Genomic DNA, 144,179 nt, shown 5'->3' with positions numbered 1-144,179 from the left:
AACATTACATACATTTGTATATTGGCAGTTGTTAGAAATGGGATTTCTGGTTGGCTAAGGCTTGCGCCAAAGCCAGGCAGAAACCACCACTCTAGTCAGGGTAAGGAAGTTACATGCCAAAGATAACCCCTGCTCACCCCCTTGGTAGCTTGGCACAAGCAGTCAGGCTTATCCCAGAGGCAATGTGTAAAGCGTTTGCGCACGCACACAGCAGCAACACCCCAGGCCCACCACAAAAGGAACTCCACACAAGGTTATATATAAAAATAGCCTTTGTATTATAATAGGCACATTAGATAATAATCACACAATGTACACTGTGCCAACTGGCACTAGGCAGAATTTACAGGGGACTATTTACACAAGACAGGGCCAATGGACCACCGTCAGAATCATCACAAATCACCAATTGTAAATGTAGAACATATAGTAAGTGTAGCGCACAACCAGTAACTACTGGTAACGTTAGGAACTTAGCAAGAGATCCTGCAATGCGAAACCGTGGATGCACAAATCACTTTGCGCATTAACCCCCTTAGGCATAAAACTACATTAGGCCCAAATCTCACTCACTAGCATCACATATTACGCAATAGGCATTACAGTAGGCATCACAAGTGTAAAATCCTTGGGAAATAAATTGACATAAAAAACAGTGTGCCCCAATCGGGGGCACCACAAACTGAATCTGGCCCCAGGCCACCTGGCCTCTCACAGGGGGCTGAAATGCCCAATGTCCAGAATGTCTGGGCTGGCTGCGCATGCAGCAAAGCAAGGGGGCGCACTGAACTTCCTAAACATAGCAGCTGCCCACTAATTGCTGGGCAGCTGTAGAAATGAGAAGGAAGGGCACTGTGAACATAGGAGTCCCGCTCGGGGACTCTGAGAACCGACTATGCCCAAAAGTGTCGCAGCGGGCCGCAACTGCAGCGCCGCTGTGAAAATCAGTAACTCCTGGCACTGGTACTCACTGTGCCGGTAAAGCCCCACTCCGGGACTTTAAACAGAATGGTCCCCACTGTTGCAGCTGCCCACTGTCAGGCGGGGCAGCTGTGACCATCAGCACCGACACTGTGCCTTGATCGGCACCAACACTGTGTGCGTGACGTTGGAATCCCGCTCTGGGGACTCGGAAAACAAATGCCCCCGATGTCGCAGCTGCCCTCTGACAAGCGGGGCAGCTGTGAGCACTGACAACGTGCCCGAGGCGGGCACCGACCCGGTGCATGTGAGTCTCACTCGGGGGACTCTTAAAAAAAAGAAGAAATGTCTCCCAATGTTGGAGCGGCCCGCTCTCCTGTGGGGCCGCTCGGTAACTGGGCAGTCTCTCTCTGCCACCCGGGGCTCTCCTCAGGTCACGGGAACCCTGGACACGTTGCTACTGCAGGGGGGGAGGCACTGGCAAGGCGCCTTCACACCCCCCCTCCTCCGGACTCCCAACGAGGCCCTTCTCACCGGGGTCGTCTGCAGGACTCCACCGTGCCACACTCGGCACCATGGGGCTCTCCCTCTCTCTCGGGGGCCCCGGGTGCAAACGCCATCTTTGTCCCTGCAGTCTTCTTTCCTCTTCAGAAGTGCGGGGTAGGCTCCCGTCTGCTTCCTCGCGGCGATGATCACAGAAGCGCAGGGTAGGCTCCCTTCTGCTTCCTGGTTAAGCCCCGCCCACGTCCTCACTCAGGTTGCCTGGCTTCCTGTCCAGGCCGGGCGGCGGCGGTGATTTTTTTCTTCTTCCTTCACCGAAGCGCGGGGTGGGCTCCCGCCTTTGTTTAAATTAAATATAATGAAATAAGCAGGGTAGGCACCCGCAAGAGGTCAAAATGCGGGGGAATCCCTACGCCAGGGATTTCCTCTTGATGAACGCCGAGCCCACACGCTCCTTAGAACAAATAAAGCGCTTCTTGAGTAACGCACAAAAACGCTCCTCTGGACAATAGAGCGCTTCTTTAGAAAGGGCAAAACGAAGCGCTCTGCAGGAAAATAAAGTTATAGCGCTTCCCCGGCGCTTGGGTGCAAGTTTAAAAGAAAGTCTTGTGGTGAAGGGGTGGGGGGCAAAGGCTGGGCCCAGGCAGGCCAGCTCACAGTGCCCTCCAGCAGGGAGGCAGTCCCTAGTGGCGGTTCCTCCTGGTGCCCAGCAGCAGCAGCAGGCTCCCCTCAAGTCAGGAACACAGAGAACATTTTTCATGGGGTCACAGCCCCTTTTTATACACAGATTTCTTTTGTCACCAAGGTGCAGGGCAAGGGGAAAACCAGATGCAACTGGTTCTGGAGCACTTTGTTTTGCTCAGCCCCTCTCCCTATTCACAGGACAGGCTAGGGACATCAGACGCATCACAGGGGCCGGAGCCAGCATTGTGGAGGTAAGGCACAGTCCTATTCAGGTCCCAGGGGCAACTCCACCCTCCCATCTGCATGCAGATCTCTCTATTCACCACTGGGCTGACTCACCCTGGCTCCTGGAATTCCCCACACCATCCAGCACCTGTCAATCACAAGCCAGACATGCACTCCACATCAGGCAGGCAGACACACAGCACACAGAAATGCCAACTTCTAGAAGTGGCACTTCTCCTATAGTTATAATAAATCTGTGCACATCATTGCGCAGCATTTATCCTTACGAGTTCGCACATACTAAACTTGACACTGCACTCCTCTCACATCAGGAATTACCATGGACACACATATCCCCCATGCATTCCTATGGGAGGGCAGGCCAGCCTCACTAAATGTAACACAGAGCACACGCACTTTACACTGGGACACAGTGCTAAAGTGCCTAGAGGCCTAAAACCACTCACACTACATAGGGAAAAAGGCTAGGATAATTGCAAAAAGTTTAGGGGTGAACCTGCCAAAAGGGCCAAGTCCAACAGCAGTGCATATTGCAACATACGATTTGGGGAATTATTTAGAAATGTGTGTTTAATAGTATTGCTATATATACCTAATGCACATTACAAATATATTCTCAATGAATTTTAGAGTTATATGCAATGATGTGTATGATAGTGTGGGGGTGGTGTTTGGTTCAAACATCCTGCCTCAGAGTAAAACTAATAATAGTTGGGCTTTGCTATCAGACATCACTTTGCCTTTTGAAGAAAGTCTAGCACAGCATTGCAAGGACAGTACTCATCTGAAAAAAATACATTGGAATGTGTGACATCCTTCAACAGATACAAAGCTCACTAGATGTCAAAGGACAGAGCTTGCTATGATAAAATTTAAATCATGTGAAAGACAATCAATTCTTAGTTCTATTCTGTGAACATTGTTCCATTTATATAGATGTTTAGAAAAAATTTGAATGATTAACAAAAACGTACCGTGCTATAAGAAAAGCATGATTGCAGAGACTTGCGGCAACGGCATGTGGAATCCATAAAATGTGATGCATTTATGAAGCAGCTAAGGATTAGCAAAATATGGGTACACTCCATCACCAAACACCAGTAACTACATCACCAGCAACAGCAGCACCAGCAACAGCAGTTTCAGCAACAGCAGTCTAAAGTAAAACTAAAATAGGGCAACACAGGGCCGAAAGGTCACAGATCCTGGCTTTATTAACAATAGCGCAAACAAATTCCAGGAGACTAAAATACGTTGACAGGTACTCCTAAGGTATGAATCGCCAATTGAGGAAAATTAGTATTTACAATTTTACCCAGCAAATATGAAGCAAACACATTTTTATAACTTTGTTGTATTTGTTTTTTGAGTAGGATAAGGGTGAGGGTTTTAGTTACAGATGAATTTGTGAGTCATATTCAATTACAATTATTTAAAGTTTAGGTATACATAGTGTGAATAGTTTTGTAGATTTTTTAAGTTCAAAGATAGTAGTTGTGAGAATTAGCGGGACTAATGTTTTACTTAATGTTTGTATATATATATATATATATATATATATGTCTTTATAGTTTTAAATGTTTAGAGTATTACATTAGTGTAGTTATTAGGACGGAGTAGCCTTTTGTGATATAGATGTGTTAGATTTTAGAGTTAGTTATTTAGATTTGCATAAAAATAGGCTTTAAGATTATTATTATCATATAATTAGATTATGTCGTTTTAAAATGTTTTATATATTTGTCATTTAAAATCCAATAATGTGTTGTTCTTTCTATTTAGCAAATGAATTATTGGCATCAGATGAGTTTACGTATTTAAGAAGCCAGAAATATTTCTGTTTGAAGACTATACAGATATATCTTTTAAAGCAAGATTATTATCTGATGTATGGAAAGCATTCTCAGATACTATTGTGTTAAGAATACTTCAGAAATTAAATACAAAAACAACAGTTGATGGACAGAATGCAGAACAATGTCATACATTCACCCCAGTACAGAGATCTGGGCCTAAATCCATCGTTTTTTTGCTCACCATGCCATTCCAGTTGGAACCCAGCCATATGCAAATCAGTCTTGACCATGTGCCTCATGGGAACAGTCCAGCCCAAACGTCCAATCCAGGTCCTCCCAGGACTGGAAACAAGCATCCTAGGACCGGTTTTGGGGTTTCACCCCTCTTCAGCCAGTATAGCTTGATTCCAGTGGCATGGAGAGCACGGGACCAACATCGGGGCATACCCGTCCCACTCGGGGTGACAAATACAAAAACAACAGGTGATGGACAGAATACAGAACAATGTCATACATTCACCTCAGTACAGAGATCTGGGCCCAAATCCATTGTTTTTTTGCTCACCATGCCAGTCCAGTTTGAACCCTGCCATATGCAAATCAGTCTTGACCCTGTACCTCATGGGAACAGTCCAGCCTGAACTGCCAAGCCAGGTCCTCCCTGGACTGGAAATTAGCATCTTAGGACGGGTTTCGGGGTTTCACCCCTCTTCAGCCAGGATAGCTTGATTCCAGTGGCATGAAGAGCACGAGACCCACGTCTGGGCATACCCGTCCCACTCGGCGTGACAAAAGCAAAAACAACAGTTGATGGACAGAATGCAGAACAATGTCATACATTCACTCCAGTACAGAGATCTGGGCCTGAATCCATCTTTTATTTGCTCACCATGTGTAGAGAAGGGTGTATGAATCAGGAATCAGACGAAGTAGTAGGTTTAGAAGTTTATTCCAAGTATATGCCAAGGTAAGCCCCACCAGGAGCAGCCTCTTTCTTGCTCAGCCCAATCCTAACTGACTCCAAGAGTCCAGCATACCAGCATTCCATTACATCACATGAATGTCAACATTCAATATGATAACTAGACTGGCTAAGCAGAAAGGCAAGACACTACACATCTTCCCCTTTATAATGGCATCAAAAAGCACAAGGTATAAACAATGCAATAACACAATAACATAATGTGAACAATGAGCAACACTTATAGGAAGAGCAACAAACGAGAACAGCAAGAATAAGAAAAGAAGAGAACAATAATTACATAAGGTGAGGAATACAAAATGTGAAAAAGATATGAAGCACAATACGAAAAACTTAGAAAGAGTAGGAGAAGTAAAGCAAGAATGAAGGAAAAAAGTAGGAGAAGTAAAGCAAGGATAAAGGAAGGAAGACATCTTCTCTTTCAGGGACAAAAGAGAATTACACAACACATTCAAGGTTACAGCAAAACACACCAATTAGCCAGACTGGTTTGAAGGCGTGAACCAACAAACGGTAGGCAAAGAAGAGAAGCACAAAAATACCTAGAAAAATACTCCTAACAGGAGAAAATAGCAAGAATCTCCAAGAAAGAAAGCAAGAAGAAGAGTGAGGAGCAACACCCAACAGGAGTACCAACAGATGTGGAAGAGAGGGAAAACCTCAAAGTACTCCTAACAGGAGAAAACAGCAAGAATCTCCAAGAAAGAAATAATAAGAAGAGCGAGGAACAACACCCAACAGGAGTACGAACAAATGTGAATCAGAGAGAAAACTTCAATTGCCAGGAACAAACATAGATGAAACCTTTGTGCAAAGTGAAACAGTAACTGGCAGAACTTTTGAAGAAGAATAATACAGAACTTTTGAAGTGAATCAATGGAAGAGGTTCCGTGCACAGAACCAAGAAAACTCATGAGTGTAAAATAAATAAAGAAGAATGAAAATGCAGGTGACAAACATCAAGAAGAAATTACGAAAAAATTCTAAAATAGTTTGAAAGGTCTAACCTGCGAAGAAAATGACGAGCATCATCAACATTAATCAGAAGAATATGAAAAATCACTTTGAAATATTTTAGAAAGTAATGGCAGAACTACACATTAAGCATTTGAAATTAAAAGCATTATAAAGCAAAACATAAACAGCACATTCAGGATCTATTCACCACATCAGATGACTAAAGTGTTCCGAAGAAGACTCTAGTGAGCGAACTCTCACCCGATGAGTGGGACTGTGGAAGGAAATCATACAGGAACATAAAAAAACATAAAAAAACAAATAAGGTGCAGTGGTAACGTGAGTAGAAATTACATTAAACAAGTATCACAAAGCAAATGTGCCAAAAGCAATAAAATAAAATAAATAAGGTAGTCACCGTGGTCAAGAATGGGCAGGGTACTTGAAGAGGACTCAGCAACGTAAGCATCCAAAGCGACTCTTGTCATGATGTTTAAAAATGAGCAGGTATGAAGCGTTAAAAATGAGCTGCCACGAAATGTTGAAACCGTTATGAACACCAAAGCTTGGACTGAAGAAAGATGACAACGGTGATGATGATACATTGCTTCTGCCAAATAAGCACTTCAGGAGCCAGGAGAAACTCACGGGTCGCGCTTCATTGCAAACAGATAAAGTTCCCATAATGTTAGAAGAATTTGACAACAACGTTACAATGATGAGGAAGAAGAAAAGAAACGTGGTTGGCAGAATGGTTGGCAAAAGCACAGTGAAATGCATTGCAGATTAGAAAAAACAGTGCGTCAAAAGTAAGATGGTGGCACGTTTTAGAGCTGGTGCAGGGTGGTTCACGTAGTGTATGTGCACCAAAACGTCAGAAGCAGAAACAGGCGTCATAAAGAGGATCGTGTAAAGCTGGAAATGGAGGCATCACAGAAGATCCAATGGAGATGCACACGACACTGTGCTGGTAAGTGCGTACTGGTAGTGACACGTGCTATTGTTTATTTTTAAATAAGTAAGGAGCGGTTCAACTGCCATGGTGCAGAGTTGAGTTTAGGCAAATAAAACAGCAAAATAAAGTATGCCAACTCACCAGACATCACTCAGTCTCTGCCCCCTCAATGTGCTCCTAAATCGCTCGACAAGTTCCTCTGGGAAAGCCCCAAATCGACGGACTCAGAATAAAACATGCAGCAGACATGAAAGTTTATTGCGTAGTACACAACGTGCTTAAGGATGGTTTAAGATTGGAAAAAAAATTCACAGTTGGTACCGCAAAATCTCAGAACACAGTGGTGAAAGTTTTCAGGCATCAAATCCAAAAATAAACATGACAGGCTGCAGAGCGACACAGTAAAAGTGTGTAGAGACATGAAGAAGGGCACTGCAGTTTAAGTAGGCAGGTACAGTAACGACTTTTAGCACAATTGGGTTAGGTCGGGGAAGGGCAGTAAACTATCCTCCAAGGTAGTAGAGTAGGGAGGTAACAGAACAGACAGAAAGGCAGGGGAATCCTCCACGGATATTAGGAGAAGCAGGCCGGAAAATTACAACAGGGACTGGCACTTAAGGGATGTGGGCGACCGGTGGAGTGGTCACTGGTGAGGCTCGCAGGGTGCCAGTATGCTTCTGAATCAGTAGTTAGAAGAAAAGGAAGTTGATTACCTTGAAGTTACTTAAATCTTGAAAGTCCATTGAAGTAGCAAGCGGAAGTTCACCAAGATCGTCGCCAAAATTGTAGTGAAAGGTGTATGAATCAGGAATCAGATGAAGTAGTAGGTTTAGAAGTTTATTCCAAGTATATGCCAAGATAAACCCCACCAGGAGCAGCCTCTTTCTTGCTCAGCCCAATCCCAACTGACTCCAAGAGTCCAGTATACCAACATTCCATTACATCACATGAATGTCAACATTCTACATGATAACTAGACTGGCTAAGCAGAAAGGCAAGACACTACACCATGCCATTCCAGTTTGAACCCAGCCATATGCAAATCACTCTTGACCCTGTGCCTCATGGGAACAGTCCAGCCTGAACTACCAAGCCAGGTCCTCCCTGGACTGGAAACAAGCATCCTAGGACCAGTTTCGGGTTTCGCCCCTCTTCAGCTAGGATAGCTTGATTCCAGTGGCATGGAGAGCACGGGACCGACGTCTGGGCATACCCGTCTCACTTGGGGTGACAAATGCAAAAACAACAGTTGATGGACAGAATGCAGAACAATGTCATACATTCACCCCAGTACAGAGATCTGGGCCTAAATCCATAGTTTTTTTGTTCATCATGCCATTCCAGTTTGAACCCAGCCATGTGCAAATCAGTCTTGACCTTGTGCCACATGGGAACAGTCCAGCCTGAACTGCCAAGCCTTGTGTTTGCTTTGTTCATCCTACGTTGGCAGGGTATGCCCAGACGTGGGTCCCTTGCTCAGTTTGCCACTGGATTCAAGCTGGCCTGGCTGATGAGGGCTGTTAGCCCAAAACCGGTCTTAGGATGTTTGTTTCTGGTCCAGGAAAGACATGGATTGGCAGTTTGGGCTGGACTGTTCCAATTAGGCACAGGGTCAAGACTGATTTGCATATAGCTGTGTCTGAACTGGGGTGGCAAAGTGAGCTAAAGAATGATGATGGATTCAACCCAGATCTGTGACTGGGGGTGAGTGTTTGAAAAGTTTCAGCACTCCGTCTTATATAACTTGACACACGTGCTTAGGTCAAAGATATTTATTTCACAATTCCTTTGTTTAAAAAACTGTACGCAGTAAGTAGAGATAGAAATAAAACCACATTATTTTCAATGTTTTGATTCGCAGCATAAAAATTCAGAACCCAGGACGAGATGCACTAATAACTGGTTGCACAATACTGGTTGTAATTTGTGACCAGTATTTTTGTAATCAGTGTGGTCATTTGAAAAACAACTTATGTACTAATAGGTCGGTTCGCAAATTACCGATTTATGGTGGGTCGCAATTTGACCTACCTCATGAACATTAATGAGATAGGCCGCCAATTATGACCCACTATGAATCACAGCTATCACAGGGATGGTGGCCTGCAGTAGTTAGCAGACAACATGCATGTGATTGCTTTTTAATAAAGCAATGTTTTTCAATTCAGTCATTTTCCCTTAAAGGAAACAGGATGGTGTTAAAAAATAAAAGTTTCTCTTTTTATTTTGTTAATTTTAACAGACACAATGGCCCTTGCACCACTGCCTTCTCTTAAACAAACTCTTTTTTCCGAATGGGTTACCTCTATGTTCGTAGTCGGCGAAGTGTTAATGTTTTGCAACTGGAATTTGGTTGCAAATCATTAATGGTTGGCATTCTGACTCACCATTTGGAAGGGATGGCTCAAACACATCCCTTGCTAATACTGAATCAATATTTTTGCACAAATCCAAATTGCGATTTGGTAACGCATTACCAAATTTAAGTATAGTTTTCATACATACATACATACATTTCAAACACAGCTGCAAACAGGCGATTCTGTGTATCGTGCTGTTTGCAAATGCAAAAGAACTTAGTACATCTGGTCCTAGGCACACGTCCCTTCTAAGAATCCATTTGAATTTGTGGTACTGGAATATCCCATCTCAGTATCCACAGACAAATGTTCTTCCAAATCATTTGAAGCTCTGACAATAATATTATAAAGAGTGGCACATATTTCTATCATTTTTCGCACAGTCTTTAGAGTGCATAGTCCTCTACCTCCTAATTGGTTTGAACAGAAAAATTTAGATTTCAAAATGCCAAATGAGTATTCTGTTACATTCTTTGATTTTTTTAATGCAAAATGGTTTTTTAGCTTCATTTTGTGAATTGGTGTTATTTACCAGGGCTTGTTGTAAAGTTCAACAGGCCTGTGCACAAGTCACTGTTTTAGATACACATTTTAACTTTTTTAATGGTGACATTTTACATGCCTTGCACTTACACAATAATATACTTAGAAATTATTCTGCATGTAGCACGTTTCTTAGTAAGTATTTTATCATGTTGTTCATACACTATGTTCAAGGCTAGGAACAATGAACACGATGTCCATGCTTTCCAGTTGTCCAGTTGGAGACAGCTCTGAGTCACAAGACAATCACATCAACACTGCACCTTTGACACTATGCCATTGGAACAGAGTTTTAATTATATAAACCGCCTTTTAGTCAAATGCTGCAGAGGAGAATTTCTGTGAATTATCTGGGAACGCTGTACAATGTAACAGAGATGGAGCTTTGCTGACTCTAGCCATCATTCTGCAAAGGAAAGTAGCCTGCTCTACACCAGCTCAGCTTTCTGATACCTCATACACATATATAGTTGGCAGAAGGTACTCCCACTATGATCTTGCTAGTTTAGGTAGTATTATATGGAGGTATATGTATGAATATAATTATATAATCACTCAACAATGTTATAATGGAAAAGGGTAACAGTGGTACACACTCCAGAAGGAACGAAATTCGATTACCAATTCAGTCACATGACACTCGAATTCATCTATAGGAGTAAAGATACCTCAGTATTATATATATATATATATATATATATATATATATATATATATATATATATAGTGATAAAAAGAAGAAGGCAGGGGAATGTAATAAATCATGGCCAAACAAAAAGAAAACTCGAGAGAACCAGCTACAACTGCAGGAACAGTGTACGTAGCCAAAAAGGTATGTAAAACTGCAGGGAGAAAAAAGGAACAGTCTTTCGGTTCCTGGTGTCGGCAGCAGAAAGGAGCAGCAGCTGCCGGACAGACAGTGACAGAGCCAAAAATCAGTCAATGAAGGTTGATCCAGAAGAAGCCTAGTCCACACAGAAGACAAGAGGACATGTCTGCTCTGATCAAGAGGAGTGTTCAATGAAAGTGCTGGGGGTAAGCAGCAAAGAGGAAACCAGCAAGGCAGCTGTTGGCAGGAAAATTCTTCATGGTAGGGAACCAGAAAAGAAACAAAGCAAGGGGCTCTGGAAATACTCCCCCATATAATTCCTTCCCCGTAACCAATAGAGTAAAAAAAACTACGAGACAACCGCTCCACTAATCACTGCGGCTGCGTAACTCTAGTCAAACAACCAGTGAGCCCATGATGTTTCCAACATGGCCGCTTGCATCAGAACTTGGAAGGTTTAAAAATTAACCCCCGAAATAATTAGTCAAGGAGGTGACTTCACGCACACAATCACACCAAACGACTTTTCCTAGGCTGTGAGGTGCAACTTTCCTCGGACCCCCGGGTATGTCTCAGGTGGGACATAACAGTACCCCTCCCCAAATGCCCCCCCCTCAGGATGTGGTTTGGATGGATTGTGGGTATCGAACAAATTCACCAGATGGTGCGAACTCTCATGAAGGGATTGTTTCCAGGTACGTTCTTCAGGGGGATAACCTTTCCAATCCACTAGATAAAACAGCCTACCTGGTGTCTCCTAGAATCCAAGATGCGGTTGACCTCATATTCCTCTTGACCATCAACCACTAGTGGAGGTGGTGGGGGCAAATCTTTAGTTTTAGAGGAATAAGGTTTAAGTAAAGATGTATGAAAAACAGGATGGATTAGAAAATTGATAGGCAATTCCAATTTGATGGCTACTGGGTTTACCACTTGTTTTATCTTAAAGGGACCCACAAACCCAGGCTGTAATTTCTTGCAACCTCCCCAAATGGAAGTTTTTTATGCTAACCAGGTTGTCTAGTACATAACACAGCGCAGGGTGTCGATGTTTGTCTGCCTGCTCCTTCGTGTTCTCTCTTGTTGCCTGCAAATGTTCTTGAACAATTTTCCAGATCTCTATTATGGTCGGACATAATGTGTCAACTGTAGGTACTTTCTCATTGGTCTGTATGGGTATAGTTTTTGGATAGAAGCCCATTGAGTAAAAGAATGGTGACATCCCCAAAGCAGAGTGTTGGCTGTAGCTGTAAACAAATTCCGCTTCAGGTAGGGCTTTCATCCAACTTCTCAACAGAGAGGTATTGCTCCATGGAATGTTTAGTTCTTTCAGTTTGTCCATTATGATTGGGGGTGGTAACCTGAGGGTAAACGCAATTCCATTTGGACTATGGTGCACAATTCTTTCAAAAAACGAGTCATGAACTGTACCCCCATCAGATATTATGGCTAAATTTTGTAATTGTATTATACGTTGACTAAATGTGTGAGTGAACTCTTTTGCTGTGGGAATCTTAGACAACGGGTCAAAACGAGCCATTTTAGTAAAGTAATCCACCACAAAAAGGATCGTAGTGTAACCCATAACTTTTGGTGGATCTGTCACATAATCCATGGTAATAGTGAGCCATGGTGAAGCGGTATAGCAAGTGGTTGTAAGAATGATGCTGGAGGTGCATGTAAGGCTTTGTTGGTGGTGCAAATGAGATAGGAGGACACAAAGAACATATTAAATCATGCCCAATATTTGCCCACAAGAACCATCGAAGGCATATTTCTTGAGACTGTAATGCCAGGATGCCCAGTCAAAGGCGAGGAATGACACCACTTGATGGTATCCCAGAGTTCAGGCAGAAAAAAGAGGTGTGTGTTGTGATACAAACCCCCTCCTGTTGTTTACACCATGAGTTGGACAACCACGAAGTCCATTCCACCTTTTCCAAGCTTTTCTTGACTTCAACTTTGAGCTCATCAGAGGAAGAACAACCAATTATACAGTCTTTGGACATCATGGGTACAGTGTTGTGTGTAGAGGGGGAGTGTAGATGGGAAGCATGCATACAAGACATGACAACGGATTTCACTTGCTGAGCAGCAGGCCTGTAAGTGATAATGGAATCAAATGCATTAAAAAACAACACCCAACTCATTTGTTGTGGGGTCAAAGCATGTGCTGAGCGAAAGAATTCAAGGTTCTTGTGGTTAGAGTATTTAGTGATGGGATGTCGAGCCCCCACATAAATAATGCCTCGATTACTGGAATGCAAGATTAGTAGCCAGAAGCTCCCTTTTGGCTTTTGTATAATTCTGTTCTGTGGGCAAACGATTTTTGCAGAAGAAGGCAATTGGATGCATGAGACCATGAGACCAGAATCTGTTTCATGTTGTAACAAAACACCTCCTACAGCATTTCGGGAGTCATCCACCTCCCTGAAGAATGGTTTCACAGGATCGGGATGTAGTAGAACAGGAGCTGTCATGAATTAAGTACCCAATAAGTTCAGAACCTCCTGGGTTTCCATTGACCATTAAAGGCTATGCCCTTTTTCAGGAGTCTAGTGATGGGAGTGATGATATCCGAAAAGTGGGTGATAAAACCCTGATAAAAGTTGGCGAATCCCAACAGGGCCTGAACTTCCTTCACACATGTAGGAGTAGGCCAGGTGGTTATGGCTTCTGTTTTCTTAGTATCCATCTGGATGCCAATGGACGAAATGACAAATCCCCAAAATTCCACCCTAGGAAGGAACCATACATTTATCTAGTTTCACACACAGGTGGTTTTCTCTTGCAATATGTGTAACACCTGCCTGACATGGTGCTTGTGTTCTTGTTGTGTCCTGATATTGTCAATGTAGATGATAACACTGATGTCAAGAAACTCCCATTCATTAATAAAAAACTGAAAGGCTGCAGAAGCATTACAAAGCCCAAATGGCATTACACAGTAGTCATACAATCCGAATTTTATGCAGAATGCTGTTTTCCATTCATCCCCTACAAAAACTCGGATGAGACAATAGGCACCGCGACGATTCAACTTATTGAATACACTGGCATGTCATAACTAATCCAGGACAGGTATCAAAGACAATGGGTAATAAAACATACAAGACAAACACTCTGCAGCGCTCTAGTCAAACAACCAGTGAGTTCATGACATTTCCGACATGGCCATCCGCATTGGAACCTGGAAGAACTAAAAATAAACCCCCAAAGTAATGAGTCAAGGAGGTGAGTTCATGCACACAATCACACCAGAACACCCCCCATAGGCTGAGTAGTGCACAATCCTGGGACCCCACAGTTGTATCTGAAATGGGATTTAACAAGGGGTTCAGATGGGGCACTGTGAGCTAGCTAGGAATTGGGTCAACATACTTCAATGAAATGTGTAGACTCAGTCTTCATATTCTAATGGTTATATTATCCGTATATAGAGGCCTACTTAATTCATAGGAACATTATGACATGGCGCCACCAATGTTCTAGGTTAGGTACTTATTTAATTGGTCTCCTGAGAAGTTATTGCATGTGCCCAAGTCCCCTATTCACCTTATACTGAGACGTATGTGGTGGTAGGGATTAATTGTCTTCAGCTAAATAGAACACCCCTATTTCTGTGTTAAGTTTTTGTGAAGTGGTGTTATTTACCAGGGCGTGTTGTAAAGTTCAACAGGCCTGTGCACAAGTCACTGTTTTAGATACACATTTTAACTTTTTTAATGGTGACATTTTACATGCCTTGCACTTACACAATAATATACTTAGAAATTATTCTGCATGTAGCACGTTTCTTAGTAAGTATTTTATCATGTTGTTCATACACTATGTTCAAGGCTAGGAACAATGAACACGATGTCCATGCTTTCCAGTTGTCCAGTTGGAGACAGCTCTGAGTCACAAGACAATCACATCAACACTGCACCTTTGACACTATGCCATTGGAACAGAGTTTTAATTATATAAACCGCCTCTTAGTCAAATGCTGCAGAGGAGAATTTCTGTGAATTATCTGGGAACGCTGTACAATGTAACAGAGATGGAGCTTTGCTGACTCTAGCCATCATTCTGCAAAGGAAAGTAGCCTGCTCTACACCAGCTCAGCTTTCTGATACCTCATACACATATATAGTTGGCAGAAGGTACTCCCACTATGATCTTGCTAGTTTAGGTAGTATTATATGGAGGTATATGTATGAATATAATTATATAATCACTCAACAATGTTATAATGGAAAAGGGTAACAGTGGTACACACTCCAGAAGGAACGAAATTCGATTACCAATTCAGTCACATGACACTCGAATTCATCTATATACCTCAGTATTATATATATATATATATATATATATATATATATATATATATATATATATATATATAGTGATAAAAAGAAGAAGGCAGGGGAATGTAATAAATCATGGCCAAACAAAAAAAAAACTCGAGAGAACCAGCTACAACTGCAGGAACAGTGTACGTAGCCAAAAAGGTATGTAAAACTGCAGGGAGAAAAAAGGAACAGTCTTTCGGTTCCTGGTGTCGGCAGCAGAAAGGAGAAGCAGCTGCCGGACAGACAGTGACAGAGCCAAAAATCAGTCAATGAAGGTTGATCCAGAAGAAGCCTAGTCCACACAGAAGACAAGAGGACATGTCTGCTCTGATCAAGAGGAGTGTTCAATGAAAGTGCTGGGGGTAAGCAGCAACGAGGAAACCAGCAAGGCAGCTGTTGGTGGGAAAATTCTTCATGGTAGGGAACCAGAAAAGAAACAAAGCAAGGGGCTCTGGAAATACTCCCCCATATAATTCCTTCCCCGTAACCAATAGAGTAAAAAAAACTACGAGACAACCGCTCCACTAATCACTGCGGCTGCGTAACTCTAGTCAAACAACCAGTGAGCCCATGATGTTTCCAACATGGCCGCTTGCATCAGAACTTGGAAGGTTTAAAAATTAACCCCCGAAATAATTAGTCAAGGAGGTGACTTCACGCACACAATCACACCAAACGACTTTTCCTAGGCTGTGAGGTGCAACTTTCCTCGGACCCCCGGGTGTGTCTCAGGTGGGACATAACAGTACCCCTCCCCAAATGCCCCCCCCTCAGGATGTGGTTTGGATGTATTGTGGGTATCGAACAAATTCACCAGATGGTGCGAACTCTCATGAAGGGATTGTTTCCAGGTACGTTCTTCAGGGGGATAACCTTTCCAATCCACTAGATAAAACAGCCTACCTGGTGTCTCCTAGAATCCAAGATGCGGTTGACCTCATATTCCTCTTGACCATCAACCACTAGTGGAGGTGGTGGGGGCATATCTTGAGTTTTAGAGGAATAAGGTTTAAGTATAGATGTATGAAAAACAGGATGGATTAGAAAATTGATAGGCAATTCTAATTTGATGGCTACTGGGTTTACCACTTGTTTTATCTTAAAGGGACCCACAAACCCAGGCTGTAATTTCTTGCAACCTCCCCAAATGGAAGTTTTTTTATGCTAACCAGGTTGTCTAGTACATAACACAGCGCAGGGTGTCGATGTTTGTCTGCCTGCTCCTTCGTGTTCTCTCTTGTTGCCTGCAAATGTTCTTGAACAATTTTCCAGATCTCTATTATGGTCGGACATAATGTGTCAACTGTAGGTACTTTCTTATTGGTCTGTATGGGTATAGTTTTTGGATAGAAGCCCATTGAGTAAAAGAATGGCAACATCCCCAAAGCAGAGTGTTGGCTGTAGCTGTAAACAAATTCCGCTTCAGGTAGGGCTTTCATCCAACTTCTCAACAGAGAGGTATTGCTCCATGGAATGTTTAGTTCTTTCAGTTTGTCCATTATGATTGGGGGTGGTAACCTGAGGGTAAACGCAATTCCATTTGGACTATGGTGCACAATTCTTTCAAAAAACGAGTCATGAACTGTACCCCCATCAGATATTATGGCTAAATTTTGTAATTGTATTATACGTTGACTAAATGTGTGAGTGAACTCTTTTGCTGTGGGAATCTTAGACAACGGGTCAAAACGAGCCATTTTAGTAAAGTAATCCACCACAAAAAGGATCGTAGTGTAACCCATAACTTTTGGTGGATCTGTCACATAATCCATGGTAATAGTGAGCCATGGTGAAGCGGTATAGCAAGTGGTTGTAAGAAGGATGCTGGAGGTGCATGTAAGGCTTTGTTGGTGGTGCAAATGAGATAGGAGGACACAAAGAACATATTAAATCATGCCCAATATTTGCCCACGAGAACCATCGAAGGCATATTTCTTGAGACTGTAATGCCAGGATGCCCAGTCAAAGGCGAGGAATGACACCACTTGATGGTATCCCAGAGTTCAGGCAGAAAAAAGAGGTGTGTGTTGTGATACAAACCCCCTCCTGTTGTTTACACCATGAGTTGGACAACCACGAAGTCCATTCCACCTTTTCCAAGCTTTTCTTGACTTCAACTTTGAGCTCATCAGAGGAAGAACAACCAATTATACAGTCTTTGGACATCATGGGTACAGTGTTGTGTGTAGAGGGGGAGTGTAGATGGGAAGCATGCATACAAGACATGACAACGGATTTCACTTGCTGAGCAGCAGGCCTGTAAGTGATAATGGAATCAAATGCATTAAAAAACAACACCCAACTCATTTGTTGTGGGGTCAAAGCATGTGCTGAGCGAAAGAATTCAAGGTTCTTGTGGTTAGAGTATTTAGTGATGGGATGTCGAGCCCCCACATAAATAATGCCTCGATTACTGGAATGCAAGATTAGTAGCCAGAAGCTCCCTTTTGGCTTTTGTATAATTCTGTTCTGTGGGCAAACGATTTTTGCAGAAGAAGGCAATTGGATGCATGAGACCAGAATCTGTTTCATGTTGTAACAAAACACCTCCTACAGCATTTCGGGAGTCATCCACCTCCCTGAAGAATGGTTTCACAGGATCGGGATGTAGTAGAACAGGAGCTGTCATGAATTAAGTACCCAATAAGTTCAGAACCTCCTGGGTTTCCATTGACCATTAAAGGCTATGCCCTTTTTCAGGAGTCTAGTGATGGGAGTGATGATATCCGAAAAGTGGGTGATAAAACCCTGATAAAAGTTGGCGAATCCCAACAGGGCCTGAACTTCCTTCACACATGTAGGAGTAGGCCAGGTGGTTATGGCTTCTGTTTTCTTAGTATCCATCTGGATGCCAATGGACGAAATGACAAATCCCCAAAATTCCACCCTAGGAAGGAACCATACATTTATCTAGTTTCACACACAGGTGGTTTTCTCTTGCAATATGTGTAACACCTGCCTGACATGGTGCTTGTGTTCTTGTTGTGTCCTGATATTGTCAATGTAGATGATAACACTGATGTCAAGAAACTCCCATTCATTAATAAAAAACTGAAAGGCTGCAGAAGCATTACAAAGCCCAAATGGCATTACACAGTAGTCATACAATCCGAATTTTATGCAGAATGCTGTTTTCCATTCATCCCCTACAAAAACTCGGATGAGACAATAGGCACCGCGACGATTCAACTTATTGAATACACTGGCATGTCATAACTAATCCAGGACAGGTATCAAAGACAATGGGTAATAAAACATACAAGACAACCACTCTGCAGCGCTCTAGTCAAACAACCAGTGAGTTCATGACATTTCCGACATGGCCATCCGCATTGGAACCTGGAAGAACTAAAAATAAACCCCCAAAGTAATGAGTCAAGGAGGTGAGTTCATGCACACAATCACACCAGAACACCCCCCATAGGCTGAGTAGTGCACAATCCTGGGACCCCACAGTTGTATCTGAAATGGGATTTAACAAGGGGTTCAGATGGGGCACTGTGAGCTAGCTAGGAATTGGGTCAACATACTTCAATGAAATGTGTAGACTCAGTCTTCATATTCTAATGGTTATATTATCCGTATATAGAGGCCTACTTAATTCATAGGAACATTATGACATGGCGCCACCAATGTTCTAGGTTAGGTACTTATTTAATTGGTCTCCTGAGAAGTTATTGCATGTGCCCAAGTCCCCTATTCACCTTATACTGAGACGTATGTGGTGGTAGGGATTAATTGTCTTCAGCTAAATAGAACACCCCTATTTCTGTGTTAAGTTTTTGTGAAGTGGTGTTATTTACCAGGGCTTGTTGTAAAGTTCAACAGGCCTGTGCACAAGTCACTGTTTTAGATACACATTTTAACTTTTTTAATGGTGACATTTTACATGCCTTGCACTTACACAATAATATACTTAGAAATTATTCTGCATGTAGCACGTTTCTTAGTAAGTATTTTATCATGTTGTTCATACACTATGTTCAAGGCTAGGAACAATGAACACGATGTCCATGCTTTCCAGTTGTCCAGTTGGAGACAGCTCTGAGTCACAAGACAATCACATCAACACTGCACCTTTGACACTATGCCATTGGAACAGAGTTTTAATTATATAAACCGCCTCTTAGTCAAATGCTGCAGAGGAGAATTTCTGTGAATTATCTGGGAACGCTGTACAATGTAACAGAGATGGAGCTTTGCTGACTCTAGCCATCATTCTGCAAAGGAAAGTAGCCTGCTCTACACCAGCTCAGCTTTCTGATACCTCATACACATATATAGTTGGCAGAAGGTACTCCCACTATGATCTTGCTAGTTTAGGTAGTATTATATGGAGGTATATGTATGAATATAATTATATAATCACTCAACAATGTTATAATGGAAAAGGGTAACAGTGGTACACACTCCAGAAGGAACGAAATTCGATTACCAATTCAGTCACATGACACTCGAATTCATCTATAGGAGTAAAGATACCTCAGTATTATGTATATATATATATATATATATTATCTACTGGCGGTCGCCAGTAGATAGTTATAGTTAGGACCCTGTTTCCATAGGAAATCCGCAACATTCTATTTGGAATAACTTTGGCGCCGGTCGATGAATCCTCGCGAAATTTTCAAAATAGGTGGGGCGCTACGCTCCGCTCCTACCCTGAAAGTCTCGGGGGGATTCGTCAAGCGGGGGCTGAGAAAAAAGGGGGGTCCCAAAACGCGTTTTTCCCATGCATTTTTCCATAGGACCTTTAGACACAGCTACAGCCCGAACGGCTGAACAGAGTTACTTGAAATTTGGCAGAGAGGTAGTCCTCAGGTCAAGGAAGTGCCTTTTGTAGGTCTGGTGTAAATCTGTTCAGTAGTTCCTGAGAAAATAGCATTTAAATCAATATATATATGTGGGCGGAGCCTAACCACACATCTCATCCTGAGATCTGATTGGCTGTCAGCACTTCATCCAAGAAGTGTTGGCAGCCATCTTGGGACCAATATACATGATAGCACCTCATTAAAAAGCATTGCAGTTAATAGAAGATTTTAAGACTTTAGTTACATTATAAATCATTTGTTGATGGTACCATACTCATTTTAGGAATTGTGGTATGTTCTAAGGTGATTTCACCATGTGAAAAAGCCTTCTGCTGGGATATCATGATTGAGAGAAAAATATTTTCTCATGCTTTTACCACAGAGGTTTGGAAGGTGATCTATAAGCTAAACTGAGAGCTTATTTTCTGTAAATTCACATTATCTTTCTCAGTCATGTGAGAATGAAGTCTGACATTCTCAGTAAAACATGTACATCCAACAAGGGCAGAGACTGTCAGTTGATTCCTTTGTGTTCTACTGCAGCTTTCCAGAGTGTTCCAAAGAACTACTAGAGCGCTAACCGTCCTACTTATGATAAATGTATGGCACACCTGAAGCCATCTTGCTTGGATTAAAGTGGTAACTCTTAAAACATTTAATTTAAAAAGGAACAAAATGAGGTGGTTCATTTTTCCATAAAAAGTATGATTAGTGCTGCATAAAGAAAAATTAGGGCACATTTTGAGTGACTTCTCAAATCCTGGCATGCAGACTGAAACATGCACTTTCAATACCAGCAGCAGTTTTCCCTGGTGAGCAGTAGCTTTACTACAGTGATCTAATGAGCAAAAAGAGTGCTAACATTCTGATTTTATGGCAAATGTGTGACACATTTGAATGCCTTCTTGATGGAATCAAAGTAAAAAACTGAAAGTATTTCCTACTGAGGAGACTGCAGTAAATGAGGAAATTAGGAAACTTCATAACAAATAAGTCTCCCAAGATGGCCACCAGAGACAAAAGAGCCCAAATGTAGCCCAAATATCACCCAGATGTAGCCCAAGTATAGCCCAATGACAGAATGTCCAAGAATGTTCTTAAAAACAACTAGAGCACTTACTGTCTTCATTATGACAAAAGTATGGCACACCTGAAGCCATCTTGATTGGAATAAACTGGTAACACTTAAAACATTTAATTTAAAAAGGAACACAATGAGGGGGGTCATTTTGCCATAGAAATTATGATTAATGCTGAAGAAAGAAAATGAGGGCACATTTTGAGTGACTTCTCAAATCCTCTTCTATTTCATTAAAAAATTCTGACATGCAGACTGAAACATGCACTTTTAATACCAGGAGCAGACTTCCATGGTGAGCAGTAGTTTTACTACAGTGATCTAATGAGCAACTAGAGTGCTAACATTCAGAATTCATGGCAAATGTGTGACATATCTGAATACCTTCATGATGAAATCAAAGTAAAAAACTGAAAGCATTTCCGACTGAGGAGACTGCAGTACATGAGGAAATTAGGAAACTTCATAACAAATAAATCTCCCAAGATGGCCACCGGAGACAAAAGAGCCCAAATGTAGCCCAAAATCACCCAGATATAGCCCAAATATAGCCCAATGACAGAAGTGTGCAAAACACTTATTATTTTGTGTTTTTGCAGTGTTATATAGTGCAGACTTGTCAGGTATTGGAGTGCTTTACATGAGCATTGGTTACATCACACAAGAACAAATTCATTTTGGTTGTAGACATGGGGAGACTAAGTGATTTGACCAGAATCACAGAATGTCGAGCTGAAGCAGAAACTTCAACCTGGTTCCCCAGTTGCAAAGTCTGCAGTTCTGGAAGTAACACCACATCCTCTCCCCTAAGTGCAACATTTAATCAAGTTGTCAACTAGATAAAAAAACATAAAGATAACAAATAATTTAAAAGTGCTTTGTCGCTATTTTAAAACTCCGAAAATATGTCCTTATTTTAGTCTTTTAGAGCACTAACCATAATTTTGATGCCAATAAGACCCTCTCATATATGTAATTTCTAAAGGAATGCTCTAGGTATTACAGTTTTGATTACATCAAGATGATGTCAGGCGCTCCACAATTTTGTAATAAATATAGAATGTTAGCAATCTAGTTGTTCATTAGGATACTGTTGAGAGGCAGAGGCCAGGGGCACGGACTCTGAAAATTGAAGGCAGGTAGGAGGGTGCAAAGGCAACAATTTAACCACACTGAGCAGGCAGGAAGGGCCGTGGAAGCACAACAGACTATGGAGGGCAGTGGAAAGGGGGGCAGGGGCAACAAACCAACAATACAGGACTTGCAAGAGAGGCTGTTGGAGGGAAGATCTATTACGGGTCAAGGAAGCTAGGGGCGGTCCCCAGAGCCCCGGGAGCCACCACAGAACTGAGCAGGAGAGTGAGTCAGGGACAAAAGGGGCACCTTAATTTGAGCCGGGGTGCCTAGGAACGCTTGCTCCAAAAATGAAGAAAACAGACATATGAGACATGGAATTGGAGGCAGAATACAATGGCAGTTTAATGAGAAGATGCAACTTCAAAGAAACCGCAGAATAGAGACCTAAAGTACAAAATACAGAATCCAGATAATCATACAGCTGTCATGATATTCTCTGTATCTCAATTAATGGACTGACAGAGAGAGAGAGAAAACACATCTATAAATGCATCATGAGAAACAAGTTACACCAAGGAAAATGTTACCTAGGGACACTCACATTTACTCTTAGAGCAAGCATTCCTGCAATTACAATACAACATCTTTTAAATGCAAAAGTAAAGAGAACAATGGTTAAACATAACATGACATTTCATATAGGTAAAATAAAATAAGATACTTCAAGCAAAGCCGAGCAAGACATTTTAAGCAAAGGAAGACAAGAGCTCCCAGTTCTTGGGGAAAACCTGCACAGCCTGTTAACCTACATACAGACGGCGAGGTTGTCCGTCGATATCTGTGGGTGCTCCCTTTTTATATCATTTTGTGGGCTCCTTTGCACGCTACATCTACCTACGTATGCTACCCAAAAGCTTCGTCTGCAGATTTTACCAGACATTTCGTCATTTACCCACTTAATGCTGACAATGGACTGGGTGAAAAGGTCAGTCTCTCAGGCCAATCGCTTATCGTAAGTTCCATAGAGCAAGCAGAAAATAATGGGTATTGTACAGGAATTCAATATATTCATGTATAAAATCTCCTCAGTTCTCCTAACTTGACGCTCTGCGGTTGCCACTTCCTTAAAAGCGGGAAACCTGCCCAGGAAGCAAGTACCAGTCCAGGATGCAGCCTACTGTATGTCGACAGCTTCAGGGGGATGTTGAACTTTGATACCGAGCACGGAGCACTCGGGTAGGGTGGGGGCTACTAGTTTGGAGCAGAAGGCCTCGCAGACCTGCCTTCAGACTGCTATACACTAAAATTGCAGAGCTATGGTCAATTTAACAAAGAGGCCTACATATTGAACAGAAGGGCCTACACAGGGGTTTTATGCTGGCTGAGTGGTAAGGATGTCTCAGGATAATTATATAGCAACACAGGACCCGCTGGTCAATTTAATACGGCCTACAAATGCGGCTGGCAGGGCAAGGACAAGGGTCTCATACTTCAGGTGTGGACAGAACGGGCCAGGGGCCCCCTGTGATACAAAATCTACCCTCCTTCAAGGCGGTGGCAATGTAATAGACCATTGTGGGCAGAAGGAAGAGGCAATGGTAGTACAACCATACATGCCAACAGACCCGATTCAGCCAGGAAACGTCCAATGTTTTTAAGCTCAAATGGGCTTTATTTGATCTGTCTCCTGTCTACAATATCCTCTTTTTCAATGTAACTCAAAGGGGAAAATCAATACCCCAGTTTTTTTTCAAAATCTCCCTCTTACCAAGTTCAAAATGTTCGCAAGTATGGTACATTGGATCATGGAAGGAAATGGGATAGGGACATGGACTTGGATAACAGAGGACAGGAGAGACATGGAGAGGTGCACCAAACTGACCCTGCAGGGCAGGCATCAGGGTTTGCAGCAGCACAATACACCACACAGGGCATGCAGGACGGGAGTGCAGCACAACAATCCATAGAAAGCAAGAGGGAGGGGACAGGACCATGCACATGGACAACAGAGAACAGAGGGGCAAGAGGCAATGGTAGCTAGCTGACCATAATGGACAGACAGGAGAGAAGGCTGCAGCATAACAGACCATAAAGGGCAGGAGGGACGGATCAGGGGCATTACAATGGAACAGACAAGCCAGGAGGGAGTAGGGGTCTGCACATGTAAACAGAGGGCTGGGGGCAAGGGGGCAGGGCAGGAGCAGCAAGATGGCCATGGAGGTCAGGCAGGATGGGCACTAGAAGCAAGACACAACATGAAGAGCAACAGTGAGACTGTGATGGCATACACACAGACCATGGAGGGAAGGTGGGAGGGGGTCAGGGGCAGCTAACTGACCACACAGGGAAGGTGGGAGGGGCCATGGCAGCACAGAAGACCATGCATGGCAAGTGGGAGGGTTAGTGGCAGCACAATGGCTATGATGGGCAAGAAGGAGGGTGCAGGGGCATGCACAAAGGACGATGGAGGATAGAAGGGAGGGTCAGGACCTGTGCACAGACAAGAAAGTTCAGGGGAAGGGGCCTCACAACAGACCACACGGGGCAGGCAGGAGGAGCAGTTGCAGCACAACAGACCAGGGAGGGCAGAAGGGTGTGGCAGTACAATGGACCATGTAGGACAGGAGGAAGAGGATAGAGGCATGGCATGTGGACAGGCAGGGTGGAGGTGGCAGGGACAGGTTACAGTCATCTGACAATGCTAGGCAGGTGGGAGGGGAGTGGCAGCTCAACAGAACACTCAGAGTAGATAGGAGTGGCAGGTCCATGGGACATGGTGGGCAAAAAGGATGGAGCAGGGGCATGCACAAAGACATCGGAGGGCAGGGGGAAGGAGAATAGGGGCAGCAAGCTAAGCACAGAGTTTAAGCAGGAGGTCAATGATGGGGCATAGAATTGGGCAATGGAGGGCAGGAGGAGTGGACTGGTACATCATACTAAATTGAGGGCAGTGGCAGCACATCAGACCATGCATGGCAAGAGGGAGGAGGCTAGTCCATGGATTTACACAACAGAGGATAGGGAGGAGGGGGATGGGGCAGCAAGCTAACTGTTCAGAGAAGGCGGGTATTAGAAACTTTATTGTTTTTAAAACATTTTGTCTGTGCAAACTACTTAAAATATGAACAAGTATGCAGCATAATCTCACTTTTATTCAGGAAGAAGAAGACGTTAGTGACTGTGACTCCGGGCTCACTTGGCAAAAACACCCCCTGACCCTCCACCCCCTATCGCAAAATGTAATGCCCGTGAAAAGGGTAGGTGAACACAGTGTTATATAGAACATAGTCCTGAGAGCACGATTGAAAATGAAAACTAGATATAGTGTATGGTATAAACTATGCACCAAAAAGTGTGATATAAGATGAACCAGGCGTGAAATATAATATGCAATACATTGTGCGCAATGACAGATTCATTGGAGAGCGCGAGATAGCACAGGCACTAGCGTGTGCTATGCGATATGCGCCTTGGAGTGTAATATGCACAGGGCAGTGTGGTGTAACCTAACTAGTCTCTAAAGTTGTAATATAAAATATGTGCTGGGGAGTGTAACGTTGCATATGCACTGTGACAAAGATATGGATCCCAAATTGTAATATGTATGGCATAGCACTGTGCGTTATAATATAGGCATCGAGGAAGGCACATTAGATGGGGCAATATAACCCGTGAGAAGACAAGTGTGGCATGACATTTTCACGGGGTGGTGTTACAGTGCACATGGGCTAGAGAGTGTCATAGCATATGCACTAGCTAGTGGAATACAATACAGAGGTGTGTGGCACTCGGCAGGCAATGGTGGGTGTAACACAGCATTGGGCTCTGTCAGGAGCGCGCTGTGACTCGCAAGTGATGTTCGTCCCCTTTCCAGAGAGTAAAATAAAAAGTATTACACATCCGGCAGTGGATGTGTGTTTTATTAACTGTGAGGGGGGTTTCTTGCATAGTTTTGGTCGAATTTTTGTCGAATCCCCTTTGAATGGCTTGGTGTGCATGTGTATTAAATGTGCCCGTCAATAGCTACCCATGTTTGTATAAATAAACGACAAGGGTGTCTACCGGGATTAGGCACGGTAGAGCATCAGACATGTCAGAGCTTCACTAGTGGTGTAAATACATTCCACATGGATTAATTGCATGCATAGTCGCCTTTTAATGAATATCACGCAAATCGTCATGGTGATAGGTACGTACGGTTTGTCCAGCATGTCCTAGGTGTGTCTATAAATATATATTTTTAAAAAATAATAAAAAACAGTGGCCGGCCCTGGGGATTGGGGTCAAAAAAATATAATTAGGAGACAGGCCCTGGGGGATGGGGTCATCAGGGCCAATACATTAGAATAAGAAGGGGAACCACACAGCCCCCCTTCTTAAAAAAATAAAATAAATAAAAGACTGGCATCGTGCCGGAGGCCATGCCCCCTCCATGCAGCACTCTGCAAACGCGCCCCCAACAGGCATCTCCAGTATGCGCCAGGGAGCTGCGCTGCAGACAGGTGTTCTGAGGCCAAGCCCCTTTTTACACCTCTCTGCAACGCAGCTCTGTGGCGCTTACTGGAGGTACCTAGTGGTCTAGTGTGACCCTAGGGACCCTTAGGATTCAAGGGGACTTAATCTCTCAACTTAGAACAGCCACAGGGCGCGTTTACACAGTGGTGAAGGGAGGGGACGGGGCCTGAGGTGACGTGTGCAAACACGCACCATGGCACGTTTTAAATTGGGGATATTATTTCCCTTCAATACTGAGGGCCCCTGGGGGCTAACTAGCCCACCAAGTGCTTCCAGTAAGCGCCACTGAGCTGCATTGCAGAGAGGTGGTCCAGGCCGTGCCACTTTTTACACCTCTCTGCAACGCAGCTCTGTGGCACTTACTGGAGGTACCTAGTGGGCTAGTTGGACCCTAGGGACCCTCAGGACTCAAATGAACTTAATCTCCCAACTAAAAACGGACACAGGGCGTGTTTACACAATGGTGAAAGGAGGGGACGGGGCCTGAGTTAACGTGTGCAAAAACGCCCTGTGGCCTGTTTTAAGAGGTAGTTTTAATCCCTATGCCCTATTATATACTAGGGGCTTATAGAGGAGGTAAGGCTAATCACAGGGGGACCCCAACGCATAATGTTCCCTAGTGTATGTAGGTGTTTTCACTGTATTCTAAGTGTCTTTTAACATAGCACTGGCTCTAGGACTGGTTAGTCAGACTCAGTTACCACCAGTATCCGTCTGAAAAAGTTGAGGGTACAGGATGATTTTGCAACAAGGCTTCTTTCTGCTCTTCTTTTTGTTCTTTCTGCACGTTATCCTTCTTCCTGCACTTATCTTCGTATTTGAGGACTTCTGTTGCTTCTTTCTGAACTTCTTTTGTTTCTTTCTGTGCATTTTTTCTTCTTTCTTCACATGTCCTATCTCTGTAGGCATAGTTAGAAATTAGCATTTAAAAAACCTTTGAAATTAACAGAAAAAGCATAGGTTTCAGGCACGTTATAGTTAGGAATTAGCATTTAAAAAACCTCAGAAATTCACTGAAAAAACCATAGGTTTCAGGGGTGTTATAGTTAGCTGGACTTTTCACTTGTACAAAACCATTGAAATTCTCCCGTTATAGTTAGTTCAGCTAACTATAACTCGCGCGCCCGCAATGCACTGCTGATGACGTCACATATTACATCACTCATGACATGGTCAGTGACATCACTCATGACATCACTGATGACATCTCAAATGACATCACTGATGACATCACTGATGACATCATCCTTGTGATAGAGTGGCAGACCTCCTCTCACCCTAATATAACCTTTGATACACACATTCAAAAATAGAGACTAAAATTTTCAAAACAATGGACATACCAATACCAGTTACAACAACCTCTTCAGTAATTCTAAGATCCACATACACATCCACTCATTCACCAACAGTCCAATACAGTCACTCATACATGTACTCACTCATCATATGTACTCATACACCTATACATCCTGTTACACAATGCCACTCATCCATAGTTACTCACACACATAGTCACTCATGCTAATAAAGAATCAAACATACATTTACTTGCATATACAGTTATACACACACCACCACACTTACTTCTACGGAAACTTACACATACTTAGTCTTTTAAACAATCACTTATAGAAACACATACTTATTCATACAGGAACTCTTTCAATCTCTCACTCTCACATATACTCACATATATACACCAATAGTCACATATACTAGTTTAAAACATATGTAGTTACTCATAAAGACACTATTGAGACAGTCATTCACTCACTTACACACCCATACACACACTCATCCACCCATACAGTCCTGCACACATACTGTGTTCAACACATACAAACAGTGAGTCACTCATTCATGCACCTATGCACTACGTAATACCCCCACCGAACCATGCAGACACTCAGACTGATACTCAAAAAACCAACTAATAACCTATATAGACACCCATGTAGCTACTCACCAACCCATGCAGCCACTTATACACAAAGTGAGAGACTGATACAGATATTTACATATTTAAACATTACTCACTAAGCCATGTATTCACTATGATACACTTAATCAGTCAGTTACACAATCAATTTTTCAAAAACAAATCATCCATTTAGACACTTATATACCCATTTATTCTTCCATCGACCTTGAGATATACATATATAAAACATATTTAATTTTCAGAATAACACACATTCACTGGATGATGTCATCAGTGATGTCATCAGTGATGTCATTTGAGATGTCATCAGTGATGTCATGAGTGATGTCACTGACCATGTCATGAGTGATGTAATATGTGACGTCATCAGCAGTGCATTGCGGGCGCGCGAGTTATAGTTAGCTGAACTAACTATAACGGGGGAATTTCAATGGTTTTGTACAAGTGAAAAGTCCAGCTAACTATAACACCCCTGAAACCTATGGTTTTTTCAGTGAATATATATATATATATATATATATATATATATATATAGTGATAAAAAGAAGAAGGCAGGGGAATGTAATAAATCATGGCCAAACAAAAATAAAACTCGAGAGAACCAGCTACAACTGCAGGAACAGTGTACGTAGCCAAAAAGGTATGTAAAACTGCAGGGAGAAAAAAGGAACAGTCTTTCAGTTCCTGGTGTCGGCAGCAGAAAGGAGCAGCAGCTGCCGGACAGACAGTGACAGAGCCAAAAATCAGTCAATGAAGGTTGATCCAGAAGAAGCCTAGTCCACACAGAAGACAAGAGGACATGTCTGCTCTGATCAAGAGGAGTGTTCAATGAAAGTGCTGGGGGTAAGCAGCAACGAGGAAACCAGCAAGGCAGCTGTTGGCGGGAAAATTCTTCATGGTAGGGAACCAGAAAAGAAACAAAGCAAGGGGCTCTGGAAATACTCCCCCATATAATTCCTTCCCCGTAACCAATAGAGTAAAAAAAACTACGAGACAACCGCTCCACTAATCACTGCGGCTGCGTAACTCTAGTCAAACAACCAGTGAGCCCATGATGTTTCCAACATGGCCGCTTGCATCAGAACTTGGAAGGTTTAAAAATTAACCCCCGAAATAATTAGTCAAGGAGGTGACTTCACGCACACAATCACACCAAACGACTTTTCCTAGGCTGTGCGGTGCAACTTTCCTCGGACCCCCGGGTGTGTCTCAGGTGGGACATAACAGTACCCCTCCCCAAATGCCCCCCCCTCAGGATGTGGTTTGGATGGATTGTGGGTATCGAACAAATTCACCAGATGGTGCGAACTCTCATGAAGGGATTGTTTCCAGGTACGTTCTTCAGGGGGATAACCTTTCCAATCCACTAGATAAAACAGCCTACCTGGTGTCTCCTAGAATCCAAGATGCGGTTGACCTCATATTCCTCTTGACCATCAACCACTAGTGGAGGTGGTGGGGGCATATCTTGAGTTTTAGAGGAATAAGGTTTAAGTAAAGATGTATGAAAAACAGGATGGATTAGAAAATTGATAGGCAATTCTAATTTGATGGCTACTGGGTTTACCACTTGTTTTATCTTAAAGGGACCCACAAACCCAGGCTGTAATTTCTTGCAACCTCCCCAAATGGAAGTTTTTTTATGCTAACCAGGTTGTCTAGTACATAACACAGCGCAGGGTGTCGATGTTTGTCTGCCTGCTCCTTCGTGTTCTCTCTTGTTGCCTGCAAATGTTCTTGAACAATTTTCCAGATCTCTATTATGGTCGGACATAATGTGTCAACTGTAGGTACTTTCTCATTGGTCTGTATGGGTATAGTTTTTGGATAGAAGCCCATTGAGTAAAAGAATGGCGACATCCCCAAAGCAGAGTGTTGGCTGTAGCTGTAAACAAATTCCGCTTCAGGTAGGGCTTTCATCCAACTTCTCAACAGAGAGGTATTGCTCCATGGAATGTTTAGTTCTTTCAGTTTGTCCATTATGATTGGGGGTGGTAACCTGAGGGTAAACGCAATTCCATTTGGACTATGGTGCACAATTCTTTCAAAAAACGAGTCATGAACTGTACCCCCATCAGATATTATGGCTAAATTTTGTAATTGTATTATACGTTGACTAAATGTGTGAGTGAACTCTTTTGCTGTGGGAATCTTAGACAACGGGTCAAAGCGAGCCATTTTAGTAAATTAATCCACCACAAAAAGGATCGTAGTGTAACCCATAACTTTTGGTGGATCTGTCACATAATCCATGGTAATAGTGAGCCATGGTGAAGCGGTATAGCAAGTGGTTGTAAGAAGGATGCTGGAGGTGCATGTAAGGCTTTGTTGGTGGTGCAAATGAGATAGGAGGACACAAAGAACATATTAAATCATGCCCAATATTTGCCCACGAGAACCATCGAAGGCATATTTCTTGAGACTGTAATGCCAGGATGCCCAGTCAAAGGCGAGGAATGACACCACTTGATGGTATCCCAGAGTTCAGGCAGAAAAAAGAGGTGTGTGTTGTGATACAAACCCCCTCCTGTTGTTTACACCATGAGTTGGACAACCACGAAGTCCATTCCACCTTTTCCAAGCTTTTCTTGACTTCAACTTTGAGCTCATCAGAGGAAGAACAACCAATTATACAGTCTTTGGACATCATGGGTACAGTGTTGTGTGTAGAGGGGGAGTGTAGATGGGAAGCATGCATACAAGACATGACAACGGATTTCACTTGCTGAGCAGCAGGCCTGTAAGTGATAATGGAATCAAATGCATTAAAAAACAACACCCAACTCATTTGTTGTGGGGTCAAAGCATGTGCTGAGCGAAAGAATTCAAGGTTCTTGTGGTTAGAGTATTTAGTGATGGGATGTTGAGCCCCCACATAAATAATGCCTAGATTACTGGAATGCAAGATTAGTAGCCAGAAGCTCCCTTTTGGCTTTTGTATAATTCTGTTCTGTGGGCAAACGATTTTTGCAGAAGAAGGCAATTGGATGCATGAGACCAGAATCTGTTTCATGTTGTAAAAAAACACCTCCTACAGCATTTCGGGAGTCATCCACCTCCCTGAAGAATGGTTTCACAGGATCGGGATGTAGTAGAACAGGAGCTGTCATGAATTAAGTACCCAATAAGTTCAGAACCTCCTGGGTTTCCATTGACCATTAAAGGCTATGCCCTTTTTCAGGAGTCTAGTGATGGGAGTGATGATATCCGAAAAGTGGGTGATAAAACCCTGATAAAAGTTGGCGAATCCCAACAGGGCCTGAACTTCCTTCACACATGTAGGAGTAGGCCAGGTGGTTATGGCTTCAGTTTTCTTAGTATCCATCTGGATGCCAATGGACGAAATGACAAATCCCCAAAATTCCACCCTAGGAAGGAACCATACATTTATCTAGTTTCACACACAGGTGGTTTTCTCTTGCAATATGTGTAACACCTGCCTGACATGGTGCTTGTGTTCTTGTTGTGTCCTGATATTGTCAATGTAGATGATAACACTGATGTCAAGAAACTCCCATTCATTAATAAAAAACTGAAAGGCTGCAGAAGCATTACAAAGCCCAAATGGCATTACACAGTAGTCATACAATCTGAATTTTATGCAGAATGCTGTTTTCCATTCATCCCCTACAAAAACTCGGATGAGACAATAGGCACCGCGACGATTCAACTTATTGAATACACTGGCATGTCATAACTAATCCAGGACAGGTATCAAAGACAATGGGTAATAAAACATACAAGACAACCACTCTGCAGCGCTCTAGTCAAACAACCAGTGAGTTCATGACATTTCCGACATGGCCATCCGCATTGGAACCTGGAAGAACTAAAAATAAACCCCCAAAGTAATGAGTCAAGGAGGTGAGTTCATGCACACAATCACACCAGAACACCCCCCATAGGCTGAGTAGTGCACAATCCTGGGACCCCACAGTTGTATCTGAAATGGGATTTAACAAGGGGTTCAGATGGGGCACTGTGAGCTAGCTAGGAATTGGGTCAACATACTTCAATGAAATGTGTAGACTCAGTCTTCATATTCTAATGGTTATATTATCCGTATATAGAGGCCTACTTAATTCATAGGAACATTATGACATGGCGCCACCAATGTTCTAGGTTAGGTACTTATTTAATTGGTCTCCTGAGAAGTTATTGCATGTGCCCAAGTCCCCTATTCACCTTATACTGAGACGTATGTGGTGGTAGGGATTAATTGTCTTCAGCTAAATAGAACACCCCTATTTCTGTGTTAAGTTTTTTCAAGCTTGCACCCTTTAAAAGGATAACACCACTATAGTTCTTTGCTTCTTTAAATTCCATTAATTAAATATGGTACAAAGAGTGATGATTTCGGTTCACAGTTAAGAAAAATCAAAGTGCATAAAACATCACTGTACAGTTGTAAAAACAAGATATAAATTACAATAAGTATAAATATGCACACAAATTTGAAAGTATAGCAAATGTCTTTGCAATCATCATGGATTTGTTCTACAATACTACATATAAGAGATCTAGAGTCTTAAAAATGAGCTCAGATTGTTGTATACTTAAAGAATCCTTGCAGCACACGGTAGGACATATTTTTCCTCCTGATCATCCACACAGTCAGCAAGAATTGAGATATCACAAATACACTACACACTGACTTGTATTGGTTTTTAAGATGAGCAAACGTGGGTTTTCCCTAGTTCGAAGTAGTTGTGTATCACAATGGTCCTCAATGGTAACCAGGTCATTAAGAAACAGCCTAAATAAGTTGGGTGCAATAACACAACACTGCCTGACCCCTCTGTTAACTGGGATTGGATCTGTCATTTTCCTTGCTGGCCCACATCTTGCTTGTGCAAAGTTATTGCAAAGTTATTGCCCTGGACTCACTCAATCATATCCAATAGGTGACCTGGGACCCAATGTCAGCCAAAATCTGCAAGAGGGTGGATCGAGAAATTAGGTCAAATGTAGACCTTAGGTCTACAAAAGACCACATAGAGGCGCTGCACTCTAATGGAGCAATCTTCCAGCACATCAACTGAAGTCGAAACACCTGGTCAACTGTACTGGTGTGTTCTCCAAAGTCAGCTTGTGATCGGATCAGTATCGCTTTGGCAGTCATCCAGTCTTGCATTATTCCCATAACTACCCTGGCAAAGAGCTTTTGGGAAGAATTAATAAGATGTATAGGTCTATAGTCTGAGGGAAGGTCCCAAAAGCTCTTTTTAAAGATGGGAACAATCTCTGCCACGACCCAGGTTGGAGGAATGGGTGCCCCCTTCATTATGACACTAAATATTAAGGACAAAAAGGGGCACCAAACATCAATCCTGTCCAAAAATAGATCCCCCGGTACCTTGTCAAGCCCTGGTGATTTATGCAGAACCATTTTACATATAGCTTGGCTAATTCCCTCATGACTAAACCCCACTTCAGTGAGCGGTCACTCAACAATGTCCTGTTGGATCACGTTGTTACTGTTCGTGCATGAGGTATTTAGTACCTGTCCTGAGGCTTCACTCTGTTCAGCAGTACAGTAAAATTTTGAAAAGTGAGCAACCCATTAAGACATCAAAATGTAATTTTCAAAGAGACAAAAATATTCAACACTGCCTGTAAAGACAATGTTCCAAAAAGAACGATGGTTACCACTTCTTGTTGGGGTCAACATGATTCCGCCCCATTTCCTGAGCTCCCAGTCTCTTTGCTTGCTGGATTGTGTCTTTGTATGCCCTTGCTGTTACTTGTATCACTGGCCTATCCTGCTATTTGAAAGCATCAGTAAGGGTCACTCTAGCTCTGCTGCACTAACTGTTGTACCAGGTGGTAGGCACATATTTCTTAACTGGCTGTGTAATTTCCACATCAAAAAAATCTTTAATTCTCACAAACATCTGATTGTGGCAGGTACTAATGACATTCAGGCCTTCCCCTCCTCAAATGGTAGCGACATCAAACCCTCATGCCATTAGTAACTAATATATATAGTTCTTCAACTGATTCCTTAGATTGGGACAAAGTGCTCCATTTGAACCTGCACCAATTAGTGGTCATGGTTAATATTCTATCAAAGGGCTCATCATGATTAACTGGGGCAACAGGGGCCAATGATCTCATATCAATGGCTAGATCATTGTGGTCGCTGTCTTGCCTGTAATGACCATATCAATTAATTTCGGCCAAAGCCTAACATCAACCAAAAAATAATAAAAAGCCTACCATCAACCAAAAAATAATATTTATTCATTCAATCTCGGCTCTAGAAAATCATTCTCTCTTCCATAAAGCCTGGAAGACCTGGCTTATCACTCTTTCAACTCTGTAAGCCTTGTACATATGTGCACCTCTGTCTTCTGGCCTCTCTCTGCAGTGCCTTGATGCCCCTGGGCTAAGTTCCCACTTTACAGAGCTTATATTCATTCATAGGTGTCAATAAAAGCGGACTACTCTGGGCAGTCCAACTTTGGGTGTAGGCAGGCCAGATTCCAGGAAATCAACTTTTAAGATGTGACTGAACTTTCACTAACTAGACACCCTGAGCAAAGTCACAGAAATAACCAGACCCTATGGCCTGATAAAGTGAATCTCTTTCTGCCAGGGCTTCTAAGGAGTTAGATGTTAGGATCCCTGGGGAACCAACAGTGCCTGTATTGATGTCAAGTGCTGATGGCTTGGTAAGCCCTAGCTGCACCCAATTACCATCTTGCCAGACGCATGGGCCCTGCTTGTAAAAGTAACTTAAAGGTAACAGTGTAATATTACTCTTGCCTTTTTTGTGACTCAAATGCCCGGAAAGTAAACTCTGTGTTATTAGGCGCAATCTGAAATTCACAATTATACAATCCTCTTGCCGATCTGCTGGCCCTGTACCAATCCCACCCATCCTTCTTGTCAACAAAATATTATTAGCCATGGAAAATAGGAAGTCTTTATGCTGTCCCAGCGCATTCAAGGTTGTGTTGGATAGTTCTTTGTGGGTTTCCTTTTGGTCCAGTCGCAGGGCTGGTACTCCAGATAAAACAACCACGTACGGGCATGCTGCAGATTTATCACTAGCTGGAGGGCAGTTTGTGCACAATTTTTTTCACCCATTTTCCTTGGTTCCTGAGCAGTATGGCGAGTATGGAGAGAATGAGATTCTGACTGAATTGGGCTGAGAAGAAGGATGACAACTCTTTTGTACAGGATTTGTAATATATTGAATCCTAGTCGGGGGCCCAAAGCAAGACTCTGTCTTAGGATATCCTTGGGGGGGATTGCTTTGTAGCTGGCTCTGGCCAATCCTCTGGCATGGGTCTGAGACAAAGCTTGTTCTGCTTCAAAGCTCTTGTGTTTGTGTGTTTTTTAGAAAGAGGGGTATCTCTCATTGTGAGACCCCTCAACACTGCTTTCCTGGCACGCCAAAGTGTATGCACGTTAGTGATTGAATGCTCATTATCCTTTAAACAATGTTCCACATATAAACAAAGTATTTGTATTTGTACAGAGGATTATGCAAAAAATTAATTGATTCTAGTATTTATGGAGTTAGGACAGGCGGTGAAGGTTAGGGGTGGGCGGAATTTGCGTAATCGCGTTACGCAAATCTCCGCGAAACGGTAAAAAATCTCCGCGAACACGTAGAAATTCCGCGAACACGCGGAATTGCTTGTTCGCGATACTTTTTTCCTGTTCGCGATCGCTGTTTGCGTGCTCGGGGTGAAATATCTCGCGAACACGCGTATTGAGAACGCGAACAAGCAAAAAATGTCGCGAAGTCGCGGAACACAGTTTTTGGGCAATTTCGCGTTCTCCGCAGAACGCGAAATTACCCAAATTCCGCGAACGGAACGGAATTTACTGCCCAGGCCTAGTGAAGGTGTATTCTCTCACAATAGGGTGTAACAGTCAGCAGGGTTCCTGCAATGGAAAGTCATCTTTAAACATATACCTATCTTTAGTACGATAAATGTCAGGCTTGCCAGATCTATCTATAAATGGGTCAATAGTGATGTTCCAATCTCCCCCAATTAACACACGTGTGGGTCAAAATGCTGTTAATAATCTACTGAGGTGGGATATAAAACTGAGTTTGGAGTCTGTGGGGACATACGCTGATCCCACTATAAAATGTATTGTGAATTTAAAGTTTGCCAAAAGTTATTCAGACACATGCATCAAGGTAGGATTTTGCGAGTCCCTAATTGCTATAATTAAGGAATCGCAATTAAGGACTCGCAAAAGACTATGCATATAAGAATTGCTGTAAAAATAGCGATTCCTGCACAGTCCTTATTTGCGACTCTCAAATTGCGCGTCACAAATAAGGAATGGCTTCCCATTCATTCCTATGGGCTGTAAATTGCATGTGCAATTTGTGAGTACCAAAACGACACCCTGTTGCACCCATGAAATTGATCTGTGTACATATGTTGCTGTTAGACCTGGCACCATTGGCGTGGGTCACCCTTCCATTTTTGTCTGTGCCTCAATGTGTTTTTGTGTTGGTGTTAGCTGCTCAGGGCACTGTGCCACTGCCATCCAGTGCCACAGTGCAAGTGCTCCCTATGGTAAAGTGTATTATGTGAATTGACTTCCACGTTTGGTTTATTTGGTTTACTATCAGTCCCTAGTAGAGTGCACCAGGGGTGCCAAGGGCTCGTATATCCAAATGCTGCTAGTGGGCTTGCAGCACTGGTTGTGCCACCCACCGAAGCAGCGGGGTAAAATGTGTCTAGGGTCTGCCACTGCAGAACCTGCGCGCGGTCTGGTACCGTCGCGCTGACTGAGCAAGTGTCCCCACTTACCAGTCCCTAAACCTTCCCTTAACTACATGTTAGTCACCCCTCTGGTAGGCCTAAGCGCAGGGTGCATTGTAGGTATAAGGTAGGACATGCCCTGATGTGTGTGGCATGTCTTAGTAGTGAATTACAGCCATTTTCGTTTTTCACTATTGAAGGCTACCTGCTCTCCATAGGCCAGAATGGGCTGCTGGGATCGCTACACGCTGTGACCCCAGTGGACTCAGAGAGCATGGTAGAACGTCATGTTTAGTATGCCTGAACTCGGGATAATAAAACACATCTTTTAGTAAAGGTTATTTTAATATCCTGGGTTTGCAAATGCTACTTTTAGAAAGTTAGCCTTTGCGTGCCTGACCATCTCAGTCCGCCTCTGCTGTGTGTGTGTGTTCTGCCTAGCAACAGTACAGGAGCAGGGCTGGGGGATTCCAGGAGACAGGTTGGCTGCCAGGTGGTGGGTAGAGAGATTACACCAGGATGGGTGGGAGGAGTGCACCCTGACTCTTGAATAGACCGGTGCTCTGCCACCACAAAGCCGGCGCCGCCCCCTGTGGAGCGGCTGATGTCTCTGCCCTGCTGCTGAAAGGAACAAGCCGAGTCACCACAACAGAGTGCTCCAAAACTGGACTGAGCCAGGCCCAGGCCCCCTGGCGCTAAGGAACAAAAGAATCACTGTATAAAAGTAGGAGCCTGGCTCCTAAGAAATCAGATCCAGATTGAACCACAAAGGAACTCTGCCCGACTAGAAGGACCTGGAAGAAGCTGAAGGAGGAGTAACTTTCCCTGACCTAAGGGACTGGCCTGCAGTAGGTGCCTTGCTGAGGAAGGAGAGGAAAAGACTGAAAGAGACTTTGCACTTTGTTTTCAACTATCTCCAAGGGCTTGGAAGAAGAGCTTGCCCCCTGAACTGAACCCCAGGACCAGTGGGTTCACCGTGTCTCCGCTCGTCTGAGAATTCGAGCCGTGTGCTTTCTCCCGCCGGAGTGCCCTGCGCACCTTCGCATCCCTCCTAGGGCCGTGACACCCAGAAGCCTGGCCGCCTCCACTCGCCGAGAGCCCCGCTCTACCTGAGTCGCTCTGTACCCATCGAGTCTGGCCGTCCCGCTTCCCTGCCACCTGCCTGCTACTGGAGCGCGCTTGGTGCCCTCTCGCCCTCCCGCCGGATTTCTAGTGGGGAAGTGAAATCCAGCCTCGGACGGCCGCCCGTACGTCGTAACGTATCCGGCCGCCCCGCTTCACCTCCCAGCCTGAGCCTGACCGTGCCGCCATCCGCAGTGACCTCCCGCACAGTCCGTGTCGGAGGCCCTGGGCCGCACCTGTCTACCGAGAGCCGCCCGCTGAATTCTTGATCCGGAAGACCCACGAGGTGCAGAACCTGCATCTCCCCCGAAGACTCGTCCAAGCACATCGCACGTTCCCAGGTACAGTGAACTATCTATCGGACTCGGGGTCCGCAACGTTCTGATTTCCCCGTATCACTGTATCCCGGGTGCACTGCGCATCATCGTGACTGGACCGACTCAACCGAGCCCTGTGAAGCGCTCGTGATCGAATAAGTTACAAAAGACAAGAACCGTGCCTAATTATCATCTTGTGGCTTCCATTTCGCAACCGTTATTGATGGTCTTGTACATGCCTGCGTAACAAAGAATCTTTTATATAAAGCATCCGTATTTTTGATACAACTTACGCCTGGTGTCCATTTGTGGGGGGATCATTGTGGTTTACTGTGTGTGATCATAAATGCTTAACTGACTAGCGCCCTGAAGTTTAGCCCTGACTGCTCGCGCCACACTACCTATAGGGTGAGCAGGGGTTGTTCTGAAGGGGTAATCCTCTCGCCCTGAATAGAAGAAGGGACCACTGTTTGTCACAGGTACCTACCTGTGCCAACCCGAGGTTCCCCATTCTAACATTGGTGGCAGCGGTGGGATTTCGAATTTGCATTTATGATTTACATACAGTGAATTATTGATCACCACGTAGAGCAGACCTATCACGCAGCCACAGATTGATTGACAGTTGTTGCTAAAGAAGAATCTCCACCTTAAGAAACCATGCCTAGCTCAGTCAGTGGAGGCGGAGAGTCCTCTATATTCTCTGGAGTTGATGACATCGATTGGGAGCAAGAGGCACTGAGGAAGTGCACCAATGATGTCCTGAAAGGATATCTCTCCAAGTACAGAATTAAGCAAAGTGGACTAACGACCAAGGATCAGTACGTGAAGGCGCTGAGAGCCTGGCACGAATCAAAGTTTCCAGAGAATGCACGAGAGGTGATACCCCCAGAAGGTGTTTTTGAGCCTAGCAGAGGCATGTCGCCCGAGGAGATGGCCGACAGGAGTGCTGCACGAGCACATGAGGTGGAGATGGCAAAACTGCAAATGGAGATGGAAAGGCAGAAACTGGCCATGGAGCATGAGGTAAAAATGAGGGAGTTGGATCTCAAGGCCAGGAGTTTAGACAACTCACCCTCTGGTGGCAGCAATTCAACAGAGTCAAGGGTGCACATTCCTAAAGATGTAGTCAGAGAATATTATAAACAGGATGATATTGGGCAGTGGTTCAGGGCCTATGAAGTAGCCATGTCCTCCCACCGGGTCCCTGAGAAGGATTGGGGAGCGGGGTTGTGGGGAAGGTTCCTGAGTGAGGGGCGGGACACACTGCTAGACCTCCCCTCTGATGTCCACACATCCTATCCACACATGAAGGAGGCTCTTATGACAAGGTATGGGTTGACTCCTGAATTGTACAGACAGAGATTTAGGGATTGCACCAAGAAACCTGGTACCACTTATGTAGAATATGTGACCTTTTTTTGCAGAGCGCTGGATGGTTGGGTGAAGGGTAGCAAAGTGAATGATTACCAAGGGCTGTTTGATTTGATTGCATGGGAGCACTTGTCGGATAATTGTTTTCCTGAGCTACGCCAACACCTGATCGATAGCAAGCTGTCCAACCCGAGGAAGCTTGCTGAGGAGGCGGACCGCTGGATCAGCACCAGGGTCCACAAGGGTCCCGTGGGAGGCCCCGCCAAAGGTGTTCAGGGTCCCCAGCAGAAGAGTGGGGGGGACAAGGGTAAACAGAGGGAGTTCTACAGAGGGCCCCAAAGTAATTCCCAAGGGAACCAAGGGAAAGGTTCTCAGCCACCCCCACCCCCGAAGCAGACCGGGGCCCCGACAGGTAACCCTGTTCAAAGAGGGCCCCTCAGATGTTACAAGTGTAACAACCTGGGGCACATTTCCGTGGATCCCAAGTGCCCCCTGTATGGTAAACCAGCACCCTCTGGTGCTCCACCCCCCAAGCAGGTGAATAGTGTAGCCTTGGGGAGGGAGATAGATGTCCAAGGGGCGGGGGATCCCGTACAGATGACCCTAGTCTCATTAGGAGACAGTGAGATGGTCGCTGAGGCCCAGCTGCCCCCCAATACTCAAAAGTATGGGCAGTGGGTGACCATAAATGGCAAGAGGGTGGGGGCTCTTAGAGATACAGGAGCCAGTGTGACTGCTGTCAAGCAACACCTGGTGTCTCAAGAGCAGGTTGTCCCGCACGCATTCTGCCGTGTTGTCAACGCCGACAACACAGAGAGTCAGTGTCCAATGGCTCAGGTTCCCTTTGAGTGGGGGGGGGTCTCTGGTACTCTGCAAGTGGCTGTGAGAGAGGCCATGCCTGTAGATTGTCTCCTAGGTAACGATTTGGAGAGCTCCCCTTGGGAAAAGGTGGAGAAGACAACTCACCTGCGGATGGTGGGCTTGCCTGATTGGGCGTGCGTGACCACCCGGTCGATGGCAGCCGGTAGGGGTGTTGAAGGAACCCTGGAGCCTGAGGGAGAGGCCCAGGAACCGGCCTTAGAGAGAGGGCAAGGGAGGCACGGGAATCCGGCTCCTGAAGTTCCCACGGCCCAGGAGGAAGCAGACCTTGAGGGGGATGCCCTGGAGCCTACCGGGGAACAGATAGCCGAACTGGGGGACCTGCCTGAGCTGACCCATTGGCAGCAAGAAGGAGGCCCCACCAGGGAGGAATTCTGCAGGGAGCAGAAAGAGTGCCCCTCTCTAGAGGGTATGCGGCAGCAGGCTGCAGCCCAGGCCAATGGTGATCAGTCCGGAACTCACTTGATCTACTGGGAGAACGACCTCCTATACTCAGAGCCTAAGGTTGCTGAACCTGGGTCAGCCCGTGCGCTGGTGGTACCCCAGAAGTTCAGAGCCTTTCTACTGGGGCTGGCTCACGACGTACCGTTAGCAGGACATTTGGGGCAGGACAAGACCTTTGAAAGGCTTGTCACCCACTTTTATTGGCCCCAAATGTGCAGGAGTTCTGACACTCACTGCAGGACATGCCAGACTTGCCAGGCAAGTGGCAAGAGTGGAAGGAAGCTGAGAGCTCCACTCCAACCTTTCCCTGTGGTCAGTACCCCATTCCAGCGGGTGGGGATTGACATTGTGGGGCCACTGGACCCCAAGACAGCCATGGGCAACAGGTTTATCCTGGTCTTGGTGGACCATGCCACCCGGTACCCTGAAGCCATCCCTCTGAGGACAGTGACGGCCCCCGTGGTGGGACGGGCACTGATGGGAATTTTCTCACGAGTAGGATTCCCTCTAGAGGTGGTGTCTGACAGGGGGACCAACTTCATATCGAAATATATGAAGTCCCTTTGGCAAGAGTGTGGTGTAACCTACAAGTTCACCACACCTTACCATCCCCAAGGAAACGGGTTGGTTGAGCGCTTCAACCGAACCCTGAAGGGCATGATTATGGGTCTCGAGGAACCCATGAGGCGTAAGTGGGACGTCCTCTTACCATGCCTTCTCTTTGCGTACCGCGAGGTGCCACAAAAGTCTCTAGGGTTCAGTCCCTTTGAGCTTTTGTATGGTCACCCAGTACGAGGACCTCTTAGTCTGGTCAAGGAAGGCTGGGAGCAATCTCCCAGGAAACCTCCCCAGAATGTATACAGTTACATGCTGGCTTTCCGGAACCAGACTAGGCGTTTCAGGCAACTTGCTGAGGCAAACCTGGAAGCCAGCCAGGAGGAAATGAAGCGGTGGTACGACCAGAACGCCACTCTGGTTGAGCTTCAACCTGGCCAAAAAGTGTGGGTCCTGGCCCCTGTGGAGCCTTGTGCAGTCCAGGACAAGTGGACCGGACCCTTTGAGATTGTAGAGCGCAAGAGTTCTGTCACCTACTTGGTGAACTTGCGGTCTCCTAGGAACCCCTTAAGGGTCCTACATGTCAATCGACTGAAGCCCCACTTGGAGAGGTCCGAAGTGGGCATGCTCTTGGCCACCGATGATGGGACGGAAGAGGAGTTCGAGCCTCTTCCTGACCTCTTGGTAGCCTCAGAGCGAGACGGGTCAGTGGATGGAGTTAACCTCTCACCCACCCTGACCCCTGAGCAACAGGGTGACTGTCGCCAGCTGCTGGGGCAGTTCCCTGACCTGTTCTCCCTGGTTCCTGGTATCACAAATTGGTGCATCCATGATGTAGATACAGGAGACAGCTTACCTGTGAAGCACAAGACCTACCGGGTAAATGACAGGGTCAGAGCCTGCATCAAAGAGGAGGTCTCGAAGATGCTTGCCCTAGGGGTGGTTGAGTCCTCCAGCAGTCCTTGGGCCAGCCCAGTGGTCTTGGTCCCAAAGGCTGCAGCGCCGGGTGCCATGCCCGAACTCCGGTTCTGTGTGGACTACCGAGGACTCAACTCAGTCACGAAGACTGACGCGGACCCCATCCCCAGAGCTGATGAGCTCATCGATCGGTTAGGGGCTGCACGGTACCTCAGCACGTTTGATTTAACGTCTGGGTACTGGCAGATCGCCTTAACTGATGGGGCCAAAGAGAGGTCCGCATTCTCTACACCAGATGGGCATTACCAGTTCCGGGTGATGCCCTTTGGGATGAAGAATGCCCCTGCCACATTCCAGAGGTTGGTCAACCAGGTGTTGGCTGGGATGACCGAGTTCAGCGCCGCCTACCTGGATGACATCGCAGTGTTCAGCGGCACATGGGAAGAACACCTGCAACATCTCTGGGAAGTGTTGATGGCGCTGCGCAAGGCAGGCCTCACGATCAAGGCAAGCAAGTGTCAGATCGGGCAGGGTTCAGTGGTGTACTTGGGACACCAAGTGGGGAGCGGCCAGGTGGCGCCCCTCCAGCCCAAAGTTGAAACCATCCTGGCTTGGGAGCCCCCAAAGACCCAGACGGAGGTGAGGGCCTTCTTAGGACTCACCGGGTACTACAGGAGGTTTGTCAAGGGGTATGGCAGCATCGTTGCCCCCTTGACAGAGCTGACTTCGAAGAAGCAGCCCAGAAAAGTGATATGGACTGACACCTGTCAGAAAGCCTTCGACACCCTGAAAACTGCCATGTGCACGGCGCCCGTGCTCTTGGCTCCTGACTTCTCCAAAGAGTTCCTGGTGCAGACGGATGCATCAGAGCATGGTGTAGGGGCTGTTCTCTCACAGATCACTGAGGAGGGCTTTGACCAACCCGTAGCCTTTATTAGCAGGAGGCTACTTCCCCGGGAACAAAGGTGGAGTGCGATAGAACGAGAAGCATTTGCTGTGGTCTGGGCGCTGAAGAAGCTAAGACCCTACTTGTTTGGGTCTCACTTCCGGGTTCAGACCGACCACAGGCCCCTCAGATGGTTGATGCAAATGAGGGGTGAGAACCCAAAACTGTTGAGGTGGTCCATCTCCCTACAGGGTATGGACTTTACGGTGGAGCATCGCCCTGGCACAGATCACGCCAATGCTGACGGTCTGTCCAGGTTTTTCCGCCTTAGTGATGAAGAACTCCCTGGGGTAGGGTAGTTCTCCCCACTTTTCAGCTGGAGGGGACACGTGTTAGACCTGGCACCATTGGCGTGGGTCACCCTTCCATTTTTGTCTGTGCCTCAATGTGTTTTTGTGTTGGTGTTAGCTGCTCAGGGCACTGTGCCACTGCCATCCAGTGCCACAGTGCAAGTGCTCCCTATGGTAAAGTGTATTATGTGAATTGACTTCCACGTTTGGTTTATTTGGTTTACTATCAGTCCCTAGTAGAGTGCACCAGGGGTGCCAAGGGCTCGTATATCCAAATGCTGCTAGTGGGCTTGCAGCACTGGTTGTGCCACCCACCGAAGCAGCGGGGTAAAATGTGTCTAGGGTCTGCCACTGCAGAACCTGCGCGCGGTCTGGTACCGTCGCGCTGACTGAGCAAGTGTCCCCACTTACCAGTCCCTAAACCTTCCCTTAACTACATGTTAGTCACCCCTCTGGTAGGCCTAAGCGCAGGGTGCATTGTAGGTATAAGGTAGGACATGCCCTGATGTGTGTGGCATGTCTTAGTAGTGAATTACAGCCATTTTCGTTTTTCACTATTGAAGGCTACCTGCTCTCCATAGGCCAGAATGGGCTGCTGGGATCGCTACACGCTGTGACCCCAGTGGACTCAGAGAGCATGGTAGAACGTCATGTTTAGTATGCCTGAACTCGGGATAATAAAACACATCTTTTAGTAAAGGTTATTTTAATATCCTGGGTTTGCAAATGCTACTTTTAGAAAGTTAGCCTTTGCGTGCCTGACCATCTCAGTCCGCCTCTGCTGTGTGTGTGTGTTCTGCCTAGCAACAGTACAGGAGCAGGGCTGGGGGATTCCAGGAGACAGGTTGGCTGCCAGGTGGTGGGTAGAGAGATTACACCAGGATGGGTGGGAGGAGTGCACCCTGACTCTTGAATAGACCGGTGCTCTGCCACCACAAAGCCGGCGCCGCCCCCTGTGGAGCGGCTGATGTCTCTGCCCTGCTGCTGAAAGGAACAAGCCGAGTCACCACAACAGAGTGCTCCAAAACTGGACTGAGCCAGGCCCAGGCCCCCTGGCGCTAAGGAACAAAAGAATCACTGTATAAAAGTAGGAGCCTGGCTCCTAAGAAATCAGATCCAGATTGAACCACAAAGGAACTCTGCCCGACTAGAAGGACCTGGAAGAAGCTGAAGGAGGAGTAACTTTCCCTGACCTAAGGGACTGGCCTGCAGTAGGTGCCTTGCTGAGGAAGGAGAGGAAAAGACTGAAAGAGACTTTGCACTTTGTTTTCAACTATCTCCAAGGGCTTGGAAGAAGAGCTTGCCCCCTGAACTGAACCCCAGGACCAGTGGGTTCACCGTGCCTCCGCTCGTCTGAGAATTCGAGCCGTGTGCTTTCTCCCGCCGGAGTGCCCTGCGCACCTTCGCATCCCTACTAGGGCCGTGACACCCAGAAGCCTGGCCGCCTCCACTCGCCGAGAGCCCCGCTCTACCTGAGTCGCTCTGGACCCATCGAGTCTGGCCGTCCCGCTTCCCTGCCACCTGCCTGCTACTGGAGCGCGCTTGGTGCCCTCTCGCCCTCCCGCCGGATTTCTAGTGGGGGAGTGAAATCCAGCCTCGGACGGCCGCCCGTACGTCGTAACGTATCCGGCCGCCCCGCTTCACCTCCCAGCCTGAGTCTGACCGTGCCGCCCTCCGCAGTGACCTCCTGCACAGTCCGTGTCGGAGGCCCTGGGCCGCACCTGTCTACCGAGAGCCGCCCGCTGAATTCTTGATCCGGAAGACCCACGAGGTGCAGAACCTGCATCTCCCCCGAAGACTCGTCCAAGCACATCGCACGTTCCCAGGTACAGTGAACTATCTATCGGACTCGGGGTCCGCAACGTTCTGATTTCCCCGTATCACTGTATCCCGGGTGCACTGCGCATCATCGTGACTGGACCGACTCAACCGAGCCCTGTGAAGCGCTCGTGATCGAATAAGTTACCAAAGACAAGAACCGTGCCTAATTATCATCTTGTGGCTTCCATTTCGCAACCGTTATTGATGGTCTTGTACATGCCTGCGTAACAAAGAATCTTTTATATAAAGCATCCGTATTTTTGATACAACTTACGCCTGGTGTCCATTTGTGGGGGGATCATTGTGGTTTACTGTGTGTGATCATAAATGCTTAACTGACTAGCGCCCTGAAGTTTAGCCCTGACTGCTCGCGCCACACTACCTATAGGGTGAGCAGGGGTTGTTCTGAAGGGGTAATCCTCTCGCCCTGAATAGAAGAAGGGACCACTGTTTGTCACAGGTACCTACCTGTGCCAACCTGAGGTTCCCCATTCTAACAGTTGCACACACACATGCCCTAAGGGCATGTGTGTACGCAAAATGAAACTTTTGTCAAAGGTTTTGCAAATTACCATGAAGTTCAACTTCATGGTAATTTGCGCCCCCTATTAGCGAAATCGCGAATTTATTTACTTTAATGTATTGCACTTAAGGAATCTCAATTTGCAATTCCTTAAATGCAATCGCAATTTAAGTAATCACAATTTAGAGATTACTTAAATTGGGATTTTTGCATTTGGGATGAGGCATCCCAAATGCAAAAATGCCGGTCGCAAAGGCGTTTGTAACCGGTTTTTCTTTTGATGCATGTGCCTGATTGTCCCTCATCGTCTTCCCATGTTTGCAGTTGTTTATAGGGAAAGTCTTTATTGAAGAAAATGGTGACACTACACTTCCTGATGGTGCTGAGGCAGCATCCAGAGTGTATGATTTGGCCTACCCCTTGTTTTTATTTATCACTTTATTGCGGCGTAAGGTGAGTTTCTTGTAATAATGCAGTATATGGCTTAGTATGGCCGATATCGGTGAGTATCTTTTTCTGTTTGATAAAGTGTGTCAAACCATGAATATTCAAAGAGATAATTTTCAATGGTTTCGAATCAGTGGACTGCATGGGTAAACTTGATATTGTAAACTAAGATTAAGGAAGTTAGGTTACAAAAGTAAATACACTGAATATGACTGTAATACAAAATATGATATTGAGGTGAAAGAACAGAATCAAAAGTCAAGATAATACCCTTAAAGGTACCTCTAAATTATATATTATGAAGCAAACAAAATATGTAAATAACGATCAAAGAGTATGTCCAACAGTAAACATTCAGTCAACTTTTAACTGAGGAGGCGCATAAGGAACGGAATGGAATGGAGTGTTTGAAGCCAACAGCCTTGTGAAGGTCAAATGCCAATACTCAGTATATGAACAGTTGCATCCATCAGGTAAGGCGAAGGAGAATGTGTGGCAAGTATATTGCACTATAACCATGTCATGATATCAAAAAATTATATGGATAAGAAGAGGAGAGAAAAATCAGAAGAGGGGAATACATAAAATAAAGCAGTTGTTACAAAGAACATCATCATAATGTTTAAAGATAGGAAAGTGGGAAACGAGGAGAAGAGAACAAAGTGAAAAGAAGAAGAGAGTCACCAAATCATTGCAAATATCTGACTGGATCGTTATAATTTTTTCAGTGCAGATCTTGGTTTGCCCTTTGGTTTTGAGTTCTTCCAAGATTTAAATCTACCACCATGGGACCATTTCCAATTTGCGAGCAACCAATTGCCACAATAGTGTGGGTCTAAAGAAGTATGACTGGTCAGGTCCTGTGTAGCTGAAGAATAGGCAGACTTGTGTTTGATCTCTGAGTCATTTTCTTGCAGTTCATTTAAAAAGATTCCCAGTCGTGAGAGTCAAAATACTGCTGTGTCCTTGATACATGACAATTATGGTTGCTGGTTCCAAAAGACCATAGGACGAAGAGCCAAGAATCGCTTCCTTTGAAGGTTAGTAGGAGCGAAGAAGTGGACGCTAATGATAATTTGGTGGGTTTAGTAGATGTATGGATATTGTTTCCTTGCTTCTGTTATAATTTGTCAAGCTTGTTGCTGACAAAGGCAGCAAGTCAAAATGTATTGAGGTTGGCAGGTACAAGTAGAGGGCCCAATTCTCAGAGCTAACTTAAGACAAAATCCAAAACTTACTACCATTTTAGTATTCACAGAAGGTACTTACTCATTTTGGTATTCACAGAAGGCACTTACTCATTTTGGTATTCACAGAAGGCACTTACTCATCAATGAGTAAGTGCCTTCGGTGAATACCAAAATGAGTTAGTGCCTTCTGTGAATACCAAAATGAGTAAATGGTAGTAAGTTTAGGATTTTGTCCTAAGTTAGTTCTGTGAATCGGGCCCAGAGTTTTTAGAACATACACAATGGGTACGTTAGAATTCAAGCTGAGGATAGATGGTGAGCTTCATCAGATCGGGGATCAGAGTAGTGAGAAATTATAAGATATCATCCTTTTCCAATTTTTCAGGGAGACCAAGGATTCTAATATTGTCCCTTCTGCTGCAGTCTTCCATGTCAAGTTTCTTCAGTTGGAGGTACCAAATATCATGGCCATATTCAGGAAGTTTATTATGCCTTGATTCAACCTCAGAAAGTTGACCATCTACTAATTGCATACGTGAATAAAACTGGGCTACCTCTCCCCTTAGAGACTGGACTCCTTGAGTATTTGCAGTTGCCGCATTAGAGACGATTGAGGTTTTAATATCCGAAAGTTTTTTAAGAAAGGTATCCATTGTTGGAGCTGGGATGTCTCGTGAAGCTTTCACATTGGAAGTAAGGGCACTGGTTGGTGGAACATTTAATAAAGTCTCACTCTATGACAGATGTTTAGTATGCTTAAATTTCGCCATAGGAATGCAAGTGGTAATAGATGAAAAAGAAAAGAACGTACTCTCTTATTTGAAATCCCTTTCAATAGAGAATAGTTTCATGGAAAATAAAGCAGAAATTGTACAATAAAAGGACCTGGTGAGGCAGCACCATCGCTGCATGGGCCTTCTAATTATAATCCTTTTTCTCCATATAATTATTAGCATGGACAACAGTCCTTGTGAGTGGTGTGTAAGGTTAAATGAATATAGAACAGAATTGATTCTATATATTGACTATCCAGCTGGATAGTGGGATTTAATCCAGTTTATTCTTAGCTATCAAAGCACAAGAAAATACACAGTGGGATACAGTCCTGTATCCAGAGACATAAAGGTGAGGTCGTTTGTGAAGTATTGGTGACATTTGAACAAAAGAACAAAACATTCAGGCAAAACAAAACAAAAATCTTTTTGCAAAATGTAAAGGATGTATCAAGCGTAATAATTAGCACAGCCTCTCTTATGGGTTAAATCTATCCGGATTATTTACATTATGACATTGTTGTTGCAGATTTGTTAATGGAGCGGCGTTCCCTTGTGCATGCCCCATTGGTCCCATGTATCCCGCTTTTCACCACCTATTGTAATTAATGCTTGTGCTGCATGTTCGTGTAATAGCTTGACAATTACATCCCTGCCAAGGCATCCCGACCTAGCTTAATGCATTTGAATGCATTTCCAAGCAGCACCGCATTAAAAATAAGTATCACGCATATATAGTGCCTCTTCATGTGTCAAGGTGCTTTGTTGACAGAGTGACAAATACCCAGCTAGCACTTGTCTGTTGATCTGTTTTATGTGCCCCAGGCAGTGTGAGACGTGTCCAAAGATGAGGTTACTGTGGTTTCTATAGGAACAACTTCTGGGCCGGCTAGTTACAATTTATGTCAGGTTTGCCTCTTTGTTACGTTTGCACGGATGCTGGACCCCCTGAGCTGCTGTGTTTTAGTCTCACTTTCTTTCTTTGCAGGATGTAATTAAAGGGTGATATCATTAACGGGTGATATCATATGACGCAAGCAACATAAGCAACATAACAGAAGGGTAATTTCCTCACCTGGGCAACCATTTGTATTTGATGGGCAGCAGTCCCTCTCGACAGCATGATGCACTTAGCTAGGTTTTAAACATGAGGGTAAGTGCTGCACCCAAAACTGGTGTCCAGAGCTCTGTTGTACCCATTCTCCAAGGTCAGGTGAACTGTCAGAGGATGTATGACGTAATAACGCGAGTCATTACAACGCGTGCAGTTACATCGCATTCGTTACAACGACTGCAATGTTACTACGCTATGCCATTACAACGCAAGTCTTTACATCGACTTGCGCTAGATGGCGTGCTAACATTAGAAAAGCGTAATTTACTATTCCAACTCCAGTCCACTTAACAGTAGGGAAGGTGTTGGGATAGTAAACTACACTATTTGTAATGTTAGCACGCCATCTAGCGCAAGTCGATGTAAAGACTTGCGTTGTAATGGTATCGTGTGGTGACATCGCGTTCGTTGTAACGACCGCGATGTAACAGCATCGCGTTGTACTGAATGCGATGTAAACGATATTTCCCACTGTCAGAGCAGGGCCACGTAGACTACAGCAGGAATTTGCCAATTCAGCCCCACCCCTCAAAGAGAATTTACTCACCGGGTCCTGTTGAAATTCGGTGGCAGAATGGACAGTGGCATTTCATGTACATGAGTAAAAAATGGCCTAAGCAAAGTTGTTCTGAGAGCAGGCAGAGTGGATGCTTCAGAGCCAAAGATACAACTGTTGTTTTTGCTGAATGTTTGCTTTTATTTGAGTGAGGCACGAACAAAGGAAAGAAAAAGGATCAGGCATAGACCTCAATCAAAGGGTATGACCTGAAGAAGCCCATGGAATGTTTCTGCTTTGTTTCTCTAGCCTTGACTCTGGCTCCCAAAACTTTGTAGCGGCAAGAGGCCACAGTTTAGTTACTTTGTTCATGCAACAAAATCATGGGCTACCACACCAAAGTACTGGTGCTGAATTTTAGGTGCTATAGTAACAAGAATTTAGACATAGTAAGAAGGAAGAGGATGGAGGGGACTGGAAGCCAGGATGAGATTGGGTGAAGGAGTTTCAGTGTGTGGTGTGGAAAAGGAGCCAGAACGTGGAAAGGCAGTTATACAGCTGCGCTTAAATATCTGACTACAATGCCTCAAATATCTCTTCATTATTAATACAACCCATTTGTAAATGAGAGACAAACTTTGAGAACTTCTGCTTGTAAATGGCTCACTCTCAGAGAGAGTCACTATTTTTATGATCCTTGGAAAATGCGCTGGTATAGAGATTCAGTCTTGAACTCTACAATAAAGGGATGACTGATCCCTTCATACTTTATCAGCCAATTACATTGGCCAGTCAAGTGCAACTTTACAGTTGGGAATTGGTAGCCCTCCCATGTTAATTCACCCTGTCTGATACCTGACCATGCCAATTGCTGATTTTTACATTACACTCCACATAAATTTAGAACTGTGCCATCTCATACTCTTGGACCTTTTCCTGCAAGTGTTTAAGATCCACCCTAGTTCTGAAACATATTCCCCATCCGGATGATGACCAACAATTCCCTTAAGGGTCGAAGCATTATTGACAATAGTGGGTGTAAAGACATTTTAGCAAGAAATTGGTTAATTAGAAGCCACTGGGAATAATGATGAACTAATTCCCTATTATATGTGGTCATTGCTTGTATTAACCCTCTACCTGTCCAACTTATTGTCTATTGCATTTTTATGATCACTTGACTATTGTTGAGGTTAGCCGCACCCACTTGCACTGCGTGATCACGTTCACAGAGCACTGTTAATATTTGTTGTAGATCCGTATGAATTTGAATTTCTCAATGCTTTTGTTGTACATAAAGTACTAGTACAGGTCTCCTAACATTTATTTTTATATTCATTTGTTCGAATTTGGTGTAAGCAGCAATCATCCAATATTCTTGATTTCTTCTGAAATTAGGAAGATCTTTGTTGCTTTTGTTGGCATTGTTAGTGGATATAAGGTATTTCTCCTCATTGTGCCTGCCTCGAGGCGGCGTATGATTTTGGTGCAAATCCATGTCCACATTTCTACAAGACCCATTGGTGGTTGCATGCACCACCCATTGAAAGCCCCCTCCACACAAATACTGCAAGGCAGCACATTGCTCAACCTTTTGTTACTTTGGGTTACTATCAAATGCAAATCACGATTTGTGGTGGATAGTAAATCCCACCTGAACACTTGCCCCCATCATAATTTGAATTTCATGACCTTCGAGTGCTCAGGTCCATCTAGCACTGGCACCTCTAGTGGGCAAGTAGGGCCTTCTTCTCTTCTAAGGCTAACTTTTCCTCCTGTGCACGGGTTGCAGCTGCCTTCTTCTCCTCAGCAGGCATGGTCAACTTTTTCTTCTCAGCAACCAAGACAGCAGCTGTATTCTTCTCCATAGCAGCCAAGGTCAATTTTTCTCTTCAGTAGCCAAGAAAAATAGTATCAAGCAGATGGTTTGATGCAGGGGTGGTTGTCTGATTAATCAAAGCAAATCGTATGTCGGCAAATTTCTAATAAATCCATCACAATGTCTTAGAGTTACTCCAGCCAAAGGTTAACATTTCCTAATACCACCATATGCTGATTGTTAACATTAAAATTGCATATATATACTTAAACAGGAGTTATGAGCTTTCAGTAGAGGTTTGAGGAGGGCGATACATTGAAAAGTTTTTTTTTTATGAGCCATTTTTTTGTTGCACTTGTTGGTATTATGGGTGGGAAGGCTGTTATTTTAGAGCTGTCTTTCATTGAAAGGAGTTGGCCTTGGCTGAGCACAACAGATGCATTTGTAATGCAACATATTTTCATTCTAACTGTGTTAGACAGACATTATGTAACATAACCAGGTTTGAATTTATTAACTGTGTCCATTCTCCTGATATCTCACAATTATTCGTACCAGCATTTACTGTTCACTGAACCAATGTGCCTTTATTTGAAGGTCACAGTTAGATTTCCAGGTAGTTTTATTTATTGACTTCAGCCTTGAGCATGTGAGAGCACTGTGCAACACATATTGGCAGAGAACATTTTCTGATTTATCAAATGCTTAAAAAGTCTCTTTGAAAAGAAAATGAAGAAACAAAAACAATTGGATAAATGAATTTCATGCCACTTTTATGTTTTTTACTTCAAAAGAAAGGGGCAACCCCCCCCCCCCCTTTTTTCTTTTACATAGTTTGTATTTTGGTCATACTTTGCAATCAGTTGTAAGTGTTTCTGGGTTTTGAATAATGTAACCCCTGCCTGCTGTTCTTGGATAATAGTAACAGCAAGAAGGGCCCCTTTCTTGAGTACTGGAAGGATCCCTCCCCTTGATACCGTCACATGGCCCCCAGTGCATAATAACTTCCTCTCCTGGAACATCCGGGGTCTTAATAATATGGCTAAGAGATACAAAGTTTACTATTACCTTAAGAGGCGAAGAGCACATATATTGGCTCCCCAGAAAACATGCAGAGTCTGGTGTGTGCTACGTCTTGCTCAGCCTTTGCCAGAGGAGTTTCGTTATGGATAAGACCTGGGGTCCCCTTACAGAAAACATCTGAGATTATAGACCAGGAAGGTAGATATGTGATTCTTACAGAGATGCTAGTGGGTCATGATGTATTCATTTTTGGAATCTATGCTCCCCATATTGACAAGGGGCTTGTGGGGTTTGTGGAGCTTTCTAGGGTTTTGCCTCCATACCAGACTTAGACCATATTATTGGGTGGTGAATTTAATTGTATTGCTGACCCTGCCTTTGATTGTTCCCATCCACATTTTGGGGATTCCTCAGTTGCTCGGTCTGCGCATATCTTCTCTGACTGGCAACATCAGTGGGGATTGGTAGATTCTTGGAGACGGCTTCACTCTGTGGCCCTCAAACTACTTGTTCTATTCTGGTATGCTTGAGCTTCATGTTCAACTTGATACCTTTTTGTGCACTAAGCCTGTGCATGGAACAGTACATGGTGTAGAATATGTGTGCCGTTCAATTTCAGATCATAACCAAGTGTTACTCTCTCTGAATTGGGAACGTGAGCATGCTTGCTTCTCTGATTGGAAATTATGGGTAGATGCATTGGATGATCCAGTCTTCTAAAAAAACATTGGTGAGGCCAGTGGGGACTATTTTGCAGATAATGACGGGTCTGTTTCTTCTCCTTTGATTGGAATGCATTTAAAACTGTGATCTGGGCATCACTGTATTCTGGAAGTGGTGTGGGTGTGATGTACACTAGTAGGTGAGGTTGAATCCCAGGAAAGGGCATTGTGGGACCTGGAGCAGCTTTGCTTGGGGCAAAGAAATGACTGGCAGCCCAAGTTGAGAGGCTCCACTGTTTTGATTACAAGGAGTATCTGTATCTGTTTCAGGCACATGCGGAGCGTGACAAAGCAGGCCCCTTATTAGCATGGTTTATCAACTTGAAAAATAGGGGCTCCATGAATTTAGAGCTCAAATCAGACTCAGGTACACCTTTTTATAGCCAATCTACCATTAATATTAGATTGTGGGACTATTATGCATCCCTCTATGCTCCACCACAAAAGATACCTCCTCAGGCCATAGAAGACTTCCTGTCACTGGGTCATCATCAGGCACTTCCACAGTGAGATGCAGATGAGTTAGGAGGAGATATTACACTTTAGAAAATAGGAGCTGCCATCAAAAATATGGCACGCGGTATGGTTCCTAGAGCTGTGGAGTTCTTTGACACTTATGGGAATACTTTTTCTATGAGATGTGTAGAACTCTTCTCTACAGCTCAAACATGAGCTGTCTTCTTGTATCCACATGTGAAGCTTTGGTTATCCCATTATGGAAGCTAGATCATCCTCCCATGGATGGTAGAGCTTATTGGCTTTTGTCAAAGCTTGATGTGGATTACAAACTACTTCGTAGAATTCTGGTGTCTGGTGTCTTGCCCCACTTGCCTACTTTAATTCACGGGGATCAAACTGGATTTGATCCTGGGTACAATGCAGTCATTAATATCCTTTTACTTAGGAATGAATATGTTGCAGACAATGGGGCAGCAGCTGTTATGGCAATGGATTTAGAAAAAGCCTTTGACAGTCTGAGTTGGGACTTCCTATATTGAGTAATGGCTTGTAGGGGATTGGGACCTGAGTTCATATGCTGGGTCAGACTCCTTTATATTGGTCAAACAGTGTGGGTTTACCTATGGCAGAACAATCTCTGCTTCATATGAAGTGGGACAAGGTACTAGGCAGTGGTGTCCGCTCTTCCCTCCATTGTTTGGAATACCAATGAAGCAATTGACCACGTAGTGCTTGTGCAGGGGGATTTTACGGTGGACTAGAAGTTTGTGGGCAAACTTATTATGCTGCATTATATACTGGTGATGTGCTATTGTTTTTCAGAGTTGCTGAAATTGACCTGCCTGGTGAAATAGATTTGCTGGAGTGCTTTGGCGCAGTTTTGGCCTACATATTAATTGGCAGAAATCCTATCTGTTTCCGCTTTGTGAAGACACTGGCCCTCCTCAGAACCAACTCAGTCTCACCTGGAAGCCTACATGTCTGAAATATTTAGAGGTATATATATATATATATATATATATATATATATATATATATATATATATATATATATCACAACCAAACCCGACTTCCATAAAATCGGACACCGACACAGGAGATGCTTTTAGCCATCCGGCTAGGGTTTTATTCGTCTTCTTGCTACGCGTTTCGGCACAACTGCCTTGCTCACACATTTTAACATCACGAAACAGTTTCATTTAAATACAAGTCACAGAATCACATGACCACTTCATGAGTAACCACGGAAAACAGACTAACGTTTGTTTTCTGTAATGCTGATACATTTAACACAGTATTTTTGTTTATAGCATAGTGCCAAGCTCCCTCCTCTCTTAATACATTAGAATCCTAAAATTTCTTTTTCATTCAAGGATTTTAAAACCCATAATTCATTAAGTATTTACAATTATATCAAAAAACAGTTATTCTCAGAGGGGAGACATGGAGCGAGGTTATCTCAAACATAAGTGCTTAAAAATGTTTATACAGCAATACAAAGTAATATAATTCATGCTTATATTTTACAGAAGAGAAGTGTTTTTTTTCAAAAATGATAAGAAATTCCTGGGCAAGTGCCCCATCATTATCATCAAATACTCATCAGTCATTGTTTCAATCAGGTACATCGTAGTGGCTATTTCCTGTCAATCCACTGTTCAGACCTTATTATGAACAAAAAGCCGGAAACAAAGAAAAATATAAAAATGAGATGACTTTTTTATGGTACACACCCTTTGTATTAAACTGTCTTCTTCACAATACATATCATAAAGTGCTAGTGCTTTATTCAGTGCAGTCCTCGTGCAAAATAATGCTCAATAAAGTGCCAGTGCCTACTGTGTGCAGAATCGCAACTATAGTAAGGTGCAAGTGCATTACAGTACTTAGCCCTAAAACAGTCTATAGTTCAATTATTTGGTGTGTCCTCTCTTCTCATTATTAATATCACAAAATGATACAAATCTCTTTATCCCAGCAGCTAATTAAAGTGATGTGTACAAGGAATTTTATCTATTCGTCTGTGACTCAATAACAGTTTAAAATTTATAAAATTAAAGCTAAAACAAGCTAAGATCACTCTTAATGGATACTTCTATGTCAGATGCACATGGAGATCTTCCTCAACATTCATGCCATGTGGGCTTTTTGTATTAAACATCAATATGTATTTAGACTCCAATTTCCGTAATTTTCTTTCTCTGTCTCCTCCTCTTTGGTCTATAGGGATCTGATCAATAGCAAAGTACACTAGTTCACTAGTATTACCTTTATGGAATTCATTCATATGACGTGCTACTACATAGTTTTTGTCATTATTCCCGATTGCCCTAAGATGTTGCAGGATACGTACATGAACCATGTGAATGGTACTTCCCACATACATCTTAGGGCAAGAGCATTTTAAAATGTAGACAACAAAATCACTTTTACAATTTAGAGGTTTTCTCAATTTCCAGGGGCTGTTGAGGAGAGGGGAGGCTACCTGTTGTGTATTTTTACCATATTTACAGGCCTTACATTTAAAGCATTTATGAAAGCCCGGACTCACTTTCAGCCAACCACCTCCTTTCTTAATCTCCAGATTAGTTTTAAACAAATCATCTCTCATAGACCTGGCCCGGTTAAATGTCATTAATGGCCTTCTAGATATAGTCCCCTGTAGAATCGGATCCTGTTTGACAAGGTACCAGTGTCTACTCAGACTGTCTCTCACCCTAGTCTGGTATGCACTGAAACCTGTTATCATACGGATTTCACTCTGGGTGTGCTTCTTTTTTTCCTCGACTTTCTTTTTATCAGGTTTCAATAACGCACTTCTTTCCAAACCGTCTACTTTTTCTTTTGCTTGATTTAATGTTTCCAGTTTGTATCCCCTTTGCAGAAACCTGTGTGTGAGAGCTCCCTGAGCTCTATTCAGAGCATCCACTTCACTACAATTCCGCTTCATTCTTAGATTCTCCGCATAAGGGATACTCATCTTTAGTTTAGTAGGGTGGAAACTAGCCGCGTGCAGAATTGAATTGCCAGCGGTTGTTTTTCTGTATGTACATGTTTGGATGGATTTTTGTGCGATATATACTTCTACATCGAGGTAAGTCACACTTTCTGTACTTATTTGTTCAGTGAATTTCAAATTTAAGTTGTTTACATTAATACTGTCAATGAATTTTTGGGCTGATTCTCTAGATCCGTTCCATATGATGAATAAGTCATCAATGAATCGGATCCATTTGATGACATGATCACTCCATTCACTAATGTACTCAACTCTGAGCACCTGTTCCTCCCACCAGCCCATATGCAAATTAGCAAATAATATGATCTAAACTATTACTAACTGCAACTTTGAATCCTGCACTTTGCCAGCTGGTATAGTGTGCAGAGAAATAACCTTTCAGCTGTGAGGTTATCTGACTTTCAACTGTGGCATATGGTGCTGCAGATCAGATTTGACCAGGTCTAACTGAAGACGAAATCGAACCAATGAGCTTTGATTTAGTTTGTATGATTATTAGCTGAACCTCAAACTTTGTCCTGTATCTCTCCACAGAGGATTCTTCAGCTGTCTAATAATGTTCTGTTTAGTGCTGCGCGATTACTTATATCAATAATCTTGTTATTAAATCTGAATTGAAAATGTATTTACTTGACTATTCCATATAATAGGAGGCTTCAGATAAATGTTTTCCATGAGTTATCTTTATCGGTTTTGTCTCCTTCGTTTGTCATATTTCTTGTCTCCATGCTTTTGTAGCTGTGGAGGAGAAAGTGCTTAAATTAGATTTCAGCTAACAAATATTTTATTCCAGGTCCTCATAAAATAATTTCTCATGTTTCTTATTATTCCAGTCCCTGTCAGCTCAACAAAAAATATCCTTTGGAGAACCATGGTTTGCGGAAATCTGAGAAATGTTTTAGACTATTGTGAGACTGAGAGTTTGTTTATGAAATGGGCCTAGTGAAATAAAGTTGTTTGCAGGGTCAAATCAAAGTTGCCACGCTTCATGCTGCATTATAATCCATATCCGAAATAATCAAAGAGACAACCAATATCTTGTTACAGAAGCGTTGGTGAACCATGTGGATGAACGCTGAATCCGATAGTGTTCCCAATCCTTTATGTCAGGAAAGGGATTCTACCAATTACAATTGGAATATCTGTAAAATATTAAATTCCAGCTAGTGAAGTAGGGCCACATAATATTGATTCTGGCAAGTTACAGATGCTGCAGTGAGATGTTGACTTGTCCAGCTTCCAGCATACATTACATTGCCTAGTAGCAGTATGCCAGCATAAAAAGTAAAACCCCCTCTTTTAGGAAATCATGTGTATCACAACAGACAGACTCTAAACACTTCAAAGGGCTTGCCCCCCCACACACGCACACACAAAAGGACCTTGATTGGTGGAAGGGAAGAACCAGATAAGGTGGTAGTATAGCAAATCCCTTCACTTCGAAGTCTGGCATGAGGTATACATATTGGACCCTCAGAACCACTCTGCAGAACACTCCTCAACATGTGGACATTACACACAAAGGTTTGCCCTGTTGCCAGAGGACTACCCTGCTGTTTGAAAAGGAAGCCTGGACCTGATTCCCTTCATCACAGGCTAACCTGAGTCACTTCAAGGATTTGCTGTATAGGGACAGTACAAACTCCAGAGGCCTCCCTCAAACTGGCCAGCTGACCTGCTGCAACTGGACTGACCCTTCCAGAGCTCTGCTGTCCTCTGCTGGAGTGAGTTACTGATCTCATAGAGGTGCACCCCAGGTCCCAAGCCCTTGACTGGCATCACAGAGCTCCTCTCAAGAAGAAACGTGAATTCCTGAAGCATGGGCTTTTTGCCACTTTTCGCTGAGACTCTAACACCCATGATGACTGCTAGTGCAGAGCTCCAGTGGCACAAAGGACATAAGCACAGCAGTACGTCTCCCCAGCTCAGCTTGAATTATTATTCACCAGTTTCTGAAAATGCACATTTTTCTATCTAATACTACTTTCCACTGTGGGCAAACAAACTCAATTTCGACGATTTCGGAATTACAAATATTCATTTCATGATTTTCTGATGATGCACAGAGAACATTCATCTGTGAAAAGGCAGGCTGGGATGATATCAGGTACAGGCCTACGGGTCTTCCTTAGGATGGGGGGAAGGGAGGCAGTCTAGGGTGAGGTACAGTCAGGATACAGTCCCTGAGGAAGACCCACCTGCAGAGGATATAAATTACCCTAATTGCACCAGGGTCGAAATGTCGACACTCTCCCCAAGTAGGCCGGCACCTGATATCATCCCAGCCTGCCTTTTCACAGATTAATGTTCTCTGTGCATCACCAGAAAATCATGAAATGAATATTTTTAAATCCATAGGGCCCTGGCCTATCTGTAAAACTGGTGCCACTATGAACTACGACCAGTTTTACTAAGGATACCAGAATGTGTAATTGATTGGTTATTGAATTTGCCTTTGGATTCCCCTCCATTATATCTGTCCTACCTCACAAGCACTTTTCTTTTTACGCTCCCATTGGAGCAACCTCTTTCTCTATTTGGAGCATTGAATATGGTGATCTGTTATAAAAGTAACTAAATAATAAACAGTCACTATTGGAGTGATATTTTGTGCCTTTGTGTCTTTTGAGGATATACTTGTTTGCATTGTAAAGAAAATGGTGGTACATTAATGATACAAAGCTAATTCTATATGTACCGGATGCCCTGTGACTAATGAATGTTTTTCATAACTGAATTGTAGCTTTAAAGAAGTCTAGGACCGTTGTTTCCTATACCAATCGTTACCCAGGACCGTGGAAAATTGTGGGTTACCCCATTATATAATAATGGATGCTCACCATAGTACCACGGATGCCTGGATTATGCCAGTAATGGCCACCATTAAACTAGGGCCACAGTTGTGCCAAGGCTGGAAACCAGAAGGATCTGGGATAAGACCACATATCAGTCATGAACATTAATATGCCAGGAATGGGTACATATAGGCAGTCATGCTCAGAGTAGTCTATGATGGCTGCCAGCATACCACAACTAGACCAAAAATACTAAAATAGTCAAGGATGACCATAATTATGCCATTGGCACTTTTATTTCAAGAATGGACACACTTATGTCAAATATAACACTCTTATGATGGGGCTCGCATATATATTTGGCGGTTCTTGGCACCAGGCATAGTTTCAGGAAGTAATAGTGTTTATAATGGGCACACACATAAATGTTGATGAATCTCTTAATTTTCTCTGGTCTGGATCATACCCTGTTCTCCTCAGGTCTTGAGCTGATCATGCATCTAACTGACACATTTTCACTCTGACTCCTGTAGTCCTGCGCTTTGGTGGGTTAGCACTGATTACAGCTCAGGCTACTGCTGCCATACTTTTTTGATGGTGCACTGTTCACACACATGTTGTGACTGATAAAGGAGGGACTGTAACATGGTCAATCTTCTTGTGGCTTAATTATATTGAGATTGGATACAGACTGTCATGTAGCAGGTCCTATAAGCTGGCACAGTGTGTGTTTTAGTGTTAGTATGAGTTACTGTGATACATTTGGCTGGCTGTCACTCTTAGCGTCTTGAGATGATCAGTGCTGCGTTCTTTAATAGGCACCTACTCTGAAATTGATACAGGGCTTGACTTCACCTCAGAGAGCTACTTTGAAGGTACTGGCGAGCTATCAGTAGCTCCCGAGCTACTCATTGGAGATCCCTGCAGTAGATGTTCCACCCCCGGTCTTGTTGGCCTCCACCAGACTGGCTGCCACCTTCTCCTTTGACCTTTGGCGCATGTCATACCAGCGCTTCCTTAACTCCTCGACCGTGCGCTGGGTCACACCAACTGCATTAACCTTCTCCTGTATGTCCAGCCAGATCTTCCTCTTTCTGGACTCAGGTACCTTCTTGCCAAATAGGAGTTCATGGCTGCACACCATCTTCTCAATAAGCACCTCCTGCACCCTTTCGCTAAATTTGTGTTTTCTTTTTCTTCCTGCACCCTCCTTGTCTTTCTTCTTGTCCTGTGACTCCATTGTAGCAGTTTGCTAATGCTGTGCTCACTCCTCTGCCTCTCCTCACAGCCTCTGACTCTGGCTCAGGCAATCAGGTGCAGCAAATCACTCCCACTTCCTGGGTGTAATGTCATCAAGCTGCACCTGAATTGCAGATTCCCTACATTTGCGATTTCTTATTTGCGATTTTCGCAATTAAGGAATCGCAAAAAACGGGATTCTCAGAATTTTCTGCACTTTTTAAGGCATCGCAGAAAGGTCGCGACTTTTTATTTACATCGCGATTTGCGATTCTCAAAATGCGATTTGCAAAAAAACGCTTTTTGAGAATCGCAAATCGGATTTTTGATACAAATGCCCCTAAGTGGGTTAATGTGCATGGTGCAGACATCAGCAAGTAACCAGTAAGTCAGAGATGTCATACTTCACTACGTAGCTCAGTGGGTTACAGTGTCACCTGCAGAAAGCCTGTATGTAAACTGCATGTAACTGGTGTCAGATATGGACCATGTACTTCAATGGGTTAAAGCGCCTGTTGCAGAAATAAATATGTGCAACCTAAAGATTACAGGGTTGAAGACCAACCGTGGCCACCTCAGCCTCCCATCCTCCCAATGGTGATAATAATAGTAAGGTGAGAACACTGGATATTGTTGGTGCTTTGACTGCGCAGGCTGTCACTGTGGCGCTCCGTTAGGTAGACAAGTGCTGCATTGTCAGTGTGGAGAAGGGGACGTCCCTTCCCTGTCACAGCTCAACGCTCCAGTACTTTTACACTCCACTCTGCTTCAATGCAGCAGCCAGCCAGGCTCTTCCGTCAGAGAAGATTGACGCCGTGTTTGATTGTGTGTGTGGTGCCTCGACCCCGTGAAGCGCCGACCCCCACTTCAACGGGCAGTCAGGCCGCTAGGTCATTGTTATGTTATGGTGGGTTGAACATTGCATCGTGTGCGATTATGTTCAGAGGGCGACACTGAAACAAATGGACATGTTGGAGGACCACAGTTAGTAGTGTTGCTACCGTCACTGGTGTCTTTTGGTACGCAAAGAATAGGCACTATAGTGCCGAAATATACAGTATACCATACACACGCAAACTCATATACGCCATTCCTGACCATTCCACACCGTGCTATGCCATAACACAACTTAATGTGAGATAACAGTTCAGCATAACACAGACTTGCATCATAATACAGCCTAGCATGGCATAGCACACCGTAGGATACTATACACAATAGTACAGTATGAATAGGGACAGTGTGGCATAATATAAGAAAGCTTAGCATAGCGTAACACAGCATGAACTCACATGAAAGTGCACAGCAGGATACAGCAACACTTACAATAACAATACATGGCAAAGTACGATATAAAAGCTTAAAAGAACAGAACATAAAATAACACACAGTAACAGGTGCATTGAGAGGAGAAACTCAATGTTATGCAACGAACCAGAAAAAAATAGATGACCACAGCCATACACAGAAACTCAGAAATACACCCAAGAACACAAACACAGAGCACACACGGAACAAACATGCAGCCAAAGATATTACATTAAAACACACTTTCATTTCTAAGCACAAACGGGCATCTACACAGAGCCAAGAGACCCAGCTAAAGGGTAAGCAGGGACACAAACATTATATACAAACATCCCACACCACAAAGGGAAATAAGCCAAAATTATTAGTGCAATGGTAAATGTACAGCTATACAAGCACACAGAGAAAGAAATGGAGCGATAGATTTGGGAATATATTCACACTGACCCTCACAGTCACACAGAAGTACAACAGACACCAGTTCAGCTTAAATGCAGGCAACCGACCCATTAACGACAGCTACATTTGAGAGCAGACCTACAACGTGACAAGCACTCACATGCATACACAGAGACACACATACACACGCATCCATGCAAACATAGCTAGATCTGAGAATAGATTGGCCACACACACAGATAGCTAGGCCTGCAAGTCTGCACGCACATACCAAGATATGTCAGCATTCGCACACGCACACAAACATAGCTACACATTAAATATTGTACATAGACTCACACTGGAACAATTCACTACGGTTCCCAAAAAGCCTATGCAAGCCTTCACACAGACATGCACTCCAGCACACAAGTACATGTGGATACATGTATACAGAACACCTAAACAGGCAATGTTGGGGGGACAACCATGCACACATACAAGTGAAATTCCATCTCAGGAACAGACCAGTAGATAAACATGTACAGGCACATACCTATAGATGCACATACATATAATCTGAATATAGACATACGTCTATTGATTCAAGTGTGCGCAGGCATATAATGTAAATTCACATGTAGATTCATGCGCATCCATACCCACACACTCGCATACAAGCATAAACACATCTGTATCCATGTTTGTATGCAAACACTTTTACATAAGCATGCACTTCTGGAAGATGCACGGGAACAATCAGATCAAGCACACAAGCTCCAGATACATATGCGCCTGCACGTTACTTTAAACACAAATGTAACCCACCCCTCTCCCCACACAAATACATTGATTACACAACCAGGTACACAGGTACGCAGAAATAGGCATACACATAAAACACACGTGCAAACACACACGCATGTAAAGACATGTAACCATTGTACATGTAAAGATCTAAAGCTATAAACATTCATGTATGCAGCCCTGCTTCACACACAAGCATACATACCTACACACACATGCTTTCAATGCACCCATAAACAGCCGGTGATTCTGCACAGGAGAGACACCCCAGGCAGAGACATGCAGAGAATAATTCAGCTGAAATCACTTTTCTGCTCTCTCCTGAATCGTGCCCCCGGGTAAGAAGAGAGGCGAGGGGGTCTGCCAGCACCAGAAGAGAGGCACACTTGGAAGAGTCTCGTGCTCTGGACAGACCGATCATTCTGAAAAGATTGTGCAAATAGCGGAGTCTGGAGAGACCGCACGCACGTATGAACACACAGGCACTCAACAAACACGCACACACACATCCACACACCACACATACATGCACACAACACACACACACAACTTTAAACAAAGCAGATTGCTCAGACTGCATGTGTGTGAATGATGACACAAGTTCACGCTAATATCTGAGGCTGGCAGAGCCGACAGCAGCGCAGCAGACAGCAGTATAAACTGCCAACTCAAGGGTAGTTACGAGGCGGCAGGAGAGTTGTGCTGAAGAAAAAAACAGAATCAAGGCGGGTGCCATGTTTATTAAAGAAAATATGCTGCGCTCCTCCTGTATTGGGCTGGGAGACGAGATGGGTGGCCCGGCAGCAGAGCTGTTAAGAGCTGCGCTTTTTTTTTTTTAAAGCGCTGCACACACTGTGTTCATTAAAGAAAAGATGCTGCGCATCTCATGAAGGGGCAAGAGCTGGGCAAGAGAGCCACACTCCGAAGCAAAAGTGAAAGCAGCAACTCCCAGAGGTGCCCTGCCCAGGAAGGAGGAGCTGTCGCCGCATAAGCTGCCGGGCGAGGGTAGTGTAAAGTAAATACCCCGTGCTTCTCTGAACTCTTTGTTGTACTCCCTGCTTCCTTCCTGCCACACTTACCCATGGAAATGTATAAAGACCAACATAATGAAGTGAGTGGCAACTTCTCTCAAACCTTACACTCTGGTTACATGCTATTGTAAATTATCTCAACTTATGGAAGTTTGTTTGTTTTAAAAGACTCAAGTGTTACAAGTCCAAGTGCCCGAAGGATTGGAGAAGAGCTCACGCATTGTCTTATCTCCCAGTAACGTTGTGTCGCTGGTAGCAATCTCTGATAGCGTTTACTAAAGTCGCCATGTTCATGCTTTTTAATATGCGTAGTAGTAATAGTGGTGAAGAACAAGAACAATGGACTACATTCCAAGATGAGAGCCCACTCATGACGCACTGTAACCAAAATCTCCCCCTGCATTTCTGCTCCTCGTACAAAAAAGCTGAACGATGCATTACATTAAGGTAATCAAACTGGAAAGGACTCAAAAATCAATTGATAGCTTAAACCGAACTCTGCAAGATTCCAACCCAAGGCCACAAGTGAAACTCTCTTACTCACCTAATCTTTAATTAGAAGAAAAAACAGCGGTGGCGAGGTTGGAAAGGCGCAATTGTCCCTCTGCCTTGAAAGTGGCCGTGGCCGCAGAATGAAGCACGTCATCGTGCTTGAGTTTGGAGAAACTCAATAAAGAAAATAGAACAGGTCCGATGCAACAACCTAGTAAAGGGGCCAAAAGCCATGGGAGGAATGAAATGACGACATGGACGTACTAAGGAGGGGCCAACAAGCCTCATAATCAATCAAAAGCCAGCATAAAAGCCAGCATTTAGAAGGACAAACACCCAAGCCAATGAAAAAGATGGGCGAGGTAGTGGGCGGAGCTTCCCCCGCTATACTGTATACAGCATCTCTCGATGAGACAGCGCATGCGCTGCCTAGGCGAGACCTAAAAATGACAGGTTGTGCTTTGCGTAAGGGCCCAAGGAGGATGGGGGAAGAAGGGAGGGATTTGTGCGGGGGGGCTGGTTTGTCCCCTTGTATGCCTCCTCTGTCATATGGCATACGTCTGGTGTTTCCTGGAATCCAGCCTTGGAGTGTCAGTGCTCGTACGGGGGATGCAACATAATGTAGACTGTCACGGTGGGCCAGGGTTATTTAAAAACTAAAGTTAAACATATGTCGAGGGCGATGATATTGGCCAAGGATATTCAGAGTGGTCAGAGTGGTAAAGCTCCAAGTGGATATCATGTGTGTACCCGAGGTGCTTGTGTTTGAGGGAAAAAATATATATACATATAACGCATTTGTCTACAAATACATATATATGTATACATCTCAGGGGTATTCTCATTACTTTATACATAAATATGAATATATATGTGCGGATGATGGAAATATATGATTATGGCCTACTCGTGTGTGGCCTCCTATAGGACCTGGAGATGTAAACAAGGTTTCCAAGGGAGTGATGGGGATGCGAGCTGTTTGCATCTCAAACAGAATTGTTTGAAAGATATGTCATTTGTCAATGGTACCTCCCAGCCAGTGGGTCTGTGGTACATGTTTCTCTTGCACGAAAATGAAACTGGATGATTTTCTATTTAGATTGTTTAACTGTTTCCAAGGAATATCATCCAGACCCTTGTTATGTGTCTGGAGTCGGTACACCCATCTTTGTTCTCCTAACAGAAGCGTTTGTTGGACTCTATTCTGTGGTGTTACTTTTTCTATGACTGTCCACTTCAAATCACAATCTTATGGCAACTGGACAGTAAATATCCCAAATGATAATTATTACTAATTTTGTCATACATGTACCAACCTTTCCATCATGTGATTTACATCTTAACTTTGAGTAAATGATTTTCATACCTAACACAGTCAGTACCATGGAATGCTGTCACTTCAAACCATACGCTTCTTTTGACTTCCCACTTTCCGAAAGAAGGAGTAACCTAGAAAATCCATCCCTATTACAAATAAATACAAATACAACACAGATAACCTGGTAAAAAAATCTTATCTTAAAATCAGTTTTTAAAGCTACAAAAAAAGTCACATTATAGAAATGGCAGTTGAAAAAAAATGAAAATGCATTCTTGTTGAAAGATTTGTGGTTAAAGAAAATTCGAATACTTGAAACTAAAATTTAAGTATGTGATTAGAGACAACCCTGCAATCAACTATCAGTTAATTAAGAATTAAGTAAAGCATCATGCTGAAAATAATACAAACGGTACACATCTGACAGAGTGCGTGATTCATGGTGTGGTCTGTTGATATGGATGAGGATGCACTACACATTTACTTACTGACTGTTACATCCCTCTTTTCTAGTGAAAACATACATGTTGCCTGAAATCTAAGCTGTACTCGCCATCAATTTCTGTTACCAACTTTAAAGTAATTTTGAGCAGGCACAGACCATCATTAAGAGGCCTGGGCCCTCCGTCTAACCGCCTTTTTACAAAGCATGATGAGTGTCTGTCGGATTGAGCAAAGGTCAGCCTGGAACTCTCATCATGTCAGGGTAGGCAGCCAGGTGCTTTAAATGTGGTAATGCTCAGGTGCCTGGCAGTCTGAAAGAAATCTTTGCTGAGCTGAAGATATCACAGCCCTAAGGGCTCAGATCCCACCAGCTCAGCAGAGCCCTGTGAGGTCCTCTCCCTCATGACTAGCGTCACTAACTTGGGAATTTCAGGTTTGAGACCTGAATTGCCTATGGCTGGCTTTCTGTTAATGGCACCTCGTCACAGAGTGGGGTGGGGTCAGCAACTCTCTGACCACTTCCCACTGCCTAGTGAAGGTCCTCCTCTCAGTAAATGTAAATTGATACTTGTATAGCGCACTACTCACCCGCAAGGGTCTCAAGGCGCTTGTACGAATACCGCTGTGGAACCCATCCTGGCTTTCCCTGTGAGGCGTCCACTCCTGGGCACCCCCAAGGTGGAGGCCAGGCATCCTTAGCGTTGTGGGGGCCGTTGTGGAGATTAAGCAAGCTATTGCCCAGAGTTGCAGAGTGGGACTCCATGATTGGAATGGCACCGAGGCGAGAATTATCAGGTCCGTGGAATTTTTTGGAGCCCAAGACCCACCGAGGCGGGGAATTGAACCCTGGTCCCGGGCTAGACCTCTGCATCAGGGTCTGCCGCTCTAATCATTGAGCCACACTTCTCCACTTCTCAGTGGCTTCCCCATTGCAAGGTCAGCCATTGAGAGGAAGAGGTGGGATCTTACACGCAGCCTAGAGCAATCTCTGAGGCCTTTCTCCTTGCCACTGTCACCACCTTGGTCTGGTAGGTGTTTGCTGAATTTTGGGTGAGTGCATATGTGTATGCTTGAGTATCTGTGTGTGCATGCTGTGAATGTGTGTGTTCATGCGTATATGCTCGTGAATGTTGGTGTATGTTTGTGCACTGCTGAATGGATGGGTGTGAGTGATTGTGTATTGATCAGTGTATGTGCAGGGGCACAGCTTCAGGGGGGCTGTCTGGGGTGTAACACCCCCAAATAAATGTATGTTGTGATATTTGGGTACAGGTGCTTTCAGTCAGGTATGGAGAACTGTCTGTTGGATTTCACCATTAATTTTACATCCACACAGACAAAAACGCACAATACATTCTCACTCCCTGTCCTGCAAATCCTCCAAAATGTGGTTATTTCACAAAATATTGTGTTTTCTCTCACTTAGTACTCCTACCAATCCGCATTCCTCTTCCTTTACACTGACCCGTTGGTCCCTTTAGTGCACCCTGCTTGTCCCATAATACTTTATAATATCATATGCTAGCATGATTGTTTGGAAAATCTGTAAGCTCACCCCCTCCCCCACTCTTACTGACCAAGTCATGCCCCTGAGTATGTGTGCACTTGTAAGTGTTTGGCTGAGTGTGCGTCTGTGTGCCTGTCACACTACTCGTCCACATTATGGGCCGCCAATAATTTTAAGTATGCACTGCCTGAAATACCACTGTGGAATGCTTCACAGTGCACAGTAAGCAAAACTGCATTACCAGTGCTAATTAACAACATGAACAAAATTCAATAATGAGAAATCTTGATCACGTATTTGCCGCCTCGATGTAACATCCCATGGCTATGTGTTATTTATTTATGAAGTGCTGTAAAAGCCACCTGTATAATATAGAACGCTCAAATACCTAATTGTGAACAGCTGGTCCTTCGGGGAAAGCCCAGATGTCAGTCCGCAGAGGTCAGTAACGCATAAGAGCACAATATGGACTCGTATTTGATGGCTTCGCTCGTGAAGAACGACAGTCCTCAAGGAAAGCATTTCAATACAGCGTCCAACACACTCGTCTTTATCACAGCGCAGTAAACTCAAGTAACGCAGCTCCTGCACTACTTATTGTTTTATAATATAGTTATAGTTATCCTAATCAAGTGGAAAGCAGTGCAATAAGAAAAGCAGAAGAAAATGTTAATTCAAATGTTATGGTAAAGAGAAGCATATCTACATTTAAAATCAAACGGTAATAGATGTTGCATTAAACAACATTCCGGTAACCATCAGTGCCACTCCAATCCTGCTCCAATTTAGGAAGGAGATGAGGGCTCACCTCATCAAAATGCATTAATCGTCCTAGATCCAGCTTCTTCTCCTATTATTCGTTCACATTTTGACCTTGCAAAACACTCAGATGCGTATTGTGTATGTTCACACTATAGAAATACCGTATACACACATACATGTACATATACTTATCAATAGAAACACATACATAAATATAAGTGCATTGTTAAAATGAACGACATACAGTGTCGCACTAAAAAGTATATACAAAGAAGTGAAAATAGTGAATAAAGATGACATGGAATGAACATCCCATGGTAGCGGAGTTCATGCTGTTGGATGAATCTCGAAGCACTTCCTGTTGAAACTAGTCTTCCACAAGCAGAGCAATGATTTGAAATTGCATAATGTGTAATTTTGCATAAATTCCTTCACTATAATTAAAATTGTGCCAAGGTCTAATTTGCACTCCAGGAAGTTAAACATGTCTATTGGATACTTTCAATCAACTAAAGTCATCTGGTTTAAAGGATTTCAAGTAACATGGCTTTAAATGCAGGCAGCTGCTTGAAGAAGCAGTCGCAAATAAGCTGTTTCTTGGTTACAATTGCATACATGTGAAACCATTGCTCCCTTTTCCCGATCATCATGGAATCTCCCACACAGGTCGGTATTAACCCGATCCATTCGTTGAATATCTTTAGACTTTTTTGAAGACTTGTAAGTTGAGTGTGGGTTTATTATGCATAACGTGTGTAGTGCAGTTTGGTCCCCTTCCACTATAAAACCGCGAACCTATGTATAGGTTAGCATTGTCCTGTAACAGGAGTGTGGTAAGAACCTGTTTTCACTGAACCAGAAAATCTTGCCCCTCAGATATGGTGAATGCTATAGGTAGTGTCTGAGATAACACCGATCCCCATAGCAAACAAAGACACATCATATATACGTCTCCAAACAGTATATAGTTCTCTAATCAGTGTCCACATTTCACAGTTTTAATTTACCAAAATGGGTGAAGACCTAAAATATAAATCAATTTGCATTAATAGATATATCCAAAACGATATCTCATGTATAATGATGAATATTTAAAGTTATAAGCTCATAGTAATAGAAATAAACAGATAGATTATACCATGAGAAGTTAATATAGGGTGTTTTAGTGAAACAATGTATGAAGTACAAAAAAGATAGTCAATTCATCATATGCCCTCACCGTAAAAGTAAGCAGTCCTCAAATGAATAAAAAAATTCAACACTCATCTTAAAAAGCATAAAAACAATTCCTCTGATTGAAGTTTTACATTTGTATTGGTATTTATTAAGCGCACGTTCACTGAAGCTTCTTGGCTCTAAGCGACATACAAAGGAGAGAAATGACAAAAGACATTGGCCCTTATTATGAGTGGGATAGTGTTTTACAAGCCCTGTGTAAACTTTTATTTTTGCATGGGTCGGAATAACGACCTGGCCACCGAATCGACAAGCATAACGGAGCTTAGGGGAGACCAGAGCATCTCTGACCATTGAGGGAAGCCGAGGGGAGAGCCGTACTTCACAGGGCACCGCAGGGGAGCAAACTACAACTCCAATCTCACCATGTTAGCACATCCGGTCACCTGTTTCTGCCTTCTAGGACCTCACAGGACCTTTAAAAACAAGCCACATTCCTGGGACAGTGTAACTGACCGGACCTCCGAATCACCGCGCATAAGAGAGCTGTGGAGAGCAGGAACCCCACAACCCGCTTTCCCGTGGGCCTTGTGCGGGGACACGTCCGAGCCACACCCGGGCCCGTCCATGCCCAGAGGAGGCTGGGCCACCTCCCTAACTTCTGATCATTACGCCGCCTGTAGCTCGCATCAAGATGGGTAAGAAAAGTTCACTTCTACTTCTAACTCCGAACTAACCATATCCACCGTCAATTCATTTTTGACCAAAGCAACCAGCGCTATTTCCGGGGAGATTGCCTTGACAGAGCGCAGACTTACCCTGGGGGATGGAGCCCTTGGTTCTAACGATGAGCTCAAAGTTCTCCTTATTACTGAACACATATCTGCTGAGCCCAATATACGTACTACTACCCACAGTGACTTATCAACCAATGTCACCGCTCCTGTCACTGATTCTCTTCCTCTGCTAAGTAATTCCATTCTAGCTAAGCCCCCTTTCCCACTGACAGTGAACGGCAAGAGGAAGAAAGGTCCCATAAAATAACCACCCTCCACCAGAGCAAAGAAATCCAGAAAATCATCACCTCACCAACCCAGAGCTGAACCAGGCCCTAAACAGTCGCAGACACTGGTCCCCTTAGAAGACTGGTGCGCAAGACTTACTCTTCTAATTACTCCGATATCATCGCGCCTGGACATTATTAAACTCAATTTGGAGGAGTTGCTAAGTACAAGTAGAGCCTCAACGTGGCAAACTTCATCCACTAATCAGCCATCACACATCACACACACGACGAGTAATTCTGTCATTACCTGAACTCCCCATCCTCAATTAGACTGTATCTCAGCACCGGACGACCCTGGGAGTGCCCGCATTCTGGGTTACACTTAAGTGGGGGCACCCAGCTAATGCGGGGAACCATCAATAATGCCCCCCTCTAATGTCTCTTACATTCTTCCTTCCTATAGCTGAAAACAGACCAGTCATTTCTAACCCCCCTGAGGGATTAGGAGATGCCACTAAGTCATGTCAACCATTCTCAGTCAGTACTCACACAAAGTCATTCCAGACAGCAAAATCTTGATCTCCCGCCAGCTGCCTGTTTTGCTAAATGGCCCGGTACTTACACCCCTACAAAGAGAATCCACCACCCAGCTCATGGCCAAAGCACGCTACTGGTTAACCAGACATACGAAGCCAAGGCCCCTAATACAACATCATCTGTTAATGGCAAGGAGAACTTCCTAGGTGGGCCCCTCTTTAATATCATATGAGGGTGATTGAGTTGTTTTAAATTATGACAGACCCCAATTTGTAAAAGATTTAATGTTACAACCTCTACCTAATTCTAATCTAGCAACTATGATTCGACCAGTATCCCTGGGCTTCTTTTATCAACCACAAGCACTGTATCAGGGTAGGGCCAAAACAATAGCACCAGACCGTCATTCACGTGTGAACAGGACCCCAATGAATAATTTTATGCAATACGCTGCTACCAACATATTTGCCCCAATATCAGCTCTGCATTCTTGTGACTGACGCATGTCAGATCTCACTGGGGGTAATTGAACACCTGAGCTCTCCTGATCCTCATGACTCACAACTGTTAGTCCCTGTCCAACAGATTTGGTTAGCTCTCACTAGGGTTGCATGGAACCTAACATACCCCCTTGTGTCCTGGAATATAGCTGGTTATAGAGGCAAATTTATCAATGAAGAACGGCTTTCTGCTTTGTCCAAATTCCAGATTCTTCTCTTCCAAAAAATTTGGGAGACTCACCACATCCTCATCGATGGCAATAGGTCTTTTCAAACCTTGGCCTTACCATCGATAGGGGGTAGGCCTAGAGGGAGTTTATTAACGCTGATCTCTAACGTCATCGCATTTAATGTTCTGACCTTCATAAACACATCCCCAAACTTTTATATTCTAGTCATCAAAGGGCCTGACACGTTTGATCTATTATTGGTAAATTATTATAATAACAACTTCACCGACTCAGCGGTGATACCCCAGTCTCTGGATAACCTGCTAGACGACCTAGTGGAGTCCCATTCTAAACCGGTATATATAAACTGGATGGGAGATTTTAACTTAAAACCAAGTTTTCCAAACTCCATGGAGTTATGTGGAATCCTGGACCACAGGAATGCCTACAGCCCCCATTTTCACCATGATGCCCAGGGGAACTCCTTCAATACCATACAAATGAAATGACAAGTTGTGATTCATAATGTTAGAGATCCACATACGGGGTCCTTTTCTCGCACTTTTCAAAGAGGTGAATACTTACCTACTTTAGATTATATTATCTACTCTGAGTCCCTCAGCTCAAACCTTTTAAAATTAAATACCAACTTTACCAATTTTAGCAACCATGCCACACCGTCCAGTGTGCTATTATGGCAGCTGAGGAAACCTGATAATGGCCCTAAAATACCTAAACCAATACTAGGTGGAACTAATGGTTGCACCCTGAAAAGGGATAAGGTCGATGTAGACACCCTATTTATGAGTTTTGTTTTAGCTGACCAGGAGGGTATAAAACCTGCCTGGACCCATCCTTAAATCAGACCAGTATAGCAGAGGCGTTTAATACACTAGTAATGTATCTCAGATCACAGCTAATATGACCACTGTCTGCAGAAGGTCATACCCCATACCCGTGTTTTGATAAGAACTGCTCTGTCGCTCCTTCAAATCTGCGCATGGCGCTTAAATTCCTACCTATGAATTTTTAACAGGTCTGCACACTGAGTAAATCCTATAAGCTAGCAAGGGCACATAGATTAATCCCACTGAAATCAGAGGCATGGCAAAACCTAAAGAAGGCCTCGTCCCTTCGTGATAGCACAGCTTTTTGGAAAGTTATTATCACTCCATTTCTGAAAGATAATAGAGGTCCATCTATAAAGTCTCATATTGACGAAGATTCCTGGATAAAATACTTTCAGGCTATCTTCCATGAAGTAGGGGAACCCATAGGCGTAAAAGTTAGCTTTGATACTGTTTCGCCACATGTCTTTCATTTGATGTTGGCGAAATTCAACTCACCTTGACTCAATCTGCATCTGGAAAAGCTCCAGGGCCTGACGGGGTATCCATGAATGTCTTTTTAGCTGACATCTCCTTTTGGTCCCCCCTTTCGTTCGTGGTTTTTAATGCCTTAGCCAAGACTGGTCCCCCTCCCTCGTGGAAAAAAATCAGTAATTATTCCAATAGATAAGAAAGGGGATGCTTCCATCCCTGCCAACTATTGTACCATCTCTCTGCTTGACAGCTCGGCCAAATTAATGGGTCGATTGCTGTTAAACAAACTCAAAATATGGGCTGAGGAAAGGGACATTCTCACGGAAGTTCACTACGGGTTTAGACAGTGCAGGGAACCTTGGACCAATGTCTCAATTTGATCCTTGCAATTAGGAAATACACCAAAGTGAAAAATGCCCAAATCCATCTGGCCTTCGTGGATTTATCCAAGGCCTTCAACTGCGTGGTCCACAGTAAACTATGGATCATGCTGAAGGAGATGGGAGTGGACAATGCTGTCACTAACTTCTTCAGAGAGCTATATTTGGATGCCACTGCTGTGGTACGCTATGGGAAAAATGGTGAATGTACTAAACCTTTTAAAATTGAAAGGGGAGTCAGGCAAGGTTGCATCTTGGCACCCTTTCTGTTCTCCCTCTACAAAAATAAATTAAACAAGGTTTTGACTGAGGATGCGAAAGACACTCCGTTAGTCTTATCGACTGCCCTCCCCCTTCTCCTCTATGCATACGATGCTATTTTATTGGCCAGGACACCTATGGCACTACAAAATCTTTTTACCCAATACTCAGATTTTATGCACAACGTGGACCTGCACGTAAATAAAGCCTAATCCTATGCCATGGCAATAGGCTGTGATAAAAGGAAGAAAATGAGACACACTAGACGGGGAAACATTAGAGGAGGTACCTCATTTTAACTATTTAGGGGTGGATTTGGTAATAAACAATCATGGAAAGAGATATTGCAAAGCCGAACCAACCTAATGATCCAAAGTATTGCTGCCACTTTTAGATTTTATAAAAAATTAGGCCATAAGCTGATACCTGGAATGCTCACAATTTACCTGGCAAAAGCCTCCCAATGGCCACTTACGGGGCAGCATTTTGGGGTATCAGTGAGGTAACCTCACCGCAAGTGCAAGAAGACAAATTCTTTAAAAGAATTTTGTCGATCCCACATTCGAGTAATAACTTTATAGCCCACAAAGAAGTCAGCATTCCCTTTATTACGGATGTCATAAGATTAGCGCCACTCTCTCTCTAGCTATCTATATGGAATAGAGGTACTTTGGGACTAAATCAAAAAATCTTTACAGACATTTGAAATTTGGATTATTCCCACAGAATCCCCTGGCTATTATATGTCAGAAAAATTCTAACCTCTTTGGGTCTTGCCTTTCTGTATGTTACTCTGACTCTCTGTGAACAATTCCCTAAGTCGAGATTAAAGTCCATTTTTATACATAAAGTCACTTATGATCGGTGTAATAGTCACAAAGGAAACAAACCTTATAGTTTTATGAATCAGTACCACAGATATCAAATTAACTATATTCATACTTACGGTTTGTGGAGAATAGTCAGCATTGCTTAGTTCTCACTAGATTTGATTGAATTTTATCCCGTTAATGCAGGGCTACCTAGTAATCTTTTTTCCCCTAAACAAATTACTGCCTTGTCCTTGTGAAAACAAGAAACCCAATCCACTTCACACGGCCTCCTTTTTTGTTCATTATACACAACTGAGAGGAAGGCTTTCATTGTTCCAGTTTTGAGCAAATTTTCGATGGGGTCTGTAGCATCTGCTCTCTTTTAATTTTACTCACTAGAAACCCCATTGGTCTGCTTTGCGCTCGTCTCCTTTTTACTGGCTGTTATGAGATCCCATAAAGTTTTATGTACTACAGCTTTTTCACTTTGAGATCAATTTTAATTGTTTTATTCTGTCCTCTTTCTAGCCCATGTATGTATTTGTGGATTTATCTCTTATGCACAGTGTATAACCGCGGGCTTGGAACTGCTTTTAAATTTTGAATTTACTGTACGCCTAATGTTAATGCATCTTTATGCTATATTTATGTGTGTACTTGTATGCATTTTTATGAAGTGCGAAAAAAAGCTGGTTGATGATGATGAGATGGGCGTTATGTGACACTATTATTTAACATTAATCAATGGGTGCATTAAATATCTTTAAAACTGCTTTGCTCACACTTTTGACTTCGCACAACATTATCGTGATGCCTTGAACACTGAGTACAAGGTCCTTGCGCACATTGTGCAAATGTTCTTTCTTCATCCACAGGCGACAGGGCTATCTGAATACCTATAACAACACTCTTCTGACTATCTTGCCACATAGGATAGAATGGGAAATGCTTTGTAACATCTTACAAGTATAACTTCCTACTGGGAAACAATAGATAAATACATTTTAGGCTTCTTCAAACACATAATTTAAAACACATCTTTTAGTAAAGATGGTTTTTAAATTGTGTGTTTGAAAATGCCAATTTACGAAAGTAGGCAGTTTCTTGTTTAACCATTCTGTGTGCTCTGCCTGTTTGTGTATTGACCATTTGGTCTTGGAGTGACAGAAGCTGGGGATGTGCATTCACTGTAGACAGCAACGGGTGGGCGTTGAGGTGTGCCTGGCCCTTCCTGGATTACTCTGGGCTGAGCTGAATGGGGCATGGCTGCATCAGGAGTGGTGGGAGGAGATTTCCTTGAACCTGCATAGGGCCTGTCTCCCTTGCACAATGCTGTCTCCACCCCCTGCAGTCATACCACACCAGTGAGGAAAGAACTGGTTTGGACTGAGCTCAGAGACCCTTGCCCAAAGAGAACAAAGACATTTTGGGGTATATGTATTAGACCTAAACCCCCAGAATGTTAGACTACTTCTGGAATCAAGAGGAACCTTTGCCAAAGACAAGAGCTGTAGAAACTGGAGGAGGAGTACTGTCTCTTTGCTGTGTGCTGTCTGGGGTTGGTCTGCAGTAGCTGTTTCTGCCAAGGAAGTGACATGTACTTCGCTGTGTGCTGTGTACCCCCTGCTTGAGGAAGATCTCCAAGGGTTTGAGTACAGCTTGCCTCCTGTTCTGACGTCTCAGGGACACAAAAACTTCACTCCCAGCTCCCCTGAACTTTTATGCTGGGAGTTCTGAACTGCCAAGTGGTGCCTGTGACTGTGTTGGGCCTCTGGAGGTTGTTCCTGCTGTTGGGAGGTGAAAAAGCAATGCAACTACAAGAAAATCGATGCATCGCTCTTTTTGCTGCAGTTTTCCCGATGCAGCAGCGCAGTGCGAGAAGACTATCCATGCATCGCGGCGCCGCTGCCGAAACCCCCGCAGCTACTGTTGCCGCTGCAAGAACCTACACAGTGAAGGATCGCAGCTGATAAAACTGACGCAACGCTGTTTGACACCACAGCATCGATCGCCGAGGCATCCCCGATTTCCACGCATCGCCTGTGTGGCAAGATTTCCTGACACATCACCCAAAGATCAGAACCGTCTCAAATGGATGCATCATTTCCCCCTAGAGACTATTGCATCGCCTCCCCTTGGTCTCAGGAACTGATGCATTTATTTGTTTTTTGACGCTCCCCATCTCGGCTGCTGTTTGGCCTTGTGGATTTGGGAGAAATCACGCAGCTATAGTTTTCTATGGGCCAAGTTGTTTGAAACCTTTGTAAAGTCATATTCTTCTTACATGTATGTTGGATTTGTGTAGCTTTAGTCTTGTTGAGTTTAGATAAAAATACTTTATTATTCTAAGTTGGTGTAGTGTCCGTTTGTGGTGTTATCACTGTATTACCGTGTGTTTTGAGTACAAATACTTTACGCATTGCCTTTGGGATAAGTCTGTCTGCTCATGTCAAGATACCCAGGGGGTGAACAGGGGTTATCTAAAGTGTGTATCCCAATTACCCTGACTAGAAGCAAGGGTCCCTATTTGGACAAAGGTACTAGACCACCATTTCTAACAGTTATGTTATGTTATATTATGTTATGTTGTGATATGTAATGTTATGGTATGTTATGTTATTGGCAGCACTGGCAGGGAGAATGGGTGGTGAAAGCTGCAGTGGCCGCCTGACGAGGGCTTAGGCACTTATTTTTGACAAACTCAAAACTGCTTGTGGTGCACCACTTGGAGGATTAAGACTCCAGCAGAGGCCAAGAACAGGCTTCAAGGCCTCAGGAGATTACTATGTTCCTGTAGCTTACACAGAAGGCCAGCCAATTAACCCATGGAGTCCCTTTTGTTAGTCCTGGATTCAAGGAGATGGTTCAGTTCCCCTTCAAGCAGCGATGAAGGCCTTCACGCAGCAGCTCAGTCCTCGAGTAGCAGCAGTGCAGTGTTCTGCGAGTCAAGGAAGTTCTTCTGAAGTCTTCCACCAGTCCAGGAGTGTGTTCTGAGGGTCTAATTTTTTATACCTGATGCCAGCCTTTGAAGTGGGGGGACTGCCTATACTACTCCCACATCTGGTTGGGGAACATTCATTCTTTTCCCTGTCAAGGCTCCAAGAAGTCGAGGGTGGGAAAAGACTAGTTTCAGCTTGTTGGACCTGGCCCTTTTGGCAGGTTCACCCCTGTGTGCGCTCTGTGTTACATTTAGTGAGACTGGCCTGCCCTCCCATAGGAATGCATGGGGGATATGTGTGTCCATGGTAATTCCTGATGTGAGAGGAGTACAGGGTCAAGTTTAGTATGTGCAAACTCGAAAGAATAAATGCTGCGCAATGATGTGCACGGATTTATTATAACTATAGGAGAAGTGCCACTTCTAGAAGTTGGCATTTCTGTGTGCTGTGTGTCTGCCTGCCTGATGTGGAGTGCATGTCTGGCTTGTGATTGACAGGTGCCGGATGGTGTGGGGAATTCCAGGAGTAAGGGTGAGTCAGCCCAGTGGTAAATAGAGAGATCTGCATGCAGATGGGAGGGAGGAGTTGCACCTGGGACCTGAATAGGACTGTGCCTTCCCTCCACAATGCTGGCTCCACCCCCTGTGGTGCTTCTGATGTCCCTAGCCTGTCCTGTGAATAGGGAGAGGGGCTGAGCAAAACAAAGTGCTCCAGAACCAGTTGCATCTGGTTTTCCCCTTGCCCTGCACCTTGGTGACAAAGGACATCTGTGTATAAAAAGGGGCTGTGACCCCATGTAAGGTTTTCTCTCCTGTTCTTGACTAAAGTGGGGCCTGCTGCTGCTTCTGGGTGCCAGGAGGAACCGCCACTAGGGACTGCCTCCCTGCTGGAGGGCCCTGTGAGCTGGCCTGCCTGGGCCCAGCCTTTGCTCCCTCCTTCATTCCTCTGGACTTTGTGCTACTGCGCCAGGGAGTGCTTTATTTTTGTATCCTAAGGAAGCCCTTGACCTTCAGGCAGGGAAGCGCTGTGGAGGACGGCTGGTGGCCTGCAGCACGAAGCTGCACTGTGTGGGTTCTTCCCCCCCCCCACAGTTGCTATTTATCAAGCAGGTGCCCACCCTGCATCTCGGCGCTGAGGAAAAACGAGCGGGAGCCTACCCCGCGTTGGCGCCACTGATCTATGCTGAAGACCGAGCGGGAGCCCACCCCGCATCGGTGCCTCCATAGCGGGTGCCTACCCCGCATTGTGCGCTGTTTTATACCCCTAGCGAGTGCCCACCCCGCCAGGGACTTTGTGCTGTTTCATACCCCTAGCGGGTGCCCACCCAGCCAGGGACTTCGTGCTAGTGACGGGAGCCCACCCCGTATTGTGCCAGGAATATAGAGTGACAGCCTCACCGCCGCGGCCTGGAAGCCACCTGACTGAAGGTGGGGCCTCGTGACGGAACAAGGAAGCGGACGGGAGCCTACCCCACGCTCCTGGGACAAGAAAGGAGGCTGGGAGCACACGGGAGCCCACTCCGCGCTCTGGACATGAGAAGAGGCTGGGAAGCGTGGCTGCGGGTGTGGAGGAGGACGGGAGCCCACCCGGCCTCCACCAGACACTACCTGGAGCCTCGCCGGTTCCCCAGTGAAGTCCCGGTCCCAGAAGAGGGACCGGGCGAAGAGGAGACCCCGCCAGGAAGAGCCGGTAAGTGAATCCGGCTGGGGGGAAGCAAAATCGAAGCACCACACCGGTGCCTCCCTCCAGAGCAGCCCCGCTTGACAGAGGGCTGCTCCAACGACAGCAAGACGTGCCTGAGCGACCCCGCTATTGCGGGCCGCTCCAACACAAGGCCCAATTGTTTATTTTTAGAGCCTGTCCGTGGCTCTATCGGGGGCAGTGCTATCTAAGTAGCCAGTGCTCTCCAACCTGGGGGAAGTCGTTTGGAAGGGTTCCAGTGGGGTCCTCGAGGGTCAGTGCTACCCTAGTTTGGCACCTAATTATTTCAGGACCCAGTGTGCTCCCTACGGCATGTGTATTTCCGCAGCCAGATGGCTCCAACATGTGGCTAATTGTTTTTCAGAGCCCCGTGGCTACCATGAAGGGGACTCATTTGTTTAACGGGCCAATGAGTGCCCAGCCTTTATTTTTATCCACAGCTGCCCAGCAAGTAGTAGGCAGCTGCCACGTTTAGGCTGTGCTTTTGCACACTTTTGCTTGGTTGCTTTTCCAACCCGCCCTGACATTCTGGACAAGGGGCATTGTGAGCCCCAGTGAGAGGCCAGTTGGCCTGGGGCCCGGTTCAGTGTGTTGTGCCCCCGATTGGGGCACACTGTTTTTAGGCTAATCTGTTGCCTAGGGTGTTTACACTTGTGATGCCTAATGTGATGCTATGGTGTCTTTGCATAATGTATTTATGCCCCTGAGGTTTATGCAGAATAGGTTTTAGGCCTAATGTAGATGATGTCTAATGTGGTTCATGCGCAAAGGTGATTCATGCATCCTCTGATTTGTATTGCAGGATCTCATGCTAAGTTCCTAATGTTACCAGTAGTTACTGGTTGTGCACTACCTTTACTATATGTTCTACATTTACAATTGGTGATTTGTGATGATTCTGACGGTGGTCCATTGGCCCTGTCTTGTGTAAATAGTCCCCTGTAAATTCTGCCTAGTGCCAGTTGGCACAGTGTACATTGTGTGATTATTATCTAATGTGCTTATTATAAGACAAAGGCTATTTTTATATATAACCTTGTGTGGAGTTCCTTTTGTGGTGGGCCTAGGGTGTTGTTGCTGTGTGCGCGTGCAAACACTTTACACATTGCTTCCGCGATAAGCCTGACTGCTCGTGCCAAGTTACCAATGGGGTGAGCAGGGGTTATCTTTGGCGTGTAACTTCCTTGCCGTGACTAGAGTGGTGATTTCTGCCTGGCTTTGGCGCAAGCCTTAGCCAACCAGAAATCCAATTTTTAACACAGCTCCTTTGCGTGTGCTGGAGGTAAGCCCATTTAGCAAGTAAGGCAGGGAATGACTCCACCCCCAGCCATTCTGACAGGATAGCCAATCTGTCCACCTAATCCCTTTTCTCTCACTATCTTAGAGGAATATATAAAGACCAGTAGCAGAGCCATTCACAGTCATGTGACCCAGGGCACTAGCAGAAAACAGAAATGGTTCAGACAAGAATTACCAACTTTCTTAAATTGGCATTTACAGAATTGTGACTTAACATCCAATTTAAACATTAAAGAAGATTTTAAATTACAATTAATTTGAGTCTAAACATGACATTTCTACCCGTTCCCATTCAAACGTTAGAGCCCATTAAATGCAATAAGGTCACCCACTGTTATCTAATGGGAGTGGTATGCCTTACAGTAGTCAAAGATGAATTTTAGGTCACTACAAGGACATGTAAAACTTAATCCCACCTGTCCTATGTTTCAAATGTGATGCACACTACACTTTGGGCCTTTGGAACTATTTTAGGATTGATTTACATGTATAAAAAAGGAAAGATCAGGTATTTTGTCAGGGCGAAATGGCAATATATAACTGACTACAGGTTGCAGTGGCAAGCATGAGGCACATTATAAAGTCGTACTTCAGTGGGTGGCCCAATGAGTGCTGCAGGCCCCCTAGTAGCATTTAATTTCCAAGCCCTGGGTTTAGGTTTAATTTATTTGCATACTTAATTAAAACCGTTGCAATACAAAAAATGTAAATTAAAAGCAAAAATGTACATATATAAAACTCCTTAGTTCACATTTCTTGTATTTATAAATTCTTTCCAACTGAAGTAATTGTCGGCTAAATATGCTTATGGCAATAACCTTGACGTCTGTAATGTCCAGCAAGTTGGTTGTAGTTCACTAGGGGGATAGTACTTATTCCAGTCCTTAATTCCTTTTCCTGGTTATGCCCCAGTTCTTCTCACCTCCTCTTCGCGGTCTTCCATATCTTTCATACAACTAGGTTTTTTTATAACTGTATTACTGGCATTTTCTGTTCGCATAACCTCGGGTACTTTACTAGACGGCAATTCAGTTGTGTATCATTAGATGCAAAGCATGCCAGTGCTGCTTGCCGCCTGGTGTTGTTTTAGCAATTGCTTCCGTTCTTTTAGACGTTCTTTACAAGAACATAGTGAATGCAACAGGTCTTCTGATGCTGATCCGCATAAAGCGGCACGTAGAGCCCACTTTCTCCATTAGCCTAGGTGGTATGTGCCGTATACAGGGTAGCAGACCGAGCCTATATTTCATGAAGCTGATTTTTATGTTTTTTGCATAACCCAGGTTGAAGTACTTTTACGCAGTAGGCTTCATACAGGTGTTCAAAGTCATCCATCCATGGGACCTTTTTGTAAGAGTAGCCTTGTTCTCCAGCCATAAAAGATGTTTCACTGTCTTCCACACCAATTTTTAGGTCTCGCCTTGCTATCGCGTGAGCGATCGCAAAGCGAGACTATAGGGGCTTTTAAAAGTGCTCCCAAAAAGCGGATTGCATTGCTAGCACGCGCACAATCACGCGCTTGGTGCAGCCATGCACTCTGCTTTTTGGGAGCACTTCAAAGGGTTCGCTCCCCCGCCCCCAAGCGCGCGCGCGCCACGCTCCGCCGGGCTTGTTTTAATTAACTTCACACGTGGCGCCCATTTCCTAAGCGCCGTGCTTTCAACTTTAAAGCGCCATCTCCCCGTAGGCTGCCCTCCCTCCCACCACCAAACACAGGCTGCCTATGGAATTTACTTTCAACTAGTGTGGCGGCGCGCGGTAACTGTGCGCACAGCCGAGGAGTGCTCTGGCAGGCTTGGCGCCTGGCTCAGCTGTTGTTACAAAGTAACAAGTTACACGCGGGCACGGCGCACTGAACGCCGCTCGGGATTTTGCATACAACTTTATTTAAGGCGGGTCGAATCGGGTCCTCTTTCCTGCCGCCCGAGGCGCAGTCAGCACAGTTCCCAAGAAAAGCTTTGGCGCACCGTTGTGGGAAATTTATTAATCACAGAGTCGAACCCACACTGGCAGCTGAGTGAACTTGGTCGCTGGATTGGTTCCTCAGCTGCAGCCTCAGCCTGTACATAGCACACCGCAGCCCTTAGGTTTAAAGCATGCACTGAAGCTGTGTTGTCATGGGCGGGGCCGCACGGGAGAGTCCGAGTTGTGGGCACCAGCTACCAGCAGGCGTGTTACCGCTGAAAAGAAGTAAGTGCTACTTGCAGTGCGTGTTCCTAATTTTTCAACTGAAACGCTGTGTGATTACTGACTTTTTTCCGAAACAAGTGTTAATTATCTTCGAGGCCGCTTGTGAATGTCTTCTCTGTCCCTATGTTTTGCTAAGTGTTTTTAGCAGAAACTGTTGTTGCATTGCTCTCTCTAAAGGGTTCTGTTTCTGTAAAAATTTATTTTTTTCCTGTTGGAACAGGATCATCAATCAAGTAAAGTTGCTGTGGGGGCGGGGAGCGAAGCCCGGAACGAATGGTCCAAACACCGTAGTATACAGTTCCCAGCAAACTCTATGGTTCTTGAGTTCAGCAGGTTGCTCAAATTACATTAATTTGGAAAGCGCCTGTGAGCCCTCCAGACTCCCTTATGCTGCAGTTGCACTTTGCCGGGCTGCCTTCTCCGCCCTCTCTCTCACACATGTGCCTGCCCTGGACTTTTCTTTTAATAATCAGCACTGTCGCTTTGTTCAGTTGGACCAGCCAATCCGGACCGGTCATTACTACATACAGCTCCTAGAATACATTACGTAGTTAATGAAAGTGAGTCGAGCAGGGTGCGTGTGTGTGTGTTAATTAGCAAATTCCTTTTTGGCAGAGCGCTATCAGGCAGCTGGTGCTGGTTGTACGGTGTGTCAGATTATAACAAATAGTTACTTATTGTGCTATGGCCAGTCTCAGACCTACGTTGCCCCTGCAGGAAGAGTGTGTAAGTCAAGATCTACTGTTGCACTGACATGCTATGCTATGAAAATATTTTTGCTGACGCAGTCACGTTGCTCAAATGGGTGTAATTTCAGATATTTGTTTCCCTCATCTTATCTGCTTGATTTTTTTCGAGAGAAAGTGTCACTCATTGTCGGTGAAATGTCACTCATAATTACTCTAAAGTTATAGAAATGTCACACATACCAATCTGAAACCTTGGCAGCAATGCTGTCCTCTTCACGCCACACCCAGCCCTGCTCACTACCAAGGTACAGGATTAGCAGAGTGGGCCAGGTCACTGGGATACTCGGTTTTCAGTACTGGCTTCTTTATGATACATCAGTCAATTCTGGCAACTGTACTTCTGGTTCCGTTTAATTAAACCAATTTGATGAACGAACGTGATACCGACTTGTAAAATAAAGATATAGGACTGTTTCGAGGCGTCATTGAGTGGTCTAGTAGTTCTACACACCGCCTACAACAAACTTTTCCCTGCACAGTGAGGCTGACAGTGTCACCTGTCAGGCTTGAAGCTAGTCGGGCTGGGGCAGAGTCAGTCTCATGTCAGGCAGCGGGGCCCTCTTAGAGCTGCGATAACAGAAATAACTGCGGATTTCGGAAGAAATATTGAATCAGTCGAAATTGGAGGATTTGGTTAGCACCACCTCCAGTCAGTTTCTTACAGGTCGTTCTGGCTGGTTAAGGGTCAGCCTCATGCCACACGGGTGTGAAATGCCAGTCGGGCTTCGGAGGAGTCAGCCACACGGAGGCTGCCCCCTGCCGACCTTTCACAGACTGCAGCCTCGCAAGGACCATCTCCCAGCTGCTGACAGGAGAGACCAGTCCGTCTCGGCGCCCCAGGGCATCTCTCCAGAGGGCGCCTATTTATAATCTACAAGCAGAACATTTTTAGAATAAAACTACAGGGCACGAGCCAGGGTGGTTAAAAGCTATCCTTTCCTAACCACCCTGAGGTCTGTGGTGAGTGGGTCTGTGCCAAGGGCAGGCTCAACTGGCAGATCTGTACCGCAGACGGAAGGCGCTGCCTGGTGATACGGAGAAGGGGGGAGCACTTGATAACAAGCATTTGCAATGCAATAGGTCTCGCATTTTCGAAACGTTGACCTATTAGTATTGTAAATGACAATGCCTTCTGTTATTGCACGTTTTTTAATCACATAAATAAAAGGCATTGTCATTTAAAATGCCAATAGCTCAAAATCTCGCAATTGCGAGACCTATTGCATTGCAAATGCTTGTTTAAAAGTGGTGGCAGTTGTAGGTGTTTCCCAAAGCTGGTTTAGCCCCATATTATGTAAGCTGCTTGTTAGACCCGGCACCATTGGCGTGAGTCTCCCTTACATTTTTCACTGATTTCCTCCTCTGTTTTTGATATGTGTTGCTGGTTTAGATGCTTTGGGCACTGTGCCACTGCTATTCAGTGCCACTGTGCAAGTGCACCCTATGGTAAATTTATGTACTGGTTAGTGTCTCCATGATTGGATTATTTGATTTACCTATCAGACCTTAGTATATTGAACCATGTGTGCCCAGGGCCTGCAAATCAAATGCTGCTGGTGGGCTTGCAGCACTGGTTGTGCCACCCACAGAAGCAGCTTGTAAAGTGTGTCTCAGGCCTGCCATTGCCAAGCCTGTGCGCAGTCTGTGATTGCCGTATCGACTTGACAAGTGCACCCACTTGCCGGTCCCTAAACCTTCCCTTTTCTACATATCAGACACCCCTAAGGTAGGCCCTGGGTTAGGGTGCATTTTATGTAAAAGGTAGGTCATGCCTTGATGTGTATGGCATGACCTGATAGTGAATTACAGCCTATTTCGTTTTTCACTATTCCAAGGCTACCTGTTCCCATAGGCCAGAATCAGCAGTTTGATTATAACATCTTATAATCCTAACTGACCCAGGGAACATGGTAGAAATTCGAGTTCAGTATGCCTGAAATCAGACTGATAAAAAACATCCTGCCTCTGCTAGCTTTTGTATTGTATGTCTGGTTTTGTGAGTGACAGGGGCTGGGGGGTTCCGAGAGACAGGGTGAGTCAGCACAAGGCTGAATAGACCTATCTGCATGGGAAACATTCTTTACCACGCAACCATTACAACGCGGTATGGTTACATCGTGGTTTTTACAACGAAAGTCGTTACACCGACTTGCACTGGAGGGCGCTCTAGACTAAGGAATAGTGTGAATTACTATTCCAACACCTTCCCTACTGTACGTAGACTGGAGTTGGAATAGTAATTCACACTATTCCTAAATCCAGCGCCCTCCAACGCAAGTCGATGTAACGACTTGCGTTGTCAAAACCGTGATGTAACATACCGCGTTGTGATGGTACGCGTTGTACCATCATACATCCATCTGCATTGGGAGTGGTGGGAGGAGTAGCACCTGGGCCTGAATAGGGCTGTATCTGCCTTCCAAAATGCTTGCTCCACCTCCTGTGGTGCGTCTGATGATCCTGGCCCTCACTGACAAAGGAAGAAGGTGTGCACCGGCAGAATGCACCCAGAACTGGTTTGGACTTGGTACAGGACCCCTCTGCCTTCAGAGAACAAAGAAAATAGTAGTATAAATATGGGGTCCAGACCCCAAGACTTTAGATCACTTCTGGGAAAACAAGACAAACCTTTGCCAAGGAGAAGAACAAAGGAAGCTGCAGGAGTTTGGACTGCCCCTCTGCCATTGTGCTGTTTTTCTGGGCTGGCCTGCAGTGGTTTCCTTATTGCCAAGGAAAGGAGAAGGAGCTTTTAAGGATCTTTCATCATCTTGCAGAATATTTCACCCCCAGCTCCCCTCTGAATTTCTTTGCTGGGAATTCTGTCTGCAGAAGTCTGTGTGTGGCTGGGAGCTGGAGGCACGACTCAATGAGAAGAAGCATGTCCCCGCCGCAGAGGACGCCGCCGCATCACCAGAGAAACGTGTCTTCGCCGCAGTGGCTGGCCGTCGCATCACCGGAGAAGCGTGTCACCACCGCAAGGGTCGCCATCGCATCACTGGAGAAGTGTGTTGCAGGGCCTGTCACGGCTCAGAAGTAATCGAGTCGCCGCACGGCCGTAGAGCATGCACGCATCGTCTTGACGTCGTCACATCGCATTAAGGGCGCCATCTTATCGCAATGGATTAACACATTGCATCAAGGTGCCATCTTGCTGCAACGCAGTGCGAGAATCAATGCATCACCTCCTCTCCGGTAAGGAACAAGACACATCCCCTTCTCTGCGCAAGCATTGAGGAGCGACGCATCGCCTCCCTCGAAGCAAGGAATCGACGCATCACCCTCCCTGCGAACCTGTTGTTTTTATTGCGTTACGCATCCAATGTACTTTTGTGAGAAACGTGTCGCATTTATCATCAACTTGAACTAAGTTACTTCTACCATCTTTAAGTCTATTTTGAGTACAGTATTGTGGATTTTTGTCGTTTTTGGTCTTCTGTTAAGTCTATATAAAGAATACTTATTGTTATACAACCTGTATGGTGTCCATTTGTAGTGTTTTCACTGTGTTACTGTATGTGTTCACAAATGCTTAACACACTGCCTCTGAGATAAGCCTGTCCAGGCATGTAATCCCATTTCCCTGACTAGAAGCAAGGGTCCCTATTTGGAGAAAGGTGTATACCATTGCCAACTAGAGACCCCCAGTTCTAACACTGCTGTTAATATACTCCGCAGCAGGTGTTGCAGTGTGTAGTTGTATCTCCTTCCATGACAGTTCATTTAGAGTTCCCTGGGGGGCTTTCCGCACTTTGTCCCAGTTGATGATGTAAGCCCCTTGTCTTGCAATCGATTGTTTCTTTATGCCAAAATCGAGTCTGATTTGTGCAGGCAAGGTGTATTTAGGTAGCCCAAAGATGACCCTGTATGCAGTTGTTACTGTGGCATCAAGAATTCTGGCATCTCTTCCTTTTTGTGCCTCGCTGCCGTAGGTGATTGTTCGCAGTAGCTTTGCACGAACCACCTGTACCAAGGCCAGAATCGATGGTCCATTTAGTTTGGTATTAAATGCTTTTACGGAGGAAGCCAGTGCAAGACCTTTATGCCTAATTCTGTTCTTCTGTGCCAAGAATCTGCCACCTTTGTCCAGCTTCACACCCAGATATTTGTATTCCATTGTGTCCTCAATTCTGGTCTCTCCCCAGAACCAAGCTGCTGGTTGTCTCCTTTTTTTTCTGACCGTCATGGTTCTTGTTTTATCCAGATTTATAAATAAATCATTTGATTTGGAGAAATCATGTGTAGCATTTAAAAGGTGTTGACGCCCTACTTTTGTTTGGCTAATCAGGACTATATCGTCCGTTTATAGGAGACAGTGTAGCAATATGTCTGCTATTTTTGGGGCATGTGAGTTGCAGCTATTTAATTGCGGGACTAGGTCAGCTATAAACAGGTTAAAAAGTGCAGGTGCTAGTATGCATCCTTGCTTCAGCCCTTTTTCCGTTGGTATACGCCTTGACAGGAGTGACCCATTACCCAGCTTTATCTGTGCCCATGTGTCGGTATGCAGATTTATCGGCAAGTTTAGTAGGGGCTGTGGCAGCCCCCAGCTTTGCAGTTTGGACAAAAGTCTGTTGTGATTGACATGGTCGAAGGCAGCCTTGTAATCGATGAAACATAGGTGAAGGGGCATCCTTGCAGATTCCGCCTTATCCATAAGCATTGCCATACTTAGTATATTTGTACTTGTTCCAACTGTTTTGGCGAATCCAGTCTGATGTAATGGGTTTGCGGATTTCTCTTTGGCCCATGCCTGGAGCTCCTCTAGTAGCCTTGTTGTCTATTAGGAAAAAATCGAAAAAATGGCCAGGAGGAAAAAATATACAAAAAAATGAATTCTCAATAGAAGGCTAAATATTCCTCCATTGGTAGTACATAGTCCCATTATTCATTAACATACATTTCAACACAAGGAACAATCACATACCAAAGATCAAATGATTACATAATTTAATTAACGTAATCCGGATTTACTTTATCATAGTTTTGAGTTTTTCTTCTTAATATACCATAACATATATATACACACACATACAACACTTATATACAAAAGGCAAAAAATAATAAATAATAATGACAATAATGTCAAGTTCCTTCCACCCAAATCATTGGACAAGGAGTGTTCACCTATAACCTATAGGTAATACACTTAGAGGAAGTCTTATTTGCACAATTGGTTCTAAAATTCTCTACAGAACCCTAATCAGAAAATTGTGCATGAATTCTTCATAGAATAAATCAAATAATTTCTCATCAGACTCCTCTTAACAAAATCTGTCGACGCGGACGCGTTTCGGCCAAATGACACATCTAGGCCTCCTCAGGACAGGGGTGAGTGAAGCGACCTAAGCAAGGAATTCAAAAGAAACTAAATAATGTCTATTTACAACATAGGCTATCTCTATCTCTGTGCCTAACACTGGAAACCCAACGTGACACCAGTGAGTGATACTCAAAAAAGAGAAGAATAAATCAATGGAAACAAATGAAATGGGAAAAATCCACCAATTTCAAAGTAACATGTGTCACACTCAAAAAATAATAAAATGATACCCAATTCAGAAAGGGTGTGTTAGAAAATAGCAAGAAAACATCTTACTCATCTCCTGGTGAACCCTGGAAAATCACCAAAAAATAATAAAACCAAAAGTGTATTCCAAGTTACAGCCCAAGTTTACACTCACGTACCAGAAATCCATATGCCTTCAACAATCCAAACAGAGTAAATCCAAATGCGACAAAGGGATAGTGCTGCTATATTTCATAAACTGATGCGCACCTTCAAGCACTCTAAATAGCAGTGAAGTGCCAACTCGTTGTGCTGCTATAAATCTAAAAATACAACACAAAGGAATACTCAATAATCAAAATAATCAAAATAACATCCCTCAGAAATTATCCATTTTGAAAAAAATCATTATCCAAAAGTCTAACAGGACAAGTACAGGCCATAAGTCGTGGTTCCACTCCCCAAAGAAAAGGAACAAAGTCAAAACTCTACTTCATACCTTTAAACAATCGAGAACCTACAAGGTCTTGGTCTCCTTCATTCTTCGTAAGGGCACAGGGCAATGAACCCTCCTCGCGGTCTCGGTAAAGACTGCAACTCAGCGTCCCACGTGATTGGGACCCGGAATCAACAAAAGAGAAAGCGGACTCCTCACGTCACTGCTGGTATAGTGACAACATAAACAAGGGACTAAAAAGATCCCACTCGTTGTAGAATTAATCAAAAGATCCATTACAGACTATGGATTATTTACAGGAAGGATTCTCCAAAAGGATGCCTATCTCAACGGAACCAGCTCATTAGGCTTCGAACGAATCATATAGAGGGACGTCTCAATTAGTTACGGAAACGACCAAAGAGAAGGCAGGACTACTCACATTACTACTAGTAATGGGTCAACATAAACAAGGGACAAAAAGATCCCACTCGTTATAAAGAAAACCAATAGCATCACGATTAAGGCAAGATGCAGTTAGACCCAAGACAGAATAAATAAAAAGAGAAAAACCCATCGTGACACGCAGGACAACCGAGGCAGGCACAGAGATGAGCTTACAATCTGGCATTCACAAAAATAACAAAATGGGCTGTGATATGTACAAATATGTTTACCATAAACTTATTATGGATATACAATTGGTCACCAACATCAAAAAAAAATATATACACACAATTTTCTCTGACACAGAATTGCTAAAAACATTAAAAGACAAAAATGACTCATACACAAATATATACAAAAACTCTGGAGAGTTGTGTCAGTGCACTATATAGTATATCGATATATATTTATCAATACATTTAACAAAGATTTGTAAAACAGGAAGGTACAGAGCATCAAAGAGAACTAATGTACATAGAAACTAAATTAATGCCCAAATTTCATCACGGTCATTAAGCCCAATATTGGCATTATGGTATTTTTCGATCATACGCGCCTCAAGCTTATTCAAGGTGGCCTGAAGAGTCAATTTATTAGGGGATTTAACAACCAAAAGCACGGACCACCTAATGTCATTCTCATTATGGTTGTTCTCAACAATGTGTTGAACAAGTGGGGCCCCCTGCGTCTTGCAGCGTATTCTAGACTGATGCTGCATTACTCTCATTTTGACAGTTTGTGTGGTCTGCCCTATGTATACCTTGTCACAAGGGCTCATGAGGGAATAAACAACATTTTTTGTGTTACAGTTTGAAAAATTATTCTGAAAATGTTTTTTTTCATTCAACATCACAAATTTAGAGTTTGTCGTATAAGGACAAACTACACAGCCATTACATTTAAAATGATCCACCACTGGCGGTAAACCTAGCATATTTCTTAGGTCTCCCTTAGGAGGATTAGTACGAGCAGCTGTCACCAGATATTGACGTAAGTTTCTACCCTTGCTAAATGCAAACAAAGGTTTGGGAATATCAGATGTTCAATTAGTCTCCAATTCTGTAGAATGATTTGTTTAATTTTATTGGCCTTGGGGTTATAAGTAAGTACACACGTCATACGATTAGACCCCTGTTTTTCCTTAGGAGTTAATTAATTTTTACGTGGTGTAAACCATGCTCGTTTCAGAGCAGTTCTTACCAATTTTTTCGGATAGCCTCTGTCACATAGTTTTTTTTGCAATCTCTCAGCATTCTCAAAGTAATCATTTTTATTCGTGCAATTGTGACGAATTCTTAAAAATTGACCGTAAGGTAAATTTTCCTTCAAATTCCTCGGGTGACCACTTGAAAAATGTAGTAAAGTGTTCCGATCAGTTGGCTTGGTGTAAAGACTTACTTCAAGTTTTCCAATGTTGTTACGTACCCATACATCTAGAAAATTAATACTGGAATCACTAAATGTAATGGAGAAATTGAGGTCTATTGAACGGGCATTTAGCCAACTGTGAAATTCTAGCAATTGTATATCATTCCCGGTCAATATCATGAAAATGTCATCTATAAATCGGGCCCACCGAATGATGTGTGTTCTAAATGGAGTCATTTCATTAAAAATATTCTGTGTCTCAAATGCGTCCATTACTAAATTCACAATTTCTGGGGCGAAACAACACCCCATCGCCACGCCTTTAACTTGTACATATAAATCATCTTTAAATGCACAGAAATTGTTTTTGAGGCAAATCTTGGCAAGAGCTATAATGAACTCCTGGGTACAGTGTGTGGTCTAGGTCTCCCATCTAAGACCATCTCAAGGACAAGCAATGCTTCTTCCTGCGGAATGTTAGTGTAGAGACTTTCGACATCGAAAGTGACCAACAACTGTCGGTCACGATCGAATATCGAATTCTCTATCTTGGATATAAAATCCATAGTATCTCTAATGTAAGCCTGCGTCAATGGTACAAAAGGTTTCAAAAACACATCAATGTATTTAGCTAAAGGTTCTAATATGGACCCACATGCTGCAATAATTGGTCGTCCAGGAGGTTGTTCAATATTTTTGTGAACTTTAGGTAATACATAGATATTAGGGATTTTCTATGTGGTAATGTTCAGATAGTCAAATTCTTTTTTACAAATATATCCATCGTTTAAAGCTTGTGATGTTAAATGTAAAATTTGTGCTTTTAAACGTGCAGTGGGATTATCATTAATCGGGCGATAGTGTTCCAAATTGTTAAATTGGTTAACTATCACATTGTCATAATCATTGCTGTCCCATAACACGATACCACCTCCCTTATCAGCCGGTTTAATGACTGTAAGGGGATTGTGGGTGAGTTCTTTCAATGCCATCCACTCTTCCTGAGTAAAGTTAGGTTTAAAGTAACACCTTTTCTTATTGAGATCGTCAACCTCTTTCAAAATTAAGTCCTCAAATAGTAGAATCTCATTAGGCATGGAACTACTGTCAGGGCAAAATGTGAATTTATTTTGCAATCCACTGATATTATTTTCATAGATTTCGTCCTGTTCTCCAAAAAAGGATTTCAGTCTGATTTTACGCAGGAATCTAAGAACCTCCGTTTTAATATTCACTGCATCCTGCGGAGTAAGAGGGACAAATGAAAGACCGTTGTGTAATACTTGCTGTTCCGTATCTGTTAAGGGGTGCTTAGAGAGGTTGTAGATAGGGATAAGTTCCTCACCACTATTTCCTATATCACTAAACTCATATCCTATCGATTGTATGTTCTCCGTCGGGTCCTGAAGACCCCTTGTTCTGGGGCTGGCATAGGAGCTCTTCATTCTCCCCTGTACCCCCTCCCCCTGCGTCCTCTGTCTAAAAAAGAAAGGGCTCGTGGGTATTGATAATAAGTGGGATAAGGTTGATAAGGTGGAAAATAAGTTCCTGATCTGAGTCTGAGGAAGAATCTGAAAAAGTAATACATTTTCTGCGGGATCTACCTCTATATTGCAAGTTCAAGGTGCTGGAGTTGTTATTTTTTATTTAAATCCTCCTTCAAGTAGGGATATACCAAATCAATTTTGAAGTTTTTTATATCTCTCGTAATTTTAGAGGTTTTGAGGTTCACTGTGTGTGTTCTAAAATCAATTATCGTTTTTTCAATAGATTCTAACAAAGCATTAGTATCAGTAATTGTAGTGTCTGCCCCAATTTCTTCCTCCAAATTTTTTATCTCCTTCAGTTCTTCCTCACTTATTCTCAATGCAGTTTGGATTGAAAGAACTATCCAATCACGGGAGCATTTAGTCCCTACTCCACTAAAATCCAACCGGTAAGGTTTATCATTAACAAATATCACTGGAATATTCTTAACCTGCAAGCCTGCAGGGTTCGTATTACTTTTAAGATGTTCCAATAACACTTGTGCATGTAATTGTGTTCTTGTGTTCTTTTTTCTTAATTGAATCAGACGTTCGCCCTTATCTGAAGTGTAAGTACCTGACTTTACTTGATCTCTACCCAGTAAGGAGGGAATCTGTAATAATCTATTGATCTCTTCCTCAGAATATTGTACCATATGTGGTTCAGACATTTCAGTCCAGATAAACTACGACACAACCCCCTCCAAACATGTAATTAAACACACAAATGTTCTATATGTCAAAAACAATACACAAAATATCTTTGCGATATGTAATTATAACCATCACTCATACAAAAAAAATCATAAAGTCAATAATCTAATACAATCACTCAAAACAAAAAGACCCTCACACTTAAAGAAGTGTAACAGATTATATCCCAAAAATACATAGGGGTATACCCAAATGACCCTCCTGTGCCTGGGTAAAGCACTACAATGAAAAAATCGAAAAAATGGCCAGGAGGAAAAAATATACAAAAAAATTAATTCTCAATAGAAGGCTAAATATTCCTCCATTGGTAGTACATAGTCCTATTATTCATTAACATACATTTCAACACAAGGAACAATCACATACCAAAGATCAAATGATTACATAATTTAATTAACGTAATCCGGATTTACTTTATCATAGTTTTGAGTTTTTCTTCTTAATATTCCATAAACATGTATATACACACACATACAACACTTATATGCAAAAGGCAAAAAATAATAAATAATAATGACAATAATGTCAAGTTCCTTCCACCCAAATCGTTGGACAAGGAGTGTTCACCTATAACCTATAGGTAATACACTTAGAGGAAATCTTATTTGCACAATTGGTTCTAAAATTCTCTACAGAACCCTAATCAGAAAATTGTGCATAAATTCTTCATAGAATAAATCAAATAATTTCTCATCAGACTCCTCTTAACAAAATCTGTCGACGCGGACGCGTTTCGGCCAAATGACACATCTAGGCCTCCTCAGGACAGGGGTGAGGGAAGCGACCTAAGCAAGGAATTCAAAAGAAACAAAAAAACATATAATGTCTATCTACAACATAGGCTATCTCTATCTCTGTGCCTAACACCGGAAACCCAACGTGTGTTTGATACTCAAAAAAGAGAAGAATAAATCAATGGAAACAAATGAAATGGGAAAAATCCACCAATTCCAAAGTAACATGTGTCACACTCAAAAAATAATAAAATGATACCCAATTCAGAAAGGGTGTGTTAGAAAATAGCAAGAAAACATCTTACTCATCTACTGGTGAACCCTGGAAAATCACCAAAAAATAATAAAACCAAAAGTGTATTCCAAGTTACAGCCCAAGTTTACACTCACGTACCAGAAATCCATATGCCTTCAACAATCCAAACAGAGTAAATCCACATGCGACAAAGGGATAGTGCTGCTCTATTTCATAAACTGATGCCCACCTCCAAGCACTCTAAATAGCAGTGAAGTGCCAACTCGATGTGCTGCTATAAATCTAAAAATACAACAACACAAAGGAATACTCAATAATCAAATTAATCAAAATAACATCCCTCAGACATTATCCATTTTGAAAAAAATCATTATCCAAAAGTCTAACAGGACAAGTACAGGCCATAAGTCGTGGTTCCGCTCCCCAAAGAAAGGGAACAAAGTCAAAACTCTACTTCATACCTTTAAACAATCGAGAACCTACAAGGTCTTGGTCTCCTTCATTCTTCGTAAGGGCACAGGGCAATGAACCCTCCTCGCGGTCTCGGTAAAGACTGCAACTCGGTGTCCCACGTGATCGGGACCCGGAATCAACAAAAGAGAAAGCGGACTCCTCACGTCACTGCTGGGATAGTGACAACATAAACAAGGGACTAAAAACATCCCACTCATTGTAGAATTAATCAAAAGATCCATTACAGACTATGGATTATTTACAGGAAGTATTCTCCAAAAGGATGCCAATCTCAACGGAACCAGCTCATTAGGCTTCAAACAAATCATATAGAGGGACGTCTCAATTAGTTACGGAAACGACCAAAGAGAAGGCAGGACTACTCACATTACTACTAGTAATGGGTCAACATAAACAAGGGACAAAAAGATCCCACTCGTTATAAAGAAAACCAATAGCATCATGATTAAGGCAAGATGCAGTTAGACCCAAGACAGAATAAATAAAAAGAGAAAAACCCATCGTGACAAGCAGGACAACCGAGGCAGGCACAGAAATGAGCTTACAATCTGGCATTCACAAAAATACCAAAAAGAGCTGTGATATGTACAAATATGTTTACCATAAACTTATTATGGATATACAATTAGTCACAAACATCAAAAAGATATATATACACACAATTTTCTCTGACACAGAATTGCTAAAAACATTAAAAGACAAAAATGACTCATACACAAATATATACAAAAACTCTGGAGAGTTGTGTCAGTGGACTATATAGTATATCGGTATATATTTATCAATACATTTAACAAAGATTTGTAAAACAGGAAGGTACAGAGCATCAAAGAGAACTAATGTACATAGAAACTAAATTAATGCCCAAATTTCATCACCGTCATTAAGCCCAATATTGGCAGTATGGTATTTTTCTATCATACGCGCCTCAAGCTTATTCAAGGTGGCCTGAAGAGTCAATTTAGTTGCTATTAGGGCCACTAATCGATAGTGTTGTGGTTTTGACTTTTCTCCAGATTTATAAATTGGTGAAACAATTGATCCTCTCCAAGAGCAAGGCAGGATATTCAGCTTCCTTATTTCTCAGAATAATGGTTCCAGTGCTTCTGCCCAAAAATTTGCCTCTTGCTTTTAGAGTACTGGTGGTATTCCATTTGGGCCAGGGGCGCCTTCTCTCCTTCCCTTTCCTATTTGCCGTTTGATGATGTTAATATAGTTTATTTGCTGATCCTCTGTTGGTAAATCTCCTCCTAGTTTCCCAGGTACAATAAGGTTATTTGCAGCCCAGGCCTTGATGATGGTTTGGCCTTCTGATACGTTTTAAAGTTCTTGACCATGCACACTTTGTTCGGTGTCTTGATGGAAATGGGACCTCAGGTATTTTACCCAGACTTCCTCTGAGATGTTCGAAGAGATTCTGTCATGATAAGGGTGGACAAATTGATTTATAGTGCTCCAGAATCTGGCACTATTGTTATGCTTAATGTCGGCATGTATTTTTGTCCAAAGGTCGTTCTCCATATCTCTGATTGCGTGACTTGCGTCCCTTTTTGGTTTTTTCAATTGCCTCTTTTGCTTCTGTAATAGTTGCAATTGTGTTTTGTTGTTGGGATGGTGGCGGAGTTGTCTCAGTAAGCGATAGATGGAATTTTTGATGAGCTTGATTTCTTGCTTAGCAGTTTGTAGTATGGGCTTCTTGCAACTGAATCTCTGTTGGTTTGATGGTTTGATCTTAGTTGCATATGCTTCCATGATTGTGGTACAACATTCCCATTTCTCGACTTCTCCTTGTCCGCCCCTCAGCTCAAAGTGTTGTTTTGCAATTTCCAACATGTTGCTGTCTGCTGCTGTCTTGAACTTGATTATTTTAAGGTTGATGGTGAGTACTGATCCTTGAGGTACCTGGCATCGTTCAAACGTAGGCACAGTTGTTCTGAGCTCTATTTCCTGGGGCCGATGGTCACTTTCACCTTTGTCACCCAGCTGGAACGATGTAACTTGATGGAACAGATCTGGGGAGACAAAGGTGTAGTCCAATTTTGCACTCATTCTCGTTTAGCTGTGAATTGTTACAGGAGGGTTATCTTTGGCTTATCTGCCATTGATTGCTCTTAGATTGAGATGTTCCAGTTCCTCCAGAACCAGCTGTCCTGCCTTAGTTTGTTTGCATGATTGAGGTTTCCCTTGCGGTGGTATGTTCCAGATTGTGTTTTTGAGTAGCACTTCTTCGTCCAAGGAGGAACCCATTGCCCTGGGTACCATGTAGTACCATATAGTAGGGACTTATAAAGTAAACTAACTGTGTCAATCAGCTGTATGTCAAGTTTATTGTGTTTTAGGGAGGGTGCACAAGCACTTTAGTACGGGCTAGCAGTGGTAATCTGCAATGGGTCCAGCTGTATGTCAAGTTTATTGTGTTTTAGGGAGGGTGCACAAGCACTTTAGTACTAGTTAGCAGTGGTAATCTGCACTGGGTCCTAATGCCAACAAGAAAGAATTAAAAAAACAGGAGCGGTGAAGGGACGAGGTTTTGAATAAGACCACACCAACAATGCTAGGTCTAAACGTGGCATCAAATAAAATGAGAAGGACACAAAGTGGTTGAAAACAGTATCTAGTTCAGGATGAGAAGGGTCAGCAGGTAATCTGTCCCTGCCTAGAATTAATCACGGGAGGACATATAGTAAAGATTGCTAGAAGCATGCTCTTTATTTCAAGTCAAGCACAAACACTTTACAGCAGACCAGATCAGTTGGAAAGCGATACCATATTTACCATTTCTTCACACACTGCAACACAGCAAGACACCTTGCTGCACCGTGTGAAAGGGAGAGAGCAGAAATTCACCATATCTATCAAGACATGGTTCATTACTGCTCTTTCCTTGCACTGGCACACTTTTGGCTGACTAGTACCAATGCAGATACCAGTACATCATGGTTCAATTGTGCCTGTGTTGCAGACAACATTGTTTTTGTGCAGGAACGACCTTCCTGCACATAAACAAACCTAAGAGGCTTTTGCCCTTTCTACGTGGGCTGCAGAATTCATACCATTAAAAATGGAAAAAGAGGAGAAATAAAGATATTTCTACATGTTACTCCTCCCCTGTGAAGGCGTAGTATTTTGACACATTTCCCAGGTCTACCACTCATGGTAAATCTGAAAATGTGACAAATTCCATGGGTGGATACATGGGAACACCCACACTCCACCTTTGGAATGTTCCCCTGTGGCAGAGTAACGGAAGGCAGTGACTTGCGCTGCCTTGCCTTAATCCAGATCTACCAAGGTGGCCTTGCCTGGCTTGGTAAATGTCATTCTAAGTGTGTGGCATTAGGATACTCAGATCAGAGAGTCAGATCATGAGTGTCTCAGTCTTCCTTGCTCTCCACAAAAGACCTTGACATTTCCCTGTCCCTGGTGATTAGTTCGACAATCAAACCCTTACTTTGAGATTCTCAAACAATACTTCCGTGTTACATGAATCAAGATTATCTAAAAAGCTTTCAACATAGTTTATTGTGTTTTTTTTCCATCCAATGAATAACAAGTGTCATTATTTATTATCAAATCAATATCTTGGACAGAGCACCAGGATATTTTTTCTAGACATTGTTGTCAAATGAGAAATCAGTTGCAAAATGTATTGAGTGACCTTTTGCAAAAGTACAGGTAACTTCTCATGGCCTTCCGCACTACTTGTCTGGCTTGTGGGTGACGAAGTAAGCAATCAATGTTATGGCTTGGTTATTAGAATTTGATTAAGATACAGAGTTTGACTCTTATAGGTATGCTAGATGTTGTTTTTCTCCAAGCTGTATGGCTCACCCGATGGGTGGACGTTATTGTCTCTAGACCTCATCTCCAATTCAACAATCTTCATATGTCTTAACCCCAATCTGCACTTCTGTTCATAAAGTCCATAAAATCATCTTAACTCTTTTTGATTGAATCTATGCATTGCGGAAAAGAAGCAATATCAAAACAAATTGATTTAATTTCAGTGATCACTTCAGACATTTTGTCTTTGATTGATTCAACCATGGAATTCACCAAAGATCTCTCCTGATTTTCTCTAGAATTATTTTTGACATTCCAGTTCGAGTAGGGTTGTGGGTGGGTTTGTTTAATGCCTGAGATGGTCTGGAAAATAGCAATGTCCTGGCCATTAAGATGGAGGTCATCCCCAATTCCCACTACCGAAAAGGGCAGCTTCGGCACACAATAGGAACACGGAGAAAGCCAATAAAATAAAAGTTCTCTATTAAATCGGGTTTCATTGCCAACAAGGAGAAGATTATAAGGCATAGTGCTGACATACCCTCCATGTAAATTGGAACCAAGGAGGTCTGTCTCACCTTTCTACTTCTTCACCAAAAGACCCTAAACAGTGTCAAACTCTTTCAGAAAGGCAAACTAAATTCTGAGTTTAGCAGAACGTTCACTTGTGGTGACTATGTTTTTCCTACAAGTGTCCAAACGGTGGAGCCCTCTCACTTTGAGTTTGTGAGCAGAAACAAATCTACTTTGTCTCAAAATGTATTATATTGTTGCTGTTCTTTCAAAACTATTTTTAAGAGTCGAATAAAGATTGAATTGAATTGAATTGAATGATAGCATAACATAATAAAACATGAGCCAGGAGGAGACCTTTGGGAAGTAAGAATTGAGGAGAGGACTGGAAATGCTTGCAAAACTCCAAATACAGTGGGTAGTTGTAAAATGTAAGTTAAAGAACATTGAGGTAGTGAGTTGCTATAATTAAATCATTTCCAAAGTTATTACTTATATAAGAATTGAATGTAGTAAGATAAGTAAGTCAAACATAATGGAATCAATGGGGCAATCTAACACGAAAAGCAGAATCAATGCAGGATTTGATAAACTAAAGAGTAAGTTAAGGAATCCTCAGAGGTTTTGGCCAAGAAAGCCAAATGTATATGTGGAGAACATTTTTTGTAGTTTACTGCACAAGTACAAAAAAAAGAGAAAAAGGGTTCAAAATAATTCAAATTGGGAATAAATGCTATATGTACTCACTGCTAAATATATGATTAAATGTTGTAAATTGGTTCACTTTGGGATAATAAATATTCACCCATCAAGAGACTGTATGGTATCCTAAGTAGCTTTGATAACACATCTAGATGATACCTATGCTAATGGTTGTAAGGTGACTTCAGCAGGTGCCTATGAGGTAGACAGGAGGCTTTTAGAAAGCATCACTATTAAAACTATGAAAGAAGACAGAAAGTATATCTTACTGACACAAGCATCAGTGCCAAACAATCTCCAAGCTATAATGATAAAGATAAACTAACTGGTGGAGTGTGATGCTTTACACGCCTTTAGAGGAATAACATTAGTGGACCATTGCTTCTGCCTTTAGTCAACAAGGCAATTGATTACTTATTTCTTTGCTTTATAGACTTCTGGATGTCTTTTGCCCCAGTAAATTCCAAAATACTGTGGGATAACCTGGAGAAACTGGGACTCCCATGAGGCTTACTAGGCATCTTGAAGGAACTGCACAAGTGGAACTGTGCAAGAACTGAATTGGATAAGGATGTTAGTTGGCAGAAAGATTGAGAAATAGAATGGCCCATGACAGGGCTGTGTGTTGGCCCCAACATTATTTGTACTTTATTTACGGGACTTGCCTGCATTTTGCCCTAAGATGGGAGGTTGGCATGTGTCTAGCCTGTTTAATGCTGACAATTTACTACTTATGAACTTGATACAAATAGGCCTCCTGAGAAAATTGAATGCAGTCTTTGGTTATTGTTTGGATAAACAACTATTGGTTAATATGGAGAAAGCAAAATTATTTATATTTGTGCACAGAAAGAAAGAATTGAAATGGTGCCTGGGAAACTCAAAGATTAATGAGGTTTATACATATTGATACATGGGTATGCATATCTCAACTAACCTAACATGGAAAATCCACTGTAAAGTGGTAAAGGTGAATGCCCTAAAGACAATAACAATGTTATGTAATTTTAGGAATGAATACAGTGGGCTAGATCTTTACCCGTTGTTAACTGCATTCAAAACAATGGTCCAAACAAACTAATCACATGGAACCGAAATGTTATTTTTGAGTGATGAGCGAAACTGGGAAGGGATAGAAGGCCAATGTTTGAAATGGTATTGAATTCAAATAAATCGGGTATTGTTCAAATGATACGGTTGACTGGTCTGACATCCTGTTTCCAGCTCTCTGAGAAAGCCAAACTCAGATTATTCAATAGACTTTTAGGATCAGGATATAACAAGGTTGCATCATTTTGTAGTGATGAGGTTTCTGAGAAGCGAGTGAAAATGGGCTCCGAGTATCTGTTAAATATAGAAGATCTTTTCTCTGTGGACTCTCCCATTTTTTTAGTACCTTTAAAAATCCCCAAAAATTGAATGTGTTTAAGAATGGAAACATCTTATAGATAATAGGATTTTAAGTATATTTAAAGAAAAAGGTCTACATCCCATTTATGGGACTCATGGCAAAATAATTTATCATTGCCTTGCTTATAAACTTTTGTTAACCCCAATTTGAGGCAGTTATTTTAATTTTTAGATTTAGAATTGGTCTTTATCCATGTTATTCTCATGCAGAGATGATAATGTGGCTAAACGAGAACGGTGTTGTTTGCAAATGTGGGTCAAGGATGAAATGTACTAATTCCTGTATTTGAATGGATTGCTTATTCTTTATGATGAAAAGATGGGGAATTTTAAAACCCATTTTAATGATATGTTGTGTGTTGAATTGATAGAAATCCATGACATTATTGATGTGGTATGTGAAATAGGCTGGTTTGTATTGTTAATCAAGGTAAAAACAAAATGTGTTTACATTTAATTAACAAGTTAGATTATTTTTAAATAGGTATATTGTTTTAACATAGTATTTTGTTTTGGGCAACAGTCTGAATAAATATATATTTTTTAAATGAACTGAACTGGAAAGTTAGGTCAATCTGGTTGAAACAACATGTGTAATGACCCAGCTTGACAGTGGTTATACACCACAAGGTAATTTTTCAGTAAACCACAATATCAGTCAACTCATTAACACGAGGATGACATGCAGAATGGATGCAACACAAAAAAGCACAAGGAAAGTCTACTTTGAGATCCATTTGGTATTACAAGAAGCATCATGGCTTAAAGTTGCTTGAACTTCACGGGTATTGTTTTCTGCATGATAGATGCACAATGCACAATCCAGAATCAAAGAAGTGGCTGACCAAGTGTCCTGTGGTGTAAATCTGCAGCCTTCAGGTAAGATATGTATTTAGTATACTAAGCGGGATGGTGAATCTCTGGTGCTGCAGTCACAAAAGCATGGACAGCAACTACAGGTAATGATAGGAAGAAGGTAGGGATTCTTCTTACAAATGGCACTGTGTAGGGGGATACCAGCCACCACAAGTAACAAGAAAAAACTGGATCAGTTGTTTCTAATCCAAGGTGCTGCCAGCCTTGGTCAATGTTCCTCAGTTAAGGTGGTGGAATGACAAATTGAGGGAGGGTTTTATCCCTTTTGATAATCCCAGAAAATAGTGAGCAGAATATCACATCTCTAATGAGGGGAGCACATCTAATAAGAGATATAGCAGCTGCATTACATCAAATTTGGGTCTCTCTACATTGAGGACTGTTTAGGTATGCTGAAGATCCATCCTCTGCTTAAACACTGTGTTGTAACCAGTAGTTTCCCTAGCATGATGTTTCTTTAACTGTAGAGTGTCATCTGGTAGAATCCTGTAAACCAGGGATTCCTGTTGTGAGAGTTGTAGAGAGAATTGTAACCTGGAGGCTGTGTATTGTGTTAGCTAAGGTGTATGCAATAAAGTACTTCAGCTACTAACTGTTGGAACACTTCTTGACAAGTGGCGATGAGCGGTAGCATCCCCTCGATTTCAAGGGACCGGTGTGCTTTTTATACGTCGTGGGACATCTCGTAGACGAATAGTTACTTGTACGGGTTGTAAGTACATTTAAACCCAATCTCAACACTGGAGAAGGCCCAAGGAGTTGTGTTCAAGCTGCGTGTGAGTTTGGATTGTTTTTTAACTATTTCAGCCAATACACTAGACTTAATTGCAATTATTTTACGCATCTACCGTGTGGATTAATCGTATGCCAGCGCATGCGTGGAACACACGTGGGGCAGAAGTGAGCCATTGTTGGCAGAAGTCAGAGTGTGTGGAGCGAAGTTTACATTGGCAGAGGGTTTGGTCCTGGCTGTGTGATCCGCTGTGAGAAATAAACGCATGTGCAGTGGTAACCAAAGTGAGTAGCGCATACAGTCTCTGCCACGTATTCACTTTAAGAGCCAGTGTTGTGGGCTCCCTACTGTGAGTTTGTCACCGGGCATTTTTTTCTGCACGTCGCATCATTCAGCATTGTGAACAATGAGTATATTTGGCCAAAGGAAGCAATCTTACCTTCCTCATTCTGGAAGACTTGTTGTTGAGAAAGGCAAATGTAACAGCTGACTTTGCTGTTGAAATGGAAGTGAGCCAGCAGTTACTATTACTTCTGATTGAGGAACAGGAAGTGAACTTGTTTTTGTTTTGCACCAGTCCCATTAACAGTGATACCAGGGAAATTTAAATCTAAAACCAGGTTGCTGGTATATTTGCACCAGTCCCATTGTCCACACTGTGATACTTGGGAAATATAGTTCTAAAAACAGGTTTCCTGTCTAGTGTCCATTTTACCTGCACCTTGGGGAGTACTGGTCTCAGTATAATGGGATCTGCAAGCAGGTAAGGTGCTTAATTTGTTTTATTTTATTTGTCAGCAAATGTCACAATTAACACAGAAGCACAGCATTTTTAATTTAGTTAATTGTGGTACATTGTTAAGTTAATTCATTGTGTTTTTTGGGTAGTTGATATTTTACATTGTTTTAACAGGTTGGTCAAAATGTCACATCATTCGACCTTTAAACATGTCGCACCAATGCAATTCTTGTCTGAGCGTGGGAAACGAACATTTCCTTGGAAAAATGGATATGCCTTTTTGACTCCTACTTAATTGCCATGGAGGATTCTCTTCTGCCCGGAAGCGAGGCATTCTCCTTCATAATTTAGGCATTGAAGGTATTTATGACAGTCTTGACTCAATTGCATTTGGTAATGCAGAGGGGAAACCCAAGGAAATATATGAAATGTCAGTGATGATGCTGAAGAAGCATTTTAGGGCTCATAATAATGTGGTCATGGAGAGGCACAATGTTTTTATGAGGACCCAAGCCAAAGATGAGAGAGTAGGGAATGATATTGCCTCCTTCCGCAGACAAGTGGGTTTGCAGAATTGAATGAATCTTTGATAAGAGATCAGCTGGTATGTTACAAAAATAACCCAAGAGTGCAGGAGAAGCTATTGGCAAGGTATACTACCTTAGAGGATGCAGTGACTATTGTTGAGAGCATGGAAGATGCAACGTCTTGGGATAAAGAAATGAGGAACGTGGGATCAAATTCCCCAATAGCCAGCCTGATAACAATAAGGAGCTGGAACTGGTACAGAAAGTAGTAGGACATCTAAAGGTAGGTGAACATACACAAAGGAACTCCTAAGTAAGTGGAGATTTGCAAAGGAACTCCAAGAACAAAGGCGATAAATGTGGCAGTCCAAACCATTTATCCAACAATTCAAATCATTATGCTCGCAATGTACTTGCCGTAACTGCTGCAAAAAGGGGCAGTTTGAAATAGTTTGCAGAGGGCACAAAGTGAATAAGTGGAGGAACCATCTGTAAACTAGCAGATGGTACTACAAGTCAACTGCCCTGGTGGAGAAGTTCAACAAGTGGGGGAGGTTGACAAAGGAAACCTGATCTTGCCTAAGTGTGACACTGAGATTGGTGGAAAAGTTGTTCAATGATTGGGGATAACAATTGGGAAAAGATGTTTTACATAGAAAATATTAAGCTGTTGCCAGCAGATATCAATCCAGAAGGATACGGTAATCAAAAGATTGATTATGCTGTGTTAACAATAAGATTCATAGGGCAGGAGACTGTGGGGAAAATGTGTATAACCAAACGTGGGGATAATCTTTTAGGCTGTCTTCATCAAAAGGATTTGTGAATCACTTTATTCCCACATTCACCCGATCAGATGTTGTTAGTGTCATGTGTCAGTTGTGACGCAAGTGTTGTGACTGAGTTCCCGGGAGTGTTTGATAATAAACTTGGTCTGCTAAAGAATTTCAAGCATAGGATTATTTTAAAAACTAGTGCCAATCCTGTAATACACAAGGTAAGCAAATTACTGCACCTTATGCTAAAACCACTGCAAGAAGAATTGGATTGATTATTACAGTCAGATATAATAGAATAGTTAGAAGCCTCTGAGTGCTTGGTACCCATAGTTTTTGCACCTAAGGACATGGCAGAAATATCAGGATTTTGCAAATTTAAAGGGACTCAACCAGTTTATCTGGGCTGACCGCAGCCTTTACCAAATATCTGTAAAACATTAACAATTTTGGCTGGTGTGAAAGTTTTTAGTGTTATGGACCTTTATGCAGACTAGCATCAAGTGTTCCTCCATGAGAACTCTAGGCCTCTTACCTTCTTAGTCACTAATTTGGGGGCTTACAGAGTTATCAGGATGCCTTTTGGGCTGCTGCCTCTTTCCAATGGGTGATGAAGGAGGTACTATAGGGTGTAAAATCTGTGTTGTTATTTCAGAATGATAGTGTATGGAGAAGACAACACTAAACGTGGTGCCACATTGAGGGAAGTTCTCGCAAGGTTGGGAAATTGCAGTCTAACTCTGAAGAGGGAGAAATACTAATTAAAACTAGGAACTGTATCTTATTTGGGGCTCATCTTCTCAGGGGATGATATCAGTCCAAAGATGGAATTAGCAAAATCCATCACAGCTGCACCTATACCAAGTGAAAGAGACCAGGTGAGGTTGTTCTTTGGTCTTGCAGAGTACCACTCAAAGTTCATCCCTAATTTTAATAGTGTTGTGCAGCCTTTAATTATATTGTTGAAACAGGGGGTAAGTTATGATTGGTCTCTGGAATGTTAAAACGCCTTTTAGGAGGTAAGGAGTTGGCTTGAGAACATGCCTACTTTGGGCCATTTTGATATAAAGCGTAAGACTTTATTTACCATTGATGCCAGATTGAAGAGGCTTATAGCTGTTCTTACCCAAGTGGTTTAGGGTGAAGAGAGAGTGGTGGCATTTGCGTCAAGCAGTATATGGTGGTAGAACGTGAGACGCTTGCCTATGCTTGAGCCATGCATCACTTTAAGTATTATCTGTGAGGTCTGCCTTTTGTTGTAAAGAGTGAACATGGGCCTCTTGTCCAGATGTTCACTTGCAGGAATGTGGAGAACAAAATGCCCACATAAAGTGATGGGTTGAGAGTCTCATGGAGTTCAATTTTCAGGTAGAATGTTTACTGGGTAAGAGAAATGTCCCAACAGACTGCCGCAGATGCAGGGCAGGTCTCTGGAGCTTGTTATTTCCATGAGGTCATAAAAGGAGGCCAGCTAGCTAGCCCTTGGAGTCACTCTGGTGGTTCTGGGTTCAAGGAGCAGGTCCAATCTTCCTTCCTCAGGCAGCAGGGCAATCCTTCTCACAACAGGGCAGCAGAGCGGTCTTTCTACTGAGTCTGCCAAAGGTCCAGAAATTGTCTGAACTGTCTGCAATGACAGACCTGAGAAATGTTTTAAAAGGCTACTTACATTAGTGGTACAATGAGAGTGCCGCAGACCCACTAGTAGATTTAATTTACAGGCCCAGGGTACATGTTGCATCACGGTACCACTTTACTATGGACTTACAAGTTTGCCAGTTGGGTGTAAGCCAATTTTATTGTGTTTAGAGGGGCGAGAACAAGCACTTTATCACTGGTTAGCAGTGGTGTAGAGCACTGAGACTGAGTCCTCAGGCCAGCAAAAACTAATTCAGCAAAATGGGAAGGAAAGCAAATGTTTGAGGAAGAATGTAGATTATTCCCAGCCCTGATGGCTAGAAAATATGGATTCTTTTAAACACACAGAGGCTAGTATTATTGCAATCTACTTTATTGCCAGTACTCACAGTAGACCCTCTAAAGAATACAGAACTTTAATCAAAATTCCAATCCCATCACACGACCAGAACCTTCAGCCATCTTTCTTCTTTTTAGCGAACTACCAGACATAAAACATAATCAAGAACATTTCCAAAACACTTAATATTTGAAAAACCAAAAGATAACTTCAGTTCCAGTTCTCCATACTTCTTCCATCTTCCTCCTATTGTTGTGCACAAGGTACAAGAAAAAAGCAACAACCAATAATACACAGTTGGGTAAAAGGGAGGGATAATATTAGCCTCTGTGTCTTTGATAACGTGTTCTGGCTGTCAAGGCGGGAAAATCTCCAATTTAAGGCAAGATTGAAGGCTACCATTATTGCAAGTTTATAGCTTCTCCAATGAACAAGAAGCCACATTCACAACAGGTTTTAAATAAAACCTGAAAATAACATCATTTGAGCATTCTGCACATCTCGAGATGTCTTGCAAAGCATCCCGCAGCATAAAAGCTTTTGAAGCAGATGTACCACTCACAAAATGTGCACCAAACAAGCTTACATCCACACCTGCATTTCTCATCACCTCTTTCACCCAACAAGGAAGAGTAGGAGCTCCTATCTGAGCCGGGTCTGGTGGCTCAGTGGACTAATGCATCCACTGCAGGGGCCTGTGTTCAACCTCATGGTCACAGTTTCAAATCATAACGGGTCCACTCCGCCTTTCATCCATCTGAGGTAGATAAAATGAGAATCATTGAGTTGGGTAACAATAAACATCTGTTATTCAGGGCCAAGATACCCCGTTCGGGGTAAAAGTGCACTTTACAAATACACATGTTATGTTATGTTATCGAAAAAAAAACAGTCAATGTGCCAAGGGAGGGTCCGTTTCTCATTATCACAAGGGTAACAGCTTTGCTGGCCTTCCCAAATAATTGTACTACTACAAACAATTGCGTGGCTGAGTTGTGCACAGTTTGACTTCAGGTAGGGACCACAACTCCAAGTATTCAAGTTTTGTCAATATTGTGGTTTAAGTATTCCTGTCTTCTACCTCTATGTGACAGGGGTGGCAGATTTATACTATATGCATTCAGATAAGGTTTTCGACTTCCTGCATTGAGAAGTCACATGAGACTCTAAGGGTAGTGTAAGTAAAGCCTTTCAATTACTTAGGAGGAAGGTTTCCCTAGGTACCAAATCGAAATGTTGAGTAGTATTTATGAGATTCAATGCTCGAGCATGTTTCGCAACGATTTGCAAATTCAATTTTCTAGGTTGTCATGCTATTAAATACACGTATCCTGCCTAATCTGTAATCATAATGTAGATCGCTGTAACTTGAAGTGCATGTAAGTATTCAAATCTGTTTTCGATTGTCTCTCCTATAGATGATTTCATGAACGGATATGCTTTGGAGCCAGGTGCTGAATAATGGAACGAGAATCTCTGAGCATGGGGTCCCCAGAGTCGGAAGTGAAAGTAAGAGGTTGCAAATGCATGACCTTTGCTAGGACATACCACTGTAGAAACTGCTGACAAGTGGTCACCTGGTATTCTTGTGGTGTGGTGTTGCCTGTTACTTTTCTGTGGTGTCTTCATCTTCCCTTGACAGCGAGCTCAACCACTGCAGGCAATTCCACTGAATCAAAAAAACTAAGTTATCGTCTTCAGTAGCTCTCAAGCCATGACATGCTTTTTGCAGGGATCTTGTCCCTATTTTTCAAAACAATTCGGGATAAAACAGTAGTGGAAGTTTACAGGACCTGTAGTATCGGAGCATAGTGACATGGAATGAAGTGGCTCTTTTTTTAATAGTATAAAGGTTGCTCCAGAAGTTAGGGATTTCCATGAACACCATGTCTACCCACAAAAGGATACAAAGTGGATCCCTTCACAAGCAAATGCTCTATAAAACACACACATTAAAAAGAAATACCATGTGTATGTTTCTGTCGTACTATGGTCCTTTCACCCATGCACTCTTTGTTTTCTAACCATGGGGCATATTATCAAGCAAGGCGATAATATTATCGCCGCTTTAGCGGCAGAAAACTGCCGCTAAAACGGCGATAATGGGCTGGATAATATGCTCTATGGAATTCCAATTGAAGCCCATGTTAGATGTGAAGGAGGTCCAACATGAGCTCCATCTTATACAGGTTGTCCCCTTTCTCTGGTGAGATAATATAGCTTCTTGCATACACTTTTGCTCAATTTCTGCAGGACTTTCTCGGGTGACCTTTAATTATTTTCCTGTGGCCAATGGGTCTTTCACCCTGCCCTATGTGTATTTCTCTTGGGCACTATTTAATTTTTTAACATCTACTATTGTTTCTGGATCCCTTCACCAGAGGTCTTTCTTCCATGAACATTTAGCTTCCCCCATGAACTAAGGATCTTTCTCACATGCACAAAATGTATGTCAAGACTGCCCCAATCCCACCTGGGCAGGAAACCTCCCAAATCTCCCCTCTACAACCTAGCCATGATTCTTTCTATTGACACCCTATTACCAAGCATTTATCTACCTTTGGTTCATATCTTGTCCAATTACATTTATTCTGGTCTCTCTTCTGACCCCTGCAATATCTGCACAGGCTTCCAATAAATGTATTGTGTAAATGACAGCCACAATTTAATTCAAATTCAGTAGTCAATCTAATTTGGGTCATGTGTGTTTATGAACTGTTTGTATCCCAGACACCTACAAGAAAAATAAGAGGCTTATTAAGGCATTCTTCGTTGGGCCCCAAAAACGGCCGATAGCAATTACATATTTTCTGAATTTCCCTCTCCTTATTAAGTATTCTTAAAATGTGATTACAACGCAGCTTCAGAAATATGTGGAAGCAAATAATATTCTTGGAATTTGAAAGTCTTTCAGCCTAATTGGATCCCTGCGACGAACATGCTCTTTGTTATTTCATTTTTTTCACTTCAGCATAATTCCTTTAATTAATAACCTTAAGAAAAAAAAGATAACTTTTTTTGAAAAACACATAACATTTCACTGCTGCTAAAAAAAGGACAATGTCATCTATTACAGGAGCATCCCAAAACGTACCTACCGAGAACTACAACACAAATAACAATGGATGCGAAGTTGATATATCCATAAAAAAAAACTTTTATTTGAGTTAATTAATAGTGCCAACAAGAAACATGCCAACAAGAAACAATCAGGCTGCTTCACAAAAAAAAAAAATCAAAGCTTCCTTCAACAAAGGTTTAGACGCTTAACCAAATCCCATTACATAATGATTCGAAGCAGTAGTTCAGATAAACATGCCCTGTGCTCATGTGATGACCAAGTCGGTGATAAACAAAGTGTGAAAATTGTGTATGAAAACAGAACATTGGACTAATATTTGTTCCTGAGTGGTACTTTCTTATACAATTACATTTTGATTTGTAAGCAACGGAGACTGATTCTAATGCTTTTATGTCAATTAATTTGCTAAACATCTGAAACATTTCCAGAAACTAAACAGAATATGAAATGAAGAAGGGTGCCAAAAATGATAAAACCTTTCCATATTTCCCTTGCATTTCCCATGAAAGGTCTGAAGGATAATACCGAAAAGTACTACTTTTATTTCGGATCCAGCTTGTTGTAAATAAATCTGGACACCGCTGATTTCTTCAGTATGATTTTTTCAAAGGAGGTTTTATTTCCTGTCCAGTATGACCTTCACAATGAAAACTGAGTGATAGCTGTTCTGGTATAAAAACATACATGCCCTTGTTACTTAAAAACATTATTAGAAATCCTCTAAAAATAAAGGAATCACTGACTCATGGTACAATGTACTCTTCAGAGGTCATCTCCCTGTATGTAATAATGATTCAAACCTCTTAACGTGTATTGCCTCTAGAGCCTCAAAGGATGGATGCAATGCATATACCCCACCATCATTTACAAGAAATCGCCTTTCTGATGTCGAACTGTAGTCGAAAATGTACCATACTATACTGTCAATAAGTTAAAGACACACAAAAGAAACTATAATAAAATTCCCTAACAAAGAAATGCACCTTGCATAATATTTGAAAACTGGGGTGCCTATTTTGTAAAACTTATCGTCAGACAGGGTACCCATAAAATCAGTGTGCAGTCATTATTGGCAAAGCCGTATTACTACATTACAACGTTTTTGTGAATTTCAGCCTGATGCATCATTGCATCTCTAGGGGTGATATAAACAAAGTACAATCCCATGTGCCTAGTACAAACCTAGATGTAGGCAAGTAATAGTAATAATGATTCTATATGAACTCATTTCAGTATCACCTTTCTAACCAGCTCGCCGTCTGGACAATGGCAATGACTGGCACTGGTCCTGCATCCACAACTGAGGCAGGGAACAAGCGCAACACATTGGCACATGCACATGCATGCACGCGGTGCCAAGTGGCTAGGAGATCACCCAGAGAGCCTGGCAGCCTGCGACTCCTCAGAGTCCGGCAGCATGGACCGTCTCTGTCCGCGACAGGAGATAGGGATATCTGAGGGATTATTTGTCGGACACCTTCATTAGTGGATTATGATAATACATTGATTTTAATTCAGAAGAATGATGGGGTACAAAAAGAATTTAAAATCCGGGAGCTGATCTATTATCCATTTTGAAATATCAATCACTTATCCATTGTGTTGTTTATTTAAAGTTACTTTGTATCTCCAGTGGCTATACCCCCATAATTAATGTTCTATTTATGAGAATCAGTCTATAAGGATCCCCTGTTCTCCATCTTCCTGATGGCATAGGTCAATGCCATAAACGAGCGTGCAGAAAATACAAGGGAGGAGCTTGCTTATTGACAGTTGCTATAGGATTTGATACAAAAATATCTACCCACTTTTTTTGTGCAAAGTGTATGAAGGCTTCCAGCCTGGCAGTGTGCTCACTAGCCTCGTGGGCAACCAGTTTCAATGTTTGAAGTTATTTTCGCTCTGTGCCAAGGGTGTGATGCATCAGTGATGTCAAATATGCATGCTGAAAAATAATCGGAAGAGGTTCATTACTTAATAGTATCCCTGCATTAATTGTCACTCATGTCTTGAAGATGAAAAATTACGACGCAGGTTATTCATGTTTTTTTTTAATTCCTCTAATATGAAATATTGCACAGACTGTTTAATTGGATGAGAAAGTTGTCCGAGTTCCAGAAATTTGATTCAAGTTTTGATTGAGCGGGGGTATCTACAAGGAGAGAGGTTACACGATGAGATGGATAAATCATGAAATTCAATTAGTTGTATGATATAATGAAGACGAGGAATGATGAGGTGCCGCGGCGGTTGGAAAGCATCTCAGGTTATTATCAAGGAAGGAAAAGTAACCTTAAAAAAGAGAAGCGATGATAGAACAACAACAGTTGTTCTATCCTCGTTTCTCTTTTTTAAGGTTACTTTTTCTTCCTTGATAATGACCTGTGATGCTTTCCTACCGCCGCGGCATCTACAGAACTGGTGTCGGTAGGTCACCTTACGCAGGTATGCAGAAAAATATAAACATTCAATTCATAATGCTTGGTGTGTGTAATGTTTGTACATATGTTTCTGTAGCCTTCACCAATAAACCCGGTGCCATCAAAAGCACGCTTTTGTGCAAGCAAAAAAAAGCCTGAAGCCAATGCAACATCCTCTCAGTGCTTTGAGGAGAGAAAAAACAATCCACAAAGGAAAATCTCAAAGATCTCCAACGACAGGAGGCTAGTGACTTCAACTTCTATAGAAGCTGAAGAATCAGAATGTAACAGGTTGGGCACAGTCTCGAGAGGTGGACTGGATATTTCTGACACTTAAATAGTGTCAACTTCTGTAGGCTAAAATGTAAAGAAATACTAAGGAAGAGGCCACAATAAGGGAAGCAAAGGTCAGTTAATTCTACCAGGACTGAAGACAGACTCCTTTAGTTGTACAGAAGCTAGCATACAACCTCTACATCAGTGGCTTCCAGAATGCAAGACTCATCTGCTGTGTGTTTGAGATCTTATAAAAATATCTTGTAGTCTTTAACACATAAAAATACATTTATCTCGCTATTAGAATTATTACCGCTAGACATGTCAAGCGGAGGGTTGTCTTCCCCTGAACGTTTTGCCTATTTACCTACATTTTGTGCTGAAATTAGTTTCTGGTGACCTGAGGACTATGTGCACTTTACCACTGCTAACCAGCGCTAATGTGCTTGTGCTCACTCACCTAAACATGATATGATTGGCTTACACCTGATTGGTATGTTTAATTTACTTGTAAATACCTTGTAGAGCGTTATACTATATACCAAGGACCTGTAAATTAAATACTACTAGTGCACCTGCAACCCTAATTGCGCCACCCACTTAAGTAGCACTTTAAAATGTGTCCCAGGCCTGCCATAGCAACTTGGCAGTATAACCCCCATTTCTTAGCCTTAAATTCCCCTTTTATTGCATACAAGTCACCTCTAAGATAGGTCCTAAGTGATCGTAGGGCAGGGTGCATTGTTATTAAAAGACTGGACATGTGCTAGTTTTAAACCTAGTAGTGAAAAGGTCCTAAATTCATTTATCACTACTCTGAGTCATACCCCTTCCATAGGATAATATTGTGTTGCCGTATTACATTTAATAAGTGCTAGGTTTTGATTTGGTATCATGCAAACATGTATCAATGGGTATCAACACATAGGGCACAATTAAAAGATAAATCAGTTATACAGGAAACAACAACATTTGACTCCGACCTTTTGTAAATGTGATAGTATTTTTAACAGAGGCAAAGAATGCTTCAAGGGTCATAATACAGCACCATCCATGATTTAGAATTGTGTATTAAGTGCAAAGTGAACACATTGTGCTCATGAAAAAGTATTAAAATGGCCCACGCAAAACGTGTGAGTAAACATAAAACAGCATATTGGAAATATTTCAAAAACGATTATGCATGAATCATTTCGATACAATATTGTCTTCGTAAAATCATGTCATAATTAGAAATCCATAATTTGCTGGTACATGTCGACGACGTTTTGACCATCATGACTTGAGGTCATCATCAGGACAATATTGACACAAAAGGATGATTGCTGCCTAAGGGAAAAGAGAAAAGGGAAGAGAATAATTTAAACCCTGGCTCAGAATGAAACTGGCCCAATAAGTTATAACGAAAGGGATGAGTTGTAGGTACCTGAATGGTGTCTAGGGCACCTAAATGGAGGAATAAGAAAGAAGTGACTAGTGTAGCAGCAAGTAGCGTAACTTCAACTGAGAGGCCCTGAACAATTAAATTAAGGAACTACTGATGCACTCATGTAGAGAAATTCCCGCCAGTGAGTATATTCGTCTCACCAAGGCCAGCGTAGCTGGTCAACAGGATAAGAATTCACTATAGATGGTCTGACAAGGAATCACAAAGGAGTCACAGATTTCATTTCCAGAGAAATTCTGCAGAGGGTGATAAGAAACTATGTCACCACACTATGTTGTGAATACATCATAGTGGAAGTACAGTGTGGAAGTACACTCTAAGGAAAAGCACTCACTGTATTGTAAGTGTGTCCCCAGGTGGTGGGGAACGATAGAGACTGCTGTAATCGTAGACATGTCAATCAGCCCCGTGGTAATGGCTGGTTGCAATCATGACTGAACCTATCTGGGAGAAGGAGCATTTATGAAATGAAATGAAAAGACAATTTAAAAAGCGCGTAGCTACCCTGTGGCGTCCTAGCGCTACAGACAGAGCACGTAGGTGTGGGACTGGGTACTATACTGGTCTATTGAAAAGGAGGGTTTTCAGTTGCTTACGGAACCGAAGAAGGTTGGGCTCGAAGCGAAGGGAGAGGGGAATGGAGTTCCAAAGGATAGCCGCGTTGTAGGAGAAAGAGCGGCCTCCACTCCTGGTTCTTTTTATCATAGGTACCGTGGCAAGGAAGGAGGAGGCTGATCTGAGTGGTCTGGAGGGTTTATATGGGGTGATAAGAGAGTGGTTGATGGCCGCCCCGGTTTTCCAAAAGGCTCGATGGGCAATACATAGGGCCTTGAAGTCGATCCTTTCCCTGACTGGGAGCCAATGGAGGTTCCTTAGGCCGGGTTTAGTGGAAGTCCGCCGGGGTATCAGGAGCAGGGTTCGGGCTGCGCAGTTTTGCAGAGTTTGAAGCTTGCGCAGAGTGGCCTGGGGAGCCCCTAGATAGAGAGCATTCCCGAAATCCAACCGAGACAGAATGAGACCCTGGACCATTATCTGTCGAGGTTGGGGTGGCAGTAGGGGGAGAATCTTACGTAGGAGCTGTAGTAGGCCGAAACAGGTGGCGGACAGTTTGACTGCTTGATCATTAAAGTTAAGTGTCCAGCCAGATGCCAAGGCTCTTTATTTTGTCTTTTGGGGTGGGGGCGAGGCCGATGGAAGTCGGCCAGGATAGGGTGATGGGGAGTGGAGAGGGGTTGCCCAAGAGCATCAGCTCCGTTTTGTCCCCGTTGAGTTTGAGGCAAGATGAGGTCATCCATTTGGTAATCTCCTCGAGGCAGTCCCTAAGGTTATTTTGTGAGGATGAGGATTGATTGAGAGCCACCACTAGCTGAGTGTCGTCGGCGTAAGTGACGATTTTTATTCCGAACGGGCGGACAATCTCAGCTAGGGGGCTCATGTATATATTAAACAGGGTAGGGCTTAAGGAGGAGCCCTGAGGTACTCCACATCCAAGGGGTTTGTCCGGGGAGGTAAAATCTCCCTCAAAGACCTGGAAATAGCGGTCGGAGAGAAAGGATTTGAGCCAATCCCACGCAATCCCTGAAACTCCTAAGTTGGTGAGCCGATGTAGGAGGATGTTATGGCTAACCGTGTCGAAGGCTGTGCTTAGGTCGAGGAGAATGATTGCCGCACAGCCTCCCCGGTCCAGGATGTTTTTCGCTTCCTCCGTTACTGCAACTAGAGCGGTTTCGGTCCCGTGCATGGGCCGGAAACCAGTCTGGGTGGGGTCGAGTAGGTGGTTGGATTCAAGGAATTTGGTCAGAGTGGCATTGACATATTTTTCCAAAATTTTGCTCAGCCATGGCAGCAAAGAAATTGGGCGATAATTAATGGGGTTATCTGGATCTAGATTGTTTTTGTTTAAAAGGGCCTTTACCATAGCACGCTTCCAGGGCAGCGGGACAGAGCCGGTGGATAGGGATGCATTGAGTAGGTTGAGTATGGTGGGGAGGATGATCCCGGTGGCAGTCAGCAAAGTGCGAGGGGGTGCAGGGTCATTGGGGAGCCAGATTTCACCTGGCGCAGAAATGGTTCTAGCATGGTGGCAGTAAGAGGGGGGAAGGAATCCAGGATTGCCTGGGGCTGGGATCCTAACTCAATGGGTGAAGGAGGGGTGGGGTTGGTAGTGGTGGGAGGGAAGGAAGTGTAGATGGTTTGGAGTTTCTGATAGAAAAACTCCTCCAAGTCATTACAACGGGTTTGTACATTAGTGGTGTTGGGGGGTGTGTCCGGAAGTTTAAGGAGGGTTTTTGCGATACGGTAGATTTCTTTTGGACGGGACACAGCAGCGTTGATCTTTTCTTCAAAGAAAATGGATTGGGGGTTTTTTAATTCAGATTTGTAGGTTCGGATCGCTTGTCTGTAGGCGATCTTCCTAGATGAAGAGTAGTCCAGCCGCAACTGCCTTTCCAGTCTCTTGCATTGGCGTTTTAAATCGCGCAATTCGGTGGAGTACCAGGGAGCTGTTTTTGTGAGTCGCTTAGTTTTGGTGCATTTCATGGGGAGCACGGAGTCAAGTGAATTAGAGATCCACTGATTGTAGTCCTCGTTTTTCTATGGTGGGGTTGGGGTTGTGGGGGGTCTGTGGAATCAAGGGTTGCCTGCCATTTTTCTAACGGAAGGTTAGACCAGTTGCGAGCTCTACAGGTGTTAGTTGTGATGGGGGGAAGAGAGACGGCGGAGGCCCATAGTAGGGGAATCAGAAAGTGATCTGACCAGGGAAGAGGAGATGGGATTCCGACCGAGAGATTCGCACTGTTCCTGAACACGGGGTCCAGTAGATGGCCCTTGATGTGGGTGAGTTCGGGAACTAATTGTGTCATCTCCAGAGCAGATAAACTTGAGGAAACTTCTATGGCAGTGTGGTCAAGAGGGTTGTCGAAATGGATGTTAAGATTGCCTAGAAGTGTAAAGTTGGGTGAATTACATGCTAGGCTGGCGAGGATAGGGGGGAGGTTGCTGGTGAATTGTCCTAGCATGCCGGGTGGACGGTATATGCGTAGACCGGAGAATGTATTAGTAGGGGTGAAATCCAAGGCGAAAGACAGACTTTCGCAGGCAGGTAAGATGTTGGGGGTGCTGCCGCACTTGTAACAGTCTCTGAAGATGATTGCTGGGCCGCCTCCTTTTTCTGTTTTCCGGTCTTCTCGTGAAATTAAGTATTCCGGGGGGAGAGACTGGACAAGGTCAGGATCAGACTCCGAATTGAGCCAGGTCTCTGTGAGGTAAAGAACGTCAGGATGAAGTTCTTCTAGCAGTAGGAAGATTTCCGTCGAGTGTTTTGGCAGTGACCTGCAGTTTAGAAGAAACATGGTTATTTTGGTCTTCGCAGTGGGTGGAACAGGATAGGGATGGAAATCGCAGTGGGGGCATGGTGTATACGGGTCGGCAGGGTTCCAGGAGAGGTGATGGTTGACGGGGGTTATTCCTCTGAATTTGAGGAGGAAAGAGGAGCTATAAGCTGTTCTGTGTGATGGGAGGCAAGCAGGGTTAGTGGCCCCTGGCCCCGGCTGGCTGCAGATGGGCGCAGACGGGCTTGTCTTTGGCGCGCCTCTAACGCGCCGCAGGCGGGCCCGCTGCGCGAGTCCGCTGCGCGTTCTGCTCTGCATCGGCTTATGTGGGGAGAGGGGAGGAGACTAGACTGCAACCCACCAATCGGAAGCGACTTCCCTCCACACGATCGGGATTAGGACCCGCGGTGGACCGGGAAAAGCAACCTTGGGGTGTGGCAGCGAGAGAGGCCCTCGTGAGTCAGGTATTCTCTTGGGGTCGAGGTTTTGCTCTTTTGTTTTAAAAGTATACAGTGCAACAAGAATAAAGTGACAGTAAATGGTTTTAAAAACACAGTAAGCGAGATAACAGCGTCAACAGCTAGCGCCAAGCCACTACCTCAAGCGCGTCCGCTGCGAGTTCTGCTCTGCATCGGCTTATGTGGGAAGAGGGGAGGAGACTGGACTGCAACCCGCCAATCGGAAGCGACTTCCCTCCACACGATCGGGATTAGGACCCGCGGTGGACCGGGGAAAGCAACCTTGGGGTGTGGCAGCGAGAGAAACCCTCGTGAGTCAGGTATTCTTTTGGGGTCGAGGTTTTGCTCTTTTGTTTTAAAAGTATACAGTGCAACAAGAATAAAGTGACAGTAAATGGTTTTAAAAACACAGTAAGCGAGATAACAGCGTCAACAGCTAGCGCCAAGCCACTACCTCAAGCGCGTCCGCTGCGAGTCCTGCTCTGCATCGGCTTATGTGGGGAGAGGGGAGGAGACTGGACTGCAACCCGCCAATAGGAAGCGACTTCCCTCCACACGATCGGGATTAGGACCCGCGGTGGACCGGGGAAAGCAACCTTGGGGTGTGGCAGCGAGAGAAGCCCTCGTGAGTCAGGTATTCTTTTGGGGTCGAGGTTTTGCTCTTTTGTTTTAAAAGTATACAGTGCAACAAGAATAAAGTGACAGTAAATGGTTTTAAAAACACAGTAAGAGAGATAACAGCATCAACAGCTAGCGCCAAGCCACTACCTCAAGCGCGTCCGCTGCGCGTTCTGCTCTGCATCGGCTTATGTGGGGAGAGGGGAGGAGACTGGACTGCAACCCACCAATTGGAAGCGCCTTCCCTCCACACGATCGGGATTAGGTCCCGCGGTGGACCGGGGAAAGCAACCTTGGGGTGTGGCAGCGAGAGAAGCCCTCGTGAGTCAGGTATTCTCTTGGGGTCGAGGTTTTGCTCTTTTGTTTTAAAAGTATACAGTGCAACAAGAATAAAGTGACAGTAAATGGTTTTAAAAACACAGTAAGCGAGATAACAGCGTCAACAGCTAGCGCCAAGCCACTACCTCAAGCGCGTCCGCTGCGCTTTCTGCTCTGCATCGGCTTATGTGGGGAGAGGGGAGGAGACTGGACTGCAACCCACCAATCGGAAGCGACTTCCCTCCACACGATCGGGATTAGGACCCGCGGTGGACCGGGGAAAGCAACCTTGGGGTGTGGCAGCGAGAGAAGCCCTCGTGAGTCCGGTATTCTCTTGGGGTCGAGGTTTTGCTCTTTTGTTTTAAAAGTATAAAGTGCAACAAGAATAAAGTGCCAGTAAATGGTTTTAAAAACACAGTAAGCGAGATAACAGCGTCAACAGCTAGCGCCAAGCCACTACCTCAAGCGCGTCCGCTGCGCGTTCTGCTCTGCATCGGCTTATGTGGGAAGAGGGGAGGAGACTGGACTGCAACCCACCAATCGGAAGCGACTTCCCTCCACACGATCGGGATTAGGACCCGCGGTGGACCAGGGAAAGCAACCTTGGGGTGTGGCAGCGAGAGAAGCCCTCGTGAGTCAGGTATTCTCTTGGGGTCGAGGTTTTGCTCTTTTGTTTTAAAAGTATACAGTGCAACAAGAATAAAGTGACAGTGAATGGTTTTAAAAACATAGTAAGCGAGATACCAGCAACAACAGCTAGCGCCAAGCCACTACCTCAAGCGCGTCCGCTGCGCGTTCTGCTCTGCATCGGCTTATGTGGGGAGAGGGGAGGAGACTGGACTGCAACCCACCAATCGGAAGCGACTTCCCTCCACACGATCGGGATTAGGACCCGCGGTGGACCGGGGAAAGCAACCTTGGGGTGTGGCAGCGAGAGAAGCCCTCGTGAGTCAGGTATTCTCTTGGGGTCGAGGTTTTGCTCTTTTGTTTTAAAAATATACAGTGCAACAAGAATAAAGTGACAGTAAATGGTTTTAAAAACACAGTAAGCGAGATAACAGCGTCAACAGCTAGCGCCAAGCCACTACCTCAAGCGCGTCCGCTGCGCGTTCTGCTCTGCATCGGCTTATGTGGGGAGAGGGGAGGAGACTGGACTGCAACCCACCAATCGGAAGCAACTTCCCTCCACACGATCGGGATTAGGTCCCGCGGTGGACCGGGGAAAGCAACCTTGGGGTGTGGCAGCGAGAGAAGCCCTCGTGAGTCAGGTATTCTCTTGGGGTAGAGGTTTTGCTCTTTTGTTTTAAAAGTATACAGTGCAACAAGAATAAAGTGACAGTAAATGGTTTTAAATACACAGTAAGTGAGATAACAGCGTCAACAGCTAGCGCCAAGCCACTACCTCAAGCGCGTCCGCTGCGCGTTCTGCTCTGCATCGGCTTATGTGGGGAGAGGGGAGGAGACTGGACTGCAACCCACCAATCGGAAGCGACTTCCCTCCACACGATCGGGATTAGGACCCGCGGTGGACCGGGGAAAGCAACCTTGGGGTGTGGCAGCGAGAGAAGCCCTCGTGAATCAGGTATTCTCTTGGGGTCGAGGTTTTGCTCTTTTGTTTTAAAAGTATACTGTGCAACAAGAATAAAGTGACAGTAAATGGTTTTAAAAACACAGTAAGCGAGATAACAGCGTCAACAGCTAGCGCCAAGCCACTACCTCAAGCGCGTCCGCTGCGCGTTCTGCTCTGCATCGGCTTATGTGGGGAGAGGGGAGGAGACTGGACTGCAACCCACCAATCGGAAGCGACTTCCCTCCACACGATCAGGATTAGGACCCACGGTGGACCGGGGAAAGCAACCTTGGGGTGTGGCAGCGAGAGAAGCCCTCGTGAGTCAGGTATTCTCTTGGGGACGAGGTTTTGCTCTTTTGTTTTAAAAGTATACAGTCCAACAAGAATAAAGTGACAGTAAATGGTTTTAAAAACACAGTAAGCGAGATAACAGCGTCAACAGCTAGCGCCAAGCCACTACCTCAAGCGCGTCTGCTGCGCGTTCTGCTCTGCATCGGCTTATGTGGGGAGAGGGGAGGAGACTGGACTGCAACCCTCCAATCGGAAGCGACTTTTCTCCACACGATCGGGATTAGGACCCGCGGTGGACCGGGGAAAGCAACCTTGGGGTGTGGCAGCGAGAGAAGCCCTCGTGAGTCAGGTATTCTCTTGGGGTCGAGGTTTTGCTCTTTTGTTTTAAAAGTATACAGTGCAACAAGAATAAAGTGACAGTAAATGGTTTTAAAAACACAGTAAGCGAGATAACAGCGTCAACAGCTAGCGCCAAGCCACTACCTCAAGCGTGTCCGCTGCGCGTTCTGCTCTGCATCGGCTTATGTGGGGAGAGGGGAGGAGACTGGACTGCAACCCACCAATCGGAAGTGACTTCCCTCCACACGATCGGGATTAGGACCCGCGGTGGACCGGGGAAAGCAACCTTGAGGTGTGGCAGCGAGAGAAGCCCTCGTGAGTCAGGTATTCTCTTGGGGTCGAGGTTTTGCTCTTTTGTTTTAAAAGTATACAGTGCAACAAGAATAAAGTGACAGTAAATGGTTTTAAAAACACAGTAAGCGGGATAACAGCGTCAACAGCTAGCGCCAAGCCACTACCTCAAGCGCGTCCGCTGCGCGTTCTGCTCTGCATCGGCTTATGTGGGGAGAGGGGAGGAGACTGGACTGCAACCCACCAATCGGAAGCGACTTCCCTCCACACGATCAGGATTAGGACCCGCGGTGGACCGGGGAAAGCAACCTTGGGGTGTGGCAGCGAGAGAAGCCCTCGTGAGTCAGGTATTCTCTTGGGGTAGAGGTTTTGCTCTTTTGTTTTAAAAGTATACAGTGCAACAAGAATAAAGTGCCAGTAAATGGTTTTAAAAACACAGTAAGCGAGATAACAGCGTCAACAGCTAGCGCCAAACCACTACCTCAAGCGCGTCCGCTGCGCGTTCTGCTCTGCATCGGCTTATGTGGGGAGAGGGGAGGAGACTGGACTGCAACCCACCAATCGGAAGCGACTTCCCTCCACACGATCGGGATTAGGACCCGCGGTGGACCGGGGAAAGCAACCTTGGGGTGTGGCAGCGAGAGAAGCCCTCGTGAGTCAAGTATTCTCTTGGGGTCGAGGTTTTGCTCTTTTGTTTTAAACGTATACAGTGCAACAAGAATAAAGTGACAGTAAATGGTTTTAAAAACACAGTAAGCGAGATAACAGCGTCAACAGCTAGCTCCAAGCCACTACCTCAAGCGCGTCCGCTGCGCGTTCTGCTCTGCATCGGCTTATGTGGGGAGAGGGGAGGAGACTGGACTGCAACCCACCAATCGGAAGCGACTTCCATCCACACGATCGGGATTAGGACCCGCGTTGGACCGGGGAAAGCAACCTTGGGGTGTGGCAGCGAGAGAAGCCCTCGTGAGTCAGGTATTCTCTTGGGGTCGAGGTTTTGCTCTTTTCTTTTAAAAGTATACAGTGCAACAAGAATAAAGTGACAGTAAATGGTTTTAAACACACAGTAAGCAAGATAACAGCATCAACAGCTAGCGCCAAGCCACTACCTCAAGCGTGTCCGCTGCGCGTTCTGCTCTGCATCGGCTTATGTGGGGAGAGGGGAGGAGACTGGACTGCAACCCACCAATCGGAAGCGACTTCCCTATACACGATCGGGATTAGGACCCGCGGTGGACCGGGGAAAGCAACCTTGGGGTGTGGCAGCGAGAGAAGCCCTCGTGAGTCAGGTATTCTCTTGGGGTCGAGGTTTTGCTCTTTTGTTTTAAAAGTATACAGTGCAACAAGAATAATGTGACAGTAAATGGTTTTAAAAACACAGTAAGCGAGATAACAGCGTCAACAGCTAGCGCCAAACCACTACCTCAAGCGCGTCCGCTGCGCGTTCTGCTCTGCATCGGCTTATGTGGGGAGAGGGGAGGAGACTGGACTGCAACCCACCAATCGGAAGCGACTTCCCTCCACACGATCGGGATTAGGACCCGCGGTGGACCGGGGAAAGCAACCTTGGGGTGTGACAGCGAGAGAAGCCCTCGTGAGTCAGGTATTCTCTTGGGGTCGAGGTTTTGCTCTTTTGTTTTAAACGTATACAGTGCAATAAGAATAAAGTGACAGTAAATGGTTTTAAAAACACAGTAAGCGAGATAACAGCGTCAACAGCTAGCTCCAAGCCACTACCTCAAGCGCGTCCGCTGCGCGTTCTGCTCTGCATCAGCTTATGTGGGGAGAGGGGAGGAGACTGGACTGCAACCCACCAATCGGAAGCGACTTCCATCCACACGATCGGGATTAGGACCCGCGGTGGACCGGGGAAAGCAACCTTGGGGTGCGGCAGCGAGAGAAGCCCTCGTGAGTCAGGTATTCTCTTGGAGTCGAGGTTTTGCTCTTTTGTTTTAAAAGTATACAGTGCAACAAGAATAAAGTGACAGTAAATGGTTTTAAAAACACAGTAAGCGAGATAACAGCGTCAACAGCTAGCGCCAAGCCACTACCTCAAGCGCGTCCACTGCGCGTTCTGCTCTGCATCGGCTTATGTGGGGAGAGGGGAGGAGACTGGACTGCAACCCACCAATCGGAAGCGACTTCCCTCCACACGATCGGGATTAGGACCCGCGGTGGACCGGGGAAAGCAACCTTGGGGTGTGGCAGCGAGAGAAGCCCTCGTGAGTCAGGTATTCTCTTGGGGTCGAGGTTTTGCTCTTTTGTTTTAAAAGTATACAGTGCAACAAGAATAAAGTGACAGTAAATGGTTTTAAAAACACAGTAAGCGAGATAACAGCGTCAACAGCTAGCGCCAAGCCACTACCTCAAGCGTGTCCGCTGCGCGTTCTGCTCTGCATCGGCTTATGTGGGGAGAGGGGAGGAGAATGGACTGCAACCCACCAATCGGAAGCGACTTCCCTCCACACGATCGGGATTAAGACCCGCGGTGGACCGGGGAAAGCAACCTTGGGGTGTGGCAGCGAGAGAAGCCCTCGTGAGTCAGGTATTCTCTTGGGGTCGAGGTTTTGCTCTTTTGTTTTAAAAGTATACAGTGGAACAAGAATAAAGTGACAGTAAATGGTTTTAAAAACACAGTAAGCAAGATAACAGCGTCAACAGCTAGCGCCAAGCCACTACCTGAAGCGCGTCCGCGTCACTTAGAGCGCCAAGCAATGTCTGAGGGTGAGGAGAGAAGGTAACAAGGCAGAAGGGGAATGGTCCATTTTAAAGAGGAGCGCCAAGCACAGCCCAGGGTGAAAGCCCAACACCGCTGACAGTGGAAGGGGTGGTAGAGTATCAAGTGCCTCTGGGTGACTAATCATGGAGCGAGGTGACCTATTGACGAGTCTGAGTGTGGGCATGTAAATGGCAATAGTAAACCATGAATGATCCTATCCCCTAAAATCAAAGTGGCGGGCATACAATCTAAAGAGTATTTTTCATATTTTCACATAAAGTGTACTTTAAATATAGTATTTCGTATTTTTAGATAAAGTAAATATTACATTTATGCTTGATGTATACAGAAAGAAAAATGCATTTACAGAAATGAAAATGCTTAATTAAAAATTAGAATGTATACTTGTAAAACAATTTGCACAGACAATGTATTGTTACATTCCGTGCTTAGACATAGGTCCTAAATAAATGGGAACCTGATATGCTCATCATGGTGTGTCATGGAACAAAAGGGGTTCAAGTAGAAACCATGCTATTCAATTCATCCAGGGTGTTTAGATCATTATCAACAGAATTACAACAAGAGATCCAGAAGCACCTGCAGCATAGAAGTAGCTGTGAATTATCGCCACCACACAAAGGAAGTGAGAGTTGGTCGATCACTTTCCAGGTGAAATCCTTTTCAGTGTGATTTAAGGAAGTGAAATGGGATACCAACAGGGCGTTTTCCACTTTGCACCTGATTCTGCTTTTGTTCTGTATATTGTGGCTCCTGCCCATCTGGGCAGTCTGCATGATATGTATATCAGGGCGAAAGGGCAACAGATGATGTAGGTTAGGTTAATCGAGCAACAATTGCTCAATTGTCTCAAAGGGTAGGTGTTGGTACCAGTTTCAAAGATTTTAGTGTTTGAAGTTAGTGCACACACCATGCAATTTTGACACTTGAAATGGCCAATTAAAGGGGTTAAGCCCCAGCTGTGGTGATGGACTGGTTGATCTTGGTTTTGGGTGTCCCAGTAATGGCATAGGATAAATGGTCACCCATGTTACTTCCTCTTTTACAGGAAAAGACCAGAGGTTCAGAAAAGATGGGTTGGGAACAAAGAATGCTCCAATTTTTCTTAATTAGTTTGCTGATCTTATTGCTTGCAGGGCAGAAAGTGATCACAAAAGATAACTGTTTGCTCTGGATTCTGGTCTTGGCTATGAGGAGGGTTTCCCATTGCCAATACCATGCGTGTTTGAGTGAGCAGGCCTTCCGGCATCTAATGTAGCCGCTTGAAACCAACTTTCCTTTAAGTACAGCTGCCTTAAGTAATCCTTTTTCCATTTGCAATTCCTGCAGATATGCATGAATTGGCCATGAAGTAACACATCTCAGGCCCCTTGGATGGTTGCTGGTGTACAATAACAAAATGTCACATTCTGTAGGTTTTCTAAATAGGGATGTGCCTATTTCACCTTCTTGGACTTGAAATGAGATTCCTAGAAGGGGAGGTCATTACTTTTGGCTTCAAAGGTAAATTTGAGATGGGATTGGGTGATATTGAGTCAGTTGACATAAAGTTCTAGGGAGTCTTCCTTGCCATGCCAAATGAGCAGGCTGCCATCTATATAACAATGCCAGAATGTGATCTAGTTATGGAATGGATTGTCGTGTGAGAGTATTTTGGTTTTCTTCAGATTGTCGACATACAACATGGCAAATTCGGGGCAAAGCAAATGCCAACCAAGGCATCCTTCTTCTGAAGAAAGAAGGTATCTTTGTATAGGAACTGGTTGTGTAGTAGAACTCTCTGTAGGTATTCCACAATTAAGTCAGTGGGTATGCATGTGGGTTTGAGACTGAACAGGTTTTAGTGTCCAGTAATTCATGTATGACCTACATATCTTCGATTTGGGGGATGTTGGTGTATAATGACTCAATGTCTAATCTCACCAAAAAGTCTGAAGCGGGGTCAAAGTCTTTGTCTTCGATTTGGCAGATCAGGTCCAAACTGTCACGAATGAAGGTACTGGGAAGGGGGACAAACTCTTTAAATACATAGTCAATGTATCTGGTCAAGGGCAATGCCACAACCAGAGACAGCAGGCCTCCCACAGAGATTCACAGGGTCCTTAAGCATTTTTGAGAGGATATAAATGACTGGAGAATATGGATGTGTATTATTAAGGAATCAGTGCTCTTTTTTGTGATGATCCCTTGTTCCAGAGCTCTATCGGTTACTAAAGTGATGTGTGCTTGATCTCTGGGAAAGAGTCAGATGGTAACGAGCAATAGTGATCGGTGTTGGATAATTCTCTCAATATTTCTCTGCTGTAATTATCAGAGTGCATGTTCAATATTCCTCCACCTTTTTGGGCTGACTTGAAAATCCGGTCCTGGTTTGTTTTTAATGATGCCAGGGCTTTCTTTTTGCAAAGAGTTTAATTATATGGAACATATTCAAAGTCTTGTTTCACTTGCAAAATCTCTTGCAAAACCAATCTCTCAAACGCTATAATCTCAGGTGGCATTGTCGTTGAAGAGTGATGGAATGTAAAGGGGGCTGAAAATTAGATCAGTGTTTTTCAGGGTTCTCAGGTCTGTTGGCAAAACATTATCGTAATCTCACTTGTCTGAACAATTTGAGTAGCTCCTCATGGAGGCGAAAAAAGTCACTACATACAATAGAAACAAAGGACATGCACTTACTTAAGAGGTTTAATTCCTGGAAAGATAGATTCTGGCACGAAAGGTTAGAAATCAGGATGGTGTTGTCCTGGGGATATAGGCCAGTACAGGGGAGTTTATCGTGGGTATCGCCATTGATCTGCCGTTCTCCTGGGTACTCATACTGGAAATTTGCCCTTCCCCTACCTTGGCCACTCCCTAAAAATTGGGTGGGATGGGGGTTGTCTATGGGGTTCCAGAGCTGAACTGGTACCCTCCCCTTGATCAGATTCATCTGCTGAGGTATTGGAGGAATCTGAAAATGTTACGACCTAGTGAGTCTGATATCTGCCCCACTGTCCCACTGTCCCTCTGGGATTGTGATGGGTGTTGTTGTTGGAATACTTGGAACAAACATTCACATGGAACACATTTTTGGAACAATTTTTAAGTATCACCGATCTTTCTGTGATGGATAAATCTTTAGCAACAATGATCTCAAATTAGAATTTGTGGAAAGAATTACATCACAGTAAGTATTAAAGGAAAAATAAGGGGACCCCTGGTGTAAAGACAAACCAAAACCGAAATACCAGCAGAGGAAGTGAGGCAAAATATGAACATAAACGGTGTATTGGTTGCTTTATATCAAAAGAATATAACAAAAGGAAACAATCGTCCTGAACCAATACTTAATAATCAACAGAATGATATTAATTTCTGCTACTCTCAAATAGGAACCACTCTTGAGTCAGCTCACGATAACAAGTAACCACTACGTAAACAAGAAATATGCACCAAACCATTCATCTCCGAACACTTTTTCAAAAAATGGGCATATCATTTTTATTTTTATTTATATATATAGATATGTATATATACATACATACATATATATAAATAGTGGCCGATAATTGGAAAATTTTAAAATCGGATTCCATCTTAGGCCCAAAATTGACCAATAAACCACTCATAACATACAGAAGAGGTCGCAACCTTAGGGACATGTTGGTGAAAAGTGACATCACTGATAAAAGGGGCCAACATATCCAAGGACTTAGTGGATTTTATCCATGTGGACATTGCAGGGCCTGCCGGTCTAGTGTGATGGTTAAAGAGTTTGCAATACCAGGGACCCAAACAAAAAAACAAATCAAACAATTTCTTACTTGTAGCTCCACCTATGTAATCTACATTTTGGAATGTCCTTGTCAAAAAAAGTATGTGGGCAGTACGTCGTGCATGGCTAAAAAGAGAGTCCAGGAACACTTGAGAGCCATCTATAACAAAGACCCCAAATATCCCATTGCCAGACACTTCCAAAATGTACACCAATCAAACAGCGATCTTTTGAGATACTATGCGATTGAACAGGTCAATGTGGGTAGGCGTGGAGGGAATCGAGAACTTGCCCTCAGGACTAGAGAATCTAAATGGATATTGGAATTAGAGACCAAATTTCCTGGGGGACATAATTTGGACGAGGAACTTGCAACCCATTTACATACGGATTAACTCATCTAGTTATTGTCCATATGTGTCCATGATATATCTTTATGTCCTGATGCTTGATTGTTTTCTGATTGTTCTTGCTAAATATTAATTGATGATATTGTTTTTAATCCATTTTAATCAATGTTCTTGTCACTTCTTTCTAGGAGTCAACCGGGGGCACGTCACTCCTTAGAAAACCTGAGCACTGCACTGATCTTCACATGTCTGAACTGAATAGAAGACTATCACCTCACCACGATAAAGCTAAGATACACTTTGTCACTTTTGTTACTTTTACCCCCCTTTTTTCCCCCCCTTTTTTTGGATTTTTTCTTGATCCTCGGATCGAGATGCACTCTAATTACCATGTTGGAACATCCCTAGTCGCACCCATTGGGATCACCTTACTGGATATTGGACACGTTAGTTACTCGTAATTTGGCTTGATCATTTTTTGAATTTCAGAAACTGATTCCTTTCGGGCACTAGACCGAGTACAATGTTGTTTCTGTTACATATATGCGATATTACTTATTATGCGCATATTTACGTTATTCTTGTATTATTCATATGAGATGTAGTCCAGATCTTTCACTTGAATTAAGCGGACTCACTGTTTTGTATTTCATATCTCTATGATGCAATAGGGATTCAATGGAAAGGAACCAGTCCAATATGGCCGAATCATTATTTTTCTTGGGAGTGTCCCTCCACTATGTTGTTGTCAATTGACGAGTACTGGTGTTTGTACATAAGATGTTTCTGATTGGTAGAAGGTTAACGTGTGATCAAGGCACTTCTGTGCTGAAACGCGTAGCGTTACCTTGTGAACAAATCGCCAACGAGCTGTACCTTTCTGAGTGCGTGTTTTGCTTACTGGAGCTGAAAACTTTATTGATTCTGAACTCGGCGGTGGGATTGGCCGAGTATAACACGCCACCTGACTATGGGAGATGGATCCCGGAAACGAATCCTGTTGTGAAATGATGGAATATATATATATATATATTTATATATATATATATATATATACATACATATATATATATATATATATATTACCTACTGGCGGTTGCCAGTAGGTAGTTATAGTTAGGACCACGTTTCCATAGGAAAACCTCAACATTCTATTTTGAATAACTTTGGCGCCGGTTGACGAATCCTCGCGAATTTCTCAAAATAGGTGGGGCGCTACGCTCCGCTCCTACCCTGAAAGTCTCGGGGGGATCCGTCAAGCGGGGGCTGAGATAAAAGGGGGGTCCCAAAACGCGTTTTTCCCATGCATTTTTCCATAGGACCTTTAGAACGAGCTACAGCCCGAACGGCTGAACAGAATTACTCAAAATTTGGCAGAGATATATTCACTGAAAAAACCATGGGTTTCACACACGTTATAGTTAGGAATTAGCATTTAAAAAACCTTAGATATTCAATGAAAAAACCAAAGGTTTCACACATGTTATAGTTAGCTGGACATTTCACTCGTAAAAAACCAATGAAATTCCCCCGTTATAGTTAGTTCAGCTAACTATAACTCGCGCGCCCGCAATGCACTACTGATGACGTCACATATTACATCACTCATGACATGGTCACTGACATCACTCATGACATCACTGATGACATCACTGATGACATCATCCAGTGATTGTGTGTTTTTCTGAAAATTAAATAATTTTTATATTTATGTATATCTCAAGGTCAAAGGAAGAATAAATGGGTATATAAGTGTCTAAATGGATACTTTTTTTTTGAAATTTTTTTTGTGTAACTGACTGTTTAAGTGTATCATAGTGAATACATGGCTTACTGAGTAATCTTTAAATATTTAAATATCTGTATCAGTTTCTTACTTTGTGTATAAGTGGCTGCATGGGTTGGTGAGTAGCTACATGAGTGTCTATATAGGTTATTAGTTGGTTTTTTATCACTATGAGTGTCTGAGTTTCTGTATGGTTCGGTGGGGGGTATTACTTAGTGCATAGGTGCATGAATGAGTGACTCACTGTTTGTATGTGTTGAAGACAGCATGTGTGCAGGACTGTATGGGTGGATGAGTGTGTGCATGGGTGTGTTAGTGAGTGAATGACTGTCTCTATAGTGTCTTTATGAGTAACTACATATGTTTTAAACTAGTATATGTGACTATTGGTGTATATAAGTGAGTATATGTGAGAGTGAGAGATTGGAAGAGTTCCTGTATGAATAAGTATGTGTTTCTATAAGTGATTGTTTAAAAGAGTAAGTATATGTAAGTTTCTGTAGAAGTAAGTGTGGTGGTGTGTGTATAACTGTATATGCAAGTAAATGGATGTTTGATTCTTTATTAGCATGAGTGACTATGTGTGTGAGTAACTCTATGGATGAGTGGCATTGTGTAACAGGATGTACAGGTGTATGAGTACATATGATGAGTGAGTACATGTATGAGTGACTGTAGAGGACTGTTGGTGAATTACTGTATGTGTATGTGGTTCTTAGAATTACTGAATAGGTTGTTGTAACTGATATTGATATGTTCATTATTTTGAACATTTTAGTTTCTATTTTTGAATGTGTGTTTCAATGGTTATATTAGGGGAAGAGGAGGTTTGCCACTCTATCACAAGGATGATGTCATCAGTGATGTCATCAGTGATGTCATTTGAGATGTCATCAGTGATGTCATGAGTGATGTCAGTGACCATGTCATGAGTGATGTAATATGTGACGTCATCAGTAGTGCATTGCGGGCGCGCGAGTTATAGTTAGCTGAACTAACTATAACGGGGGAATTTCATTGGTTTTTTACGAGTGAAATGTCCAGCTAACTATAACATGTGTGAAACCTTTGGTTTTTTCATTGAATTTCTAAGGTTTTTTAAATGCTAATTCCTAACTATAACGTGTGTGAAACCCATGGTTTTTTCAGTGAATTTGCAAGGTTTTTTAAATGCTAATTCCTAACTATAACGTGAGTGAAACCCATGGTTTTTTCAGTGAATTTGCAAGGTTTTTTAAATGCTAATTGTTTTTTTTTTGTTCTTTTTTTTTTTACATATTTTTATTTTATTTTTCTATCCTTTTTTAAAGACTATGGTTAAATTTTAAAAATTCTACAATATGTTTTTTTTTTTACCATTTTTATAAAATAAACAGGTAAGATTTATTAGTATAACTTTTTTTTTTTTTTTCTTTTTTTGTTTTTTTTTTTTTAACGTGCGCGTACGGTAAGCGCACGCCTTGCTTTAATTACATTAGATTTCTACGCTGTTTGCGTTCATTTACGCAATATGCGTAGACGCACGTCACGCGCGCACAGCGCGTAACGCGTACGCTGCACGCGCACGTTACGCGGAATGGAAGGGGCGTGCCTGTTGTGCGCATGCGCGCGTGCGCGTGTCTTTTTTACGCGCATGCGTACTTTTGCCGTAAGCGCACCGTAAGCGTACCGTAAGCGTACGGTAGGTCATGTGATCAAGAAACAAGACTTTTGATTGGTTTTTACAACTTTCAGTTCTAGAACTCTCCTACACCACACCCATTCCCCTCATTTCTGCTTGTGATCCCTTAGGAGAAGGAGCTGGGTTGTCTTTGTGATACGATGGCAGAACAGCAGAGCCCTTCTGAGAGTGAGGCTAGCAGCACTACCTTGAGGCAGAGAACGAGGAAACAAAAGACCTCTTTCATATGGGAGTATTTTTCTTTTCCAGAGGGCCAGCAAAAGGTAAATGCACCCTTAGTGACTTGTAAGCTGTGTAAGCGTGTACTTTCAAGAGGGAATCCCAACAGGAAGTATTCCTTCGGGAATCACACCATGTTGAGACACCTTAAGGATGTACACAGAATTATACATGCTCGACATACTGAAGGTAACCCTTCAGTAAGTCAACCAAGCACATCCACAGCAGCTCAGCCTGGACCATCATCTGCAGGGCCGAGTCCATCTTCGGCAGGTCAGGTGAGCCCTTCATCTGTGGGGGGAGCATCTCCTTTTTCTCATCCTCGGGAAATCAACCCTCGGTTTCTGAGAGCTGAAATACAGTGCGCCACTTGTCATGATCTAATTTGTTATAGGGAGACCAGTATTTCCCTAGTGAACAATAAAATAGATCAGCACATTTGTCGTACCGTCTAATATTCCCATTCTTTCTTTCCTCTGTCCCTGCATGAACACAACGGCTCTTTTAAGAGCCAACCTTACCTTTCAACTTTTTTAAATATATTTTTTAAAACTTTTTTTAGTTTTTTTTTTACCGTACGCGTACGGTACGCGTAATTATTATTTTTTTTTTAAAAAACACTAAAAATCAATCATCACATTACAAGGTCCTTGAGAGACTACAATGAAAAACTGAAAATGTGATTGTGGAGAAGTGGAAAAAAGGGACCATGAAATTTTTGACTTATCATAGCCACTCAAAACAATATTTATTAATTAAATTTTTTTTTAATTGCTTTAAAAATGGTTCTAGTTTTCGAAAATTTTCTATCTCAATCTGAAAAAAAAGAAAAAAGTATTAATATTTAAAAAAACATTTTATAATACAGTACACATATTTACATATTTTTCAAAAACAATTTTTTGCCTTTTTTTTGCTGTTTTCAGAATATATTGCATTTCAGCAGCTGGGTGTGTGCTAAGAGTCTGCTTCTGCACCAAAAAATGGCTCCCCCTTTCCATCTAATGCAACTGTGAAATCACCAGAGCAATACGCAATAAATCTCTGCCTGTAATTCCTATTTGCACACAGAGTCATGTTTTCACATTAGTCACAAAACGAAATTTCTTTGCCAATTTGAAAGCACACTTACTACTCTTTTTTTTGGCAAGTGATAAACACTTTTACAGACTGACACATTATGAATCCACTTTTCAGATTCTTAAAAAAGCACATGTCCAAACTGCTTTTTCAGACCAGCACCATTTGTAACCTGGGTGACTGCCTACACTCCAACAAGGGCAACCAGCCTTAGTGATGCTGAATGTATTTGCATTACTGACTGAAACCTCAAACCCCACTCGCTTGTGAATACTGTGCATGATTCCACAGGGTAAGCAGCTGGGTGTGTGCTAAGAGTCTGCTTCTGCACCAAAAAATGGCTCCCCCTTTCCATCTAATGCAACTGTGAAATCACCAGAGCAATACGCAATAAATCTCTGCCTGTAATTCCTATTTGCACACAGACTCATGTTTTCACATTAGTCACAAAACGAAATTTCTTTGCCAATTTGAAAGCACACTTACTACAGTTTTTTTTGCAAGTGATAATCACTTTTACAGACTGACACATTATGAATCCACTTTTCAGATTCTTAAAAAAGCACATGTCCAAACTGCTTTTTCAGACCAGCACCATTTGTAACCTGGGTGACTGCCTACACTCCAACAAGGGCAACCAGCCTTAGTGATGCTGAATGTATTTGCATTACTGACTGAAACCTCAAACCCCACTCGCTTGTGAATACTGTGCATGATTCCACAGGGTAAGCAGCTGGGTGTGTGCTAAGAGTCTGCTTCTGCACCAAAAAATGGCTCACCCTTTTCATCTAATGCAACTGTGAAATCACCAGAGCAATACGCAATAAATCTCTGCCTGTAATTCCTATTTGCACACAGAGTCATGTTTTCACATTAGTCACAAAACGAAATTTCTTTGCCAATTTGAAAGCACACTTACTACTCTTTTTTTTGGCATGTGATAAACACTTTTACAGACTGACACATTATGAATCCACTTTTCATATTCTTAAAAAAGCACATGTCCAAACTGCTTTTTCAGACCAGCACCATGTATAACCTGGGTGACTGCCTACATTCCAGCAAGGGCAACCAGCCTTAGTGATGCTGAATGTATTTGCATTACTGACTGAAACCTCAAACCCCACTCGCTTGTGAATACTGTGTATGATTCCACAGGGTAAGCAGCTGGGTGTGTGCTAAGAGTCTGCTTCTGCACCAAAAAATGGCTCCCCCTTTCCATCTAATGCAACTGTGAAATCACCAGAGCAATACGCAATAAATCTCTGCCTGTAATTCCTATTTGCACACAGAGTCATGTTTTCACATAAGTCACAAAACGAAATTTCTTTGCCAATTTGAAAGCACACTTACTACTCTTTTTTTTGGCAAGTGATAATCACTTTTACAGACTGACACATTATGAATCCACTTTTCAGATTTTTTAAAAAGCACATGTCCAAACTGCTTTTTCAGACCATCACCATTTGTAACCTGGGTGACTGCCTACACTCCAGCAAGGGCAACCAGCCTTAGTGATGCTGAATGTATTTGCATTACTGACTGAAACCTCAAACCCCACTCGCTTGTGAATACTGTGCATGATTCCACATGGTAAGCAGCTGGGTGTGTGCTAAGAGTCTGCTTCTGCACCAAAAAATGGCTCCCCCTTCCCATCTAATGCAACTGTGAAATCACCAGAGCAATACGCAATAAATCTCTGCCTGTAATTCCTATTTGCACACAGAGTCATGTTTTCACATTAGTCACAAAACGAAATTTCTTTGCCAATTTGAAAGCACACTTACTACTCTTTTTTTTGGCAAGTGATAATCACTTTTACAGACTGACACATTATGAATCCACTTTTCAGATTCTTAAAAAAGCACATGTCCAAACTGCTTTTTCAGACCAGCACCATTTGTAACCTGGGTGACTGCCTACACTCCAGCAAGGGCAACCAGCCTTACTGATGCTGTATGTATTTGCATTACTGAGTCCAACCTCAAACCCTTAAAGTATTCTTTATTTATACCAGTACACCTTAATTTATCGTTAAAACATAGTCCATATTATTTTACATGTTCCTCACATTTAAATTTCTCCCAAAACAGAAAATAATAAACACAACTTCAACAAAAAGAATTGCATTTCTATTATTCATTTCTTAATTTACCATATACATCCCCTCTCAAACTCTAAACTCACCTTTAAAATTAGTTAGCTGTGAAAGAAATGTGGCACTCAAACAGCAGATTATCAGAGCCAGGATCTCTGTTCTTTACACCTCTCTCCGCTCAGCAGAACCAGATAATGGCAAACTTTCCCTCTCTTTTTCCACACATATACATGTTAATTTCAAATCTCAGTGCTTCCTCCTTTTTTTCAAATGTAATCACACATTTCTATTGGTTGAAAACCAACCCTTTTCCAAAAGTACCCTTCCCCCAGCTTGACTTCTGCCTAGTACCCTTCCCCCAACTTGACTTCTGCCTGCTACCATAGCAACAGCTCATGGAACACTGCTGTGTGGAGTTAGGTCAGAAGTTCACCAAACAATGTTTCAATTCCACAGAGCAAGAGTGCTTGACTTTTCAAACCTAACAGCAAATCCATAGTACTGTTCTTTGGTAACACATTTTTTTGTACCAATACAAAACATGCTTCTATAAATTTACACATACAGCCTAGTTTTTAGTGTAGAATGGTATGAAACAGCCAATCAGTTCTTTTAAAAAAAAAAAAATATGTATGCCTCCATTTCCAAACTGTCTTTCATTTCTTTTTACCATTCTACTGAAATACACCTCCTGAGTGCACCCCAATCTCCTTGGAAGATGTTCACAGTGTGGATTGTAGGACACAGCTATGTCTTCTGGAGTGAAAAGTATGCAGAAAAAACAGGTATGGTGAGAGACCTTTCTTTGCCAAATGTAGACATTAAATGGATTGGTCAGAGAGGGTTAAAGTGGCACCAATTGATGCCATTGGTGAAATCCTTCATGCAAATCCAACACCCTGACCTCATAATAGTGCACTGTGGTGGCAATGACCTAGGCACTTTGACTGGGGTAGGTCTGGAAATGCTTATGAAGGACACGTTTGCACAACTGTTTTCACTTTTCCCTAAAACTGCCTTTGTGTTTTCTAACATATGCCAAAGGCAAAAATGGAACTGGTCCAATCATAGGTAATATAGGTAATATATTACCTACTGGCGGTCGCCAGTAGGTAGTTATAGTTAGGACCACGTTTCCATTGGAAATCCGCAACATTCTATTTTGAATAACTTTGGCGCCGGTCGACGAATCCTCGCGAATTTTTCAAAATAGGTGGGGTGCTACGCTCCGTTCCTACCCTGAAAGTCTCGGGGGATTCGTCAAGCGTGGGCTGAGATAAAAGGGGGGTCCCAAAACGCGTTTTTCCCATGCATTTTTCCATAGGACCTTTAGACAGGGCTACAGCCCGAACGGCTGAACAGAATTACTTGAAATTTGGCAGAGAGGTAGTCCTCAGGTCAAGGAAGTGCCTTTTGTAGGTTTGGTGTAAATCTGTTCAGTAGATTCTGAGAAAATAGCCTTTAAATCAATATATATATCTGAGCCAGCTTACGGTGCGCTTACGGTACGCTTACCGTACGCGTACGGTGGCGTGCGCGAGCGCGATTCTGATTGGCTCTTAGATCTTAGTAAACATTCGAATCGGTCGAAACCAGGAAGCGGCGGCCGCCATTTCGTGTGTTTCACTCAGAAAAAAAAGAGTGATATCTTGAAAAGGGGGCAAGGAGGAGAGTTACAGACCCCCTAACATTTGTAAGGGGGTCAAAGAAGGACAGAAAAGTACAAAGAAAACATTTATTGATTTTAAAAAAAATCGCGGGGTACGCGTACGGTAAGCTCACCGTACGCGTACGGTAAAAAAAAAAAAAAAAAAGAAATGAAATACAGATTTAAGTGTTTAGATATTAGGGGGCTCTAAAAAGAGCCGTTGTGTTTATGAAGTGATTTTTTAGTGGTACCTACAAGTAAGTACCGATGCAGAGTCTAAGGTTCAAATGGAAGACTCTGTTCCCTTCATCATTGAAGTGCACACCATCTCCTCTATAAATGTCTTGCATGTCGTAACGCAAGTTGTTGTGGTAAATGGAACCCATACCATAGTCACGGAGGAAAGCAGAAACAGATTTGTTGACGTGCTTTCTTGCTTTGTCAATCTGCGGACAGAAATGATTGGACCAGTTCCATTTTTGCCTTTGGCATATGTTAGAAAACACAAAGGCAGTTTTAGGGAAAAGTGAAAACAGTTGTGCAAAGGTGTCCTTCATAAGCATTTCCAGACCTACCCCAGTCAAAGTGCCTAGGTCATTGCCACCACAGTGCACTATTATGAGGTCAGGGTGTTGGATTTGCATGAAGGATTTCACCAATGGCATCAATTGGTGCCACTTTAACCCTCTCTGACCAATCCATTTAATGTCTATATTTGGCAAAGAAAGGTCTCTCACCATACCTGTTTTTTCTGCATACTTTTCACTCCAGAAGACATAGCTGTGTCCTACAATCCACACTGTGAACATCTTCCAAGGAGATCGGGGTGCACTCAGGAGGTGTATTTCAGTAGAATGGTAAAAAGAAATGAAAGATAGTTTGGAAATGGAGGCATACATATTTTTTTTTTAAAAAAAGAACTGATTGGCTGTTTCATACCATTCTACACTAAAAACTAGGCTGTATGTGTAAATTTATAGAAGCATGTTTTGTATTGGTACAAAAAATGTGTTACCAAAGAACAGTACTATGGATTTGCTGTTAGGTTTGAAAAGTCAAGCACTCTTGCTCTGTGGAATTGAAACATTGTTTGGTGAACTTCTGACCTAACTCCACACAGCAGTGTTCCATGAGCTGTTGCTATGGTAGCAGGCAGAAGTCAAGTTGGGGGAAGGGTACTAGGCAGAAGTCAAGTTGGGGGAAGGGTACTTTTGGAAAAGGGTTGGTTTTCAACCAATAGAAATGTGTGATTACATTTGAAAAAAAGGGGGAAGCACTGAGATTTGAAATTAACATGTATATGTGTGGAAAAAGAGAGGGAAAGTTTGCCATTATCTGGTTCTGCTGAGAGGAGAGAGGTGTAAAGAACAGAGATCCTGGCTCTGATAATCTGCTGTTTGAGTGCCACATTTCTTTCACAGCTAACTAATTTTAAAGGTGAGTTTAGAGTTTGAGAGGGGATGTATATGGTAAATTAAGAAATTAATAATAGAAATGCAATTCTTTTTGTTGAAGTTGTGTTTATTATTTTCTGTTTTAGGAGAAATTTAAATGTGAGGAACATGTAAAATAATATGGACTATGTTTTAACGATAAATTAAGGTGTACTGGTATAAATAAAGAATACTTTAAGGGTTTGAGGTTGGACTCAGTAATGCAAATACATACAGCATCAGTAAGGCTGGTTGCCCTTGCTGGAGTGTAGGCAGTCACCCAGGTTACAAATGGTGCTGGTCTGAAAAAGCAGTTTGGACATGTGCTTTTTTAAGAATCTGAAAAGTGGATTCATAATGTGTCAGTCTGTAAAAGTGATTATCACTTGCCAAAAAAAAGAGTAGTAAGTGTGCTTTCAAATTGGCAAAGAAATTTCGTTTTGTGACTAATGTGAAAACATGACTCTGTGTGCAAATAGGAATTACAGGCAGAGATTTATTGCGTATTGCTCTGGTGATTTCACAGTTGCATTAGATGGAAAGGGGGAGCCATTTTTTGGTGCAGAAGCAGACTCTTAGCACACACCCAGCTGCTTACCCTGTGGAATCATGCACAGTATTCACAAGCGAGTGGGGTTTGAGGTTTCAGTCAGTAATGCAAATACATTCAGCATCACTAAGGCTGGTTGCCCTTGTTGGAGTGTAGGCAGTCACCCAGGTTACAAATGGTGCTGGTCTGAAAAAGCAGTTTGGACATGTGCTTTTTTAAGAATCTGAAAAGTGGATTCATAATGTGTCAGTCTGTAAAAGTGTTTATCACTTGCAAAAAAAAGAGTAGTAAGTGTGCTTTCAAATTGGCAAAGAAATTTCGTTTTGTGACTAATGTGAAAACATGAGTCTGTGTGCAAATAGGAATTACAGGCAGAGATTTATTGCGTATTGCTCTGGTGATTTCACAGTTGCATTAGATGGAAAGGGGGAGCCATTTTTTGGTGCAGAAGCAGACTCTTAGCACACACCCAGCTGCTTACCATGTGGAATCATGCACAGTATTCACAAGCGAGTGGGGTTTGAGGTTTCAGTCAGTAATGCAAATACATTCAGCATCACTAAGGCTGGTTGCCCTTGCTGGAGTGTAGGCAGTCACCCAGGTTATACATGGTGCTGGTCTGAAAAAGCAGTTTGGACATGTGCTTTTTTAAGAATCTGAAAAGTGGATTCATAATGTGTCAGTCTGTACAAGTGTTTATCACTTGCCAAAAAAAAGAGTAGTAAGTGTGCTTTCAAATTGGCAAAGAAATTTCGTTTTGTGACTAATGTGAAAACATGACTCTGTGTGCAAATAGGAATTACAGGCAGAGATTTATTGCGTATTGCTCTGGTGATTTCACAGTTGCATTAGATGGAAAGGGGGAGCCATTTTTTGGTGCAGAAGCAGACTCTTAGCACACACCCAGCTGCTGAAATGCAATATATTCTGAAAACAGCAAAAAAAAGGCAAAAAATTGTTTTTAAAAAATATGTAAATATGTGTACTGTATTATAAAATGTTTTTCTAAATATTAATACTTTTTTCTTTTTTTTCAGATTGAGATAGAAAATTTTCAAAAACTAGAACCATTTTTAAAGCAATTAAAAAAAAAATGTAATGAATAAATATTGTTTTGAGTGGCTATGGTAAGTCAAAAATGTCATGGTCCCTTTTTTCCACTTCTCCACAATCACATTTTCAGTTTTTCATTGTAGTCTCTCAAGGACCTTGTAATGTGATAATTGATTTTTAGTGTTTTTTAAAAAAAAAATAATAATTCCGCGTACCGTACGCGTACGGTAAAAAAAAAACAAAAAAAAGTTTTAAAATATATATAAAAAAAAGTTGAAAGGTAAGGTTGGCTCTTAAAAGAGCCGTTGTGTTCATGCAGGGACAGAGGAAAGAAAGAATGGGAATATTAGACGGTACGACAAATGTGCTGATCTATTTTATTGTTCACTAGGGAAATACTGGTCTCCCTATAACAAATAAGATCATGACAAGTGGCACACCGTATTTCAACTCTCAGAAACCGAGGGTTGATTTCCCGAGGATGAGAAAAAGGAGATGCTCCCCCCACAGATGAAGGGCTCACCTGACCTGCCGAAGATGGACTCGGCCCTGCAGATGATGGTCCAGGCTGAGCTGCTGTGGATGTGCTTGGTTGACTTACTGAAGGGTTACCTTCAGTATGTCGAGCATGTATAATTCTGTGTACATCCTTAAGGTGTCTCAACATGGTGTGATTCCCGAAGGAATACTTCCTGTTGGGATTCCCTCTTGAAAGTACACGCTTATACAGCTTACAAGTCACTAAGGGTGCATTTACCTTTTGCTGGCCCTCTGGAAAAGAAAAATACTCCCATATGAAAGAGATCTTTTGTTTCCTCGTTCTCTGCCTCAAAGTAGTGCTGCTAGCCTCACTCTCAGAAGGGCTCTGCTGTTCTGCCATCGTATCACAAAGACAACCCAGCTCCTTCTCCTAAGGGATCACAAGCAGAAATGAGGGGAATGGGTGTGGTGTAGGAGAGTTCTAGAACTGAAAGTTGTAAAAACCAATCAAAAGTCTTGTTTCTTGATCACATGACCTACCGTACGCTTACGGTACGCTTACGGTGCGCTTACGGCAAAAGTACGCATGCGCGTAAAAAAGACACGCGCACGCGCGCATGCGCACAACAGGCACGCCCCTTCCCTACCGCGTAACATGCGCGTGCAGCGTACGCGTTACGCGCTGTGCGCGCGTGACGTGCGTCTACGCATATTGCATAAATGAACGCAAACAGCGTAGAAATCTAACGTAATTAAAGCAAGGCGTGCGCTTACCGTACGCGCACGTTAAAAAAAAATCAAAAAAAAAAAAAATCAAAAAAAAAAGTTATACTAATAAATCTTACCTGTTTATTTTATAAAAAGGGTAAAAAAAACATATTGTAGAATTTTTAAAATGTAACCATAGTCTTTAAAAAAGGATAGAAAAATAAAATAAAAATATGTAAAAAAAAAAAGAAAAAAAAAAAAATTAGCATTTAAAAAACCTTGCAAATTCACTGAAAACACCATGGGTTTCACTCACGTTATAGTTAGGAATTAGCATTTAAAAAACCTTGCAAATTCACTGAAAAAAACATGGGTTTCACACACGTTATAGTTAGGAATTAGCATTTAAAAAACCTTAGAAATTCAATGAAAAAACCAAAGGTTTCACACATGTTATAGTTAGCTGGACATTTCACTCGTAAAAAACCAATGAAATTCCCCCGTTATAGTTAGTTCAGCTAACTATAACTCGCGCGCCCGCAATGCACTACTGATGACGTCACATATTACATCACTCATGACATGGTCACTGACATCACTCATGACATCACTGATGACATCTCAAATGACATCACTGATGACATCACTGATGACATCTCAAATGACATCACTGATGACATCACTGATGACATCATCCTTGTGATAGAGTGGCAGACCTCCTCTTCCCCTAATATAACCATTGAAACACACATTCAAAAATAGAAACTAAAATGTTCAAAATAATGAACATATCAATATCAGTTACATCAACCTATTCAGTAATTCTAAGAACCACATACACATACAGTAATTCACCAACAGTCCTCTACAGTCACTCATACATGTACTCACTCATCATATGTACTCATACACCTGTACATCCTGTTACACAATGCCACTCATCCATAGAGTTACTCACACACATAGTCACTCATGCTAATAAAGAATCAAACATCCATTTACTTGCATATACAGTTATACACACACCACCACACTTACTTCTACAGAAACTTACATATACTTACTCTTTTAAACAATCACTTATAGAAACACATACTTATTCATACAGGAACTCTTCCAATCTCTCACTCTCACATATACTCACTTATATACACCAATAGTCACATATACTAGTTTAAAACATATGTAGTTACTCATAAAGACACTATAGAGACAGTCATTCACTCACTAACACACCCATGCACACACTCATCCACCCATACAGTCCTGCACACATGCTGTCTTCAACACATACAAACAGTGAGTCACTCATTCATGCACCTATGCACTAAGTAATACCCCCCACCGAACCATACAGAAACTCAGACACTCATAGTGATAAAAAAACAACTAATAACCTATTTAGACACTCATGAAGCTACTCACCAACCCATGCAGCCACTTATACACAAAGTAAGAAACTGATACAGATATTTAAATATTTAAAGATTACTCAGTAAGCCATGTATTCACTATGATACACTTAAACAGTCAGTTACACAAAAAAAAATTCAAAAAAAAGTATCCATTTAGACACTTATATACCCATTTATTCTTCCTTTGACCTTGAGATATACATAAATATAAAAAATATTTAATTTTCAGAAAAACACACAATCACTGGATGATGTCATCAGTGATGTCATCAGTGATGTCATGAGTGATGTCAGTGACCATGTCATGAGTGATGTAATATGTGACGTCATCAGTAGTGCATTGCGGGCGCGCGAGTTATAGTTAGCTGAACTAACTATAACGGGGGAATTTCATTGGTTTTTTACGAGTGAAATGTCCAGCTAACTATAACATGTGTGAAACCTTTGGTTTTTTCATTGAATATATATATATATATATATATACATGATTAAGGTAAGTCAAGGAAGGAAGGGGAGAGGGTTGCTCCAGAAGGAACGTGAGGGAATTTTGTGCTCACATGTAAGGAGATTTAGAACAGGGAATAGTTCCCAAACG

The sequence above is a fragment of the Triturus cristatus genome, chromosome 2_2, assembly GCF_964204655.1.
Source record: "Triturus cristatus chromosome 2_2, aTriCri1.1, whole genome shotgun sequence".
Classification (NCBI taxonomy): Eukaryota; Metazoa; Chordata; class Amphibia; order Caudata; family Salamandridae; genus Triturus; species Triturus cristatus.
This window is presented reverse-complemented; position numbering follows the sequence as displayed.